This window comes from Cryptomeria japonica, chromosome 9 (genome assembly GCF_030272615.1).
Source record: "Cryptomeria japonica chromosome 9, Sugi_1.0, whole genome shotgun sequence".
In the NCBI taxonomy this organism is placed as follows: Eukaryota; Viridiplantae; Streptophyta; class Pinopsida; order Cupressales; family Cupressaceae; genus Cryptomeria; species Cryptomeria japonica.
In genome coordinates this window covers 296,295,497-296,439,675 of record NC_081413.1, presented here as the reverse complement: position 1 = coordinate 296,439,675, position 144,179 = coordinate 296,295,497, and the positions used below count along the sequence as shown (strand labels likewise).

General features: G+C 36.8%; 2 protein-coding genes across 2 annotated transcripts; both read left to right on the top strand.

The window, feature by feature from the left end:
* The first annotated feature begins 32,426 nt into the window (after positions 1–32,426).
* Positions 32,427–88,457, top strand: LOC131079574 (putative disease resistance protein At5g47280). Its single transcript, XM_058017559.2, has 5 exons — positions 32,427–33,353; positions 85,804–86,216; positions 86,528–86,883; positions 87,198–87,406; positions 87,518–88,457. Exons 1-5 carry the CDS (start codon positions 32,603–32,605, stop codon positions 88,351–88,353), a joined length of 2,565 nt encoding a protein of 854 aa, XP_057873542.2. The 5' UTR covers positions 32,427–32,602; the 3' UTR covers positions 88,354–88,457.
* Positions 88,458–115,657: 27,200 nt separating this feature from the next.
* LOC131079573 (fasciclin-like arabinogalactan protein 4) lies at positions 115,658–117,742 on the top strand. Its single transcript, XM_058017557.2, has one exon. It carries the CDS (start codon positions 115,994–115,996, stop codon positions 117,542–117,544), a length of 1,551 nt encoding a protein of 516 aa, XP_057873540.1. The 5' UTR covers positions 115,658–115,993; the 3' UTR covers positions 117,545–117,742.
* The last annotated feature ends 26,437 nt before the right edge of the window (positions 117,743–144,179 follow it).

The following is a 144,179-nucleotide window of genomic DNA, read 5'->3' as shown; positions in this document are numbered from 1 at the left end:
TCAACCTCATGCACGTGTGTGCAAGTGAGGTTTGAAGTGCCTCATAGGGTTCATGCCCTAATATGCTACAACCTGTATAGAATGTATGGTACAAGTGTCAAGAAAGGTGTGATATCTCGCTCTAAGAGACCATGATCTGGTTCTGAGAATAATCACCCCGCATAAGAGAAAAGTGGCATCATCTCGCTCTAAGAGACAGTGCTCTGGTTCCGAGAATGACCCACTATACAAGAGAAAACTGATGACATCTTGCTCTAAGAGGTTTCCCTCTGGTTCCAAGAATATCTCACTGTACAAGACAAGAAGAAGTGAAGACATCTCGCTCTAAGAGACCGTGCTCTGGTTCCGAGAATGACTCACTGTACAAAAAGTGATGACATCTTGCTCTAAGAGGTTTCCCTCTGGTTCCAAGAATGTCCCACTATTCAATTCATGAGAGAAGTATAGTACAAAGGAGCAGTGTGGGTGCTCCCCCCTTAAGATGTCAACATAGTTTAATGTTGATATCTTAAGGAAAGAAGAACAAGGATACCTACCTTCATCACAAAGAAGATATCTACCATGCAACATTGCCATAAATCCAAGCAAGAGAGGGAATACTCTTCAAGCAAGGATAAGATAATTGAAAAGAGAAATATTGATGTAAGTGTAAAGGTGATCCTTGGAGGAGAAGAGATCTTTGTTCAAAAAGACATCTACCCCCAAGAGGTGTTGTCATAGACAAATATAACATCTTATAGAACAAGAAAAGGAAAAAACAAGAATGCAATCCTTCCTTCTATTTCTAGGTGGAAATGGATTCTTGGTGAGGGATGACTCACTTTTAGCCCCTAGAGGGATGGGTGAATTTATCATAGACGTACATTACCAAGTGTGAGAGAGGTTGTAATCAAGGATTTACACTTCGTGTATAAGAGAGAATCCTTGAGCCAACAACCAACAACTTCGCACAAGGAATGACATCAAGTGATAGAATTCACACCATCCACTTAATAGGAAAAAGTGGACCCCTAGAGAAAAAGAGAGAGATCATTGCCCCCCAAGCTAAGGGACAATGAGAAGAGCTTACACAATCTACTAGAGAGAGATTAAACATAAGAAAATGTACAATGAACTTACATGAACTTACATGAACACATGCAAGAAAAGACATCAGTAAATGTAAAATACACCTCCAAAGAAGTGGTAATCTTCAAAAAGAAGAGAGAAAAAGCATCATACATTCCCCAAGGGGGATTAATCATAAAAGAATACCATTGTAAGAAATGATAATCCCATATGAAAAATGCAGCCCCTAAAGGAAATAATGATACAAGGGAAAGGAGCGAAAAATACTTGCCCCCCAAGTGAGGAGAATCAAGAGAAATATTACACATTTTCTGATGGTGATTAGTTTCAAGTGATATGTCATCCTAGTGGAACAAACCCTCTCAAGGAAAGGATACATACCTCCCAAGAGATCATTCCTTGCTAAGGGGCATATCATACTTGCAAATAATCGAAACCATAGAAGAGGTAATATTTCCAAGAGAATGAAGGAAAGAGAAGAAGTGCAATACTCATTAAAGATGCCCCTCTCCAAGCAAAGAGGAAAACCAAAGAACAATTATATGCTCACATAGGAATAACCCTATGCAAGAAAAGAGATCTAATAATGAATAATGCACCAAGATAGAGATAAATGTATAGAAAGAAGAAGAGAAATAGACTTCATGTTGCTGCCCCAAAGTATGATAAAGTAAAATACTACCACCACTAATGATAAAGATCCCCCGTGAAATGGGCTAATTATGCCATAGGATGAAGAGCAACATGAAGGGAAAAGAAGTGCTAAGGCACAATGTTTTTACCAAGAAATACATCTAGATCTTCTGTGAGACAAATGTGTGCAAGATAATATTGTAGTTAAACAAATTTCTTAAATGCATAACATTTTCCAATAGAATGTGAATATAAATCATGAAAAATGCAATATTCAATACCTTTCACTTGCTTAAGATTTTTTATTTTTACTTTGAGGAGGACAGGAAATATTCTTGTCATATTTCAATCTCCAATAGATTCTTGCAGCTAATCTGTCAGGATGGTAAATATCGTCTTCCCATGAAGAAGAGGGTTTGTTAGAAGGAGTTTCATTATCCACAATTCTAATTTTGCCACTATCTATGCCATCCTGAATAGATTTTTGAAAATCAGGGCAATCATCAGCATTATGGTCAGGAATTTGATGAAATGAACAAAAAGGATGCTTTGAAGAAGAACCATTCTTGCAGGCTCTCTTGATTTGTTGTTTTTGAAGGTAGTCTTTAAAGTTTTGAAGTCTAAGGAATTCGTCCAAAGAAAGAGGGGTACCACTTCCTAGGCCTCTTGTAGTAGTTTGTGTAGGAGGATTTATAGGGACACGAATTCCATGCTCAAATTTCCCAATTCCTTGTCCTTTAAAACCTTGTTTTGTAATTATATGAAAGCCACGACTATAAGAATGTTGCAATTGACTAGATGGAGGAACAAGATCATGAATTTCTTTAAAATCTAATGTATAAGAAGGCGAAAAAGGATTTGTAGCTGAAGGAGGAGTATCATGTGTAATGAAAATCACTTTGCCTTTATCAAGCTTATCCTTTTTGGAAGATTTGGGAGGAATATCTTCATCATCTAAAAGCTCATTTTTAGTGATTTCTATGCGAGGAGAAAGGTCATGAATAAAATGCATGACATCATCCTCTCTACATAGACTTTGATGTTGAAGATAAGTCTTAGGAGAATAAGGAGGATCTAAAGATGTAAGAATGTTGATGTTTACATATTACCCCCCTTGCTCAAGGGTATGTTTAGAAGAAGAAGAGGGATCCATATTACTTTCTAATGCTTTCTCTCTTGTAGAAAGATCATTGGGTTAAGCATTAGATCTCATTTCTTTCACACAAGATACCCTAGGAGAGGTACAAGGGTTGGGATCTTTAGGTTTAGGATCTACAAAAGCTTTAAGGTGATTAACGTAGGAAATGTATTTTGTTAACAACATCCCCATAATGCAACATAAATGATACATGAAAGCTTTGAGATCTAATTGAAAAGAAAATAATTTGGAAATCCTAACAACACAATATGACCAAGTGCTATGAAGAAAGAGAAGCAATAGGAAATGGAAGAAACTCTTATCCGACACATGATAAATATATGCAAAAATTAATGTAACCACATGTGAAAGAGAAAGTAAATCCAATTTATTAATTGTCATTAAAAGTTTCTTAAGTGAAATCTGAATTCGCTGGAAAAGCAAATCTAAAATTAGGACCTTTTTATGAAAATTAATTTTAAGATGTGAATTTGATGAATTTTGAATTTGTGTTCGACCTTAGAGAGTATTAAAATTGATAAAGTACGTTGATTTTCTAGATCTAAGCAGAAAAATACAGTCAATTTCGTCTCCCGAAATTTTGGGAAAAAAGTTGAGGACCATGGCAGGAACGCACACGGTCCAACCAAATTTTTTTCAAATTTTTCAGGGATGATAGAAATTATGATTTTAATGTGGAATCCAAAAAAAACAGCCGATTTGGAGATGTCTAGATTGGTCAAAATTGCAGTCAAAGGTCGAAAAAAAAAGAATCTTAAAAATTAGGATTTTATGATTTAACCACTGAATTTTTAGAATAAAGAAATAGATTTGAATTGCAATTTTGAAATAGAAATCATATCTGAAATAAACAATTAAAATTTTACACCTCACAAGCTTAATTTTCTCAAAATGAAAAATTAGGGTTTTTATGCAATTAACCTCTAAAATTTGCAAATAGATCAAACTTGAAAATGAAAATTTGAAATTCAAATTGCAATTAATCAGATCTAATAATGAGAAATCATAATTAATATGTAAGATGTCGGGTTCACCAAAATGTAAAGTGGAAAACTGGATCCTAGTGACTCCCCACCTAGGAGAGAGAAAGGAAGCCACTAGGATGATTTTCACTTGGGAGGAACTTTACATTCAAAAGAGGGGTTGAATCCGCTAGATCCAAATCCGAGGGAAACAACGATGTGAATTCTGAGTGGATTGCAAGGGGTTGAAGTGTGATTATCCTCTTTTGTAAATGAGAAAGTTAACTTGTTGACTATGTGGAAAAGAGAGAGGAAATGAGTGAAATGAGGAGCTACCAGTTCGGGATCGCGATGTAACTTCGGATCTGAGATAATTAAACTGACATGGATATGCCCTGCAAATTTGGAGAAAAGTTGTTGGGAGCATGGCGAGAATGTACATGGTCTGCCACAAAATTCATGAAATGAAAATGGTTCTTCCATCTCTGCAAATGAAGCTCAAACCTGCAATCACAGCTGGGCACCTACAACCTACACATAGAAAAGAGAAGAAAGGGGGATTGTGGATAGGGGTTTGCCTTAGTCAAACCCTGGTTGGGGAATCAACCTAGAAATAAAGTAATTGCAAATACTTGAATGTAAACAATGGAGATGTATACCTTGTAGATCTGCAACTTGTTGATGATGATTGCTTTGCTTCTTGAATGTAACCACAAATATTGTATGAAATGACATGTAACATGAAAAAACCCTAACACACACACACATGCTTGCAAATGAATGTTGTAGTGTTTCTCCAATGGATGAATGAAGAAGACTTGAATGCTTGACGATGACCTTAAAAATCTTGTATCTTCTCCGTATGCTCTCTATCTCTTATCCTCTGTTATCCGTCTATGCGCTATCCATTTGTCTATCATCTATCCTTGAATGAGGGTATTTAATTCCCTTTTATACATGCCTTAAGGATTAACTTTCAACCACTGAAGGCTGACAAAGAGGAATAACAAACCCCAAAGACAAGAAGTGCATAGGAGATCATGTAGCCCACAAATAGGACCACCCTAGGAGGTGGGGACAGGGGCACCAGACCCTTGTCCTAGGGGGGAAAGGGGTGCCACGCCCTTGTCCTACCCTATTTTGGGGCCCGAACAAGATCTAGAGCGAGTACAATACATGAAGGAGGAAGGGAGAAGGGTTAGAAATGCAGAAATAGGTCTCGGTTAAGGAAGGAGATATCGTCGCCAAGGTGAGGACCCCAAATGTGGTTAAAATTGCAAGGGTCACAATTTTATGGCACTACACCTTCATCTTATAAGCCAGAGGTAGAACTCTTAGAACCTTTGACACTATCTCATCCTCACTAACCGATCCGCTGAAACATTTGATTCCCATAACAATCTCATTTACTCTATCCATGAAAGAACTTATCTTCTCATCTTCTTCCATTTTCAAAGTTTCATACCTTACTTGAAAACCTTCAAGTTTTTCAATTTTCATATCCTGGTCACCTTCATAAAGAGTTTCAAGCTTTGTCCAGATTAGCTTTGCATTCTCCAACTCTATGACATTCAATATCTTTTCATCAGATAGGGCGCTTAACAATTCTTCTTTAGCTCTGACATTATTTTTAGCCTTCTTCTGTTCATCAACAAGTGTCGATGTTCCAGAATTAGGATCATGAGGTATATACCCTTTCTCCACTATCTCCCAAACTTCAGCTCCAAGACATCTGAGATGAATCTTCATTCGCTCCTTCCATATTTTATAATTTGTACCATCAAATATGAAACTCTCCTTCCGATAGGGATTGAATGTAGAACTAGATGCAGTTACCATCAAATCTCCTCAAGCAGTTAAGCTTATGCAAAGAGGACCTTCCTCAAATACCAATTGTTAGACAGATCTGATACCGGGAGTAAATTGAGGGGGGGTGAATCAGTTTACCATCAGAAATCAGAGCTAATGTATATCAAAACCATTAAACCAAAGCATAAAGAAACCAACACAATGAAGAATAGAATATGAAAGAATAGTACACACAACACCAATATTTTCATGTGGAAAACCTGGTAAAAGGAAAAACCGCAGTGGGAAACCCTACCCATAATCAAATAATACTTCTTCAACAGTATGTGAAATTGCAATGGGAATTGTGCTTGCAATTGGGCCAACCGCCTAGAGCTCACTGCTAATCACAAAAAGAAGTCTCACTGACTTACAAAAACATCAGACTATAATCCAGAAAGAATGAACTGTGAAAGTAGCATCTCCTAATGCTTGACATAGTTTCGGTTAAGTACAGATATCTACCCTACAATACAAAAACCTTCACCGAATGATATATCACTTGTTTGCACATAAACCTTCCTCTGATAATGTAGACATAACCATCAATCCCATCCATGTATCTATTGATATTCAAATTACATGAATAAGTCACCTATAAATACAAATCATCAACCTTATTGACAAGGTCGACTTAAACCCTAAACCCATAATAACAAAAATTACATTACATGGTATCACCGGACCAATATTATAATTTACATTACATAGAATGGGCCTAAATTAAGTAACTAAACAATTCCATTTGTCATAAATTCCGCTAAGACCAAAATCCAACATGCTTCACCAACCGGTAGAAACCCTTAGTGAAGTAACACAGAAAGTCTAACCGGATCCAAATAGGACCACCATAACAACATGCCAGCCAATGCAAAGTCACTAAACACTCAGAATATGATCAAGAAGCACCTTCAGCATGATAGAAACCGATTCCATAAGCCGGACCAAAATCACCTGACCAAAACACCAAATATCACTTACCGATAAAGCTAACCGGTACCGAGAAATACCAACTGGGAACATAAGCGATAATTACTGGAGCACCAAAACATGAACCAATAGAATATGGCAAAAAAATAAACATCTCGAGTAAGCATCCAAAACCGATTCCAGAGCTTTAATCATACTGGATCAAAATCATAGCCAAAACCAAGATGATCACCAAGACTAACCAAGATAGGTCCAACTGGATACAGTGTTGACATCAATGACAACACTTAACCAAATCCAACATATTGTCAACAGTAGTATGGAGTGGAAAAGCGATGATGGATATGGAAACGATCGCAAATCTCACAAACATCCTAGTTCTTGAAAGGACACTCATTATCTATGACAATGGAAAGGGGAACACCATAGTGGAAAATGATATAATTAAGGATGCAAGTTTCAATTTGCTTTTAGGTGACTTCGGTGAGAGGAAACACTTTAATCCATTTTGTGAAATATTTTGTAGCTATGATAACGAATTTATGACCATTGGAAGAAGGGGGGTGAATCTTACCTATGAGGTTGAGTCCCCATTAGCAAAAGGGCCATGGAGTGGCAATTGGCTGAAATTCCTGCGTTGGCGGGTGAATAAGGTCTCCATGAATCTGACATTGCTTACACTTTCTGACAAAATAATATGAGTCTTTTTCCATAGTAGGCCAGTAGTATCCAGTCCTCAACAATTTTTTGACTAAGGTTGGACCACTAGAGTGGGCACCACATATACATTCGTGAACCTCACGTAACGTAATTTGAGCTTCGTCACTCTCTAAGCATCTAAGAAGAGTACCATCTAGACCTCGATGATAAAGGGTATCAGCTAAGATGACATATTGAGAGGATTGATGGATGAAGGTACGACGTTGATTGTTAGAAAGATATGGTGGAAGGATATTATCGTGGAGGTAAGTGAAAATGGGATCGTACCAAGGGGAATCGGGACCAACAATAAATATCATCCAAGCGGGAGTAATTTCATATGAGGGAACCAAAATATTATCCACCAAGAACTCGTAGCGGGTCTCATTTTGAGACATATTGATCAATGAAGGAATGGTAGCCATGGCATTTGTAGCTCGATTGTTATCCCTCAGAATTTTCTCAAAGACTATCTGCGTGAAATATTTCTTGAAATCATCCACCATTTTCTTATAAGGCATTAACTTTTCATCTTTAGTCTGATAATCATCATTTTCTTGATGAATTGTAAGTTGAGAGTCCCCAAAAACATGAAGTTCTTAGATATTCCACTGAACTGCAATTCGTAGTCCTATTGTTAATGCTTTGTATTCTGCTATGTTATTGGTGCAAGGGAATGACAACCAGTATGAATTAGGAATGGAGTCCCCTTGAGGTGTGATAAAGAGGATACCAACTCCTGAGCCATGTTGTGTGTATGAATCATCAAAGTATAATTGCCAAGGCTTTATCTTTGTTATTGTGAGGATGGATTTATCTGGGAATTCAAAGACAATAGGAGTGTCATCAATCATAGGTGCATTTGCCAATTGATCTGCAATAGCTTGTCATTTAATTGCTTTGCTATCCACATATTCAATGTCAAACTCGCTCAGAATCATAACCCATTTAGCTAATCTGTCCGTTGGTGTTACCTTATTAAGAAGATATTTAAGTGGATCTATCCTAGCAATGAGCTTTGTCTTATGAGTTAGCATGTAATATCATTATTTCTGCAAGGCAAAAACCACAGCAACACATGCACACTCAATCAGTGTGTAATTAAGCTCATAGCCAACCAATGTGCAACTGATATAGTATACTGCTCTTTCCTTGCTTTCATTGTCTTGTTGCGCCAAGAGCGTCCCCCGTATCATTTGTGTACCTGATATGTAAAGTAGTAGGGGTTTTCTTGGAATAGGTGGCATCAAAACTGGTGGATTTAAAATCTAGTCTTTGAGAATTTGAAAAGCCTATTGACATTTATCATCCCATTTGAATTTTATATTCTTATGAAGGAGATGTTGAAAAGGATGACATTTATCTGCTAGTTGTGTGATGAATCTACGTATCGATTGAAGTCTTCCCTGTAGAGACCAAAGTTGACTGATATTCTTTGGTGGTGGCATCTCTAATATAGCTCTAACTTTGGTTGGATCTTCTTCAATTCCTCTTTGTGAGACAATGTATCCAAGGAGTTTCCCGAAGGTCACCTCGAAGACACATTTCTTAGGATTTAGCCTGACTTTGTATTTTTCCAAACGTTCAAAAACCACTGATAGGATATCTAGATGTGTTTCTCTTGTTATTTTCTTTCCTAGGAGATCATCAACATAATCTTCCATAGTGACATGCATAAGATCATGAAAGATTGTCATCATTGCTCTTTGATATGTAGCACCTGCATTCTTTAATCCGAAGGGCATAACATTCCAACAAAAAGTACCCCAAGGATAAGTAAATGTTGTTTTGTGTTGGTCTTCAAGTGTTATTTTGATTTGGTTATACCCGGAGAATCCATCCATCAATGATAACATAGCATGACTAGCTGTAAGATCCACTATCAAATCAATATTTGGAAGGGGAAAATCATCTTTAGGACAAGATTTATTGATATCTCCGAAATCTATGCATATTTTGATATTGCGATTTGGATCACTGATAGGTACTAGGTTAGAGATCCATTCGGGGTAGTCAATCAGTCTAATGAATCCCACATCCAATAATTTCTCCAACTCTACCTTGAATAATAGTGCCACCTAAGGATGTATCTTTCTGAATTTCAGTTTTACAGGCTTAGCTCCTAGAGTAACTATCAAATGATGCATTACTAAATCAGGGTCCAATCTAGGCATATCCGCATATGAGCATTCAAAATTGATTTATTGTTATGTGAAGAAACTTATGAAGTTCAATCTTTCTTTTTCTATCAGAGTTTGTGCTAAAAATATGTTGTGTGGAATCTCTTCTATGACAATGTTTGTCTTAATAGTCTCTTCCACTAGCATTGATGATTTCTCTTCATATGATGTCATAGGGAGAGTGTCAAACCTTCCATCCTTGGGTGCCTCAGAGAGGTTTGCACCCTCAGATACGTCTTTTCTTTTTATTTTTTTAGGGTTAGACCCACAATGTGGTTTTCACCATAAGGCTCGTGATTTATTTTTATTTTTATACTTTTGCGAGTAGAAGGTTTGGTGTTCTCTGCAAGATATTCTGCACTATCAAGTTCTATGATGAATCCTTCTTTATGGTCCTCAATAGGTAGATCAACTCTTATGCCAAGATAGTCAATAAAGGCTTCATCATTTTGAAAAGTGTCTAATTGTGGAGGCTTTTGTTGGTACCAATCAATGAGGTGTGAGTGAATGAGAGGAGGGCCATCAATGTTCTCAAAGTCAACGGGGGTAAGGGTAAAGACACAAAGAGTATTTGGGTATCTCAATACAATCATTGGGGTCATCGCTAGAACTCTCCTCATCAGCCTCGATCATGTACGAATCCAAATCAACCTCACTAGAGGGGCACTTAGTAACGAGAGTCTTCACTCTTCATGGTTTTGACCTAGAACCTTGAGATGTTGAGGGTTCGAGATCCCAAAATATTTTTATCCATGGTTTGCCACTGTCACTCTTCTCTTGTGATGCAGACTTTGATAAAGTTAATTGACCAACTTTGATTTTTTTATTAAACTCTTCTTCTTATGTGGGTTCACCTGGTTCTCTGAATGTTTTGGAGATCTCATAATTACTAGATGACTTATCTGAACCCCATTCCCATTTGTTGGAGTTTGTGGAGTAGCGTTTCTTTTCTTGTTGTTCAGTAGAGTCTATGATTTGCAATGCTTCTGTAGGATTATGAATGCCTAATCTAAGGGGTATGAAGCCAATTCCTTTGGAGCGTTGATTTTTGAATGTCAACTCTGGTTGCAATGGTTCAATAATTCCTTTCTTTTATAACCCAAGAGGGCTCTTTCCATCATAGCCAAATTTATGCAAGAATTTGAATCCTTTGTCATATTTTTCACAAGTTCTCTTGACATGGTCCCACGTAGATTCCTCTTCAGGTTCTTTATAAAGCATTTTGTAGATATCTTCTTCTTCCATCTCACCCCATCTATAGAATATAGTGAGATCCCATTTTATGGTAATTATGGATACTTTCTTAGAGGGATGTGGTCGTCCATAATATTTAGGAGAATCCACTATTTGTCTTAAATACATGATTTGATTCAAAGTATATTCTCCCATACCTTTGTCCTTGTATTTTCCTTTAAGCTCACCTTGTTTTGATGTGGAAGGTTTTAATGATTCTAAATCCACATATGTTGATGATGGAGTTTCTTCTCTGTTGATTGGAATTATTATTTCTAATCCTGGTTGCAGGTTATTACAATACATGAATGGATTTGGATCACCTCTTATCATTACTTCAACTTCATTATAAGGGAATTTGATACATTGATGGTACGTTGATGGTACTGCTCTAATCTCATGAATCCACAAACATCCCAAAAGTATGTTGTATGTGAGATTTAGATCAAGGACTTGACAAACCACATCCCTCATGACTGGCCCAATTCTCAAAGGTAAGGTGATAGTTCCCTTGGATGAGCGTTCTTTGTCATCATATAGTTTAATGGTGATCTTGTTCTTTGGATTCATAGTTTGTTCATAATATCTCGATTCTTTAATAGTATTCAATGTACAAATGTTTAGACCTACTCCTCCATCTATCTATTTGATATGGTTTTTATGGAGAAAGTCCTCAATGTAGAGGGGTGCATTGTGTGGCTGGCATATGGAGACATCATCAAATTTTGTGAATGTAAGGCAATGTGAAGTGGAAAGGTATCCCACCATGGCTTGAAACTAGTCCATGTTTAAATAAGTGGGTATGAAGGTCTCTCTCAATGCTTTGTCAAGAATGGCCTTATGTGAAGGGGATATGTGTAAGAGCTCAAGAATGAAAATGAGGGCGGGTATCCTCCCTAACTATTCTACAAGGACATACTCATTCTTGGTAGATGATGATGTTGTGGTCTTGGATGGAACACCTTTCAAGGTGACTTTACCTCAACAAGTTGTGACATTACATTCGGAGGTTCGTCTTTGGAGGATGAGGAAGATGGTCCAATGTCTTTTAAAACAACTTTACTCCTTCGGGTAGAACCTTCAAGAGTTTTGTCCTTTATGATAATGGTAGAAACATAAATTTTGTCCACTGAAATGTGATTAACAGTTGAGTCATAATCATAGGATATCTTAGCATAGTTAGCTTGATTATCTGTTTTGGCTTTTCCTTTATCATGTTTAGGGAATGGCTCCTTAAACATCGCATGTTCTTCATTGGAGGTATGACCATAAACTTCTATGTCACCCCTGTCAATAAGATCTTGTATAACATCCTTCAATATGTGACAATTGCCAGTTGTGTGTCCTTTGCTCTTGTGATACTCACAATACTCATCATCACTCCACCATGCAGGTTTTACTTTTAGTTCATAAGGTGGATTATCTGGTAGTGTTATGAGCTTGTTTGCAGCCAATTTATTGAATATTGTCTCAAGTGGTTCTCCCAATGGAGTGTATTTTGTTTGAGGCTTTGATGGTCTTTGATTTTTTACTTGATTGTTTGCATTGGATGAATTTGCACCGGGGAAATTTACTTTTGGTTTTATAACATTTACATCTACTACCCCATCATTAACTATGTTCTTATTCTTGTTCCAAAAGCAGGGCTTGTCTTTCCCATTTGATTCCTCTTTGTTTTCTTTGAATATCTTAATGACACCTTGTTCAATAAGGACTTTCTCAGTTGCCAATCCCTTCTCAATGACCTCTTTGAAGGTAGACAAACAAGATTTTTTTTAGCTCATATCCAATATCCTTGTTGACGTTTTGAGTGAACACTTCTACCATTTGTTTTTGTGGGATATCACAAGAGCATCGACTAGCAAGACCTCTCCATCATTGTAAGAATAAAGCAAAAGATTCCCCATTTTTATGTTTAGTGTTGCACAAGGTGGTTACTGATAGATCTATTTCAATGTTATATGAGAAATGTTGTATGAAAGCCTTTTCTAGATCACTCCATGATTTGATTCCAAGTGGAATTTGGGAGAACCATTCCATAGCTTGTCCACCTAAGCTTTGTGGGAACAATCTAATCAAGTATGTTTCTTCTCTCGCTGCCTCAATGAAAGATGTGAAAAATTCTCTTATGTGTGCCTTAGGATCCCCTTTGCCTCTATATTTGTCAAATTTTGGTGTCACGAAATATGGAGGAAATGAAGGCATTATAATGCTTCTATCAAGTGGGTAAGGACATATGTCTTTCTTTGTATATCCTTGCTTTGGTGTATTCATGTCTACCATTTGCTTTTGCAAATCCTTGATTTGTTGTTGTAAGTCATTTTTGGGCGGTGTCTTCTCTCTTTGAGCTAATCCCATGCCTGAGCCATCGGGTGGAGGAAGAGGGATATAATGCATGTATGGATGGTATTGATCATAAATGTGTTCATATGGAGGAGGAACATAGTTATAGTTTGCATATGGACCACTTGGTATGGTATTGTAATGAGGAGCACTAGGTCTAGGTCAATACATGTCATGACCATGAGGATAGGAGGTATCATAAGAGTGATCTTGGATATTGCCCCCAAATTTGACATGGGTCTCCTCGTGTCATGATTTTGAATGTTTGCTTGGGTGTAATTGTATGCATTGGTATGATCTTGGGTATCATCATGAGCATGTGTAGTAGTAATTCTTCTACTTGTGAAAGGATGACTGCGGGGTTGCTCATGAGAGTTCCTAAAATTGGCATGAGCATGGGTATTGGGAACTTCTAGTTTTTAAAATAAGGATGAAGGTGAATCGGGCACGAAACGCTCTCTCCTATTACCACCATTATGTCCTCTAGGATTTGCATTTGTTTGATTTCCTTGATTGGGATCCTCTTCTATAATTTGAGACACATCAAAATCGTGAGGTAGCTTCATCCCACTTTGCACCATGACTTGAAAGAAGTATTGTCTATCTATTCTCATTATTTCCTCAACAAATCTATTGAATCTTGGATATATGATATTCTCTTCAATGTTTGCGGAAGTGATATATGCATTTTCATTATCATTGTTGTTCTCACTGTCATTGTCTGGTATATTACTATGATTGTCAAATGGGTTGTAAAATTCATCTCCATCAAACTCATAGGTACTCATGTTGAGAGATCTTAAAGCTTATTCAACTTCTCTTCTAGACCTTTGGGAACGAGTTTCAACCATGAACTTGACCTTGGCTAAAATGAAATATGGAAGGACATGTGAAGACCATGGAAGACCAAGAAATGATATGAGATGGAAAGAATCAAGGGTTGTCTTGCAATGTCCAAAAATGTAAGTCCAAAATATGTGTGATCTAAAGTAAGGTGTGGCTTCCAAAGAGATGATAGGTCTCTTTATGAGGTAAGTTGACCTTGACTAAAGAAGACCAAATGGGACCCTAAGATGATAGACCTGATGCGAGAACCACTCAGTGATATGTTCTAGCAAGCTTGCAAGATATGATGAGGATAACAAAGCAAACTTTTGACTCTAGTTTGGAAAATCTGTATGAGGGATTGCAAATGAAGGCAAATGATAGACAAATATGAGACCAAGACTGGTTGACTGAAAATGATGAAGCCCTATAAGAAATGCCTTAGAAGCTCTTTGAATATCAAAACTTAAGCCCATTTTTCTCTTTCCAAATTTTGCAAAATGTTGTTCTAAAACATAGACATGGAATTGTCTAGCCCAAACATGGTTTCTGATCAAAGACACTGTTTGAAATGAGACAAAAGCAGTTTTAACTGTTAAACTGACAATGTTTTTGATATCTGACAAAAACATGATTCTGCCCCACGCAAACATGATTTTCCCACCCAGGTGTGATTTTAATGAGCAAGGATGCGTTTTCTAATCTATTGAGATGAATGTTTTGTTTTCTGACAAAGACGCGATTCTGCCATGCACAGACGCGATTTCCCAACCCAAATATAGTTTAATTTGTCACAAACATTGTTTCTAATAAAATGTATGATTCTGTTCGAATGCGAAGTTATTGAATGTGATCAAATCTCAATGTTGAATGTTTTTGTGGAAAGAAAACACAACAAACAATGAAGACACAATGTTTGAAGGTGTGTTTGTCCAAAATGTTTTTGTGTATGTTCAAAAGATTTTCACTAGTATATCACAAATTCAAGACACTTGAAAACATGCACGACCTAGGCTAGAAAGAGAAACCATTCAATGGGGCCCCCGTGACATAGAAATACCTCAAATGAGTGGACAACTAGAGATTCTGGTAGCACTGGCTCTCCCACCACGACACTCACTTATTAGGCATACCAGATTCTCTTACCTCAAAAGATCAAAGATCAAATGAGGGATTCCTGTCTCAACATGAAAGGGTACATGAGGGGTATCTATGGGGTACGATCCGCACTCCCTGAAACATCAAATGTAAGGATTTTTGGCCTCTACAATAAAGGTGTTTAGTGGGGGAACTTCTATGGTCCTTGGTGTCTACCCATGCGGTGGCAAATCATTTAAGAACCCACTCTTCGTTCTCCACACAAGTGCGTACACATATTGCAGATACTAGGGAGTATCGTCGGTGTAGATACACATCACTAGGTCATCACGACTTTCGCCTAACATATTAATTTATACAACGGATAGAAGAAGTATCGCTCGGGTTGTGCTCTCTCACTTCACCTTATGGGCTACTCGAGAGACATGCCTTCCTAACTAAATAGAAGATGATAACAATTTCTCTTACACCCAAGGTCCAATGAAAGGTGATGAGAGAGGATACTTTTGTTATCAACTCTAGGGTTATAAACATAAAATGTGCAAAGCGCACCAAACACTTCAAACAAGTTCTTTAACCCCAAGTGAAAAAGAGATGTGACCCTCATTAGACTAAAAATCCAAAGATACACACCTAGATTACCCCTGCAACAAATGATTAGTAGTTTTTATAAATTAGCCCCACCTACAAACACACTAGTTAGGTAAATTTTAGAAATCCAATCTAAATGTGAAAGGGGGGCCTTCAACAATATGACATATGCTCTTTTAACAACTGCACCACTTCATTAGTCCAATGCAAGGGGTTAGGATCAAACCAAATCTAAATGCAAAATTAAATCTAAATGGAAAAACAAAAAATAAATGTAGAAATCAAGACGCAATTATACCTAGCATGGACGCGGAAAGACTTGGATCTAAAATATGCAACCTGCAAAATTATAATAAACCACATACACAATATAAAATGACACAAACATTGAAAGAAATAGCGTAGATGTGGAAATAAAATGCAAACACGGAAATATGATGCAAAAGTGAAAAGAGTTGACGCATAAGTGGAAATATGACGCAGAAGTGAAAAGATTCGATGTAGACACGATTTTAGGATGCACATGCGCGACAAAAAAACACAAACGTGATACTGTCTCTCATAGACACAAAAATAATTGATGCAGACACGAAATAAATCAGAATCTTTGCAAATCTGACCTACAACTAAGCTAGATCTGCAAATAAATTGTTAGAAACAAAAGGGACAAGGGTCCCATTGGGCGTGCCAAAATGTATATGGTGAAAATATGATGATGAAAACCTATTGTAAAACCATAAAGATCCAACCACAAACAATCAAAGCCCTACAATGAAATATTCACCATACACCAATAAAGATAGCTAAGATCATGCAAATTCATAAAATAAACAATATTACCGTTCACATGTCAAGTAGGGTTTCAATCTCCATTGTCTCCTATCTGCATTGATCTTGTTTGATATATTTGCTCTCAGATTTATGTGTGCACAACAACTCAACAAATAACAGATTGTGGTTGATAGCTTGATCGCAAGAAGGTTTGATTGCATAAGATTGATTGACTGATTAGGTGATTAGGGTTGATAACGAAGGAAGTATCCTCTTATATAAAGAACACTTTAGGAAAATGGAGGGATAAGATTAAGAGGTGTAAAGATAAATGGTCGGCAAGGATTAAAAGGGTAGGTAGAAAAAATAATAAAATATTGAGAGGGTAGGTGGTGTAGGAATTAAGAGATGAATGACATGTGTCATGGGTAGAAAAGGCTAATGAATTAATTAAATAAATAAAGATCTATTTAATTAATAGAAGAAAGGGGATAATTAAATAAATAAATTTATTTATTTAATTTAGGAGAAAGATTAAATAAATAAATAAAAGTATTTATTTAAATTAGAAAGGGGCTAGAAGAGGCTAAATGAATTAATTAAATAAATAAAGATTTATTTAGTTAATAGAAGGCTTAGGATAAAATAATTAAATAAATAACATATTTATTTAATTAGACAGGACAATTTTAGGTGCCTACAAATACAAAAATTTATTTAAAATTTTAAAAAAATATATGATGCAGTAGAGAAAAGAATCTATGTCGAGATGATATAATTATTTTTTAATTTGGTTAAATAATTAAGAAAAAAGGTGGCAGAAATTGGAAAAGAGTTATATTTCAACACACACAACTTTTAAAATTTATTGAAAAATATATATTTATAAAAAATAGTAAATAATATATCCATGCACTAAAGTTTCAAGTTATCAATATACACAAAAAAAAATTGAAGAAAAAAAGGTAAAATTTACTAAATAAAGTGTGGCGGCTTGTGCAACTTCAATTTTAGCATTTTATCAGCAACTGAATTATAGTGTTTACTTTATAAAAAACTACATTAAAATAATTTTTTATTAAAATTACAAAAAATATAGACAAAAGAATATAAATTTTATTAGTTTACATCATTTCAAAATTCAAAACATATATTTCACTTTCTATTGATTTCATTTAAAAAGTTGAATCAACATTGACCATTTTCTTTATAAAAGTGTGACACAACTTTGTATTTTTACCCCTAAGTATATGAAAAGAGCGTCGAGTGAAGCAATTTGCACAAGACTTATGAGTTGTGAGTTCCTAATTTTATATCCCTTCAAAGGAAAGTGGAATCATTGAAAGAAGAACTAAAAAGAGGAAAATGATCAAAGAGGAAGAAAGAAATAAATTAAAGATGATACTTTTGAAACATCCAGTCAATCTAGAGGACAAACTATAACAATAACAATAGCAAATAATGATCCATTGCTGATTGAAATTTTTATAATTGGGAAGAGACCAAAAATTGATGTTTCAACATTTTTTGGAGGTTTGAATCTAGGAAAATTGATAGATTGGTTGAATAACATGGAAGAGTATTTTGAATTTGAGGGGATTGAGGATCCAAACTGGGTAAGATTTGTAAAAACAAGGTTGAAAGGTAATCCAAGCATATGGTGGAAAGAAGTTCAACTAGATAGAGGAAGAAGAGGAAAATAAAAGATCACAAGATATGATAGAATGGTTGAGAAGTTGAAGAGGCAATTTATTCTAGTGGATTGTAAGCTATTTTTGTTGAAGAAAATGCATGGATTAAGACAAGGTGGTTAAAGAATACACAAAATAATTTCATAGTATTATGATCAAAATAAGACATTTTATTGAAGCCAACGAGGAAAAGGTATCCAGATACATCAATGAATTGAAGCCAAGAATTCAAGAAGAACAAAATATGGTAAAAAATTATATTATTGAAGATTCTTATTGATTTTCTTTTGAAGTTGAGGAAAAAAATAGAAAATTTGAAAACAAACAAAAAGGAAGAGGTAGAACATATGTGGAACATAAAGAAGACTAGAAGGAGGAAGACACTAAGAGAAGCCAAAATGAGAGAGGTGACAATTCAAACCATTCTTGACATCAAAATTTTAGAGGGAGGGGAGGATTATAACAAGGATTTGGAAGAGGAAATTTCAAAGTAACTTATTTTTTATGTGAAGAAGGACATAGATCTTATAATTGTCCAAAAACAAAAAAAAAGAACAAATAGAATTCCTAAAGGTAATTCGTGAGTGACACATGTAGATGAAGATGCTAAGTCTTCACATTCTAAAGAAGCTAAAGGAGGAGAAGTCCTAGTTATCAAAAGAGCCTTGGTGAACAAGAGAAAAGAACCAGATTAAATAAAAAGATTGTTCTGAACAATATGTAAGTGTGAAGGCGTGTAATGTAATTATTGATGGTGGTAAATGGTGAAAAAGTTGCAATTGGAAAGAAAGAGGCACCCACACCCTTATAGGATTGCATGGTTGCAAGATGACCATAAGGCCTAGGTTAATGAACAATGTTTGGTAAGATTTAAGATTAGAAATTATTATGATGAAGTTTTATGTGATTTTATGAATATGAATGCTTGTCACATGTTGTTGGGAAGACCATGCCAATTTGATATAAGTGCAATACACGATGGATATGCTAACACATTGTTTGACAAAGGATGGAGTTTGCCATAAATTGAAGCCATTAATTGAGTAAGAAGAAAACATATGCAATAATTTCAGAATTTGTTTGGTTAATAAATTGAAACAGTTAGAGAAACAAGATGAAGGTGAGGAAGATGAATTACCAATGCAAGTTGAAGCAATTTGGGATGAAATAATTGCAGGAGGAGATAAAGTTGCAACAAAAGGTGAAGATGTAAAATTTGATTTTAATGATTTCTTTGATGAGGTTGAAAATGAAGTAATTGAGAAAGATATTGTAGCAATTAATCTTTTAGAAAAATTTATAGATGAGAATAAGTTTGCAACAAAAACATGTATTTTGCGAAGTCATGAAAGAAGTGGCACATTATGCTAAAGATAAGAATGAAGAAGAAGAAGTTGTAGTAAAAGAGGTAATTCATAATATTTATTTTACTAAAGAAGAAGGCACGGGTACATTTTATTTATCTAATTTTGATCAAACACATTGGTGGGAGATATTATTTATTTGCCTAAATTTCATGAGGCGAAGAAAAAGAGGAAGGGTGAAAGAGGGACAAGATGTGAAAATGCAAAATATGATGTATAAGAAAAATCTAGTAGATAAGGCAAATTGATGGATCCAGGAAAAACACATAATCCATAAATTCTTATGAGTCTAACTCTCAAAAATTTCAAATTTCCTTGGGGGTTTGACGCAGAAGCATCCATGGTCTAAGAGCAATCTTACATCAACTAAAAAATATTTTATTTCAATTTTTTGTATAGTTTAGTTGCTAACATCAAGAATAAATGTTTTGTGAATAATTGGTGTAATTTGGTCTAAAAAAGTTTATAAATATTTGGCCATATCCTTATGTTTCAACTCTAATGTAATATGGATTTTTCCACACAAGGTGTGATATGTCAGTTTAGGGGTTTTTGGCCTAGCCTCCCTCAGCTGCATACCTGGATCTCAGAACATTGGGAGCCTCTCATTACTAGTAAAGTTCATATTTTCCCCATGGCTAAGGGGTTTTTAATTGCAAAGTTTGATAATTCTCAGGATAGAAATAAAATCTTATGTGATCATTATTTTAGCTGGGAGGACATATTTTTGTTAATGATTAAGCCTTGGCACTCTTATTTCAACCCTTCTTCTGAAATGTTTAACAAGATCCCGATTTGGGTTCGGTTTCGTAATCTCCCCCTTCATTTATGGGTTAATCCTCTTTTAGAGGAAGTGGGTGATGCCCTTGGAGATTTTTTGATGGTGGATGATGAATCATCTGATATTTTTCACTCCACCTTTGCCTGCATTTTGGTTATAATGGATGTTCCAAAAGCGTTGTCTGCTGAGATATTATTCAAATCTTCTAAGGGTTGTGGGTTCAATCTTTGGACTATGAAGGGATTCCCTTCTGGTGTAGAAGATGTTTTAAAATAGGTCATGCAACTGCACAATATGAATTTGAGAAAAAGGAAATGATTTCTACGTGGTGGAAAGGTTCTTCTCAACAATATTATACAGTTGAGAATAAATCTGAGCAACATCAAAGTTTTTCTTAGGTGGTTGCGATGGACTCACAAGGTCTTGGGGCATCCTTTATGAATGTCACAAATGGTGGGGTTGCTAAAGTTGTGCAAGATTATCATGTTGTAACCCCTAAAGAGAGAGATAACGAGACTCAGGATGCAATTTCTGGTGATAGCATTTCGACTATCAAATCTAGCAGATTTTTTGACAATATCATGCCTGTAGGGAGGAAAACGGATGATATCTCTGAGAGAGTGGAGACTCTTTCTGCAGGCATTCATTCTCAAGATAATGGTGGTCTTTTGTTGGCTTGGCATGGTAAGGCAATGCAAGTGGAAGAGGGTTGGATTTCTATTAAGGGTAAGAAAGCTAAGTTCTCTAAGCCCTCTTTTGACATGACTCTCCCCTCCCACAAGAGTAGCTCTAAATGTAAATCTTAATGGTTCTTGGTTGGGGGTTGGTTGTTGGATATACTTTTTGCAAATTTTGTTTGAGGTTGTGGGATCCTATTTTTAAAACCTATGTATATGGCTATGGGAGCCAAAATAAACCATGGTTGTCTGGTGCTTTCATGCTACTTTTGTTAGGACAATTGTCTGGTTGAGGGTTCCAGATCCATTCAAAATCTGATTGTAAAGGGTTTCAGATCCCTTCAAAACCTATTTTTTCCTTACTCGTAAACTCTAATGTAATATGGATATATTTTAGTGGCATTTACAAGGTGAAATATTCAAATTGCGCCATCTAGGTATGGTATTTGATGATGATAACTTGTCACAATTCCTAGAATCTTTCCTTAATGCTTGATAGTTAAAATGGACACCCAAGAGTTAGTGGATTTGCATTTTATGAAGGAAAGTTATTTATGGAGAATTACATTCCATTTCCTTAGCTTTTTGGCATCCTCCTAGTCTTGGTGTGGGTGGTGGTGAGTCCATGTGCAGTCAAAATTGGCATTAATTGCAATTTCCTAAGGTAACAACTATAACTTCCCATTTGGGCATAGGATTTTTGGGTGGTATTATACCCTTTGTTTTGGTAAAAAAAAGTGGTTTTTCTGCTAACATTTCAATTCAAATTGGTGCCTTGATTTTGTAGTTGAAGTCTTTTGTAGGTTGGAGGAATGAAGAGCTAGTTGAAGAGAAAAAGACATAGTTGAAGGAGATAGTTTTCCTATGTAGTGAATGCTTGCATATGCACTAATTTATACTAGATTTAGATCATATTTTAGATTGTTATACCTTCCTATAAGGTTGTAATACACTTTGATTTAATATTTTCTAGATAATTACACAATTTTTGGAGTATTTGAATAGTAAATAAGAGATTTATCTTGCTAATTTTTTGGTATTTTCTTGCATTTTTGAAACCCCTGTATGTTGTTAAGATTTAAGGGAGAACCCCACACCAACAAGATAGAAGAAGTAATTTAAAATGGTTCTATTTTACTAAATACATCTACATAGTAAGAGAACGAGCTAATATTTGGTGTGTAAGGGAATTTTCTCTCTCCCACCAAAGCATAAGTACTATGTTGCAAAAAAAAATATATGTATATATTTATTTTTGTAGCTGCTAATTAACATTTTTCAAGTTATTTATATTTTTTTTGTTCAAACTTCTTTTGTAGTACTAATATTTATGTTTTGTTTAGAAATTCATACATTTTTTATAGTTCATGGTATCTCTAGAATGCATCCTCTCAATGATGCTCTAAAAATTTGTTTGATGTTTCTCTAGAATGCATCCTTTGTGTAATGTACAAGAAATTTATTCATTGTTTGTTGGAAACTTTAGTTGGTGAGTTGTGTTGTTATTAATGTCATCTTGTCTAGTGTTGTCATTGATGTCACTTTGTTTTCTAGATGGTTCGAAAGTGAGTGTTTTGATATAGTTAAGTGGTCTGATGGTGTTGTTGAGATATTTTTGAATGGTTGGTGTAGTGGAAGATTCGATATGCAGGAAATAGTATTTATATGCATGAAATATTATTTAATGTCTTAGTGGAAGAATGTTTCACATTCCTCTAGATTGTGAATTATAAATTGTGGTTCTGGATATAATGATTATGATCTATGTATGTTACACTATCATATTTTAGGTCTTCTATCGTTTAGATGGTAGAGTTGGTTATTGTTGTTTTTTATAGTGAGAGGTGTCTGTTAGAACTGGTCTAGAGAACGCTTGGCAATTCTTTGATATATGGAGTTAAGTGTTGTATCTTGGAGGACATGTTCATTTGGTTTGTCCAATGTTCTAGTTTAATTTTCTAGTGCTAGTTTTATTGGCAACTGGATTTATATTGTTCTATGTTTAGTGTTGTTAGTTGGTTTGACTTTCAGTTGATTAAGGTGGTGAATCTTATTTGGATCATACCTGTTTGGTCCAAATATGCATTGGAGGTTGAGTTTGGATGTTGATATGGGTCTCATCATGGTGTGTACATAATTGCATTATGTATTTTATATTGGAGGATATTCTTTGGGTCGACCAGTTAACATGCTTTATTGTTTATCTACACATTTTGTTTGGTGTTGACCTTGGAGGATGTTTTAGCATGTGTGGTTCATTGGAATCAACTTAGAAGGATGTGTTGTGATGTGTCTAGGTTCCCTCTATCTCCTAAAGTGGACCACAATGGATGTTATAGGTCCAGGTGGCCGAATTTATGTAATTTTTATATACTTTATTTGTGGTCGACCTAGTTGAGGATTTTGATGAATGATCTTGTATATATCGATGTGCAGTTATATATGTTGAGTATGAGACATGAGTGAATGGATGTGAAGTGGGTGTGAATGATGCACAAGAAGATTTGGTGTAGTAGAAGTAGGAAAGTTAGTTTGTAAAGAGCTTTGAGATAGTTATTTATGTTAGATGTATTTTCCATGATATTGATTGCTTGACACAATGGTTCAAGGATAATTTAATGATTAGGAGATCTTTTTCATTTCAATTTATTGATCTTGTACACCTGTCAAAAGAAGGTGTGTTCCTTTTTGTAGTTTGTGCATTCCTTTGTATCTTGCCCCAAGGTTGTGTTCCTTAGTCTTGCAAGTCCTATTAGGGGCAATTAGATCCTCGACCTTGAGCCTAAACATTGCAATCAATTATTCATATTGTGAGTGTGATTCTCACTATGGGTTTTCCTTGTTTAGGGTTTTCCATGTAAATTTGGTTTTCATGTGTTTATTGTGTTTTGTGCTTTCATGTTTCATAATTGCAATAATAAGTTAATCATGTTTGAAGTTCAAAAGATCAAAAATAAAATATGATGAGGTCTAGATTGATTCACCCCTCTCCTCTTAGTCTTGTGGTGTGTTCAACATTGTTCTCCAAAAGAATCCTTTCAATAATGCTCTAGAAATTTGTTTGTTGTTTCTCTAGAAGCAATATTTCAATGATATTTCAAAAAATTGTTCATTATCTCTAGAATCATCATTTCAACGATGCTTTAGAAATTTATTTGTTGTTTCTCTAGAAGCATTCTTTAATTAATGCTCCAAAAAATTGTTCTTTGTTTCTTTAGAAGCTTCCTTTCAATGATGTTTTAGAGGCTTGCTTGTTGTTCATTTGGAAAGTATCCTTCCATCATTTCTCTAAAAGTTCACCCACTTTTTCTTCGGAAAGAATCCTTCAATTATGCTCCAAAAATTGTTCATGTCTCCAAGACGATGCACATTCTGCTAAAAAAATTCTACTCAATATGCTACACAAACTCTTTTTGATTATTTGATAATACTCCATACTTACATCATTTCAAGAAATAAATATGAAGGGTTTTGAATCAAGGCACACATATTTTCCCCATCAAGTACATAAAAATCATTAAATACCCTAGTAGAAGTTCAAACTTCTAAATAATAAATTACCCCCTTCATACTAATAATGATGATTAAGAGGAGCCAATTGTACACTAAATTTTTAGTAGGTGTATCTTATTTTCATAAAAGTTGATACTCGTGTACATTGATAACAATTAAAGCTATAAAGGTTATTAAATGATATTTTAATCAATTATAATTTCTTATCCCAAATAATCATTTCAGATGAATTATGTCTCTATTTTTTATCTCGTGCAACAAAAGGTGGCATCATAAAATCTCATGTTTATTTTCATTACTCCTTAATTAAACCAAGTACTTTTTGTTTTACTCAATATCAAGCTCACTCTCAATTCAAAGATTTTTTTAAAGAAATCCCTTTGTAATCCTCAAAACCATGCAAAAAGTATGTTACATTCAAATTCTACTAGATTTTTCCATCACAAGATAGTTATGGGTATCAAAAGAAAAGCTAAACTAGATTCTCTAGCAAAATTACTAAATAAATAGCAATTGGTATATTGTGGAATGGACAATTTGATTAAAAAAATTGTAGAAGTTGGAAGGTTATCACTTGGAGCTTGTCGAGAAATTTATCCATAACTTCACCAAAGGGTCTGCAACTATTGCAAGACAAAAATTTAAGGTAAGAACTAAACTCATATATAAGATTTCTAACATCAATATAGAAGGATTTGACCCTCAAGAAGATAAGCTATTATCATATTAAGAAATATTGTCTCATTTTTTTAAAAAGAATAAAAATGTGTCTCAATAAGCGACTAACAAAAAAATGAATAATAAGGGAATTAATAGAGAAATCATTCAAGAACCTTGTGAATTGGTCATCAAATGGGTGTTGAAGTATATTACTTGTAGGACTATTTGGTGGTCACATGTCCAACATTTACAATGTTGACAAACCTCCACCATGGGATGGAAAACCCTACACTTAGATCAATTCACCTCTTTATTTGTATGAATATTTAAGAAATATGACAAACACATATAAAATGTGTAGGTTTCCTGAAAAACCATGGGTTCATAACAATGCCCTGTAAGAACCAAAGTTAGAAAAAAAATATATAAAATAGAGAAGAAATGGCTAAAATTTGTGCAAACCCTAAAAAATGGGGCAAAAAATTAGAGAATGGGGAATCTTTAGAGGCAATTCCCCAAGGAAACCCTCAAAATGTTGATCAACAATATGTTGAAATACAACCTCAACCACTATATTCTAGAAAAGATGCTCAAAATCAATCAACCTAGGAAAACCCTAACTTTCAATAACAAGCTAATAGGGTATCTTTGGTAGAAGAAACAAATAAGAAAAGGCCCAAAATAAAAGAGGTAAAAAGAGAAAATATAGCAATTCTTCTACTCCCCTTAGGAGGAGTAAACACCAAAAATAAGGACCTAGCCAACAAATAGAGCTAGAAACACTAGAAGTTGAGACCCCTATAGAAAGTCAGCCGCATGATTTTTGGAGGATCCAACCCCTCCTAATGGTGAAGTTCCAATGAATGTTATTTCTCCTACTTTTGAGAAAACAATAATGGAAGAAGAAGAGATATCTCCTCGCAAAGAAGCCCAACAAAAGGGAAAGCCCCAATTAAAACTTCAATAGAAGAAGAGGAGAAGATTATAAAAGAAGCTTAATTTGTAGAGTAGTTATCCATGCTAGAGAAAACAAATGCCTGCTAGAGACAACAAGTAGATGAATTGAAAATATTGGTAGAGAAAAAGAATATGAAACATACAAAGGAAAATTCAAATTTCAAAGTTTGGATAAGGGAAAACGGCCAAGAAATTGTTTATTTGAAAAAGAGAATGGACCCACCCCAAGAAATATCCAATGCCAATCCTAAAAAGGAAGGGGTTAAGGTAATAAATTTAAGGAATATAATTAATTACGAGAAGAAAATTCAAGTCTAAAAGAAAATTGTGAATAGTTGAGAAATGTCGAAGAAGAGGCTTACAAAATAAGAGATGCATTACTCACTTTTAGACAACTTTCCAAATTATATAGCATGTTCGTGGTAACTGACAAAATGTAAGCAGAGCTATGAACTAAATTGGCTGATGCTATGAAAAGACAGTGCATTGAGAGTTGGAAATACTTTGAGTCCAACAGTCAGTAAAATATCAAACTATCAAACCATGCTAGAGAAAGGGTACTCCCAATATCTCTCGATTGACCAACTACAAAGATTCATACTACAAATAACCAATAACAAAGGCATGCACTTTAAGGAAGATCGGGTAGAGGGGATCTTTTTAAACTTTTGAACCAAAAGAGAAAGTTTTGAAAACTTGCTAACTGGGTACATGTTCAACACTTAGTAGGACTAAGAGGGGGGGGGGTCAGTCAATCCAAAAGTTCAAAATAGATTATTAATAAATAACATTAACTTACTTAGCAATAACACATTAATCATCAAAACATGAGCATCAACCATCAACACATGAACACCAGATTTACATGGAAAACCCAAATAGGGTAAAACCATAGTTGGAATCTAACTCACAATATGAATACCAATGTTTACATATTATATTAATGAATCTAATATTTGCATTAGATTATATGTACAAACTACATCTTTATTCACAATTATATATTAAATATACGATTGCTTGTATAACTTTTGATAAAATCATGCTTATGTTATTCCATTGATTATCAAGAGCATTCAAGCACTCAAGCATTCCTTTCCAGCATTGAGCATTCTCAAGTCTCCCTTCAAGGCTATGTGTTGCATTCAAGTCAAGGAATCAACCATTGAAGAGGAGATCCCTTTCAACATTCAATTCAATACAAGAAAATTTATCTACTAAATTGGATATTTTACTTAATGAACTAAATTGGCTGATGCTATGAATAGATAGTGCATTGAGAGTTGGAAATACTTTGAGTCCAACAATCAATAAAATATCGAACTATCGAACCATGCTAGAGAAAGGTTACTCCCAATATATCTCGACTGGCCAACTACAAAGATTCATACTAAAAATAACCAATAACAAAGGCATGCACTTTAAGGAAGATCATAAAGTATTTCATAAAAAATATACTAGAAATAATACTCAGAAGTGACTGTCAGCTAATTTTGATATAAAATCAAAAGGACGAATTCCATATAAATGGAAAAGTCTCCCTTCAAGGCTAGGAGTTGCATTCAAGTCAAGGATTATCAAGAGCATTCAAGCAAAATCAATAATAAATGGAAGGGAGCATTGAATGCATTTGTATGGAATTCGTCCTTTGATTTATAATAAGAATTAACTGACAACCACTTCTAAGTATTATTTCTTTAAATTGTTTAAGGTTTGCTTGTATTGAATTGAATGTTGAAAGGGATCTCCTCTTCAATGGTTGAATACTTGACTTGAATGCAACAACTAGCCTTGAAGGGAGACTTGAGAATGCTCAATGCTGGAAATGAATGCTTGAGTGCTTGAAGGGAGACTTGTATTGCGTTTATTAATCATGCTTTTTTTATTCCATTGATTATCAAGAGCATTCATAATATTATTGTAAATAGTTTCTTGAAGCTTTCAAAACTATTGTGCCTAAACAATAAACCTCTTGTGTAAATTTCTCACACAAAACCTATATGACTTCTCCGTTAGTCCTTTTATAGGAGAGGCATAACTTAGAGCATTCATTTTCATTTTGTAGAACCAAGTTGAATGGAAACAAAAAAAAGAGAGAGTAGAATAAGGCAAAGACAACTACTAAATTCAATGTGAGACACTATTTTAAGAAACCACAAGATTTGAAAGAAAAATTTCAATGGATGTTGAAGTACCTAACCATGGAAGAAGAATAATACCCAAAGTTTAAAATAATGCTATGAATCTTTATCAACTCCCATTCACCAAGTTCCAAGGCAAGTCTTTTTAGGCCATAAATGTGCAAATTCAAAAGAGAGATCCAATATCTCCTAGTATTAATATCATGTGGTCTTTGAGGAGGATGAAATAAATTGCAAAAAAAATGAATAAACAAAAGGTAAATAGGATTGACATTAAATAGACATCTCTTCTAGTTCTTTATCCAGTAGCTCCATTGAATGCTATTGGTGGTCAGGCTGATGATAAATTCAACTGATGGAAAGAAATGATAGAATCTTCAATTGTTTATATTATCAATTTTTAGGAAGTAGATATAGAAGCACACATTTTTCATATGACATCAATTGGTTATTTGAAGAATAGTGTAATGGAGAAAAATCAAGTCTAACACAACAAGCTAAAGTGAAGTAGGAGGACTTGCTTAAACATGAGTCTAAGGGAGTGATAGGTACAAATAAATACCCCTTAATCAAAGACAAATTACCATTCCCTTTACCCATTTCATGGCTCCCATATACCCCTATCTTACTTAATTTTTTGAGACCATGTAATAAATGTATTATAATTTTAATTAAATATTAGTGTATTTGCACTTGTTTATTTTCCAATGATTATGATGTTTCAAATGCTAATAATTGGGTGTCAAATGATACCGTGCAAGAGAAAAACATATGATATAAATAAGAGAATTCTAGAGATGTCACTTCTATGGAGCTCCATTTTTTTGGAGCATCTCTAGAACTATAATAAATTGGATCACCATAAAAGGATTTTTGAAGACTTATGCCTCTTTCTTTGTTTGATGTTTTGAATGCCACCAATCCCTTGAAACCCTATAAATAGAAGTCCTCATTTTTTGACTATCATTTCAAGCAATTAAATTATTTCTTCAATTAATGCAACTCAAAAATTTTATTATAGAATTATGTAACAAACCTTTAATGCATTTGGAATATCACCAAAGTGCCTATAATCTACTAAATAGGTTATATTTTTTATATATTTGTTATTAAAAAAAGACATCAATCAATCTTCGTTTTCATATATTAAGGCTTCAAGTGATATATCATATCATTTTTGCTACTAATTTTTTTGAATGTTTTTCAAGTACCATTGTCATGTGTTGTTGATTATCACATAGATCTAGCATCTATGAGTTGGCCACACAGAAGAGGATTTGGAGCATAATAGTAGAGACAAGTAGTATTTTTTTCTATTAAATTCATGTACTGATTCCTATCTTATGTTAAGATCATCTTGTAGGATCATTATGTTTTGTATTGTATGCATTATCACAATCTCTTTATGTTGTTCTTTATATCTTATTAAGATTGTAGTTGTGTTCATATGAAAGATTATGTGCATGTTGTGAAGTTTGCCCTTATAGAAGTTTAATGACTATTTTATTTAGTTATTTATTGTAGTTTGAGTTTGATTATAGTTGGAAGAATCAAAACATTTGCATTTCATTGCTAATATCTAGTTATTTCAATTTCTTATTTAGAGTAGTTGTCTTTAGTTTACATCTTGTGCGTTTTAGCAATTTATATCTTCCATATTTCATAGAAGTAGAATCTCATGCTTTTTAGCTAGAATAATTTTCATTTCAATTTAGAGTGGTTTATGATATCCAGAGATCTCTTGCAAATAGCCTTGGACACTTCCTTGGTCAACATAATAATAAATTGATTAAAGTGTGATACCTAAGGATCACTCATCACCCACAACTAGAGAAATGACTAGAAAACAGTCCACACAATTTTATTAGATCTTTACAATTGATAAAACATGAATCCTACTATCTGCAAAGTTCCTAGTGTGTAATGAATGTCAAACTATGTGGTGCCCTAGATATTCTTTACAATTTCACTTGGTTACCTTCCAATGAATGTCATGAGGATCATGTGCAAAGCGAGAGACAATCCCAATGATGAAGGTGATATTAGGATGTGTGTATGTCAAATACACAAGAATACCAACCAATTGTCTATACAAAGTAGAATCAACACTAGGTGTTGTGCAAGTGGTACTCAAAGTAACACCAAACTAAAAAATGATGTATTTGTTCTTTGGAAACCGAGTCATTTTTTCTCCAAAAGGGTCATTATGAATTTGCTAGACATTTTTAAAGTATGATTATTGAATATACTCATTACTTGCCTCATATCCATCCCTAGGTTCTAATTCCTCCAAGATTTTGCGGTCCAATAAAAACTCCTACACTACTGCTATAACTACATTAATGAAACTTATAAAACTACACTCAAGGGAAACATAACTTAGTTTGTGAAAGAAGCGAACATCATCATATGAATATTCTTCCTCATTAAACCTGACTAATCATAACACAATATTGGCCCTAACACCATCAATTACCACAACTTTAAAGGTTTTTTCCATAAAATATGCAAGCATCATTGCTTGCTCATGAAAGAACTTCATATCTTCCAATCCTTCCTTACCTAAAACAAATTTTACTAGCCACAAGTTGACCACCTCTTCACAATGAAAGATAATTGTAAGGCTATGATCCAAGATAGGGCCTTGCTAGAGTGAGTTTCTAGGAGAATTACATTACACCATATACACACAAAAAACAATGTAACCTTGTAATAAAACACTAACATCTAGCAATAGTACAAACATAGAGATGCTAGCTACATAAACCATGAAAATGCCACACATTTCAAATAATAACTAGTGTGATGCCACACAATATTATTAATAGTCATATCCTAGATCACCTTCCACACATCACCTCATGCAAGAAGCTTTTAATCACAAAAACCAATCCTTATACCATTTTTATTTTAAATATTCATTATAAAAGAACACACTACCTTAATACCTTAGAGTAGCCTACCCTCCTCTACAAGAGTGGCAAGATTAATCCAATCACCAATATCCCCACTTTTTATCATTGCAAAATCAAATAATAAAGCATTTTAACTAGCAATACAACCCATCACTTAATTTTGAATATGATAATAATATGAAATTTGAAAAAAACTAAACTTCAAATACCATAATTGAACTTCTTTTAAAATCACATTTAATATCTATTTTAACATTAACATTTTTTCATTGCACCAATAACTATCTAAGAGTCTCCTTCAACATCCACTTAAGCCAACTTAAAAATAACCATGAGACAAACAATAAATGTTACCCATTTTGCATACTTATTGGTTTTCTCACCAAAAAAAATCCAAACACAAAACTACCATTGTGATCCCTAAACACAGGGTGCTCCAACACTACATGATTCTATAGTTGTGAGGTTTGGGGGAGTAACATGTCAAATCATGGGTGGAGGTAGTTAGAAAGAATCCAAAAGTACCTAATCACTACTAGTCTCAAAGTCAATTCAAGAGTCCCCTATGAGATTCTTTTTGCTAAAGCAAGAATGTTTCCAATGGAATCTTCAACAATAATTTGTTTGTTAAGTTATTTAAAAAAAGTTGAAAACATGGATAAGCATCATTGGCCCAAAATGGTTGAGGAGGAGTGAGACCTTAGGAAGAAGAGCTAGATGGAATATAATAAGAAGTGGATGAGTAAATGAGACTTTAATTTGCAAGAATGCCCTAACACTAATGAGGACATAAGAAAGTTTGTATTATTAAAAATAGGAATGCCATTGGACAAAACATATTGATCAAAAAAAGCACATTATGTTAAATAGTCCAACTTCATGTGGGAGCATGATGAAAAAGACTATCTAAGGGTTGTAGTTAAGGGTAACAATAGACTTTTAGTAGTGCAACTCTCATCATCTTAGATTTGAGATAGGTAGATGGATGATCCCAAAGAAAGATTGTAAAGAAAAAACTTGTATTTCTACAACATAAAGATGATTTAAATTGAATGACATTTTACCATTGAGTGTGTAACATATGAAAATATTCATAATCTATATAAAAACAACTTGAAAATGGATAACCTAAACAAATTTTTTGAAAAAACAAGACTTCACAGCATAACTGATTTCATAATAAAAAACCTATGAAAATTATTTGTTAAAAATAGATTCTCCATCTATTAGACTGTCTTAGAGAATGTCATTAAAATTCCTTCCTAATTCAAAAAAAACTCCAAAGTTTAACGTCACCTATCATGTCTTCTTTTTTTTCTCTCTATTTGCTATTGGACGGGACACAAATACATATCATTAGGACCACTTACGTCCCACTTCTGACAATTTAGTCGACCTTTCCTTTCGTCACGCACCCTTTCTTTCTCAGTTGGGGGTAAACTGTAAGTTTCAATCGTACTTGATGACTAAAATGTTTAGTGGAGAAGGTGGGCAGCAGAGTGCAAACGCGAGGAAGAGGAGTATGAATCCGGCGGGCAGGGTGCAAGCGTGAGGAAAAAGAGTATGGATCCGGTGAGCAGCGCAATCATCGGAGCAGCATTCAGCGAGCTCTTCGTTGTGACCAGAACCATCCTCAGCATTATCATCTTCAGCAAATCCAACTGCAAAGAGCTCAAAGAAAAGCTCCAGCGCCTGCAACCCACCATCGATGAAATCGCCAGGGTAAGCTCCGACACTTTTCTCCACAGAGACCGGCAGTTACGAGACTTTCAAAATCAATTGCAAGATGGCCTTCACCTAGTCAAGAAATTGGAGAAGCTGGGCAGTTTTAATCTCTACAGAAAGTATCGGTACGGAAAGAAAATCCTCAAGCTGGAAAAAAATGTCAATGACTTCATGCTTACTCAAGGCCTAGCCAACCTCATGCTTGACGTCCAGAAACTGGATGTGAATTTCAAGGGCTACAGCCAACGGTTTGATTGCCTCGAGGAAATGGGTCAACATATAATTCATATTTTCAACACTAAAATGACTAATGATGCTGTTTGTAATACAGTTATTCTTCAAAATATGAGCGTAGATCAACTTCTGTTTGATAAGGATGATGCTACAAGTGGCCGTGGCCAAGAGTTTACTGGTTCCAGTGCCCAGGTCCCGGATTTGCCAAATTTTGTAGTAGGATTGCAAAATCTCATCAACGATTTCAAACAAATTCTGTTCCAGAAGGATGTTGGTATAGTTGGGATCAAAGGCATGGGTGGAAGCGGCAAAAGTACTCTTGCATTAGCCCTCTGCAATGATACCGAAGTTAAAGGTGAGTTTTTTGTTTTCGTTTTCAATTGAACATTTAAGCGTATGCAACGACCATCAGATCACATTTGGAATAACCTAGAGTCGGCGTATACCAGCCATGGTCCCAAAAAGATTACCTCCAGGATTCCTTGGAGTCCTACACGCCTTAATTCATACCAAGTATGCCATGGAGGTTTACCACATACCAAATATGGATTCATAAAAAAGAGTCGGGATATCGAGTTAGTTCCATCTCTTGGAGTCATACCTGATTAGCAACAGAGAGGTATTACTATTGAGCGTTGACCATTGCAGCTTCCAGTGTGACTTTTTGAATTTTACCAGTCATAGGCTGGGAATGATTCTTCTTGCAATTCTGGCATAATCCTCAGGTCGATAGGATCACATAACTTCCAGAAACACTTGCTGGAGAAGTTCCGTCTTCTGGATTCAGGCATCTTTATAAGTGTGGGACAGCGTTTGAGCCATGGTATGGTTAGGTGAATTGTTAACTCACTAAACATCAAATCCCCCCACAAGTTCAAAACTCAAAGGAAGAGAAAACTCCAAAAAGTATTTTAAGATTTTACACTTCGACACAATCTCTGCCGACACCAACAAATGATCATAAAACACAATTCTGGTTACTTGAAGTAAAACAAGTATAAATGCTATTCAATATGCTTCTCACCATTCATATGTCACCCTTCCTAAACGGACATAACACAAATCCATTTTAACCTCTTTGTATTAGAAGACATACACCAAATGCCTGAAGGCTGGGATGGAGAGAAGGGATATGTCTTCATCAACTAATTTCCTTCAGAGATTGCACATTCCACATTCAACAGTATGAACACAGTTTGGATATATTGATATTCAGAAAAGCGAAGGAAGTAACTACAAGCAACGTTTCAGCTGCAGTATTGTTTGCTTTATAATATTTGCATAAAGTTTCCTCTTAGACAAATGAGTTTCAAGATTATTCATTAACAGCACAAACAACGTAAATGACAAAATTCAGAAGGACAAAACATCAATTATATGCTCAAAACACATTATACATGCCTTTGACGTGTTTGGAATGTCAGGCCTTGATATCTTCATGTGGAGTGCTCCAAATGGCAATTTCTTGCATGCTCAACAAGGAGAAACAAAAACCCACAAAATTTATGGCCTTAATTTTTGCACTGGAGCTCTAAAAGTTTCAACATGGCTACACCCTACTGCTCTTTGATGCTTTTCCTAAGTCCAGGCATTCCATTTTCTTCTGCTATGGTTGCTGGCAATAAAGCCAAGTTAATTTTTTTTTTTTATTATCTCACATCCAAGTATAGTAATCCATTATGATTTTTTTCCCTCACTCATCAGATGACCTCAACTGCTCACGACAGAAATAACTAATTTGGTGCCATTTTCCCTTGTTTTGCTCAAAAATGGCCTTAGGATGGTAGGACTGGGTCACTATCTTCTTGCTATATCCCTTTCCTCTCCTCGTATTTAGGAGATCACTATGATGATGATATTTTTTTTTAGTAAGTAAATAGCTGGATAGGCCAGCACCTATATTAATAATAGAGGTTTTACATCCGCCAGAGGTGTCTATATACCGTTACCTCCTTCAAAAGGTGAAATATATCCAGTTTCAAAGTGCAAACAATGAAAAACACTAGCTGTCTAGACTCTATATACCTGCTCTGGCCAGGGATACAAAATTTGGACTCAGAGACCTATGACCTATCAACACTGCACAACTATCTGCCTGCTACACAACAAACAGTAATAAAACACCATAGTAGTAAACGAGAAAACAAAAAACCTTGAGGGAAGAGGCACCATCTTTCTCTGTCCGAGGGGCTTGAAATGCTCTCATAAAACCTTTGAGCAGCAAGGGCCTGTGCTACAATTGGGCAGTCTCCACCGCAATCCACATGAGCCTCCCCAGTCGCAATTTCCTCCACCAGCCTCATGTCATTTAGAATCCACAGCTCCCCACGTCCCAAACCCCAGTCATTGCCTTCTGCAACAACCCCATTATCATCCACCCCAATATCACGCCTACCTTGCAGACCTTCCTCCCTCACATACTTTCCCAAATCATACCCTTCCGGTCTTGCTAGACTGCTAGTAGCAAACAGAATGAAAGTCAAATTTCTGTTTCTCTCCACACGGCCTTGGTTGTATTTCTCCAACTCCATAGTTTGCAGGATGCAGAATTTCCTTGTCTCCCCCCCCTACATCTCGGGTCATGTAATATTGGTGGGCCAACGGAATACGATTCTGGTTATCAATGTTGTCTAGGACCGCATCGATTTCCCTCAAGAAGGAATGCCTGAAAATCATTTGGCAAACCTTCTTCGTTCTGGGTTTGCAGACACCCATCTGAATGCAAATAGCCAGAAACATGGCCGGGATGCTCGAATTCACTCTGTACTTGTGTGCTGCTCGTAGAAACTCCAAGCCCAGAATCTTCCTACCCGCATGCAAAATCAGAGGGTGCTTTGATTCCAGAACCATCAGGAGTCACTTCTTTGTAATCTCCCCAAGAAATGCCGTTTGCTGCTTGGTTGATTCCAAAAGAACAGGGGTGTCCATACCTACGGCTTCCAAATTACTCAGAGGAAGGGAATTATGCAGTGCAGTTACTACCATATTTGCCAAATATATAACTCCTTTCACTGAAAACCATCAGGATGATATTTATTTTCCTAGCTACATTTTTTTTGTTTGATGTGGATAACAATCATGACTTGGGGTGTTCCTACAGTAGACATCCTGGGTAGGAAAAGGCATGAGCTCCAGCTCATGAATTTTGTGAGTTCTTCCAACAATTGGCCATGATGGCTAATATTGGATGGGCTCATCCATGTAGATTCTTTAGCTGCTTTGTTCTTCCATTTTACCAGATATTCTTTTTACTCTTTTCCTCTTGTTCGTTTGAAGGTTGCTTCAATCTCTCGTCTTTCCCTTTCAGGTTACTGTTGCTGTCAATTCTAAATTTGCAACTTCAAATCAGCATCATCTTCACTGGGCTGTACATCATGGCAGAGATACAAGGATGCAATGTTAAAGATAGGAGAAATCTTTATTCCATCTGGCAAGTCTATCTCATACGCATTTTCTGAAAATCATTTCAGTTCTCTACATGGTCCTATTTTTACCATTTGAACTTATTGTAGGTCCCTTTTGGAAACCTTTCCTTCCTCAAATGTGCAAGTACCAAGTCACTCACCTGAAAGCCCACTTCCCTTCTCTTCAAATCAGCATGGTGCTTGTATTTGGTAGTAATTTGTTTGAGCTGTTCATGCACTTGATTATACACTTATTTCATGTATTCTGCAAAATTTGATGCCCCAGCACCATGCATATACACATCAGCCATGTCCTGCAACTTGGTTACTCCTCTTGGAGAATACTGATATACAATTTGAAAGGGTGTCTTACTGATGTTCCTGTTGGAATTATTGTATGCAAATCAAGTTCGTGCTAGGACTAAATCCTAGCCTCCTAGTTTGTCTCCTACAAGACATCTCAATCGGTGTCTGAGACACTTTTTCACAACTTCCAGTTAATTGTTGGTTTGTGGATGTTACACTGAGCTGAACTGCAACTTGGTGTTTCATTTCTATATAAAGTCCTCCAAAAAATGCCCAACAATTCTTTTGTTTCTATTTGATACTATGCTTCTTGGTAACTCAAGCAAGTGAACCGCTTCTCTGAAAAAAAAATTTTGCTATATATTTGTAGCAATTTTTGTCCTCTTGCATGCAACAAAATGAGCCATTTGGGTAAATCTATCAACTATGACAAAAATGGAATCGTTCCCCATCTTTGTCCTAGGAAGGCCTAAGACAAAGTTCATCTTGATATGCTTCCAAGGCCTAAAGGACTATTTGGAATAGGCAATGGTTTATACAAATGACTCTCTTTGCTTTTGCAAGCTGGTATATTCTACAACATTTGACATACCTCTTTATATCTGTTGTCATCTTGGGCCAATTATATTTTTGATTTACTTACACAAGGGTTGTAGCAATTCCACAATGTCTTGCCAGTCCACTACTATGCATCTCACTGATCAAGTTCTCTAGCATAGAACCTTGGGGTACACACAACTGTTGTCCTCTAAACAACAAACATTCTTGTAGAAAATAGTCCAGCAATGAAGTCATATCCATGCTAACTGGATTTTCAGACAGTGCCCATGGTTCTTTAAAATCACATCATCTCAATGGCTCTTTCATGCAATCAAATCCAACTCACTCTACTTGCATCTCATCCAACAAAAGAAGTTTTCTACTTAGTGCATTAGCTACTCTATTGGACTTCTTCTGATATGCTTGAGTACAAAGGTATATCTTTGAAAAAGTTTGACCCACTTCATATGATGTTGATTCAACTTACCTCGACTGTTGATATATTGCAGGGTTCAATGATCAATGTACAAAACAAACTCCTTACGCAACAAATAATAGTACTGCTTTTTGAGAGCTTGCACTGTGGTGTAGAATTCTTGGTCATAAACCAAGTATTTCCTCTTAGCATCATGAGTTTCTTGCTGAATTATGCTAAAAGTTTCTCCTCTTGACTTAAAACTACACCTATCACTGTCCCACTTGCATCAAATAAACCTGAAACATCTTTGTGAAGTCTAGCAATGTTAGTATCAGCTTTTTTTATAATCATCTTTTTGAATAATTCAAAACATCTTTGAATTGCTGCACTCCCCTCATAGTTTTTGTAATTGGTGCACATATCCCATTGAAATTGCAAATGAACTTCCTACAAAAGCTTGCCAAACCATGGATACTTCTTGCATCAAAGGTAGATTTTGGATTAGGCTCTTTTTTATGGCTTTTACCTTTTCTGGATTCATCTTCAACTCATTAAGTGACACAACAAATTCCAAATAAACTAATTCCTTTTACATAATAAACTGCACTTGTTCAGATTGACCTGCAATTTCTCTTCCTTTAGTGTAATACCCCAGTTATTTTTTTTTAATTTTTAAGGCCAACAATAACATCAACAAGAAATTAACCCGTTAAGGTCAGAAACATAAAATGAAACCATACTGGAAAGTAACCCTTCCACTTTCTGATCACCAAGTGTCCAATGTGGGAAGGTGAGAGCATACGGTGTTGAGGGGATCATTAGCTTAAGAAAACTGAAACATAATGCAATGCTTGGGCGGCAAGCCAGCCCCTTCCGCTTATTCAGCGGGAGAACAAGGAAACTTGGCGGTAAACCAACCAAGTGAGATACACAAAATAAGAATTACTCAACTGCAATGTTTCAGCGGGAGGACTGCAATTGCATAATAACTTCAACTCGACCGCTTATGCAGCGGGAGGACCATAACACAAGCTATCACTCGACCACTTATGCAGTGGGAGGACTGAAAATTACAAAGTTGCTGGATATTAGGCGGCAAGCCAGCCTCTTCCACTTTTTTAGTGGGATGAGAGTTACAAAATAGAATTGGTTAGTAGTACAAAGTACTACTACCTAACCTTACAATAATAGAGATGAGAGAAGGAGAGTAATGCAGTTTATCACAATAAGAACATGAATTTTCTGCTACAACCAAACTGCAGGCTGGAATTACAAATCAGCAGCCTATGGAAATGCCAAAATGCTCATAACTCCCTCATTACACATCCAAATCCATTCAAACCAGTCCCAAACCCACAATATATCACTCACAACAGCAACCAATCAAAACTACAACCCAAACAACCCCTTATAAAATTGGCACGCATCCCAATGCAAGAGCAGAAACCCACGCATATACCTAGGGAATTTCGATTTAGCATAATAAATTCAAAACTCAATCAAACATGCTGTAAACTCACAAAGTTTATTGCCAATGCTGGGAAGAAAGGAGATGATACCCATAATAGTCCGTCGCTCCAGCAGAGAGGTATGATTGAAAAGGTACTTCAGCCACAGGCAAACCAGCAAGTCTCCAGAATCACTCCAACACCAAAAATGTCTATGGCAAGATCTGAGAATGTAGAAGAATACAACGCATAGCTAGGTACTGTATTTCAAGTACGAAACCGGGAAGCACTAGGGAGATGCACTCCGAAGCTTTAGGTTCTGTCGCCAAACCGGCAGCATAACATTACAATTTTTTCAAGATGTTGAAATGGGAGCCCAAGGTTCATATTTATAACTTCTCACCATCCAAATTCAAATGCAAATTCCACTTCCTTCATTTGCATTACATTTCATCTTCATGTGGACCCAAGTGTAGCGCCATATACAAGAGTCAAACCCCACGCCAAAGACATGGACCCACGTTAACCACTTTTTGGCGAAATTAGAGATGCAATATGAAAATGATACTCCTCCAAATAATTTCGATATCCCTTAATACACATGAATTTCGCCAAACTTAGGAAATAATGGACATTAATCCCAAGTTCCATAAATCAGTAGCAATTAATCAAAATAATTTAAATATTAAACCTTAGGATAAGGAATTAATATTTAAATGCGTCACATGACTCCCGTACTGATTTTCTGACAAAACTAGGATGAGACTGAGCCAGGAAGACCACTGAACTGCTGCAGGATCAGGACTCTGTCCACCGCCAGAAATAGAATTATGCCACATTGCCACTTACTAAAAATAGTAAGTCAAAACTAATGCTCTGAAAAGCATGATCATCGCGCCCAGTGACAAAGCATGGAGAGCTCAGTAGGACAGTATCGCCAAACTAGCCATCTCTTGACTTACTAAAAATAGTAAGTCCTTGCCTCATCAATGCTGGATCCTCATTCTTCATTCCACCTAGCCTACGGGTCTCAGGAATAGGCTAATGGACCACTGGAAGGTCATCAATGAGAAGGGGACATTACATTTAGCCTTTCTAGTACTTACTTCAAATCCAACATATACTCATTGTTTGTCTTAGTGAATATGAGAATATCATCAAGGTATACAATTACAAACTTAACTATGAATGGTTTCAGCACTTAGTTTAGAAGCCACATGAAGTTACTTGGTGCATTACTTAGCCTAAAAGGCATTACCAACCCCTCCTGCTACCCCTCCTTTGTTTTGACCACGTTCTTCCATTCATTACCTTACAAATTTGCATTTGAGGTAATCCAGTTTTTAGATCTGTCTCAAAGAAGTACTTTTCTCTGCTTAGATAGTCCATGAGGTCGTCCATGTGAGGCAGTGGGATCTCATATTTAATTGTTATTTTGTTTATAACTCAAGAAGTGGTACACATTATCCACTCACTGCTTTTCTTTGGTGGCAACATCGTTGGTACATCACAAGGACTAAGGCTCTCCCTTATCAATCCAGTGTCAAGTGATATGCTGCCTTGCTTAGAAGATTTGATCTTGGTATCAAATCCATGTGATGACCAAGACTTCATATTTACGGCAAACCTTCGGAAGATCATTGGAAATGATCTACTTGTCCTCTTGGAGCAGCTCACTTACTTCCTTTGGTATTTCATTTGTCTTTTCCATTGTCCCAACCTTCATTGGTTTGAGAATGATAGAAGAACATCCACTGCCTTCTTCAAAAGCTCATTACTTTTTACCAAGAGAACTTTCCTACAGCTTTATCTTCCTTTTCCTTCATGGATTGAAAGTGGATTTCTTACCTCTTTTGTCCATAGTGATGGTGATTTCTCTACCATAATGTATGACTTTGCAGTTGTATTGCCATGGTCTACTCAATAAGAGACATCACATATGTCCATGGGCATTACATCTTATACATATTTAATCAGGATATGAACTAGTTTGAAAATTAATTAGGCAGTATTATTAATTACCAATGGATGACTCTTATGAAGCCATGACACTTTGTAAGGATTTGGATGCACAACTCTTTCCAATCCAAGTTTTCCTTCCATTTAACTTGAGACCAAATTATCAGTATTATCACTATCGATAATCGTTTTGTAGCACTTACCTCCCGACTTGCTAATGTTTTTAAAACTTTTTTTTGTGTTGTTTTTTCTCCTTCGTAGGTGTCAGTAAGATCTTTCTCAAAGTGAGGTTCTCTCCTTGTTTGGACTCCTCAACTTGATTTGGGATTCCACTTGACTCCTCTCCAGCTTGTACAACTTGTGTGCTTGCCTCATTTCTTCTTCTGGTACTGTCATTTTACGCTTAAGGGCACTCAAAGGCCCGATGACCTTCTCATTCACATTGAAAACAAAGTCCCCTAAGTGATCATCCCCTTCCTCTGTGATGTAGAGGGAGTTGACTCTCACCTACTTTTTGCTACCTTGTCTTAGTATCTCCTCCAAGCTACACTAGAACCATCCAATGGTTCTACACCTTCACACCCTCCAAGGGTCTGCAAGACTTACCCTCTCTGACCTTCCCAAGGTCCTTAGACTAGGATAAGCACTTGTTGTTTTGTGAGTTCCATTCTCTTGCTTAGGAGACCTTGTTTACTAACTCACAGGATCTTCATTCCCCACATTACTCACACTAGGATGGATGATTTTGTATGGGTTCCCAACTCTACTCCTTCCTCAAGAGCTTTGGTATTTACCGGTTCCAAGTTTCACAAGCAAACTGCACTTTTAGGCCTAATAGGAGACCTAATTCTAGTAGCCCTGTCAGCGAGGTATTCTGCAATTATTTGACAATCTTCCTTAACAACCCTATAAACTCTTTGGCATTCCAAACACCCTTTTTGGAGTTACATACAATATCCCAAAACCGGAGGTGGGTTCCGTCGTTAACATGTCTAACCCTTATAGGGCTAACTAGGCCTAATTGCCCCTTCCTAGGCCTAAAAAGTAGGGATTTGCTTAAACACCTTCACCAGTCCTATTGTCTGAGTGAACTGTTGTTAATTTCAGGTCTGTACTACCATAAGGTTTTCCAATCCAACCATCCTTCACCTCCATCCACCGGATTCACCCAATTAGGGCCTGTTACCCATGTTACCTAATGCTTGCCAACTCAACGTGCCAAGCCTAGGGTATGGTGGCAAATCTATGGTTTAGCTTCCCCCGTCTCAAAACCAAAAAGAAAACATAGAATACATTGCAACCGAACATTCCACAAGGTTTCAGAGTGGGTATCCACCATGGAATGTTAGGTTGGAGCCATTGAGCTCTCAAAACCCTGGTTTTTAGGACTTTTGAACCCGCCTGCAACAAAATGAAGATAATTTACAAACTACAACACTTCAAGACTTCAAACCAAAATCAAAATGAAGTTAAGACACTAGTCTAGCATTCCATGTCCCTGTCGGGGATTATCAATCCGTACAGGCCGTACAAGCTTGCCAAGAACAGGTAATAACTCGGAAAACACACCAAATGGAGAGACTAAACTTGTCTATTTGCTTCAAATCTTTAACAACTGATTATCATCGGTATTTCCAAGCCTTATACTGGCCTTGGAGTAGTTACACATGCTCACAACCGATTGTGATAACCAACTAGCCGTTGGTGTACAAGTTTTGATGAAAATGTTACAAAGTTGCTATGAGCAATTTTTGCAACTTTTGCAATTTTTTTGCCTTGGTGAGCAACTTTGCTCTCCCCCAAACTTGGTCACCTCCAAGTGACTCATATGACCTCAACTACCCTAAAATAACACCAACCAACCTACATTAACCCAAAAACAACTTATCCTAGTAAGTGCCCTACTTGGCACCCTTAAGAGCTCACATGCCGATATTGGCCAAACTAAGACTCTTAGGGCCCTTACAATCATTTGAGCACACACTCAATGGCCTCTTGGCCTTATGACAAAGCTAAGAACAGGATTCCAACATCCTGGAAACAAACTCAAACAAAATTGTTAAGTGCCCCTGCACCACTCTGCCATAGTTCCTTCTTCCTCTTGTAGGATATGCTCCTCTTCTAGATGGTTGAATTTGGTCTTTTGAGGTTCTAGATTCACCTTGCCAATTTTGATTTCTCCTAGTGCTTTGCTTATTTCTACTTTTGCCAAGTCTTCCTCTACCTCTTGCTTTACTTTTCTGTCTTGTCAACTTTTTCTTAGCCTTTAAGGCATAATGATATGCCTCATTCACAATACCCTCCTTGATCAAAGTAAATTCATCCTAGAGCTGAAATCTTAGTCCATTGAGGTATCTAGTAGTTTATTTCTCCTTTTCTTGCTGCATATATGTTCTGATCGGTAAGCATACAATTCTTTCAGTATACTATTGAACATATCACTCCTTTTCTCTCTCAAATTTTGAAATTACTTGAATGATTTCTGTTCATAGTCTGTGGGCAAGAACTTTCCCTTATGATAGATGATAACCTTACTTTGTCTTCAAACTATCCTACCGCAGGCCAGCATGTGACTACCTTTTGGTGACAAAAAAATTGTGAGGGTGATACAATCTTGGGTAGTGGCCCAAATGAATAGGCAACCACCCCAGGCAGCCTAGTACAAACTCACATGCAGAGAAACACGCACAAAAACGTTGAAGCGAGACTATGCCTTTGTTGCAGGTAGACTTGCAGTTATGCACCAATCCGCATGCAGCAACACACACTTAGCAACTACAAATTTTAGCTGCTGCAGGTGACCCCTGCATTTCCCACACAAACCAACAACCCATAAGCTCATACTATCAAGCAAGCAAACAACAGTAAATGGAACCCAACAAACATCAAACCATTCTTGAGAGACTCATGAACTTCATGCACACAGACAAATCTTAAACATGATATTTGAAGCAACATTAAAAATCAATTTTTCTTCATTTCGCTAACTGTAGATACATTTCTTAGACATTTTTTTATTACAAAACACAACCATGGATGCAATATTTCCCGTTTTGTACCTTCCTCAAGTACTCTATTCTCACATATTCTCTCTTTCTTTTTCATCCCTTTCTTCATCTCTTTTTTCTCATGTATGGCTTGGTTTCTTCCACCATCTCTCTATTTTCTCATGCACAAGCTGCATGTGCCTCTTTCTTCTATCCTTCATGTGGTTTGATTCTTCTCCTTCTACAGATTCTATTTTCTTTCACACATGGCCTGCACATATACCTCTGTGCTTTCCATCAGCCTGCTTGTGTCTCCATCCTCTTAGTTTGCTGCCTTATATCTGTCATGAATCCTGTATTCTCTATCTTGAGCCGCACAGTCTACACACATCTTACCATGCTTCCTTTTTCTTCCCTGCCTTTTCTGCTTTTTCCAAAATCCTCCTCATCCAGCCTTTCCAGAATTTTCTCTTTTTTGGTACCTTCTTTTTCTCTTCTGAAAATCCCTCCAAATCTGGGAATTCGAATCCAAATCATTTATGCTGCCTTGGCCTTTGGCTAATGGTGTAGGAGAATTCTCGGCCACCATTACTTCCTTCGCCATGCTGCTTTCTCCTACCACTTCTGCCACACCCTCAACCACTGGTTTTTTCTCCAACCCTTTTCAACTTCGGTTGTTGCTCGTACCTCGGCTGGAACCACTTGGAAGGTATCTTCTCCACTTTCTTCATCCGACAAGGATGCCTCCATGGCTTCTTCTTCACTATCCCTGCTTTCTGCACTGGCGGACTGCTCCACATCCTGTCGTCGTCTTTTCCTCTGCGGCTCCCCGCCAGCGGCCATGGTGTCCAAGTGGGTCCAATAAAAAATTGGTGGGTTACATGGTTCTACTCTAAAAAATGGCTGCAAGTCATCCCTCTTTTCTGCTGGCACTCCTGTGCGGATGGCTTCTAGGAACATCGCGATAGCATGGTGTGACATGTAGAATACCTTGTGTTGCAACCCTAGACATTCTCTGATGCGCTCAGAGAGAAAAGATGCCCAATTGAACACTGTGTCATTCCTCAACTCGTTCATTAGTGTTGAGGTGTCTTTTATACACGATCAAACACAAAATAAAATACCCAAAGGTACCTTATCCTCTCTTGAACAAAGCTTCCCCGAATGCTGAAGATTTCGCCTAAGGATCAATCGAGGCAACTCCAAGGTTCTAATATGTAGGTTATCTACGTGTGGATAAGCACTCGTGTTCGTTGTGTTTGCTGTTTCATCAAGGGGCCTTACGTACTTTCTATGAAAGTTGGTTCTTGCAACCACTTAACCAATGAGGAACTGGGTTTTCCTAATACTAACCAAGTTTTCAAAAAAGGACAAAAGATAAGGGATTTAGAGAGGGCTATGCTAAACTAAACCTATGAATGACTAAATGGGGGGCAATCTCAGTGAAACTTTACCAATCTCAGTATCACCATAAAAAACAACTCTACTGGAATCTGTGCGATCTTCTAAGGGAATTCAAAGATTTTCAAATCATTAATGAGCATAGATACTATCAATAGGATACATATCAATATTCAAATAATGATTAAACCCTAAACAATTTCAATATCTCCAGTTGACCACACAGGGCACACTTATAATTAGTAAGAGGCTAGTGGTTTGGATTATGAACTTCACTAAAAGATTAGGCACAACATTTATCATTCAATCTAACTCTAACATCTAAATACTATCTTCAATAAGAGTGATTCAAGAAGATAAACAACCATGCAAGAAGCCACAAAGAATGCAATAAAACACCACAACTTCAATATTTCATTGATCTCATAGCAAAATATAACAACAATTGTTCAACTTTCTCTCTTCACCAAATTTGTATAACTACTCTTCTTCTCTGCTGCTAATAAACAACCATGTAAGAAGCCACAAAGATTGCAATAAAACACCACAACTTCAATATTTCATTGATCTCATAGCAAAATATAACAACAATTGTTCAACTTTCTCTCTTCACCAAATTTGTATAATTACTCTTCTTCTCTGCTGCTAATAAACTTATTCCTCTTAACCTTAACCTTACAAATGAATTGAGTGAGAGCTTATATAACATTTTCAAATACAATGAGTGGCCCAGATTTAAAGGAGATCAAGGGCTGAGATTTTGACACCTAAACCCTAATTAGGGTTTGTTACAAGAATAACCCTATTTAGATAAACATTATCATAACTTAGCCAATAGAAATTGGCACAAATAACGAGAAAGCATCGTCCAGTGGGGATTGAATCGCCACATCATTTCATAACAACTTTTCATCTAGAATTTTGTTCCCCTTTTCTTGCTCCTTTCTGGCAAATTCAATGAATCTGGACGTAATCCCCTCAATCTCTGCAATGGGAATCTCAGGGATGTTCTTCATTCGTTCTTCCAAGTGAAGGACCTCATCAAAGGCCACAAGAAGAGTCATCTCCCATCCATGCTCCAACTCTTTTGTTTTTTCAATCAGGAACATAGTAGTATACATCTGATCTCACTGCTCTTCTGTGATTATGCTATCTTCTCTACAAAAGATGACCTTGATCCTGTCCTCCAATTCTCGGACGTCCACCTCTGTTTCAATCTCTATCCTTCTATCAAGGATTGTACACAGTACATCAAACACCTTATCCTGGATAGGATGGATAGTGTCCTCAACTCGACTGCACCTACTATTGATGTCCTTGAATAGAACTTCCTTCATTTGGAGCAAAGTTGACCATTGTAGGAGATTATGGGTTCCTCCATCAATTATCCTTTCTTATGCTAAAACCTGTCTTGATGTCCTTCTTACCACTTGCAATACTGGGATGATAATGTCTCTAGTGTGAGTGAATGCATCGACAGTTACCACTAGATTATGAATGATCTCAAAGACCTGGATGGCCCTGTGGACTGTTTTCATCATTCTTTTGGCAAATTTCTTGGCTACCATGTAGGATCTATCAATCCATGTATCCACGAGTCAGGCTGAGTTCTTCATCTTTTTTGCTTGATTTATTGATTCAAGAGGGAGTGCCTGCAAGGGTGAGAGTTGAGACTACTGGATCCTATCACCTTAATGGCTCATTAAGGTGGCTAAAATAATTCCTCCAAGCATTAATCTCCTTTTCCAACCTTTTATTCTTTTCTATTTCTTCTTTTAGTTTATCATTAATTGCCCTCACTAAATCAGTCGCATCTTCCATGGCTTGCTCGGAGGTAAGTGGGCCAAGATCAAATGTCTCTAAATCATATTCTTCTGCGATGATCTCATCATCATACTTGTCCACTGCTGGTGTAGCTATCTGTATCTTTCTGGATCCTGTATCATCTTTGATTACCTTAGACATCTTCGTAGCTTTCTTCTTTTCAATCTCCTCTTGAGAATTGCCTAGAAGGCTTTCCAAATCAAATACTTGCTCCTCATCTTCAACCACAACTACCCTCGTAAGTCTTTCTCTAAGCCAATTTGGAATGGAAGACTTTCCTTCTCTTACTTGCACTTCCTCAAGCAATGGCCTCTCGCCTCTAAAAGGAGATGTCGCTTCATCATCATTTCTTTCTCTTTGTTGTTCATTAACATCAACTTGGACAGGAAGAGACTGACTTGATGAGTGCTGAGGTGTCCTTCCTTTGTCTTGTTTATCATTCTGTACCATGGACTCCATGGACTCATCTATCTCATGCACCTTCTCTCTTTGATCCTCTCCTTGACTTATCTCCTTTTCATGTCTGGAAGAAGCGCTTGAGGGATGATCAGGATTCACCTTTTGTCTCTTCTTGGACGATTCTCTCTTTTCAGGTCCCTCCTTTCTCTTCGACCCCTTAGAATGAGAAGTGTTCTCACTTGCACTCGCCTCTCTTTCTTCCATTCTTGTTTCTAAGCTGAATGTCATAGCTATGTTTTGTTCCTTCAACTTTTGATGTTGGACATCTACCCATCTACGAGTACAACTCAAGACTGGATCCATCAATGCTCTCAAGTCTGCGACTTCTTGCTCATCCCAATCTATCTTTACTTCTTTGTCTTCTTTCTCATAGGAAGATTGAAGATATCTGCCACTGTCTTGTGCTTGATCTGCCACTCTATAAACTTTGCATTTCCTGATAAGATCTAAGGGCAATCGAGAGTGCATCTTTCTTTTTACCTCTACATCATCCTGAACATTTATCCAGAAGTCTTCTACTTGAAATACATGCTTGTACTTCTTCCCAACTGTTTCTTCCATATGACCATTAGGATCAAAATTTTCTCTCGAGGCAAAAGATGTGAATGAGTAGAGAGATAGCTCCTTTTCTGCATCTTCAGCTGCTTGAGAATTAGGACATACTTCAATTGAATTTCCAAGTGAAATAGGTATAGGGATACCATTCCCATGTTTATGTCTTGATGCCTTAGCACAAGCTGCCAGCTGTCTAGTCACTTCAAGTAGTAGTACTCTATCCGTAGGATACCTCGGCAACATATAAGGAGGTGAAGGACATCCATGGATCTTGATGTAGGTGAATTTAGGGAATTGAATGAACCACGCACCATGTTTCTTCACGAGCTCTTGTGCTTCTGCAGACAATCTTTGGTGAATTCCTCCATGTGGTGTCCTGGTGATATGCATTGTGAAAGTATCGTTGACTAGCTTGTAGTAATTCTTAGGCGGATGATGCAATTAATTATAAGAATCACATACTCTTATCTCTCCCGGCCCTCTCCCAACAACTCCTCTGTGTGGTAGTCCTGCATACTCAAAGCATCTAGCTAAAGAATATATAACATATGAACTCATGTGGAATGACTTAGTAGGGACTAGCCTCCTCAACTGCACATCTAGGTTGTTACTGATAATCCTGGCCCAATTGAACATTCCTTTTCCTTGAACGATCACTTGTATAAAGAAGAACATCCACCTGTCGAAAAAGAATGCTCGAGAGGCACCCACAATTCGATTAAGCATGGTTATCAAGTCTCCGAATTCTTCTTGGAAATCAATTCTGTGAGGTGTATTGGGTATCTTATTTAGGCGAGGCCTACTCTTGAGTAACCAATTCTTATTGATGAAATTTAGACAGGTATCAGGATCATCTTCGTAGATAGACTTGGCTCCTTCTAGGCTCTTGTAGATCATATCCCTCTGTTCTGGAAGATGAAAAGCTTCACTTATAGCTCCTTCTGAGAGATATGTGTAATGGACACCCCAGAATGCCCAAAAACTAAACCAACTGCTGATAGGAATTTAGTCAAACAGTTTGCATCCAACTCCTTATTTCTCCGTTTAATGTTTAAACCTCTTATGGCTTCGGAAATGAAATGTTTGTTTGTTTTTAAGTCTTTGCATAGATTTGAAATCACATAACATGAACTAGAAGGAAATTACAATAATATGCAACATGAAGATTGAACTACTGCTGATATGATATTATTTCTAGAATTAATAAAATCAAATACATAGCAGATTTTTCAACTCACTAAATACTCCAGCATTTTTGACATAATGTTCCAACAATGACTTCCCATCTTGCTGCTACAGTAACATGAATAATGCCGTGCTACAGTAACGTGAATAGTGCCGCGCTACAGTAGCGTGAATAGTGCCATGCTACAGTACGTGAATAGTGCTGCTGCTGCTACAGTATTAATTAGTCTTCAATCAGTCCAATATCTTCATAAAATCATCCCTTCCGAATGGCATAAGCATTGGTCAAGAAGTGAAGAAGGTATGAGCAAAACACCAAATCTGCCTGTAGCTGGAGATGCACCCAATCTGCCTGTTAATGAAACTAATAGCAATGGATTCCAAAGGCCAAACCCCAAGGGAATGACGTCTAGAATGTCACAAGAGAGGATAGACGTCCTCTAATGCCAATAACGGATCTGCAACTCACACATCAATTTCTTCTCATATTCAACATGTTGAATGAAGCCACAAAAGCTTCCTTTTATTCTTTCTCCAAGGGTCGACCCAACTCACTTGAGCAATGTGGGATAAAAGATGTGCAATATAAAACATATTAAAATATTCACTTATGTCTCCCTTGGGTGCCCCTTTGATTTGCACACATCCCCATAAAATAAATATTAAAGTAACACTTTAATATTTTACAATTAAATTAAATGTTATTTTAATAACACTTCAGGCATTAAAATATATTAGCAATCGGACTCTGAATAGCGCGAGTGATAGCTCGTCGGAAAGCTCTCGCCGAGGAGTATCGAATCCAATCACCAAAACTAGCCTCCGTTGTGTCTTGCTGACTTACTAAAAATAGTAAGTATGCCTGAAACTAAGTAAATCAACTCCGTTTTGGCTCAAATTGGAAATGACTAGGCCAAAACACTCCAGGATCCCCTTAAACCCTTTGTTAACCCTTGGAACCATGTAGAGATAGGCTAACGCACATACACTTGGTCAACTGCTAAAGTGGGGACATTACAGTCTGCCCCCCTTGAAATTGCTTGTCCTCAAGCAATCTCAGTCCAGCCTGCTGTATCACCTACTCATCCTCCCATGTAGCATCTTCCTTCGGCAGGTCTCTCCATCTGACCAAATACTCCTTCACTATCCCGTTTTTGAGTTTTCTCTCTCTGGTGTCCAGAATAGCCTTTGGTACTAACACAAGCTTCCCCTCCCCATCCAAAGGGGGTAAATCTACAGAAGGTACTACACTCTGACCAATGGATTTCTTAAGCCTAGACACATGAAATACATTGTGTACCCGACTGCCCTCTGGAAGCTCAAGCTCATAGGCGACTTTGCCCACTCTGTGAATCACCCTGTAGGGACCATAAAATCTAGGCTTCAACTTCTCTGCTTCGCTCCTCTTGAGCGATGACTACCTATATGGCTGTAGCCTCAAATACACCATGTCCCCCACCTTTGAAACTGCGCTCTACCTTATGTTGGTCAGCATACAACTTCTGCTGATTTTGAGCCTGCTGTATATTCTCCTTGAGCGCTCTCAAGATATCCTGACTATCCTGCAACAGATCCTTGGCTTTGGGCACTCTGCTGTCCCCCAAAGCCAAATCCATGAAGCTTGGTGCTTCATACCCATACAATGCCATAAATGGAGTCATCTTGATGGTCATGTGATATTTGGTATTGTAACAATACTCCCCCATGTGTAACCACCTAACCCAAGCTCTCTGCTGTGCAGTCACATAGTTCCGTAAATAACCTTCCACCCATTTATTTACTATCTCCGTCTGCCCATCTGTCTGAGGATGGTAGCTCGTACTAGGTGTAAGATTTATACCACATAGCCTGAACAACTCCTGCCAAAAGGCGCTCATGAACTTGCTATCCTTGTCACTAACAATAAATCTCGGTAGCTTATGCAACCTAAAAATCTCTCTGAAGAACAAATCTGCCGCCTGAGCTGCTGTGTAAGAAGAAGGAATAGCAAAGAAGTGAGCAAACTTTGTCAATCTGTCTACCACCACATAAATGCAATCTCTTCCCTGCACTCGTGGTAAACCAGTGATGAAGTCCATAGAAATGCTTTCCCATTTCCTGTCCGGAATGGGCAAGGGCTGTAGTAAACCTGCAGGAAACGTGTGCTCTCCCTTATTTTGCTGACAAACTGCACACTCCCTGACATACCTCTGAACATCATCCTTGAGCCCTCTCCATGAGAACCGCTCTCGGATCTGCCTGTAGGTCTTGAAGACCCCTGGATGCCCAGCTGTAGGCGCATCATGAAATACCCTCAGTATCGCCTCTCTCAACTGTGATGACGGAATCAAATAAACCCTGTCCTGAAATCTGATCAATCCATCTATCACCTCATAGCGATCATCCTGTATAGTACCTGAAATCAAACCAAAAGCCCAAGTATCTCAGACATACTCTGCTATAATCTTCTCCCTCCAATCTCCTGTAATCTCTGCAAGAGCACAAATGTGAGGTCTTCTGGATAAGGCATCAGCTACTACATTCTTCTTCCCTTTGACAAACTCAATGTCAAAGTCATAAGCCTGCAATTTAGTGACCCACTTCTGCTGCCTGTCATTCAAGTCTCGCTGGCTCATGAAATACTTTATGTTGTTGTGATCCGTCTTGATCACAAACTTCCCTCCAACCAAGTAGGATCTGAATTTGGCCAAGACATGCATGATGGCCAACATCTCACGATCATAAATAGAATAGCTCCTCTCCACACCTCGGAGCTTCCTACTCTCAAAAGCGATGGGGTGCTTCTCCTGCATTAATACTGCTCCAATCCCATCACCTGATGCATCACAATGAAGCTCAAAAGGCTTCGTGAAGTCTGGTGGAGCTAGGACTGGACACGAAGACATCACCTGCTTGAAATACTCAAAACACCTCTGTGTTGCCCTTGTCCACATGAAGGCCCGCTTCTTAGTAAGATTTGTCAAGGGAGAAGCTGTCTGAGAAAACCCCTTAAAAACCTCCTATAAAAACCACATAAGCTAAAGAACCCCTTAAGCTGAGTAAGGTTCGTAGGCGTGGGCCAATCAACAATAGCTCTAATCTTTTCAGGATCCATCCGAACTCCCTTTGCACTGATAATATGACCAAGGTACAAAAGCTTTGTCATCCCGAACTCACACTTAGACTCCTTGGCATACAGTGAGTCTCTCTCCAAGATAGATAGCACCTCCTCAAGATGCTGCAAATGCTCCTCCCATGTCCTGCTAAAGACCAAAATATCGTCAAAAAAAATCAAAACGAATCTCCTCAAATGCCCCCTGAACACCTGGTTCATGCAACTCTGAAAAGTAGCAGGAGCATTGGTTAGCCCAAATGGCATAACCAAAAACTCGAAATGACCATAGTGACACCGAAAAGCTGTCTTCTCAATGTCCTCTACCCTCATACTGATCTGATGATACCCTGATCTCAAATCTATCTTTGTGAAGAAGCATGCCCCATGTAGCTCATCTATCAGCTCATCTATCCTCGGAATGGGGTACCTGTTCTTAATGGTTTTCTTGTTCAAGGCCCTGTAGTCAATGCACATCGCATTGTTCCATCCTTCTTCTTAACCAAAACAACTGTTGAAGCAAAAGGGCTTTTGCTTGGCCTAATGTGCCCCATCTCCAACAACTCCTTGATGGCTTTGTCTATCTCATCCTTGTGTTTTTTTGGATGACGATAGGGCGTGATCATAATGGGCTTAGCCCCCTCTTCTAACTCAATGATGTGCTCTATCCCCCTATCTGAAGGAACGCCATGTGGAATATTGCCAAATACCTTGGCATGCCTATCAAGGATGTCCTGCATATCAGGCGGATGACTCTTAACCTGTGGCTCTGGTGATGCTGGCATAATCAAGCACTCCACTGCCCACTCAACATCATCATGTCTGAACAACCTCTCCATCTTCCTCAAAGAAACTACCCTACAACTGCCATCTGATAATCCTCTGACTACCACGGTCTTGCCCTCATGCTGGAACCTCATCTCTACTCTCTCCATGTTGAGAGTAAACTCTCTCAACGATGCCATCCAAGTCATCCCTAAGATAACGTCATAATCACCCATGTCCACAACATAGAACTCATCTTGAAGCTCATAACCATCTCCCAATCTGATGCGAAGATTTGCAATCTTCTGTGTGCATAGTAACTTGTGACCACTAGCTACCATGACTCGGAATCCTGAATGTTCTTTAGTTTGCCACCCTCTCGTAGCCACTAACTGTGAATCTATGAAATTATGTGTGGCCCCAGTGTCCAGCAAAGCAACCACCTTCTGTCCCTGTATGGTGCCACGCACCTTAAAAGTAATTGCCTTTTGAGCCCCTGTCAATCTAGCTAGGGACTTCTCATTCCTTGAACCCTCCTCAGTTGCACTGCTCTCACCATCAGACTCCGACTGCTGCTCCTCATCTTCTGACTGTGACTCCTCAGCAGAGAAGTACTCCATTTGGTTGGCCTTAGCCTTCAGAGGACACTTGTGAGATAAATCCCACGGTTCCCTACACTGAAAACATAGTTTTTTCCGCCTCAACTCGTTCAGTGTCTCATTGTCTAACCTCTTTGATTCTTTTTTCTGAGGCTGAGAATCCCTATGTAGAGGTTTATTATTCTTATCCTTCTTGAAGTGTGGATCCTTAGGAGTGAACTTACTCTTAGAAGCAGAAAGTGCAAGATCTCTCGCCTTCCGAATGGCATCCTGCAATGTGAGGGGATCATGCCCCTTCACCCAACCACGAAGAGGCTCTGACAATCCATCCACAAACAGTACAATCAACCTCCTCTCTGAAATGTCTGTAACCAACACTGATAGTCTCTGGAAATCTGAGATGTAACTGTTGATAGGACCCCACTATCTCAACTAAGCTAACTCCTTGAAATGGAGTTCTGGATCCTTCGTATCAAACCTGTCAATCAACCTCTCAGTGAACTCTGTGTATGTGTCTATCTGATTATGGCCCAATGTGACCATACCATGGTGCCACCACTCGTGTGCACTCCCATCCAAGTGCAATGCAGCATACTTAATCACATCCTCCTCAAGCATGGGATTAAGCTGGAAATAAGTATCTAATTTCTGGACCCATGTCCGTGCTGAAGCCTTCCCTGTACCATCATAGTATGGAATAGACAACTTTCCCAACTTCTTCCTCATCTCATAATTCTGTTGTCGGTTTCCTCTCATGGGCATATTCTTGAGTCTAACATCCATATATTCCCTGAATGTCATCTCAGCCTGTAACTCAGGGCTAGAGTCCCTCCAATCAACCATAATCATATCTTGAATCTCTTGCTGTGTAGGACCGACATTATTCTGGTCATTCTGTCTCGGAGGAAACTGTGGCATGAGTGGTCTCGTAGTAGAAGAACCTGCTCTAGCATATGTCCTGGTTCCCCTGTTAACCGATGCATCTCCATTACCCTGTCCACCTCCCTGATTAGCATTATTACCCTGATTGGTATTATTACCTTGGTTGCCATTATTACCTCGGTTGGCATTATTGCCTTGATCTGCTCTCGTCAAATGTTGTGTAAATGCTATAGCCATTTGCTGCAATGTAGCCTGGAGCTCCCTCTGACCCCTAGCAAGATCACTGAGCATCTCCCTAGTGCTAGGTTCTCCCCTTTCCCCATCTCTGTCAACCATGGCTGGTGCTGAAAAAGGGTCACCCTCCTCTTCAATCTCTGGTGAATTCTGTAGGCTTGTGTTTGACTTGTTTCTCCTCAAGTAATACTGATGTGTTGGACGCATGAAACCCTCACAGGATGGCAGGAAAAACTTGGCTCTGATACCACTGTAATGGACACCCCAGAATGCCCAAAAACTAAACCAACTGCTGATAGGAATTTAGTCAAACAGTTTGCATCCAACTCCTTATTTCTCTGTTTAATGTTTAAACCTCTTATGGCTTCGGAAATGAAATGTTTGTTTGTTTTTAAGTCTTTGCATAGATTTGAAATCACATAACATGAACTAGAAGGAAATTACAATAATATGCAACATGAAGATTGAACTATTGTTGATATGATATTATTTCCAGAATTAATAAAATCAAATACATAGAAGATTTTTCAACTCACTAAATACTCCAGCATTTTTGACATAATGTTCCAACAATGACTTCCCATCTTGCTGCTACAGTAACATGAATAGTGCCGTGCTACAGTAACATGAATAGTGCTGCGCTACAGTAGCGTGAATAGTGCCATGCTACAGTACGTGAATAGTGCTGCTGCTGCTACAGTATTAATTAGTCTTCAATCAGTCCAATATCTTCATAAAATCATCCCTTTCGAATGGCATAAGCATTGGTCAAGAAGTGAAGAAGGTATGAGCAAAACACCAAATCTGCCTGTAGTTGGAGAGGCACCCAATCTGCCTGTTAATGAAACTGATAGCAATGGATTCCAAAGGCCAAACCCTAAGGGAATGATGTCTAGAATGTCACAAGACAGGATAGACGTCCTCTAATGCCAAGAACGGATCTGCAACTCACACATCAATTTCTTCTCATATTCAACATGCTGAATGAAGCCACAAAAGCTTCCTTAAATTCTTTCTCCAAGGGTCGACCCAACTCACTTGAGCAATGTGGGATAAAAGATGTGCAATAGAAAACATATTAAAATATTCACTTATGTCTCCCTTGGGTGCCCCTTTGATTTGCACACATCCCCATAAAATAAAATATTAAAGTAACACTTTAATATTTTACAATTAAATTAAATGTTACTTTAATAACACTCCAGACATTAAAATATATTAGCAATCGGACTCCAAATAGCGTGAGTGATAGCTCGTCGGAAAGCTCTCACCGAGGAGTATCGAATCCAATCACCAAAACTAGCCTCCGTTGTGTCTTGCTGACTTACTAAAAATAGTAAGTATGCCTGAAACTAAGTAAATCAACTCAGTTTTGACCCAAACTGGAAATGACTAGGCCAAAACACTCTAGGATCCCCTTAAACCCTTCGTTAGCCCTCGGGACCATGTAGAGATAGGCTAACGCACATACACTTGGTCAATTGCTAAAGTGGGGACATTACAATATGCGAGGATAGTCCCATCCTTGGCCACAATTGTCCTTGAATGTGAATCATAGTGCCCGACACATTCAATAATTAGCTCATGACATTTGACTGCGGGAGGGAAGCTTGTGGCCTTGATGATCCCACTCTCAATTATCTTCTTGGCTATGGGTGATGGCTTGCCGATGTAGGGTGCTTCTCAAAACTTCTTCACATTGAAGTTTCCTAAGTTGGTGTCTCCAATATTGCTCCATTTGGATACGATCCTCGTCTCGAAGTCGTCATTCTTTTGATCTTCTTTAATGAGGGCTTGCCGGGTAGAGGATCCACTTGCCTTGGGGGCCGCCATTTGTTACCTATAAAAAAGGGTTTAAGTTAGGTTTTAGGTATAGCCACAAAGATAGGCGATTCAAGACCTTAAAAAGAACAATTGAATTTCAATTTGAAAATGAAAATGATAAACCCTTTAAAATTATGAATTTTCAAATTGATATCACATATGAATCAAGCTAAGTCATGAAGACCTAACTATACAAAATAATCTTTATTGAACTGAATCAGATCCTCATTCAAATTTAGACATTGAACATACCTCGATCTTGATTTTTGAGCTTTGAAAGGAATGAACCTGAAAAGAGGGATAAATAATGCCTTGATATTGAATTTACCTCCTTAAATGCTGTTCAAAGAAGTTTGTTCTGCTAAAAGCTTCAGGTCTGCACCTTAAATTCACCTTCGAAGGATTCTTCATCTTCTAATTTGTCCTTGAGAGGATCAGGTCTGAGATTAAGAATGTTGAATCTGCCTTTATATGATATGCTTTTTTTTCGCCTTCTTAAACCTGAAATTTGCCTTCTATCTGCTGGAATTCGCTTCTCCAAGTCTGCTCTTTAAATTTGCTAAGGAAGAATGTTTGATTGAATGACTAATGGTTTTAAGATCCACTCTCCTTTATAGGCGCTTTCACCCTTCCTCTAAAAAGGCCGACCTTGTTATATATATATAAAAATTATTATTTCACCTTCTTGAGCTGGCCGACTTTGTTCTAAAATTTGAAAATTACTTTGGCGCCAAAGGGTAAATTTTTTGAAGTTTTGAATTTAATGAGTGCTTATATTAGGCAAATTTGCTTCCTTAGTATTCTCTCCAGCCGACCTTGCTGTGCAAAGCACTTGCTCTTTACCTGATTTCGCTCTGGTACCTTAGAGAGGGACATGAGCGAAATTCCCTTCTACAATGCATTTCGCTTTGGACGCTTTGGACCCTTTGGAAGGGTCAGGAGCGATTTTTGTCTTTTAGACCCAAATCCATCATTTTTTTTTTCTTAAGTGCTTCCAAGGCATGATAACATTCTAGCTAAGGCTCCAAGGCATAAAACTAGTCCAAATTCGAAGCAAAGGGGAGGATTTTATGAAAATTCACTTTGGATCCTCTCCAAGGGTCAGGAGCGAATTAGCTACTTTGCTCAATTTATCTCACATTTTCATCATTTCTCTGCCTTGAACTTAGCCTTTCAAACCTTCTTCCATCATGATTATGCAACTAGCCTCCATCCTAGCTCGAAACAAGGTTAAAATAGGGAGTCCTAAGGATTTCGCTCTGGGTCCTCTCCAAGGGTCAGGAGCGAAATTTGTGATTTAGCTTCAATTAGACCTCATTTTCAACCCTACCTTATCAAGATCAAGTCACTTGCCTCCAAAATTGCTTAGAGATAGGTTTTGCTCAAGGGTCTAGGCAAAACATTAGTCAACTTAGGAATTTCGCTCTGGATCCTCTCCAAGGTTCAGGAGCGAAATTTGCATTTTAGGACAAATTCTTCATATTTTATGACCACAACTTACTCAAACGTATGCCTAAGGATACCTCTAAGTTCAATCCACCTTAATCAACACTAGGCTTGATACAAAATTGGGAGCAAAAAGGAGTTTTTAGGAATTTCGCTCTGGACCCTCTCCAAGGGTCAGGAGCTTGAAAAAATTTCGGTCTGGACCCTTTGGAAGGGTTAGGAGCGAAATTTGCAATTTAGTCTTAATTCCATCATTTCCTTTGCTCCAATCTACCTCAAACTTGTCTTATCAAACCTCCTCTTACCAAGATCAAGTCAATTTGCCATCAAAACAAGGTTGTCTTAGTGCACTAGGTGAAATTGAGAGTCTAGCTGAGGATTTCGTTCTGGACCCCTTGAGAGGGTCAGGAGCTTGGATGAATTTCGCTCTAGACCCTTGGGAAGGGTCAGGAGCGAAGTTTTTCTTTCTTGACTCAATTTACACTCAACTTGCCTTGGACTCGTCTCTTTGACTTTTACCTCATCATACTCAAGCCAACTTGCTCTAAGGTGATGTTCTTTTCAACATTTTTGGTGAGGAAATAAGCTATCTTAAGGATTTCGCTCTGGACCCTTTGGGAGGGTCAGGAGCGAAATTCATGTTTTAGGCTCAATCCACATCCAATTTGCCTTAGCTTTGCTTTTGTTGAAACAATGTAGCTTCGGTAAGATAAATGATTGAATGAGAGATAAATGAAGTCTCTCATTCAATCATCTATCGTATCGATAAATCTACATACTAATGGTAGACATCATAATCATCTTTATAAGCATTTCTATCATTGATCAAGATATGATCGTATTTGCTATGCAGGGATTTCATTTATATGCTGTGATTGTAATCAGTTCTGCATATATATTCTAGTTGTCATATGTCAATACTAATTAGTGTTGTCATATGATAACTACAATAGTTATCGCCTTAACATATTTTTGCTCTTGTACCGATCCATAATTGGGTTACATTTACCACCGATTACCACGAAATAGCATTAAGTATAAACTGATTAGTGATCGGTTAATGATAAATTGCATTAGAATCTAACCGATTTATTATCGGTTACAATGATAAACAAATTGCATTAAATCACAAACTGATTGGTATTTGTTATGTATTGGCATTGACGTTAACTGATAGTTATCGGTTTGCTTTACGAAGAGGCACCACCCTTGATCAAGACATGTCTTGATCGGACATGTCATGAGACATGTCGGGTCAAGGCATGCCTTGATCTCCCAAGGCAATGCCTATATATGTGCCGTGAAGCATGCTGAAGATGATATCGAAATCAATAAATATTAACTACAGCCACCTGCAACCAAAGAAGTTTCAGTTCATAATCAGAAGTAACTAAGAGAGCACACATTAATAGCATTGAATATTGTCTAAGAAATTAAAGAAAGACAAAATCCTTAACATTCCAATTTTTGAACATAAATTTGAATACTTTTACAGCTTTAAACTTGATTTTTGGACCCTTTTCGTTTGATAATCATGCAAATTTGCCCAACCATTCAATGACTTTGGTGAAGAATGAGGTCCTTTAGGGAAATTTCGCTCTGGACCCTTTGGAAGGGTCAGGAGTGAAATTTGCAATTATGCTCAATTTCTTGACCTTTTCATCACTTTACTTTGTTGCTCACATCAATTCTCTCTTAATCATGCCATAAGGACAAGTTTTATGATGCAAATTCGGACCAGGAAGGGAGATACAAGGAAATTCGCTCTGGACCCTTTGGAAGGGTCCAGAGCGAAATTGAGGTTTTAGGCTCAATTTTCTCATTTTCCCCTCAACTTTGCTCTCAGACTTGGTTTTTTTAGGTCCTTCCTTCATCTTAATGAAGTCCATTTGCCTACAAGGTGATGTCAATTCAATGCTTTTGATGACAAATTAGGTCTTTCCAAGGATTTCTCTCTAGACCCTTTGAGAGGGTCAGGAGCAAAATTGATGTTTAGACTCAATTTCTTCATCTCGTCTCGTTACAAGTGTATTTTTCCCCTTCAAAGATGCCATGGGAGCAAGGTTTGTGATGCAAATTAGGACTAAGAAAGTAGGTATGAGGAAATTCGCTCTGGACCCTTTGGAAGGGTCAGGAGCGAATTTGCTCCTTTTGGCTCAAATTCCTTCTCCGATATGGTTGCAACTCATTCCAATGGCAAGGATCAATCATTCTTCATTCAATTGAAGCCTGGGAGCAAAAGCTATAGCCCAAATTAAGACCAAGGGAGGTTCTTAGTAAAATTCGCTCTGGACCCTTTGAGAGGGTCAGGAGCGAAATTCTTCTTTGAGCTCACATCCTTAACTTTTTCTCAAATTTTCAAGCCAATTTCTTATAATTACATCCTTCCAAGCTTGCTCATGCTATCATTCGTCTTTCGTGCCTACACCTCGATCACTTGCTTTACCACATCAACTCAGACTCCACAGAAGACAAGACTCTGGCCTAACAACTCACAACCTTGACTCATCTAGACTCAGACTCCTCAAGACTTCCTTGCAAAATATACATTCTCCAACTTTCTAAGGCAAGATCTTGTTAGAATTACATCAGGGTTCTAGGCAGAGAAAAATGACTTCCCCAAGCTTAGGTCAAACTTGGCCCTAAAAGGAACCCTAGGCAAGCTCTATGAAGGAAACCCTAGCTTACCAAACCTAGGCCACCACTAACTCACTCAAATCACCTAACAAGCAGAGAAAAGCTAAGCAAAGAGAAAGCAAGACCCAAAACAGAGAGGGGGTCCCCATTTTGATGGGGCGATGTGTGAAATGGTCACAACAATTAGCTACAACATCCACACAGCGATGTCCGACCCTCTACTTGCTCTTGTCAATTTGCTCTTGATAATATCCATTATGCATCGCCATTTTGCATTCACCAAAAATGTTCTCTTCACGCTGTGACTACTTCCAGATTTCCAAACGTTGTCCTGCTCTCCCTGTGTTAAGTCCCCGCGGCAAACCAATTGGACCAGATGTTGTTTCTGTTCCAATGTCATCTTCCTCTTGACCACGGGGCCTCTTTGGTTTGGAATCCCACATATCCTGGCGAACTCGGCGACAGAGTAAGAGATGGTTATATGGCATCCGCCATACTTAACCATTGATCTGTGTGTATGCCTGTCGTAACCCGCCAATATTCCCTTCAACACTGGTTCAAAGTCTTTGATGTTGAAGACGGGCATGGCCAAAATTTTGTCGACCCCTGCTGTCTTCAAATTTTTCTTGATGACATAGGCATCATCCATCTCGTCCCACCATGCTCTGCAATCGTTGCCATTCAAGCCTTCCCATGTTAGGGATTGTACAATCATGGGCTCATCTCTCTGCATTCGTGCCCGAACGTTTTTCCCTTGTTGCTTCCCGGTGTGGCCATGGTTCCTGCGTGTATCATGTTGCTTCCGTCGCTGGGGTTTCCAAAACTCATTCTTGTCATACTTCGATCAATTTTTATAAGCCTTGGTTTTGTATAGTTGTACCACTTATTTGCTAGATGTACACTTCTCTTGTCAGAACTGTTACTGCAACCGTTTTTCGGGTAAACTAGACTCTGCCACGTGTTTTCAAACCCCGAAATTTCTCTTGCTTGTCCGTACGATTTTCCTCCTATTTGTCTGTACGAGATTTTTCTTGTTCCACCTTACAGAATCCCTTCATCCGGGTTGTACGGAAATTCTTCTGTGTGCTGGCTCAGACGGTACAAATTTCCTACTTTGTACGAAGATTCTAGTTGATTGTACAGTCTCCCTTTCGTACGGATTTCTACTTGCATGATCTCACTTGGCAATATGCTTCCTTCCACTCGCACGGATCCGTACGGATTTTGGTGATTGTTGCGGCCAATGGTTTTTTGTATGGGTGTGTACGGAATTTTGACTTTGGCACTGCCTGTCTCCTCCATTGCCTGTTTTCCTTGTAGATGCTCTTCTCTGAGTTCCCTTGACAATTCCGTGTGGCTCTTGTACGGGCAGCTGTCTATGTTTGCATGGCCAATTCCTTCCATCGTATGGATTTCTTCGTACGGATTTTCCTTGCCAATTAACTCCGTAGGGATTTTCCTTAACTCTATATGGATTTCTACAAATTTCTTCTGCACCCCCTCACACCTTGTGCAAATTGTTGTATGGATTCTCCCCGTACAAATTTCCCCATCTTCAGTTTCTGTACGGAATTGCAATTTCTGCTTCTCGTGATGTGTGTATGGGCTAAGTGGTACGGGCCCGCACGGACTCACTTCCCTCCTTTCGTCGCCTTTAGTGTTTCGAACTTCTCCTGCTACCTGGCTGTTTGATTTGCTTGGAATGGCCACCTCGAGACATTTATAAAATTCTTTGACTTTTAGGGTTAGGTTATAGTGCATCAATTTTTTATAAAATAATCTTTTTCTTACCCCACATGATTTTTCTTTTCCCAACTTTATAATATCCTTTTTTTGTTTTAATTTTTCCTTAATTCCTAACCCCTCCTTTTAATTTTTAATTTTTTCTCTATTGTTTTCCAAACTTAATATTTTCTTTTGCAAATATTCCTCTGATTTCTTACTTTTACATGCAAGTTTAAATTTTATCTTCCGTACCTTCAAAATATGCTGGATTTTTCCCACCTTTGACTTTGCGTGCTTTCTTTTTGGGGCCCATACGGCCATTTTTGTGTGTGTCCCTTCACTACAGGCACATGATTTCCTTTTGGCCAATTTGATCCTTTGTGCTTGACATTTCACCATCTTCCTTTTCACTTGGGAATCTACTTCCATCTTCTTTTGTTTCTTCCTCGGTCTCTCTGCATCGTTATCACCACTGTCTTCCATTCCCCTTTTTACCCCTGAGGGGTCCTCTTCAGCTCTCATTCTAATCTCAGAATCATGTAGCCATGCTCACACGTACGGTGGTCTCCTGTAGCATTCCTCTGAGCAACATGTACCCACATATTCAAGATCAAAAATTTTGTCCAATAAAGGTGCTGGTCCCACACCCTTGTATCTTCCATTGATGTAGCTTTTGCGGTACTGTTGGTACCAGGTTATATTTTCTCCATCAACCTGGGGTGTGCTCGTGGGATTGGGAATTACCCTGTAGAGTGAATTGGGGCCCGCTTCCTATTTGCTAGGACATGATGCTATCACAAATATATCCTCGGCCTTTAGTACCATCTTCAAACATGGTCCTAGAGTCACACCGTACTCCTCCAAGTCTATTTCTTCTTCTAAGTTAACTAGCTCTTCCTCCTTCCTAGCGAGTTCCTCCTTCCTTCTCACTTCTACTTCCTCATCAATGTCATATGCAATGTAACCCTCACGAGGTCCTTCATACGACGCCCTTTTTCTCTAGTGCCCGGTGAGCCATATCCACACAGTTGGGTCACCAAAATAGGAATTCGTAAGGTGCTTATGAATTCGAGGCACTGCAATGCCTTCGACTTGCTTCGGCACCAACCTTTCTTCTATGAAAGTTAGTGGTTTGGCCCAATCTTCGTCGGGTCTATAAGGCTCTGCGACGACCACCGGATCTTCTTCGATTTCCTTACTCCTTCCAATGGTCCAGTCCCCCTTCGTTGCATAGTCCAACATGTTGATGGCTACCATTGGTTTATCACGTTCCCGATAAAGCTTCTATTTGGAGCCGTTTACAGGGTCACGTATAGGATTGTCGTCCAGGGTGGAAAGTTTTACTGCTCCATTCTTCCGACTTCCCTAATTTTATAGGGCCCTAGCCAACTAACTTTTAATTTACCAGGTCAAAGTTCGTAGCTGCCGTTATATTTCAGAACCAACTGTCCGGGACGGAAGTTCGTCCCCCAGAGATGTTTGTCGTGCCAATACTTTCGTCGGTGTTGGGCCACCTCCGTCGCCCACTATGCCATCATCCGACATTCATCCAACTTGGTGAGGTTCATAAGACGAGCATTCAGGCTTTCCTCATCCCTGAGTCGATTGTCTATTGCAATTCTTAAACTTGGTATGGTAAACTTTGCCGGCACCACGACTTCTTGGCCATACATGAGTTGGAACGGGGTGTGATCTGTCGTCACCTTGTATGTTGTATTGTACGCCCAAAGTACCGCGGGAAGACGCTCCTCCCAGTCTTCCTGTTCCACTCCACATGACTTATAAATGATGGATACGAGTATCTTGTTTGTAGCTTCCACCTGACCATTTGCCCGAGGATAGTACGGACTGGATAGATTGTGGAAGATTTTAAACTCTGTCGTCATCATCTGAATGACTTGGTTAACAAAGTGAACTCCTCGATCACTTGTAATTTGAATTGAAATCCCAAACCTAGTCACAATTTGCTTGTACAGGAACCTTGCCGTACTCACTGTAGTGTTGTTCGAGACAGCTCTCGCTTTGGGCCACTTGGTGAGATATTCCATGGCCACGACAATGTACCGACATCGATGCATGTTGCTTACCTTCAGGGGTCCCACAAAATCCAAACCCCACCTTTCGAACAATTCTTGTGGTTGAGAAGGGAACAAAGGCTTAAAATACCGCTTAAGTGGTTTCCCCATACGCTGACATGTATCACATCCCACAACCCATTCTCGTGCATCATTATGCAAGGTTGGCCACCACAACCCTGCCAATAGTACCTTCTGTGCGGTAGCATTAGGTCCCATGTGGCCTCCCGCAAGTCCGTCATGAGCTTCTTTTAGTACACTTGGAATTTCCTCCTCCATCACACATCTGTGTAGGATCTGGTTGGGTCCCATCTTGTACAGTAGGCCATTGATCAGCTGGAAGGTTTTGCTCTTTAGTGCCAACTTACATCGCTCCCCTGGCGACATGTCTCGTGGAAATGTTGAAGTGGACAGATACTCCCCGATATTCTCGTACCATGGAGGTAAAGCCGCTATTTGAAACAAATGGGCATTTGGGAAATCTTCATTCACACCTTTCACGGGTTCACCGGACTTGATTCTTGACAACTGGTCGACGATGACATGGCTCTTCCCCGACCGTACTATGATAGTGAAGGTGAACTCCTGAAGTAGTAACAACCATTGGTTTACCCTTCCTTGGATTATTGGCTTATTCACCAAATACATCAAGGCCTGATGGTCCACATAGAAGGTGAATGGTGTCATGAGGAGATAATGGCGAAACTTCTGTATGGAGTACACCATTCCAAGTGCCTCCCTCTCTGTCGTGCTATAGTTATGTTCAACCTTGGAAAGCAGTTGGCTGGCGAAGAAAATGGCGTAACCCAATCCCTGTACGCCCACCTATGCCAAAGTGGCATCGATGGCATAGTTATAGGCATCGATGTGAACGTGGAACTCTTTGTCCCAGTCAGGGTACGCTAGGATTGGTGCACTCACCAGTCGGGATTTTAATTCCTTAAATGCTTCTTGTTCTGTTCCCCACTTGAACAGTTCACCTTTACTTGTCAGTTTGTCCAAACAATAGGAGACTTGTGTAAAACTCTTGATAAATCTTTTATAGTAGCCAACATGTCCGGGAAATGATTTTATTCCCGTGACATCCACCAGACTCTCCATGTTCACAATAAATCCTACCTTAACGGGGTTCGTCTTCAACCCTTCCTTGCACACAATGTGCCCCAGTAGCTTACCTTGTGGTACCATGAATTTGCACTTCTTGGGGTTCAGGGCCAATCAGGCCTGCCGACATCTCTCCATGTACTCCCCGAGTGCATTCAAACGGGTTTCCTGCTTACTGTAGATAGACCAGTCATCGAGGAATGCCTTGAAACTTCCAATAGACATCCCTTAAAAAATGTGCAATATGATCCGCTGGAAGGTGGCCGGAGCATTACACAAGCCAAAGGGCATCCGATTGTATGCATATACTCCATCCTCCATTATAAATGTTGTTTTCAGCTTGTCTTCCTCTGCAATGCTAATCTAGTTATATCCAGAAAATACGTCAAAAAATGAGTATATCTTGTGGCCTGCCACCTCCAAGATGTTGTCCGTGAACGGGATTGGGAAGGGATCTTTAATGGTTATGGCATTTAGGCAACGGAAATTCACACATATCCTTGATTTGATTTGCTTCTTTCTTTAGGGAGATAACGATTGGTGAGACCCAATCGCTGGTTTCAACCTTAAAGATGATGCCAGCCTCTAGCATCTTCTCAATTTCTTCATTCACCTTTGCCGCTAAATTCTTATTCATCGTGTATGGCCTCCTCCGTACAGGTTGGGCACTAGGTATGATGGGTATTCTATGTACACACAGTTCTAGAGGTATTCCCTTCAAGTCTCTGTACGTCCATGCGAACACATCCTTGTATTCCAGAACAATTTTAAATGCTGCTGCTTTCAGTACGAGATTCCAATCGTCCCTGACCAGGATCACCTTTAGATTGTCATCGCTCCCCAAATTGACTTTCTTCACGTTGGATTCTTCGTACTTGATGGCTTTATCCCATTCAAACCGGTGCACAAGTGTATCATCCACCCGTGCGACACCCTCACTGTACTCCCCGTACCTTGGAGGGAAAGTTGTATTCTCCGTTCCATCACCTGACTCCTCAATCTCACATATCTGTAGCATGTGGCAATCAGGGTGAAATACTTCGTAGTCTTCCATCTGCCAATGGAAGAGCCCGACCAAAGAACTAGTTTCATTCTCCTAGCATCCCTCCAACTCTAATACCCCTTCGTCGTTGGGTTCCATCTTTTTCTTGCCATCTTGTGAACCCCATTCCCAATTATGTGTCATCCGAGTCAGAATCAGATGATGCCAATTCCTCGCTTACCACCTGGTTCGGTAGGTCAATCACATACTTGCGGCCTTCGTTCTCAACGGAGAGTGTATTTCTCTTCTAGTTGTGATTTGCCTTGGCCATAATCAGCCAACCCCTTCCGAGGAGGGCGTCGTACGCTTATCTCTCCAATGGGATGACCACGAAGTCAAGAAAGAAATGTTGTGTGCCAACCACAACCTTTTGTGCCATGAGCGTTCCCAGGGGCTTGATGTCGTGCTGTTCCGCACCCACAAGGTGGAATGTTGGTGGCCGAAGGGTCGGTTTGCCCAGACCCCTCCATGTCTCCTCTGGCAATACGTTCACCCCGGAGCCGCCGTCCATGATTGTATTCGTCAACCTCTCTCCCATTATCTCCATTTCCACCACGGCTGGCTTCCAACCGATATTCACAGTGAGCAACATGGGGTCCGTGGCAGACGTGCCAGGTTGTTCTATCATGGGGTCCGTGCCAGATGGTTTTGTTGCCATCTGATGCTGTTCCTGGTCGATGGTCTTGTCACCAACCAAATTTGTAAGAGCCATCCTCAATTGTGGCATTGTTTGCAGAAGATCTGATACCCGTACAGGTACGGTGGCTTGCAACATCTGTTTGATTATGGTTTTTTTGGACCTTGATCGAAGTGGAGTATTGGTAGCGTTATGTGAGGCCCGTCGTTCCTCTGCCATCACCCGTTTAACATCAACCTTTGCCTCCCTCAGCCTTTCTTTCTTCGTACGGGGATCCGGGTACATAGCCTTTTTGCTCTGCAATCTTGTAATTGCCAGTACCTCCTTGTCTGGCTCCTTGACGTCCAACATATTCACCCCTTTCTGTTTTGGGCAGTCAGTGTTCTCATGGTTCCCAGGGCCGCACCACTTGCACAACAAACTTCCATTATTGTTCTTGTTCTGACACTCTCGAGCAAAGTGGCCCCATTCATTACATTTGCGACATTGAATCATAGGTCGCTCTTTTGCATCGTATTGGATTTTACTCCTTGGCATGTTGGTATTGGATCGATTATTCCCTCGCTGATTGTTGCGATATCCCCCTGGTGAAGCATCAGAGTTTGCTGGTTTGGGTGGTGTGGCTAGCGGAGTGGTTTGCTCCGATTGGGTGAAGAGCACTTGTGTGCTCCATGTTTTTAGATTGTACGGGCATTCCTTGATGGAATGTCCCAGCACTTGAGAGATGTCGCAAAAAGATTTTCTTGGGCATGTTCCCTTAGTATAATCTTCTACCTTGCAGTCGATACACCAGAGTTCTTCACCCTCTTTGCCATTCTCCTTGTCGTCCTTCAACTCCCTCATCATCTGCATCATATCCCTACGGAGGGCCTGTACGGTCTTGGACTCGCCATCACTATCTTTATCCGTACCTTCATCGTTGCTCGCCCTCCTCTTCCCTTTTGATGTTTTGCTTTCACTTTCAATATCCATTGCTCTGTTGTAGGCCTCCTCATATGATGGCGGAGGGACCACCTTCATCTTTCTTCTGAGGGACGGTACGAGTCCCTTTACAAACCATCTTTTCTTCAACCCATTGGCCGACTGATTCTCCATCTTGTTTAGCAACTCCTTCAGCCTACAGTTGTAGGCCCGGACACTTTCACTTTTCCCTTGCTTAGTACTATAGATTTTGGCCACAATCTCATTATCATCCCTCAGGAGTTTGAATTCCTCCTGGAAGGCCCTCTTCAAAGTATTCCAACTTGTTTTGTGTTGGGCATCAAGGTCCCTATACTAGTCAATTGCGATCCCCTAGAGAGTGGCTGGGAACTCTTTCAACCAGTAATCTTGGTCGTTCGCTCCCATATGGTTACACATGTTTTGTAGTGTCGTACGAGGTCCTCCGAGCCGTCACCCATGAATCTCGGGAGCTTTCGTTTTTCCGCGTTCTGCAGCATTGTCTTTGCCTTGGAGGTGTTATGTGGTGGTGGTGCTTGGAAGGTACTGTGTGCTGCCTGAAGGGTACTATGTATGGCTTGTAAAGTACTGTTTGCATTCGACCAGAACAGATGGTTCTGTTCTTCACGTTCCGGTGCCTCACTTGCACTCCCGGCCACACGCGAGCTTCCTACACGTCTTCCTTCTGTGTCTTCCGCACCTTGGTCACCTTCGCTTTTGTGCTCTCTCCTTCCTGGGGTCTTTGGCTTTGACCCTCCTATTTTTGACTGCTCCGCCAGAGACAAGTTCCCAATTCTGTACAGAGTGGTTTCAAAAATATCGGCGACCTCCCCCTCAAGGTCCTGTACTGCGTCTTCATCACGTTCGGAGTGTTCAGACGATGTGCTTTTGGACTCGGATCCGAATTGCCTGCTTGACGTCGAGTGTATGGCCTGGTCGGCGAGATCCTCCTCCGCCACGTTTGGAAGTGGTAGGTTCCTCACAACCTCTACCAATTGATTCCATGTACACGGATTTTGCCTCTCTTGACTACGGCTCCGACTCACACTTCGACTCTTGCTTTGCCTTTTCAGACTCCCCCGAGCCGTCAACAATTGCCCTTAGCCGTCGTCTCCGTTCCCTTTGCTCTTTTATACGGAGGGATCTCCATACTGATCCTTCCCCTGCCTCTCGGGTGGTATTCGTACGTCGTCGGTCTTTGTTTGGTCGTAGGGGCATTAATTGCCAGGGGTACGACGTTTGCTCACATCCCTTTCTTCCTCTTCCCTATGGTTCCGTTTTGCGTACCTCTGCAATATTTGCTGCCCACGATGTTCACGATCGGTCTCTTCCCTTCGGTCTTGAAGTTCAATTAGGTTTCGTGCCAATAATCTCGGAAGGCTCCCGAGAAGATCATATACGGTTGTGTTGATCGTGAGTTTGCCACGTACTGTGCCTTCAGGGACGACTCTCTCCCGAGCCTCCCTCTGCACGTAGTGGGTGACCAAAACCTCCCATAGGTCTACCAAGTCTTTTGTCAATTGATCCTCTCATGCTTCCGTCTGGGTCACCTCTTTGTGTGTATCACTGTCAGTAACGATCTACTGTTGATCGAATGGTCGGCCCATTAATGCCTACCACCTACTACCATATTGATCTCCGGAATTCAAATCAGCAACGACACCAAAATGTTTGGTCCCTTAGGTATTGGTTTAATTCACACAGTACAGGAAGTAATACACAGACAATTATTCATAAAGTGCTTAACAAAAGATCATAGAATCACATAGGCAGAAACATACGTCTTTTATTGCATACCAGAAAATTCAGTACATGATCATAATTACCGCTAGGGTTCCCGTACATGGCAATATATACTACTTGGCAGTTGGCTGAGGTACCAACTGTCATAACTGACATTGACACGGGAACCCACACGGCTGACTCATTACAAAAGTATTATTAAAGCATAACTAAGAGTATTATTCCTATTTGCCACCTAACACTGAGTTCCTAAGCATCTACATTAAGTGTTGGATGCACCTACCTTCCAATTGAAAATCACCAAACATCCGGTCAGGTCAATCCAACTCAGCTGGACATTTAATGAATGTGGCCAAGGGTGGTTGAACGACCAAGTCCCCCAACTTCAGTGACCAACATGAAGTTTGAATCATTCCTAGCAAAAATTACAAGCCACTTTTCAAAATCTTGGTTTGGGTAGATCATGTCACCTTTGACATTATATGCTTACCACCCATTGCCAAAATTAAATCTTTTCAAACACTTCTACTGCTATTTGATACCTGGGTGGCCCCCATTTGTACTCTTGCAGCCAAACATTGCCTCCATTAGCAACTGAACTAACGTCCACCACCGACCTAGAAATTCACCATCCACCTGTTCACACAACACATTGTAGCAACAATGCCCTTTTGCTGCAAATAATCCTCCAGCAACTCTCCAAGCAACATGTAGCAAAGCACTAGAAAACCTTACGACAGCTAGTCACATACAACATTGCTCTCTGTTACTGCTTGGTTCACAGGGCAACTACCATAATTGCCATAAGTACTCTTACCCTACAACAGCTACCCTTTTCTAGTTGTTGCAAGTGCAAAACCAAAAGACATGGGCTAACCCCATGGTTGCTGCAATTCCCTTCATGCTACTGGCTACAAGTGGACATATTTGCTATAAGTAGAAACAAAATGCCCACACAAACTAAAATTCATGTTATCCTCTCGTGTCAACTTCACTCTCCTTCAATCATCTTCCCCAAAGGTTTCCATGTCAAATATATCTCTCAAGCTCCTTCACCCAATCTACAAAAGAGGTTGTGGTTTAGTTTCCCCCTTAATGCTTAACACATTGAACTTGACCTTTGCCCCTTCTTTACTATAGCTTGTATTAAACTTTCCGTGGGATCTTGAGCCTCACTAGGAGCTCCTTGTGCCATTGCTTCATCCCGAGGTTCTTCATGCAGTAGTCTAGCCTCCAAGGCATCTATTCTCCTCGGGGACTCTTTATTTAGGTTTTTCCTTGGCCCTCTTCTAGCTTTCCTGATCCCATCCCCTTTGAGCCATCTTTCTTTGCATAGTGCTCAACAGCCTCTGATACCAAACTGATGTAGGGAGGTTAAGTGTTAAACTCACTAAATACCAAATCCTCCTACAAGTTCAAAACTCAAAAGAAGAGAAACTCCATGAGTTTGAGTTTTTACTCTAAGACACAATCTCCATTCACACAAAAAAATGATCTTTAAACATAATTGTGGTTACTTGAATTAAAATAAGTATAAATGTGATTCAATAAGTCTCTCACCATCCATATGTCTCCCCTTCCTAGAAGGACATAACACAAATCCATTTTAACCTCGTCTTCAAAAATATACACTAAACTGCCTGAAGACTGACATAGAGATCAGGGATATGCCATCATTAACTAATTTTTAACAGAGATTATACGTTCTACATTCAGATGTGAAAACACAGTTTGGATATATTGATATTTGGAAAACCAAAGGAAGCAACTATTGGCAATGTTTCAGCTGCAGGGTTGTTTGCTTCATAATATTCGAACAAAGCTTCCTCTTAGACAAATGAGGTTTAAGAGCATTCATTAACAGCACAAACAATGCAAATAACAAACTTTAGAAAGGAAAAACATCAATTATATGCTCAAAATCTATTATAGATGCCCCAGACATTTTTGGAAGTTCAGGCCTTTACTACCTTCATATGGAGTGCTCCAGATGGCAATTTCTCACAGAACATGATGAGAAGCAAAAACCCACAAAATTGAAGGCATTAGTTTTCCCATGGGATGTCCAAAAATGTCAATATGGCTACACCCTGCTGCTCTTAGACGTTTTATCCTTGCCCAGGCATTCAATTTCTTCTGCTATGGTTGCAGGGAATAAAGCCAAGGCAAAAACCTTTTTATTATCTCAGGTCCACAAATAGTATGCCACTATGACTTATTTTCATCACTTATTAAATGCTGTCATATATATATTTCCCTCTTTTCTGAAAATACTTATACTTACATATACTTAAAAGACAATACAATACAATATTTTAAACTACTTATAGTCACCCATCTCTTTGCATATTACTTGCCACTGCCTGGTACTGCTGAATGCCCAGAATAGCCTTATTGAAGCCTTGTAATACTAAGTGTCTCAGAGGGTTCCTGTCCTCATGAGATGTCAATCTGAAGGAGCCTAAGGGTCTTGTGTCAAGCAAGCCTGTTGCCATATTAGTGTCCAAGTTCTGAAATAGAATCGAGTTTGTTTGTGTTGGAATGATCAATGGTGCCTTTCCTCTTCCCAACACTACCTATATAATCGTCTAACTCCAGTGATCCAAATTAATAGAAGTTAATTCCTTTAGTGGATTATCTAACTAAAATTGACTGAACATATTTCTCCACAATTTCTGGCAGTTGACTGACTGGTTACTATCTCATTCACTGATGGGGACTGCACAACTATATCCAGTCATGGGAATGACACAAAAGCTGCAACCCCCTTATTTAAACAGCAACTAATAAACTGGCCACCCTTTTAATAGGTTACCCAACTCTAATTGACCGACCTACTAATTCTTGCAGCTGACAAGGATCAAGTCAAACTCCAATCCTGTCAACTACTGTTTAGTATAGTGTTTGTGGGTTAAAAAGGGGGTGATTATAAGTCATCCCCTCCCAATATTACTAGTCCTCAAGCAAGACAAGGCTGGACGATTGAGGATATTGCCCACTCCCAAGGAACCCCTTTGGTGATAGAAACTGATATATTACTGTGCCTTCTGGTTATACGTCATGCCTATCCACAGTTTGTACCACTGTGCATCGCATGTGCTCTCCTTCATCATCAGAGTGTACCTCAATCAAATACACTTGCCCTTTTCCCAGGAACTTGTGTGTCCTCTGCATTTCATTTCAGGTCATGTCACTTGGCTCAATACTCTTAAAGGTGTGTCCTGCTTCCTGATGACTTGTGGGTTGAGAGGTTGCAATGCCCAACTCCTACAGAAAAAAATCGTGTTGGGTCCCCTACTGCTACTCTAGTGCTTTTGTACCCATGTCAACAATCTAGAGGAAGGAGAGATAAGCAGTTATATGATTCCAACGTCAAGGCCCTTTTAATGGTTGTCTGCAATGAACCTTTCAACCCTTCCTTGAAAATAAGCACTAGCCACCTTCCTGATACAGTAGGTACCATCACTACTTTCCTCTAAAATTGAAGCACGTAATCGCCCATTGAGCCTTGGTGACATGGTTGTGTGAGCTCCTTGAAGTGTTCTTTAGGATCTTGCCGCTCAAATCTAATTATCAATCTCTCACAAAGTTTCTCATTGCTGGTGACATGGTTGTGCCCTTGTCATTACGTCGTGATACTATCATTCATGTCCAACCCCTTTAAGGCGAAGGATTACAAATACTATCATTCATGTCCAACCCCTTTAAGGCGAAGGATTACAAATTTGATTGTTTTTTCTTCATACATTGGTCTCAATGAAAAATATGTTTTCAACTTCTGGATCCATGCTCTAGTTGAAGTTTGGTTGGGTCCATTGAACAAGGGGACAGTAAGCTTGTACAACCTGCTTTTTAAGTCCTTATGAGGCTTGTTTGGAAGGGTTTTACTTGCATTTTTAGGTCTGATTTTTTGTCTTCAGTGTACAAAAATTCATGAAGGGAAATTTCTGCACTTTTTGCTGTTGGTATTTTGGTATGGTTTTGTCATTGATGTCAACACCTACTAAAACTCTAGCACTTTGGAGAATCAGCAACATTCACCGGCAAGCAAGTGACTCATGCATAGTCACCGGTATCTGGTACACCGGCAAGATATAATGATCACCGGCACTTGGAATGATATGGAAAACACTTGGTAATGTCGAAGACATCGTTTGGACATCTTGTCCTGGAGTCTTGTTTATTGATATATTCATATTTGCATATTTGCTGTTACCGACAAATAGGTCCAGGGTTACACCGGCAGGTTTATCTTTTCCAGATCAGCATGGCACGCTATGGAGATGATTAATTATTGTTGTAAATGCATTAAGCCGACATGTTCAATCGGTTATTGCATCGGATATTGTACTGTTTGTAAAATGTTTTTATTGTAATATCTTGTAGAGCCGACCTACTAAAATTGGTCTTAGGTTATGGTATAAATGTAAGATCTTATTTGTAAGATCAGATGTGGAATGCGAAAAAGGATTGTGTGAAGGTATATGCGAGAATAAGCAGAGCTATACACGCATACATCATTTGAAGATTGAAGGAAGGGTTTTTGTGAAGACAATCAGAACTACAACGGTACTGAATCCAGCATATGAAGATGCTATTTTGTGTAGTACATTCTTATTGGATTTAACCATCCAACTGTAGTCAGTGTGACTCCCATTTTGTGATTGAGCATTGAGCTCTAGGCGCTTGGCCTTTTTGCATGTGCAGACCCCATTTATGTACACTTACTATCTGCAGTAGTATCATTTGATTGTGGGTAAGGTTTCCCACCGTTGTTTTTCCTCTTACAGGGTTTCCACGTACAAATATTGGTGTTATGTGTTGTGGATGACTTTGTGTTTATGTTTCATACACTAATCCTTACCGGTATAGCAATTAACTGTTAAAACTGTCTACCGACATATTAAACTGGTTTACCGGTATTAAGCATTAAGCTGGTTAAGTTGTTTTTGGTTTGAATTTATTTGACAACTGATACACCCCCTCCTCTCAGTTGTCTTCGGGACCTAACAATTGGTATTAGAGCTTAGTCCTCTTTTGCAGAAATTTAACAGCTTGAGGAGATCCAATGTCTACTAATTATTTTAGGAAGGACAGTCCTAAACTTGATGGAACCAACTATGGCATATGGAAGATCAGAATGGAGACACATCTAAATTGCATTGGAAAAGACATCTGGGATGTTACAAAGAATGGTTATACTGCTCCTACTTAGAGTCAGCCCACTCCACCCAACTTGACTAAAGATGAGGAAAATGATTGCAAAGCAAGAGAAACACTTTTGAGCGCATTATCAGATCAACAAATCATGGGACTATCAGATAGGTCTACTGTTAAAGCTATTTGGGATCATTTGGAAACACCGAATGAAGGAGATTCCACAGTCAAAATTGCAAAACTTGAAAGCTTTCGGGTCAGGTATGAACATCTGAAAATGGAAGAAGATGAAAGGATTTCTACTTTCATGGAAAGAGTAAATGAAATTGTTTTGGGTATTAAATGTTGTGGAGGAACCTTAAGTGAAGATGAAATTGTTTCAAAAGTTTTAAGAGGATTGCCACCGGCATATAAAATGAAAGTCACTGCTATAAATGAGTTAAGATCAATGCCTAATACATCAGTTACTAGGGATACATTAATTGGGAAACTTTTAGCATTTGAAATTGAAGAATTTGGTCCCGTTGCTACAATAAAGACAGATTTGGCCTTTAAAGCATCAACATCATCTGCTCCATCATTTGACAAATCTGATTGGAAAACTTTTTATGCAAGAGAACTTGAAGAAAGCAGGAAAGAAAATGAAGAACTTGAAGCACTATTTGCAAGGAAAATGCCTAAAGGTCCAGTTGGAAGTAAGTATGAAGGTAAAGCACCCTTTAAATGTTTTAATTGCAATAAGATTGGTCATATGGCTTCAAGATGCCCTGATAGACATGCTAGACTAAGAGAAGAAGCTAGAAGAACATACAAGTCTAACCCTGCATATCAGAGATATAGATTTAAGAAGAATAAAGACAAATCTTGTTACATTGCTGATGAAGGTGTGACTGATGATTCTGATGAGGATCCAACAGACAATGGAATGGTTTTTGTTGCTATAACAGAAGATCAACCGGCACCTACTGCTCAACCGGTAGTACAAGCCTTGGCAGCTAAAATTGAAGTAAAGGATGAATGGATCATTGATTCAGGATGCTCATATCATATGACAGGAGACAAAGGTAAATTCTTGAACTTTCAAGAATACAATGGAGGCTTAGTGAGATTTGGAGATGACAAAGCTTGTTCAATCAAAGGTAAGGGTACAATATCTCTCGATGGTAAGCATAACACTGACAATGTTTACTATGTTGAAGGATTAAAGCATAATCTTTTGAGTGTTGGTCAATTAGTTGACAAAGGATTTCAGTTACAATTCAAAAATGGAAAATGCAAAATCATGAATAGAACTGGTTTGGAAATTGCAACAGGTAATCAGACTAGAGGTAATATCTTTCATTTGAATAACAGTGAAAAGACATGCTTAATTGCACATATAGATGAAAGTTGGTTATGGCATAAGAGACTCTGTCATGTAAACTTTGATTGCATGGTGAAGATCAGTACTATTAAGGCAGTTAGAGTTTTACCTAAAATTGTCAAATCTCAGAATACAGTATGTAAGGAATGTCAATTTGGAAAACAAGTTAGAGCTAGTTTCAAAAGTATTCCAAAAAAATCCAATAATGCTCTTGATTTGATTCACACTGATTTATGTGGTCCAGCTAGAACTAAAAGCTTACAAGGTGATAGATATTTTATGCTAATCATTGATGGCTATTCTAGAATGTGTTGGGTTACTTTTCTCAGAGAAAAATCAGAAGCACTTGGAAAGTTCAAACTGTTCAAAGCAATGGTAGAAAATGAAACTGGCAAGAAAATCAAATGTCTAAGATCAGATCAAGGAGGTGAATTTACATCTAAGGAATTTAATACATTCTGTGAAGTGAATGGAATCAGAAGACAGCTATCAGCACCTCAGACACCATAGCAGAATGGAGTTGTTGAAAGGAAAAACAGAACTATCTTGGATGCAGCAAGAAGTATGTTATCAGAAGCAAACCTACCACATGTATATTGGAGAGAGGCAGTCAGTACAACGGTCTATACATTCAACAAAGTTCACATCAAAGGTGAAACTGGTAAGACCCCTCATGAACTATGGTTTGGTAATACTCCTACTCTTAAGTATTTCAGAATTTTTGGAAGTAAATGTTATATCAGAAGAGATGAGTATATTGACAAATTTGATCCTAGAAGCGATGAAGGAATATTTCTTGGTTATTCATCTAAGAGCAAGGCATATAGATGTTTTAACAAAAGATTGCAGAAAATTGTTGAAAGTACAAATGTAAATATTGATGAACAATTCAGAGGAACTTCAAGGTATATAGACTCTGAACCGGCAACAAAATTTTTGACAAATGAACCTACACTGAATCCACCGGTACAGAATGAAGATCCAGTTACCCCAGTATCATCTGAGGATTCCACAGTAACTGAGGAACAACAACAAACAAAGACACCCCGGTATGTAAAACTGAATCATTCTGAAGATCAGATAATTGGAAACAAGTTTAAAGGAGTTATGACAAGAGGAAGATTGGCAAATGAAGAGGTATGTCTTATTTCTCAAATTGAACCATCATCTGTTAATGAGGCAGTCATAATCCCACGTTTTTGTAATAAAACATTTCCACCCTCCATTATTATTGTAACCTAATCAGTGATGACTCCTTGTTTTATTTTAATATAATGATCATATTTTAATTATTAATGTTAACTGTTAAATGAGCTTTATCATAATATAATATAATATAATATTATATTTATCATATAATGCATTATTCAATAAACATAAAATATAATATTGATATACAATATAAATTATTATATTGATACATAATATAATATTATATTTATCATATAATGTATTATTCAATAAACAAAAAATATAATATTGATATACAATATAAATCATCAAAAAATACTTTATAATTATTATTATGGAATAATACCCTATCACCATACGATATTATTAGAACTAATATGAAATCTATCGCATACAATATAAAGTATTTATACTAACAAATATTATGATTAATGCATACCTTAAAGGGCGTATTACTTTAAGTAGACGCATTATATGAAATGGCGGTGACTATTAACTAAGGCGCCAAGAGGTAGTGCGGCTGGAACAAGGAGCGGTGACTCCAACAGTCACAACCGCTCACCGCAGCGGCCACGTCCCCTGGATGTATCCGCTCCAACACTCCCCCCCGCCGGTATTAAAGTGCAAACCATGAGGAGGGAAGGGACACGGTGGGTACGAAGGGATAGCACCAAGGGAAAAGCAGCAAAGGACGCAGGTAAGAACACTTACCCACTGTTGTTTATTCTGCAGTAGGGTTTACGTAAATCAAGGGAAACTTATGTGTAGAGATACATATAGTTAGATATTAAATCAATGCATGGGTACATAAACATATAGATGTTAATTCAATACGTTTGCATATATAGATGTGGTTAAAATACAATTGTATATAAATTGAGATCAATACAATGGAAATTAATATGATTACATTAATACCAATATATATATATATAAACATAAGGGTATACAAAGCGTATGACTGAACCTCCATATACGCAATTAGCTAATCAATGAATTACAACTACTAGAAATTCAGAATAAATGGCATTGTTCAGATTAAGGACTAGTAGAGATATTACCAAGATGATGAATAAGGCAATTGCATATCCAAACCCAGTGAGATAGATGAGGAATAAAGCAACAGGGATAGTAGGAACTAGGCCTCTGTCAGGTAGGCCACCCACTGTGGTTGACTAAAGGGCTGCTGACAGTTGGGCCAAGGGGGAGTGTACCGCCCTTGGGCCTGATAAGCGCTACGGGCATCCTATTGCAGCTAGTCCTCTTGACCTCATTAGGAACTAAATATGGGATTGACTTATTGATAACAAGTGACCTTAAGAGAATTTACTAATTACACTTAGATAAATCATTCATATCAAAAATCAATTGTTGAAATGCATTGTTTATATGTTTTTTTTTAGATTGCGGATTTGGGGACATTTACAATTGGTATCAGAGCCTGATTCTGCCATCCTGTTAAGGGGGGTTAATGCAAACTTATCAAAGGAGAACCAGAGGAAATAGTAACCACATGGGTGAACCATTGGAAAATGAACTTAGAACATTTATGGAAAATAATGATAGAAAAACTCAAGCTTTGATAGAGCAAAATGAAAAAACAAGCCAGGGTTTGCTTCAAGCCTTACAAGATATGAATACCACCATGAATACTTTTAGGAATCATTCCAATGGCAGAGAAGAAAACTCTAATCATTCTGAAAACACTCATAATACATCCTCTGGCTCCAGGATCCAAAAACCCAATTTCCTACCTAGAGAGGAAAACAATAGGGAAGAAACAAACACTAACTCCTCCATGAATAACACAGAAGAAATGGCTGTGGCCTACGCTAGATTAGAGCCGGAAGTAAGAGAGGTTGTATCTTTTAGGGAATTTTGTGAAGCAAAGAAAAATGAGACCCCTAAGAGAAAACCAATCAGCAGGGATCTAAAACATAAAGTTAATAAACTATCAATACCTAACTTTGATGGCTCAGGGAAAATATCAGCCCAAGCATGGATCCAAAAACTTAATACATATTTAAATCTCAGCCCCATGACAGAAGACGATGTAGTCCAATTTGCCATTTTACACCTAGAAGGTTTAGCCCATGAATGGTGGTATCATGGCACCCTCACACAAGGTCATGATGGTATAACAACATATGACGAGTTCACTCAGAAGCTCATTAAGAGATTTGAGAGAAAACACCCACAAAAAGATTTCAAAGAATTAACTCTCTTAAGACAAAAGGGAACAGTGGAAGAATACATCACTGAATTTCAAAAAATTTCCGTAAGGGTCTCAGGAGTGGATGAGGACAGGCTCACCTATCTTTTTGTGGAGGGACTCAAAGACTCCATTAAAGGATTGATGAGAGCATTGAAACCCCCTACCCTAGACGATGCCATAGATAAAGCTTTGGGCCTAGAAGACACTTCAACTTGGGAGAGACCATCCAAAACATTCACTAAAAATACTAAAGAATGGCCTAGAAAGGGAAACACCTCTAAAGAAAAAGAAGAACTTAAGAGAAAGAACGTATGTTACCATTGTCGTGAGAAATGGGAACGTGGCCACATTTGCAAAGAGGGAAATGAAAGAGATATGCTTAGAAGAAAAAATTTGTGTTTTAAGTGCAAAGAAAAGTGGCAACCGGGCCACATATGTGGGAGGAAGAGCCAAGCACACAACTTGGAAGCCTTATCTAGCGATGAAGAAGAAGAACTCAATGAACCCCCAAGCAAAAGGAAAAAACTTACCGAAGACGTGCAAGTATCATTAGCAGCAATTTCCGTAGCCTCAAAACACCATCCCTTTAGAATCAAAAGTGTGATCAAAGGGCAGAGAGTAATTGCACTACTGGATAGCGGGGCTACCCACAACTTTATTGATAAAAGCTTGGTTAAGAGGTTGAAACTGACAACACAAGAGTTTAAGGGGTTCCAAGTAGCCCTTGCCGATGGATCCACTTCCTCATGTAACAAAAAAATGCTTCAATTAAGCATAACATTAGGGAAATACCCTACCAAAGAAGATTTCTATGTGGTCGAGTTAGGGGATTCAGATGTAATCCTAGGAATTCCTTGGATACATTCCTTGGGAAGATTCTACCTCGATCACCCCAAATTGGAATTATGTTTCACTCAAAATGGGCAGGAAGTACTAATCAAAGGGTTGCATGATGGCACAACCAGAATGGTAACCTCCAAAAGAATGGAAAGGATTTTTAGACGTAGTCAAGGAGAGTGGGCTGCCCAATGCATGGTACTAGACCAAAATTCAACCCAAAGGGAAGCCATTCATATTGATATTAAACCCATTATTAGAAGGCATAAACAGGTGTTTGAAGACATCCCAAAAGGACTGCCACCCAAAAGAGGTTTTGAACACACTATTGAACTTGAAGAAGGTGCAAAACCAGTAATCTCCACCCCTTACCGCCATCCAAGGGGCTATAAGGAAGAAATTGAGAAAGCTATCAAAGAGCTTCTAGAAATGGGGCACATTCAACCTAGCTCCAGCCCTTTCGCCTCCTCCGTTGTATTGGTAAAAAAGAAGGATGGAACCGTGCGGATGTGCATTGATTATAGAGCACTCAATAAGAAGACTAAAAAAAACCGATACCCCATCCCTAGGGTGGATGAACTTATAGATGAATTACATGGAGCAGTATACTTCTCAAAAATAGATTTGAGATCAGGATACCATCAAATAAGATTGAGGAAGGAAGATGTTCCCAAAACAGCCTTCCGATGCCATTATGGCCACTTTGAGTTTTTGGTCCTTCCATTTGGCCTTACAAATGCCCCTGCCACCTTCCAGTCATGCATGAACCACATTTTCAGGACACAGTTAAGGAAGTTCCTGTTAGTATTTTTTGATGATATATTGATTTACAGCAAAACTTGGGAAGCACACTTGAGACATATAGATGAAATATTGGGCCTACTTGAACAACATTCTCTTTTTGCCAAAAGTGAAAATGTGAGTTTGGGATGGAAGAAATTTTGTATCTTGGTCATAAGATCAGTACCCATGGAGTTAAGGTAGATGAAGAAAAAATTGAAGCCATCAAAAACTGGCCAAAGCCCCGAACCCTCACTCATCTCAGAGGTTTCCTAGGTTTATGCAGTTACTATAGAAGATTTGTTAAAGGATTTTCGAAGTTAACTTCTCCCTTAACCAATTTAACTAAGAAGGGAGCATTTTTTATGGTCAGATGAAGCCCAATCCTAAAGAGCAGATTGCAGATATTTTCACTAAACCTTTGCCTAAGGAGACTTTTGAATATCTCAAAGATCAGCTTGGAGTCATACCACCACCGGTAGAGACTTAGACAGTTGATGATTGACATCAACCGGCATAATTAACAGAGAAATCTTTTTTCCGGCTTTGATGGGTAGCTACTTCTCAAGGGGAGTAGTTAGTATATTGAATTGATTGGTATTTTGTATATGAACTTGGTTTTTATTGTAACTTTGGCATTTGATGTCAAAGGGGGAGAGATTGGTATGGAAAAACTTTGAAAAACACAAGGAAAACACATGTTGCTCCTAGGGGAGAGATTGTTGTTAAGGAGAGATTATTACTCTCTGTATCTGTATTTTAATTTCTGGTTATGATCTCTTTTTGGAGATTGTTGGTTTTTGGTATTTGGCATTTCTGTTTTGGCACTTTGATGGTTTTTCCATCTTGTGTTGCCATCAATGCCAAAGGGGGAGATTGTTGGTATTTTGGTATGGTTTTGTCATTGATGTCAACACCTACTAAAACTCTAGCACTTTGGAGAATCAACAACATTCACCGGCAAGCGACTCATGCACAGTCACCGATATCTGGTACACCGGCAAGATATAATGATCACATACACTTGGAATGATATGGAAAACACTTGGTAATGTCGAAGACATCGTTTGGACATCTTGTCCTGGAGTCTTGTTTATTGATATATTCATATTTGCATATTTGCTATTACTGGCAAATAGGTCTAGGGTTACACTGGCAGGTTTATCTTTTCCAGATCAGCATGGTACGCTATGGAGATGATTAATTATTGTTGTAAATGCATTAAGCCGACATGTTCAATCGGTTATTGCATCGGATATTGTATTGTTTGTAAAATGTTTTTATTGTAATATCTTGTAGAGCCGGCCTACTAAAATTGGTTTTAGGTTATGGTATAAATGTAAGATCTTATTTGTAAGATCAGATGTGGAATGCGAAAAAGGATTGTGTGAAGGTATATGCGAGAATAAGCAGAGCTATACACGCAGACATCATTTGAAGATTGAAGGAAGGGTTTTTGTGAAGACAATAAGAACTACACCGGTACTGAATCCAGCATATGAAATGCTATTTTGTGCAGTACATTCTTATTGGATTTAACCATCCAACTGTAGTCAGTGTGACTCCCATTTTGTGATTGAGCAGCTCTAGGCGCTTGGCCTTTCTACATGTGCAGACCCCATTTATGTACACTTACTATTTGCAGTAGTATCATCTGATTGTGGGTAAGGTTTCCCACCTTGGTTTTTCCCCTTATAGGGTTTCCACGTACAAATATTGGTGTTATGTGTTGTGGATGACTTTGTGTTTATGTTTCATACACTAATCCTTACCGGTATAGCAATTAACTGTTAAAACTGTCTATCGGCATATTAAACTGGTTTACCGGTATTAAGCATTAAGTTGGTTAAGTTGTTTTTGGTTTGAATTTATTTGACAACTGATTCACCCCCCCTTCCTCCCACCCCCCCTCTCAGTTGTCTCCGGGACCTAACATTTGCTCCATATTTTTCATGAAGAGCATCGAAATCCTCCTTTTGCCATCTTTTCATATCTTTGCCCTACATTGCTGTTTCTTCCTGCAAAAATGTGAACGAGTAGTCATATACCTATAGCTGATTTTGATGGGGTGTTCTAGTTCATAGCTGCAGATGAAGACGCCCTTGTGCATCATTGCTTGAAAGTGTAGTGACCTGATAGGTTTCCTTAGCCTTCTTTCTTTTGAGTGAACAATCAATTAGCTGTTGCAGCCCATCCTTCAATACCACTGCAATATCCTTCGATGACTTAATTACTTCAAAATATTCTTGCTATTTATCGTCACTTAACATCTTCTGCTTTCTCCATTTCCTTAGTTGATACCTTGTTTCCTTGTCACTTGCTGGTGCTGTAGCAAACTTGGAACTTGCTGACATGTGGTAGAAGTCTAAAAGTTCTGGATTTTTCTTGTTTGAAAGCTTGTTTTTGTTTTTTGTTTTTCCACAGGTTAGCAAGATCACAACCCTGATACCACTAAGATATTCTAAATCTAAACAAATCACACAGAGTAAACCCAGAAAAGATCTTTTTTATTTATCAGTGATTTTGAGATTCTCAGCCTGGTCTAGACTAGGTGAGGCCACAATCAGGGGATCTCATCCCTAACATGAACGTGTGCAACAGTCCAAACCCGTAAGCACGATAGCTTGGCAGAGGCATAGAGCTCGCGAGCACAACAACCCAGTGAGGGTATGGAACATATGCACGAACCCCTACTAAGTCACCTGGCATGAATGCCAACAGCATCAATGCAAAGGTTCAAATCCAACAGCACATTGCATCAGTGAGGGCACAAGCCCACGGTCATAATGGCCCAGCAGGGGTTTGAACCTTGGTGGTAACATCAACAATCCACTACTTAACTATCTCACTATGGGATGCTCTCTACCTAGAAAAGATCTTATTTTTATCTATTTATCTTTTCTTACAGTACATATACTAAAAATATAATACAATAAATTCAACTACCTAGTCATCCATTTCTCTGCATATTCCCTGCTGTTGCTTGGTACTGTTGAGTGCTTGGAAAAACCTTGTTGAAGCCCTGTAATACCGAGTGCCTCAGAGGGTTTCTATCCTCATGAGATGCTAATCTGAAGGAGCCTGAGGGTTTCGTCTCAAGCAAGCCTGCAGCGTGCAAGTTCTGAAGTAGAATCAAGTTTGTTTATGTTGTAATGGTCAATGTTGCCTTTCATCTTACCGGTGCTACCTGTTGAATCTTCTTAACCTAGCAATCCAAAGTTAATGTAAGCTAAATCCAGTGGGTGAGAGGCCCCTTCTATCTTCCCCCCACTCATCCCTGGTTGGTGGCGTATCTAACTAAAACTGACTGAAGATATCTCTCCACAGCTTCTGGCAGTTAGCTGACCTGTTACTATCTCATTCACTGATGGGGTTTAAGTTATTTCCTTTATTGGGGTATCTAACTAAAACTGGTTTAACATCTCTCCACAATTTCTGGCAGTTAGCTGACCTGTTATCATCTCATTCACTCATGGGGACTGCAAGTATGCCAGTCACACAGAAACAATGACCCCGTTAATTAAACAGCCACTAACAAACTGGCTGGGTCAACCCCTTTAATAGGAAGATTCGGTCTCCCAACTCTAATCGACAGACCTACTAATTTTAATTGATGAAAAGGGTCAAATCAAATTCCAATCTTGTCAACTACTATCCAGTACAGTGTTTGCTGGTTAAAAAGGGGATATGACACCATTTTCCCTTCTTTTGTTTAAAAATATCCTTAGGACTGGGTCACTGTTTTCTCACTGTCTCTCCCTTGTCTCCTTGTCTCCAAGAGATTTCACCATGATGATGATATTTAAATTCCTAGCTACATATTATTGCTTGGCATCAAGCCATGAGCCTCACCAGCTCAAAAATTGGAAAGGAAAAATATCCCTTGCTTTCCAGCAAAAAGTAAAACCAAATACAGCACATTCAGCCATCTGCTTAATCACATGCCATTAAACCATTTTTTCTAGCTTTGTCTTTCATATTTGTTCTGTTTATAAGATTACTTCATAACATTAACTTTTCTGGAAATTTTCAGAGATATTTTGCAACAACATAATCTTCATTACCGTTTCACGTTTCCCAAATGTGAAGGGCCTTTTGGAGACTATGTGGGATAGGATAATTGGTGGGCAGAGGCCTGATTTTCAGAGTGTAGAGGATGCACATAAGCAATTGGAGAAGAATATTAGACTAAGAATATATAAGCCAACTTTGGTGGTTTTGGATGATGTTTGGTCAAGGTCAAACCTGGAACAGTTGTTGTTTGAAGCGGAAGGATACAAGACAATTATCACTACCAGACAGGACTTCACTGTTCCAAATGAGCATTCTACCCGTCTTTATGAGTTACCCATGCTGCAAAGGGCTGATGCACTGTCACTTTTCTGCTTCTGGGCCTTTGGTCAGCCTTCAATTCCAAAAAATGAAAATGAGGATCTTGTTAAACAGGTACGGATATACCAAAATTAAACACAATCTCTCATTGCACTTTTCTGAATTCAATTCCTGATGTTCTGTATCCAATGGATTCCTTTAACTTCAGAGATAAATAAAAATATTTTCTTCTGGGTACTACAAAAATGTTTTGTTTAAGTCTGTTTAGTCACATTAGGTGATGTTTATACAATAATCTTTTTATTGCAAATAGAAAGTTGCAATGTGAACAGAATTATGTGGAATAAAATTCAAGAAAAAGTTTTGATAGTTAATATATTTACAATAATGAGATAAAAAGTTAACTAATATTACAATTTCTTCAGGTTGAGGGATATTGCAAAGGCTTGCCTCTTGCCCTCAAAGTCATTGGGAGCTCTTTGCGCGGTGAGTCCACTCTAGTTTGGGAAAGTGCCAAACAGAAGCTTTCCAGAGCAGAACATATATCTGAATATCACAAAGAAGGCCTTCTTAATTGTCTAGAAACCAGTATAGATGTCCTAGATGATGATTTGAGGCAGTGCTTCTTGGATCTGGGAGCTTTTCCCAAAGGAAGAAAGTGCAGTGTTGATGCATTGTTGGACATGTGGGTGTATGTTCGTCAGATGGAATGGCAGGATGCTTTTGTGGTCTTACTAGAACTTGCAAGCCGCAATCTCATAAACATTACAAGTGATCCAGGGTATGAGCATATTGAGTTCCTTAACTTTTCATTTTTAAGTAAATTTAAGTGTTGTTTCTGCAATCTTCCACGTTGTTTTTCACTTAAGTTCTAGTTCTAGAAACTTCAATTTAGAAGATTGATTTGTAGAGAATTTTGTGACTAGCCATTTTCTTGAGAGACTCAATAATCAATTGAAGACTTGAAGTTCATCTTGATAAAGTTAAACTTAAGAGAATTAGACAGACAGTAAAGTAAGAAATCTGAAAAATCAACATGTTAATGATGTTTGATGACATCTATGATCACTTCATTTTCTTATTTTGATGAGTCAGAGGCCGAGCCATTGCATATGGATGTGCCTATGAGCTCTCTTTTTCACAGCATGATGTGATGCGGGATTTAGCATTGCGTTTGGCAAGCCAGGATGGTATCGGTAATTGTAAGAGGCTTTTCATGCCTAGAAAGGAGGATAGAATTCCTACGAAATGGCTGACAATAAAGGACCAGCCATTTAAGGCTCAGATTGTTTCTATTCACACAGGTTACTCTTGGATTATCAATTCAATTTACTTCCATTTAAAATTAATTTAGTTTATGGTCAATTTTCATTTGTATTTAAAGAGGCTGCTGACTTAATATCTGGGGCTCGTAGGTGCAATGGATAAGAAACAATGGCATGACATTGATTTTACTAAGGTGGAGGCTTTGATTTTATACTTTGCTGCAAGTGAGTACTTTCTTCCACCATTTTTGCAGAGGATGCTAAACCTGAAGGTTCTTGTAATATGTAATTACAATTCAAAGCGTACCACACTGACTGGGCTGGAGTGTATTGATTCACTCTCTCAAATTAAGTCTCTGCACTTGGAAAGGCTGATTGTACCTCCTCTTCATGAGTACTGCAAACCTTTGGAGACCTTGGAAAAGTTGTCAATATGTCTATGTGAGGGCCTTGGAAACATGGCTCAATTGAGTAATGAGCGAGGCCTAGAATTTCCTAACCTTGTAGAAATGAATCTTGATCACTGTAGTGATTTAGAGGAATTGCCACTAAAGATGTGTAATTTAACTTCCATACAGAGGCTAAATGTCACAAATTGCCATCTGCTTCATATGTTACCTGATGACTTGGGGAAGCTAAGGCTGCTTAGAGTCCTAAGATTGTCTGCATGTCCAAGCCTGGCAATGCTGCCAGCTTCCATCTGCAATCTTGTTCAACTAGAATATCTTGATATTTCACTGTGCAGGTTTCTGAAGGACCTTCCTATGGATTTCCATCAACTATCAAACTTAAAGATATTGGACATGAGAGAGTGCTCAGGATTGAGGCAGATTCCCAAATCATTAGGTAAGTTGAGATCTTTGAGACATGTAATCTGTGATGAGAAAACTGAAAACCAGTGGCGATCCATCAAGACATCTTCCATGCCTAAGCTTTCTTTAGAAGTTGTTGAAGAAAGCTTTAATTTGGATTGGCTTGATGACTGAAGTCATTGTTAATTAAACCTTTTAAGAACTCTAAAACACAAGTGTTGTATGCACTTCAACCCCAGAGGTATTATATTAAAAAAGTCAAGTGTTTGAACTTAAAAGTGCTGCCATTGATGGTCAAATTTCATGTCTTTTTCATTAATAATAATGTCAGATTAGATCATGGGTTCATCCTCTACTAAGACATCAGTTTTTTCATTTATTCATACATTAGAATATTCTAACATTATTTTTTAAAGGTTTCCACAGTCCATAGTATTGGTATAAATGTTCCAACAGTTGTTTTTAAAATTCGTGTACAAAAATACTTCTTATATCAATCAGAAACAGAATCTGCAACGTAATAAAACTTGTGACCTTCCTGTAGAATTGGACAATTCTTATGACTAATAAATATAATGAATCTTTTTAGATGCTCAAGGTCAACGAGAGGAAAGTTGTATTAAGCTATGTGCAGCATGATTGAAGAAATCCCAATCCTAGGGACAATTTTATGAACCTGATTTTATAAATCATTAAAATAAAATATATTGACAGATCTTTCTACATTTTCTTCTGTTTCATTGTAACTTGTAAAGGTATGTTATCCAATTTACAAAAAACTGGCAAATTTTTAAGGAAAATAAACTCTGTAGAAATAGGGGCTAATATTAATTGCAAAACAGGACAAGACGGGAGTAGCTAGTTGCCAATACTAAAGAAAGAGTCTTCAAGACCAAAGATGTATAGTGCGCCACTGTGAAAAAGCATCAATTTTATCTAGGAAGCTTTCAATATTTACTGGGCCTTTCCATAATTTTGATGCCTCAAGCTTTGATGAAGGCATCACCAGATAATGAAGGGATGAACAATTTTTTTGCTATACGATTGCAGCATTGATGTGTTGCAATCACGCACACACAAGAGATGATGTGACCCAACATAGCACTACTCCTAAGAGCACAACATCAATGCACAAAGTGATTGTATATGCATAAAACTTAACCTTAGTGCATCAAACAAGTGAAAGGGAAGAGTCTTCTCTATCTCGGCGGTAGGGTACTTGACAACTAGCATGCGAATGGGAAATAGACTATTTCCTAAACAAGGAAACGTTAGGTGTCATTTTCACCTTTGGTTCAACCGAAGGCAAAGGGAAACCAAAAGAATCAAGTGAGAATTGACACCCAATCCTTGAAACATGTACCTAGGAGATAGAATGATAGGGAGTTCCAATCTCTAACCTTGCCTTATTAGAGAATAGTCATTCCCCACTCACTAGTACACACACGACACAAAACATACAACAGTTGCCCTGAATTTTAAACACTCAATTTTTTGAACTTTGCATTAAACCCAATGTCTGGCATATTCGAATGTGCATTTGAAAAGATTTTTCAATCGTGTGGTTTTAAGTCCAGGCCGTCATCTTTGTGTTTGTCATACCATGTATTGGTCAAATAGGTCAAAGCATCAAAACATTAAAATCTTGAAAACCATGAGGCATCAAGGAAAACCACCTTACAGATGTGTTTTAAGTACCATTTTGAGATGTGTAGCCATTTTTCACAACTACCCACCTCACTATTCGTGAGATTTTAATATTTACATTTTTATAAACCTATTTTTGAAAAATATTAAAATCTCATTATTTAATGCCCCATCATGAACAAATTATCTCAGCTTATGATCGTCTCAGCCCCTTTGATACTTGGTGAAAATTTCAAGCCCAAACTCCTCTTTAGTCAAAAGTTATAATGAAATATTTGAAAAAGGGCAAGAAGTGAATAAATTTAAATAAAATTAAATAAGTGCATATTTCTCAAAAATCAATTTCACAATTTAGGAGAAATATGGTCATGTGTTATGAGTTGTGAAAATTCAATGCAAAAGGGGTTTGAGTTGTGAAATCAAAATTCACAACTCACAACTAGTAGTGAAATCCAAAATCACAACTTTGTGATTTTTAAAAGTCAAATACAAACGATTATGATTTTGAAAAGTCAATTGCACAAAGAGGAGGTGGATGGTAAAAACTCAATGCAAGCAAGGTTGTGAAAGGTGAAAACTCAATGTAAGGTGGTTGCATGTGAATGTAGAAGTGGTTATGCATTGTGAAATCAAAATCCACAACTCACAATTGGTTGTGAATTCTGAATTCTGAATGCAAAACAATTGTGAGTCATGAAAAGTGAATGCAGCATGGTAAAAAGTAAAGAATGAGTTGTCAATTGTGAAATGTGAAAACTGAAAGTAAATGGATAAATGAGTTGTGAAATGCATTTTCATAACTCACAACTTGTGAGTTGTGAATTTTGAAAACACAACTAAAAGTAGTTATATTAACTACTCAAAAAATCAAATTCTTGAAAAGGTTTTGGTTATTGCAAAGTTTCATTTCTCCAACCTCTACTTGCATACTCTCTGCTCTTGCATCAAGAAAGGTTGTGCCAGAGGGATCTGATACCATGGAATTGAATGATTGTTGTATATACACAAGAATGATATGTTCAGAAGGATGCAAAAACTTTTGATCAAATGGAAGTTGGAAAGTTGGAGATGCAAAATCGAGCATCACTTCTTTACCACGAAGGGCTTATAGCAGAATGAACCTAAATTGTTTGACAGTGTCTGAAGGTGATGTCACCTCATGTTGCAATGATTGCAAGATATACAAAAAATAGATTTGTTGAAAATACTTTTAAAAATTTCAAACAAATGCAATAGCGCAGGTAGACAAGGATATAAAATTTGGAAGCATAGACATGGCACTATGAACTATTTCATAAAATCCCTTGAAGAGACGTCTTCTCAAGGAATAAAGTGAACTAACTGCATAATGTTGAAGCATGGATAAAGCCTCGAACAGTTCAAAGAACATCTCAATAAAATGTTCTTTCATTAAATCAATGTTGTAAAGGATATACACGATATGGAGAATTGCAAAGCATATGCAAAATGAATCTGTTGAAAAGATTTTTAAAACTTTGTATCAAATGCAATCAGCAGGGGTAAAGCCGAATTCTATAAAGTTTCACCGAGTGCCTCAAAAGAAATGTCACCACATGGAATTCAAGGATTTCCAAGATATACACAAATTGATGTGTTGTAAAGACATTAGAAACTTTCGATCAAATGCAATCCAATGATTTTGTTATGCTATTTAGACCAGTGGTGGTGGTATGGGTGTGTTTTTATAGGTACAAACAATACGAGAAATAGAATTTGTAGTATTATAACAATGCACAAGTTATATCACATATCTAGAAATAGCGAATGAATGGCCATCAAGACATATCGCAAAGTACAAAGATGAATTCGCGCTCTTTTTCACATTTTCCATGAAGTGATTGTTTTCGAACAAGTTATTGACATCCATCGAGGCATAATGGAGAGGGTATTTTTGTCCGAGATTAAAGTTGGAAGTGTTATGGTAATGTATGCAAAATGTGAAACACAAACAAGCAAATTTTGAAATCTCAGCTTTCGTCTGGTTCTCCTGCCTACTCCCCTGTTGATGATCTCCCCACTGGCACGTTAGGGCCACTGTCAATGGTCCTTCATGGGCGTTGGTGGCCGCTGGGGGCCCTCGCCCTGACTCTGCTCGAAAATCTGTTAGGGTTCCCTCTTCTTCTTCACACAGAAGGGTTGGGAGAGGGTTTATCCTTGTCTCTTGTGTCGTCTCTATTAATGCGAAAAGAGTCTGAACAGGAAATAGAGAACAATGTGAAGGTCTTCACGGAACATAGTGCTATGTGTAGATTCAAGGGTATCTGGCCCAGCCTCCCAGAGTTGCATAAATGGATTTCTCAGCATTGGGATCCCCTCTTTTCTGGTACAGTTCTTATATTCCCTATAGCTAAAGGTTTCTTTGTTGCTAAATTTGAGGATGCTAATGACAGAAGAAAAATCATGTGTGAAAGTTTTTTCTATGAGAAAGATAATATGCCGTTTTTGGCCAAACCTTGGCACTTTGATTTTAACCCCCTTTCAAAGATGTTCAACAAAATTTCGGTTTGGGTTAGGCTTCCTTACCTTCCTCTACACTTGTGGGTTGATTCTCTCTTTGAGGAAATTGGTGATGCTATTGGGAGCTTCATTATGGTGGATAATGACTCCTATGGGCTTTATCATACTACTTTTGGCATTCTGGTTGAGCTAGATGTTTCTAAGGGTCTACTAGCAGAAATTGCCATTAACTCCTCTTTTGGTAGCTGGGTCCAATCCTTGGATTATGAGGGTATTCCTTTCAGGTGTCATAGATGCTTCAAAACTGGCCATGCAGTAGGGAATTGTGGGCTTGAGAAGAAAAAATCTTCGGCCTCATGGTGGTCGGGGGCCTCTCATCGGTATTATACAGTTAGGAAATCTCTGGACACTCCTAAAAAATCGTTGGATGCTGGGGTTTCTACTTTGGTTGGATCAGATTCTTTATTGATAATGAAAGATTCTTCGGATGCCAATATGGATGCTTCTAAGATTAAAGATGATGTGATTCAGGATGTTGTTGTCCCCTCTACTGAAAATGGATTGTTGTCTCTTACCCCGCCAGTTTCACCGTGTGTTGACACAACTTTTACCCCACCTGCTGGTTGCAGTCTTGTGTCTACGATGATGTCTCTTACCCCGCCGTCTACTTCACAATGTGTTGGTACAACTTCTGCCCCATCTGCTGGTTGTGATCTTGTGCCCGCGACGGTTGTTGCTCCCTCTTCTGACACTCTTTTTTCCAGTCTGGAAAGATCGGTGTTGGGCCCTTTGGATTGGTCAGTTGCGGCAGCTAAATTTGAAGATGGATGGATTACTGTAAAGGAGAAGCATTCAAAGATGTCCAAGCCTTTTTTTGATATGACTCTTCGTTCTCACAAGGCCAATTGCACATCTTGAGGGCCCTTGTAGTTGGTTGTTTGGGTTGGTTTTATTGGCCCTTTTTTTGTATGGGTTGCCTGCTGTCTTTAGGGGCAATCCTTGTTTTTTTTGGTTGTTCTATCTTGCTGGGCTTTTAATGCTTTAGCTATTTTATAATATGATGTAAAGGGTTTCGGGCCCCCTTCAAAACCTTCTTTTCACTTAATAATAAATAGTCTGACAAGATGGATTAAAGAGATGCAATCTCATAGAATGCGATGATTGCAAGAGCTACACAAAACATAGGAGATGTTTGTCAGAATGCTCAAGAGATGTCACCTCATGGAATTACATAGTTGCAGAAAGTTCACACAATAGATTTGTTGAAAAGGTTTTAGAAACTTTCAAGTAAATGCTCTGCCAAATGTGTATGCAACATGGAAGAACAATCAAGACCTACAAACGGTTTGACTAAGTGCCTCAAGGAGATGTCTTTCATTGCTAGATAAAATGTCTTGGCAAGTGATGGTGGCGAGATGCTAAAGGTGAAAGTGCATTGGTTGACACACGAGCAAAACGCGAAATCATTGACAATGTATATGAATTGTTTGACAAAATACATCGAAGAGATGTTTAGGAATGAAGTGATATAGTTGCAGGTTATGGACATTCATCGAAGCATAGAGAATAAAGGACTTTTGTCAAATGTTGTATCTACAAATATCTTGCTCGACACGTATACAAAGGAGTTGTGATAAACTCAATACAATGCCTCACATGCATATTATCTCCCAAAATGCCCAGAGAATGTAAGTATAGACAAGGTGTAGGAAAGGTTTAAAGCTGGCATATTAGTCATCATCAACAAGTTGGGAACCCTCCCTAGATTGCCAAAGTTAAGTTTCCAACACATCCCATGACACCAATGAGGAGGGAAAACAAAAAGTTAAACATTGTCGATAGAAGTTCTTAACACTTCTCAAATCACCAATGAATGATGGTAGTTCTAAGTATTTCCTAACAATTAATATTCTCACACGAGCATACAAAGTAAAGGAGAGGCATTTGTCGACATATGTGTAGAATGACAAACTTGAATATGACATCAGGAATTGCTCAAAAGGTTGCTTCAAAGAGACATTATTTCATGCTCATGGAATAAAATCATGCTAACAGTGAACTATGGGTAATTTGCAATGCTTGATCGTTTTTCATCTTTATGAAGAGCTTCAAAGTTTTCTTTTCCTTTCAAAAGGAAGGATATAAGTTTTATGTTCTCAATTGGCTTTTTGGTGAAATGATTATAAGTTAATGAACATGATAATACAAATAGAATGCATGATTCATGGATTGGGAATAGATATAGAGCTCACCTTGACAAAACCAATATCTTGGTTTTCCTTTAAATTTATGGACTTTAAATTCCTTTATGTATAAAAGTGACTAATGTCACTTAATGTGTGTAAAGGTTAGAAAATGAACCTTATTCCCATAAAAGTGATGTAAAACATAATCTAATAAGGTTCATCATTTTTTGTATTCACTAAGATAGTTATTCTAAGCAGGTACCTAAAGTTGGTTAGGGTAAGTGGTTACAAAGTAGTTATCTTCTAAAAGCCTATAAATACAAGGAATTTTCATTGTAATGGGGGGAGACTCTTATAGAGGGGAAATTTTGGAGAACTTTCGGTTTTCACATTTTGTACTCAAAGCTTTTGGACTTTGTATATTTTCAAAAGAATAACAAACAATGTATTTGATTCATACGTCTTGAATGTGTTGATGAATTACTATTATTATCAATTTATCGTATGTTAGATTGATAATCCTTTTGTGTATTGGTGGAACCCATTGTTTTTCAATTCCAAAATATATGTAATTGATGAAACACATCATTCTTGATATCTTGAATTGTATGTGTTAGTATAACTTATTTCTTCGTATGTTGATGTTTGTTGTCCTTTCACCATCATTGCATATCTAAAACATATGTTTATGCTAAAATCTCCTTTGTAATCTATTATCAGTTGTGCAATTCTAGTGTGTATTCATATGTCTGTCATTGGGGTTTATGTTATTCACCTCTCTTTAGTTTAGTTTTCTTTCCTTTTTGTACTTTCAAGTGAAAAATACACAAAAATATCGAATACCCCCATCATATGAGTGAGCTACCCCTCTCAAATGTAGAGGAAGATTGCAATTTGATTTCAATCTCTTTAACTGTTGGCACGGTTGTCACAACACTTTGGGCAAACAGGGTCAGTTTCAAAGAAACAATCACAATGACAAATCTGTTTACCAACAAATGCCAAGATGATAAGCATTCAAGTTAGAACCTTGGGAACAATGTTCCCTTAGGAAACTTTTCCAAAAGGAGGTTGGGAATTGCTTGCTATCTTATTTCAGCCAGACTGTAATGTCCCTACTTTGAAATATAATTTAATAATAAATAATGATAATAAAATTAAAATACAAAAGAATAAGTATACAAATTAAATAAAATATAAAAGAATATGATTAAATATAATTAAAATTTTATTTAAGTTAATGAATGGTCAAAAGGCATGAAATGACAAGTTGTGACTCCCTCAAACGTGATCTATAAAAGAGAGAAGAGAATCTCATTTGAGGGTGGGCAGGAATTTGGAAATGAGAAGTGCAGATTTGATTTAAATAAGAAGTGCATATCTGATTGTGGGAGGTTGTGTCCCTTACAAAGGGCAAAAATAATGAAGAGTTGTTCTTTCAAAGGGTGCTAATGGTGAAAATGTGTGTCTCTTGCCAAAGGGTATAGATGATGAAGAGGTATGACCTCTCCCTCACATTGAGAGATATAAAGGAAAGGAATCAAAAGCCTCCAATGACATCAATCCAATGACATCACCATTGATCATATCAGATTAGAACTGTTATTAAGTTATAGGCAGTAGCATCCTTGTTGTTGGTGGTTTGCATGAGGATGTGCTTAATATGTGAAGCCTGATAATGTTCTTATGCAAAATTTTAATAGTAATATTAATATGACTGCAATATGTATACAATCATACTTAATTTCATATATATTCATAATACATGAGAAGTTAGCATACTTATAGTCTAATTCTTGTTATTTCTGTCGGTATCTAAGAAAAATGGATTAAATTGTTTCCAAAGAGGGGTAGTCTAAATCCAATCAATAGGATGATTCCTGAGATAGGGCAAGGGTCAACGTCTCGTAAACTTTGAGGGCATGGTCCCAAGATAGGGTAAGGGGTTGAATCCATAAACTTTGAGGGAGCCTATTGAATTTTGGTATCTAAGGGCTCTGGTAAGATAGTCATCCTCTTCTTCCTTAGATCTGGACTAGTAACAAGGGTTGAACTTTGCATTAAGAAATTATGGATGATAAAATTAATTATCGAGTATGATAGAATTAATTACCTAGTATGGTAAATTGACAATTTATTCATTAATAGTTGATAAATTATTTGAAATTGTGGAATATCACAAATTTGATTCATGTTAAGGTAGATTTGTCTCCTAATTAATTAAATTAATTTAGTTTGTCATAAGTATATTGAAATAGATTAATTATGGTTAAAACAAGCCTAAACCTAGTAGGGGGCATCACAAATGTTATCAGAGCTATGATCATGCCATCCTGTAGGGTAAAGAGGAATCAATGAATCGTTCTAGTCAATAAGAAGAAATCTAACAATATGTGTATTCAGGTGTATGCATTGTATTTGCGTATATCCATGTGTATGCTTCATGTTTTTCATGTTTATGCTCCGTGTTTTGATTCATATTGGTAGATGACTTAGTCTGAGAAAATTAAAATCAACATTGCTTGAGGACAAACAAATTTGGGAAGGGCGAATTTTAATGTCCCTACTTTTAATAATAATAATAATAATAATAATAATAATAATAATAATAATAATAATAATAATAATAATAATAATAATAATAATAATAATAATAATAATAATAATAATAGTGTGCTCAGAAAGTGTGGAACCTATAAAGAGGATCAAACAACATTAAACGTCAAACACACACATGAAACATTATGTTAGAGTTAGAAATCAACATAGAAATTGATTTAAGTTAGCTTCAAAATCAAGAACCCCAAGCACGTCTCATGTTCCTCTATCTCCAAGGATCTTCAAGATTTAAGGTGACTCTCACTTGGAAGAGCACTTGATCTTTAAGATGTCAACCTAAAGAACGAGATTGAAGGATATGCCAAGATCAAAATGAATGCAACTAAGATCCTAGCTAGATGATCAAACGATATGAAAAGATGAAATGCAAGATGGAATGCAAGATATGAGACTAAGATTGATTCCAAATTGAAAGCTTAGGTGTGCTAATTAAACTAACATGGATATTACTATGAAATTGATATACAATGGCTATGAATTAAGCTAACATGAAAATGGGTTTAGCATGATACTATCGACATGATGAAAGCTAAACTGGCATGCAACTACGATGATCTAAGTGCTTGAAGATGACAATTTGAGCTCCTTAATAAACTGCAAAATGACTATAAGTTTGATGCACAAGATGATGGATATAAAATAGTGAATAAATGGGCTCTATTTATAGAGAAAATAGAGAAATGGATGGCCAAGATTAAGCAATCTGAACAAGGGCTAGGATTGGAAGTTATCAATCCATGAAGGGAATTCAATCCAATCCCAAGTTGACAAATGTCACCTTGAGATGACTTGAGAGGATGCTAAGCAAGCATTAGATGCTAACTAAGCATTAGGGATAACCTCAAGAGATGACATCATTGGATAGCGCCATTATCCAAGGGAGCATGCTATTGTCGAAGAGGTAAACTCTTGTGCAAAGTTGAGGGATGGCCAAAGGGACAACCATCATGGGCTAGGGTGATGTCTTGTAAGAGGCATTAAATGGCTTTGAAGACTTTGGAGGTTAACTTGTTGAAAGTTAGATAACCTTACAAGTTTGGAAGACTCAACAAGTTAACTTGTTGAAGAAGGTAGAGTCTTCAACACATTTAGAAGACTTTCTTCAAAATTTGGAGAAGTGACTCCCCCAAATTTAGGGATGTGACATGATTAGAGGAATTAGGCTAATTAATGAGGGGTTGGAGAGGTTCTAGAAGAATATTAACATGCTAATGGAAAATGTAGGAGAATGCAAGTGGAGGGAAATAGGTTTTTTTAGATAAAATAAAAGATTTATTTTAGCCAAAAGAGGCGCAACTTGCATTTGTAGGATTTTGCAAGTGGAGGGACTATTCACAAATAAATAACAATTTATTTAAATGCAAAGGGATTTTAATCAAATGTAAATTCAATTAAAAGGAAAAAGGGGTTTTAATTAAATAAATAAGATTTATTCAATTAAATGGCTAAAGGGTACTTAATCAAACCTTAGTTTAATTACTAGGTTAGGTTAGAAGAAAATGATTTTAATCAAATCTTTAATTTGATTAATAGGCTGATTGGAAGAATATGGATATTAATTAAACTTAGGCGAATAAATGATGATTAGTTGTGCAAGTTTTAGGTGTCTACAATAATAATAAAAAAATTAAAATACAAAAGAATAAATATAAAAATTAAATCAAAATATAAAAGAATATAATTAAAATTTGATTAAAGTTATATGAATGGTCAAAAGGCATGAAATGATAAGTTGTGATTCCCTCAAACATGAGATATGAAAGGGACAAGAGAACCTCATTTGAGTGGGGGAGAATTTGGAAATGAGAAGTGTAGATCTGATTTAAATAAAAAGTGCATATATGATTGTGGAAGGTTGTGTCCCTTTCAAGGGTAGAAATAATGAAGAGTTGCACTCTTTCAAAGGGTGCGTCTCTTGCCAAAGGGCATAGATGATGAAGAGGAATGACCTCTCCCTCACATTGAGAGATATAAATGAAAGGAATCAAAAACCTCCACTAACATCACCATCGATTAGATCAGATCAAAATTGTTATTAAGTTACAGGTAGTAACTGCGTGCAGGAGTTATGTGTCAATTGATTAAATCCTAAAACACATCAATGAGACTAATATAGTAAACAAATTAAGAAAATGAAATTCAAATTCAGCCTTCCTATGAGCATCCCATTGTCCTCTATCTCCAAGGATTCTTTAAGTCATGCTTGCTCTCAGATTTCATGCACTTGGCTTTCAAAATGACAACTTAGAGAATGAGTGATTGTATTCTAATGCAATAATTACATCCTACACTATATGATGATAAGCTAGATGATATGCAAAATTAAGATCTACATGATATTAAAATGCTTCTATATTGATCTACACTAATGATAATGCTCTTACTATGAAATGAAAATGCTAAACGGTTGCTAAAATGTTATAATGCTAGTTAAAATGCTTCTAATTTTTGTGAGAGCTTGAATTGTGCAAATGAGAGCCTATTTATAGATTTTCCAAGGCTCATGTCCTAGGTGACAGAGATGAACGATTTAGATTCAATTTGAGGAATTGAATGGTTGGAGATGGAGAGAAAAGTGGATCTTTCTCCCTCAAGAGGAAACAACTGTTATGTGGAGGATGGAGAGGAGAAATGGAATGCCAAGTGTCCTTAGTTGGCTGAAGACGCCACACGTCTCTTTCAAGTTTGTTGAAGATATTTGATTAATTAAATTTTTAGGAATATTTAATCTCTCAATTTGTTGCAAATGCCATGTGTCCATTTAGTTTGTTGAATTGGTTGAGGATAATTGATCAATTAAGTATTTATGAATATTTAATTATGAGACACATGTTGATGTGGCATAATAGGACAAATTGGTTAGATGATGTGGAAATGATCTTAGGATAGGAAAAAGTAAAAGCTATGAATCATATCAACAAATTAAAGAATTTATTTATATAATAGAGGAATTAAACATTAGACATTAATTAAATAACATGTATTTAATTAATTTTTTCAAGCCAATTTTAGGTGTATACAGTAATATCCTTACTCTTAGTGGTATGCAAGGGGTTGTGCTTAATATGTATGCCTAATACATGAAGCTTGATAATGTTCTTATGTAGAATTTAATAGTAATATTAATATGACTAAAAAGTATGACAGTCATACTTAATTTCATATATATTCATAATACATGAGAAGTTAGTATACTTATAGTCTAATTCTTGTTATTTTTGTCGGTATCCAAGAAGAAGGGATTGAATTGTTTCCAAAGAGGGGCAATCTAAATCCAATCAATAGGATGATTCCCAAGATAGGGTAAGAATTAATGTCTCGTAAACTTTGAGGGCATGGTCCTAAGATAGGGTAAGGGCTTGGATCCGTAAACTTTGAGGGAGCCTATTGAATTTTGGTATCTAAGTGCTTTGGTAACATAGTCGTCTTCTTCTTCCTTAGAACTGGAGTAGTAACAAGGGTTGAACTTTGCATTAAGAAATTATGGATGATAAAATTAATTATCGAGTATGATAGAATTAATTACCTAGTATGTTAGATTGACAATTTATTCATTAATAATTGATAAATTATTTGAAACTATGGAATATCATAGATTTGATTCATGTTGAGGTAGATTTGTCTCCTAATCAATTTAGTTTTTGATTAAGGAAAAACAAGTTTTTAAGGGACCATAAACCCTTTACAAGACAGCTTTTAGAAGGTCCTGCAACACGAACCGAAAGATAAAATTGAAAGACCACTCAAAGATACAGAACACAAAAGAGATTTGGCCCAGCCAATCAAAAGAAGGGGAACAACATTAACCCCCACCAAAAACCTACAGGTTGCAAAAAACCAGCAGCTCTAACCCAACCATGAAGGATCAAGAATTTGACCCACCCTTATGGGATCGAAGGGTCATATCAAAAGAGGATTGGGACAATTTAGATTTTTTACTTTTAACAGTAATCCATCCCTCCTCAACCCTAGTAGCAGCCTTTTGCCAAGAGGATGGGTCCAGAATAGAGGACCTCCCCTCATCAGGAGGAACAAAGCCAACATCCAGAGAGGCAGAGACAGTAAAAACAATCTGAGATGCGGGAGAGTCATCCATCGAAGAGGAAGATCCATCCTTTTTCAAACGATCACTCGGGATGCCACCACAGACATCCACACATTCCTGAGGCAAGGCAACACTAGAAACAAGAGGCTCAGTTTGAGGAACCTATGCCACCACTTGGGAGAAGCTTTTCTTTTTAACAAAATAGTGTTCAGAGGATGCACCCTTCCACCAAGAAGCAGATCTTTTTTCTTTTTATTTGTTTCACACCCTACAACAACATGTCCAGTCTGGAAGCACTTTCGACATCTAAAGGGGATACCTTCAAAGTTGAGTGGTTGGACCCAAGATCCCAAGGAAGATTCAATCTCTAACTCAGCTGGAAGCCCTTTAGAGACATCAATGTTAACCAAAATACAAGCATAAGTAGAATGATAAATTTGTTAAGATTCCTTATCAATCATTAGGAATTCGCCTAAAGCCTCCCCCACTTCCTCTAGCAGAGAGTCCATCCATAGATGAAGAGGAAGGTTAGGGAGCCTAACCCAAATAGGAATCTCATTAAATGAATCAGTAGATGGGTTAAAGCCTGAGAACCAGGGTTTAACCATCAAAACATATTTGTCCTCCCAGCTGAAAGGATTAATCCCTAAGATTTTCGATTTGTCCTCTGCATATTCAAATTTAGCAATGAAAAACCTTTGGCTGAAGGAAAAATGTTAATTGAACCTTTTATAATCGGTTCCCGGCTTTGGGAAATCCAAGTGTGCAGCTGAGGAAGGCTTGGCCAAAAACCCTGAAACCTGCAGATCAGACCATGAGCTTCAAACACAGAGGAAGTGTGGATGATCTCCATATCAGTATCAGCAGACACCTTGAAAACCAGAGGTTTGCAAATAGAAACAGCCATAGGCCCCAAGCCACGGATACCCCGATCAGCAGTAGAGGGCACTGGATGCACCATATCACAATCCATAGAGGAAACCCCCGTAGAGCTCCCATTCATAGCACCAGGCAAAGTCGCACCAGCCGCACTAGGGGAACCAGGGGACTGGACGAAATCACCAGTAGACCTAAGGGTAGACAGCTTCGTTGCAGCGGACGTCCTTAGGGCAGCGGTGGTGGCAGCTGCAGACGATAATTCTTCCTAATCAATTTAGTTTAACTCATAAGTATATTGAATTAGATTAATTATAGTTAAAACATGCCTAAACCTAGTAGGGGACAACACATAGACCCTTTCCAAAATGGGCTATTCATGATAGTGCACGTGATTGAAATGCACAAGGCTTTGAAATAGATTCCTAAGGTAACCAAAGGGTGCCTCTACAAGCCTTAACAAAAATGATCATAAACCCAAAGATAAAACAGCTAACACACTTACCAAGACAAAAGGGTCAAAACCTACACAAGAAAATGCAAGATAGATGGTAGAGATGCCACATGATGTATAACATACAAACCCAATGTTGTGTGAAGGCAAGACACACTAATAGGATGCAACATCCCTAAACATAAAATAACATCGATTCTAAACACCTAGTGTCATACGAAAACTCAAGTAAGGATTTCTCTTCACATGGGTTAACAAGTCTAGTATATTACCAAAACATGATTAAGAGCATATCTTTACATGCAACATAGCTACTCCAAGACATGATACAAGGATAAATTTCATCATGTTTTAATAACACAAATAATTTCTTAATGCAAATATGTTCACTTCTTACAATTATGGTCAAGTTCAACTATTCAATGCATGAAAACAAGACTATTAGTTCTATTATAATGACATATCAATTTGATCATAACTTCATCGACTAAGAGTTTTGTGAACACCAACCACATCATTGAATTTCAAATATCAACTACAATACATCCATCAAATTAAGTCACTTATAACCATTTTTCAAAACCCATGAATATTACATCTACAATGCTCAAATGAAGTTACTTACACGTTAATTTTCTACCAAGATGCAAAATATGATAATGATTATAATTTAAAATCCACATTTGATGAATAAAACAACGAATATATTTTTGAGATCAAATACAAGTTTAAATACAATGATTACATAATTGCAACCTTAATATAAAAGGCATAAATGTAAACTAAACAAGATACTAAACTAAGAACTCTTCAAGCTTTCAAGAGATTTTGATGAAGGGGACCAATGGAGTATGTACCCACCTCTCTACCTTATTAGCATCATTGAGTGCAATAATCCCTACGCTCCTCTACGAAAACCCCAAGTTATAGAGAAAACATCATAGACACAAAATACACAAGATCATCTCACATGTTCTAGAGTATTAAGCAAGACACCAAATCCACGCAAGGGTCACACATGGTTCTAACAAGATCATTCAATGCATGACACACTATAGATACAAATTTCAATTTTAATTTAATGCATAACTAAATTGAATACACAACCTATCAAGAATTCAATAAAATTTTTACATCCTGGGTTCATGTGACCCAATCAAGCAAAGAGAATAAAACATGCTAAATTTGTGTAGTAGCAACATTTTTAATTCAATAAGATTGTCCTTATTCACCACACTAGTTGCATTTTAGTAGAGTTTGAGGAAAGAAGGAAGACTTGTCATTTGAACTAAAATGGTCATAACATGAAAAAATAGTATGAAACCATCATATTGATATCCAAACACTAAACAATTACATTTGTCAATTAGAAAACATAAGTCCACAAAATAATATCTTCTCAAACAATGAAAATTCTACAAATTGTCTTTTTAAGAATTCACCAAGAACCAGAAAAACCAAGTTTTACCATACTTTTCTTCAAAAATTAAAACTAAAATGTTGAAAAACTAATTGTGCTCTTTAAAAGCAAAAAAGTTGAGGGAAATCCACTTTCACACTCATAAATTTTTTTAAACATATTTCAAGGGTCTTTGGGCTATTTTATGTTTTCCAATAATAATTTTCCAACGCAATCCAAACCAAGCAAGTTCTCAATTAACAAGTGAATCTCTTTCAGTTCTTCAATTGCACCATTCAAGTGTGTCAAGGAAAACATGCTTTCTTTTCTAAAGGCAAGAGCTCATCCATAATGGGGAGGAAGTGAACGAGTGATTGATAAAATATCTTAAAACCACTAAAAGCTTTTCTCCACTTTCCTATTAAAACTCGATAATAACGAAGGAGATATTTTTGAATACATGAATATATTTTGAAAAGACTCTTGCATTTTATATCTAAATGCTTTTTCTTAAATCTTTTTTATTTTTAATTTACTTTTCAAATACAATTTAAGTTAAATAAAATATTTACATTTATTGTAATCTCACATGATTATCGTCCTTTTTAGCCCCACTTACAACTAAACATTTCAATTGGCTTACATGACAATCTTGAAATTCATATAGATGCAAGGACATGTTAAGTTTGTCAAACTCATGGAAAACAATTATTTTATCATAAGAAAACTCACTAGTAAGAATCCAATGTTCCTTTACTAAACTAAATTGCATATTAACATTCTAATCAACTATTAAATTATTCTAGACACACAAAACAACCAATTTGCATTTAGGGATAAAATAAGGCACACGGAAAGCATATAATTCACGGGTTTCCAACAATAAGAATCCAAAATCATGAATGATTTGGATTAGTGGTGAATTGGATGAACCACATGGAACAATCTTTTCATTTGCAACCTTATAAGATTGCTTACATAAATAAACTAACATACCCACAAGAGTCACATGGTCATCGACTTGACCATAAAGACTAGGTAAGGTGGGATGGTCAAATGATATCTTTAAGCCAGAAAAATGGAGAATACAGACAAAAGTATTGAGCCCCAAGTACTTTTTGAGTGTTTTAGTTTATAACCCAAACTTAGTTATATAAAGAGAGTAAGGATTAGATCCAGACATAATACTAACTAGTTAATTGAACATAAAAGAATATCACATAACACATCACATATAGAATTCCAATATAATTATATTACCATTATCAATTGAATACATTCATATATCCTAATATCTCCTTTTTACATAATCTATATATAGGTTCCTCTATACTCTTTCATACATAGTCTTACATATTTCTCATTTACATATCTCATCTATACTTTCTCATATATATTCCATATTTTCTTACCTATATCTTTGCCTATACATGTATCTAGAGGATGAGACATAACCCATCTATTCTATCCCTATCCTAGATGGTGTTGTTCAAATCTCATGCTCCACGATCTACTTGTTGTAAGATGTAGTAAGATTTCCTTAAGTATGTTTGAACTGCTTCACTTTTTTGCCAACATCATCCCTTCTTTCAGAAATGTTGACTTGTCCTCAAGACAACTCTACTGGGTAGGGAGAATGTTCTTATATATCTCTTTCAAATTGGAAAAATTGTTATCCCAAAGTGTTTTAGCCAATTGTAGTTGTTGAATTTTACCTGGACCTGCAATAGTAATCGCTTTGCCTCTAGAAATATGTTGCGGATTTGAATCTTTTGTGCCAATTGTTGTTCTTCCTAAACAAGTCCGATGATGTGTGTCGACCTTAAACTTACTACCTCTCTGAGTTGATGAGATCTATGTCATCTCTTATCCCTCTTATTCTGAAGTTGTTGGAATTGCATATGTAATGCTTGTATCTCCACTCAAGATTAGCCATCCATATCTTGAAGGGAATCATAGGAAATTTATTTTTGGAGTATCTGTAGTTCAAGATGATTCATCTCCGCCTTGATTGGAGCTATCACCATTGGCCATTGTAAATAAATTGGATAGAGAGCATTGAGGTCCCATTTTGTATTCTTCAATGAAATAATATGTGTCTCTAGTGTAGAATGTGCGGTAGCACATTTCCTTCTTTCCTCATCCATATTTTCTTTTTGTAACTTTGTGTTGATCTATTGTCTCATTATTTTCTTTTGCAATTGTGTATCCTTAATCACTCCATCTATAAAATAAGTATTTACTTATTATTCAAATTTTAAAATTAATTACTTGCATCTATTTATTATTACAATGTAAAGAATATGTGTGTGTATTTGGTTTCTTAATCAAATTAGTTTTATATATATTATTGTACTATTATATTTAATCAAGTTTATTACTCAATTTAATTCATTTATTAATTTTGAGTTTGTTTGATTTATTAGTTAATTTTTAATTTATTATAAATAAATAAATAATCAATTCCAACATTGCCCAAAATTAATCAAATAAAATTTTCAAATATTCTAAGTGAGAGGGTTGTGACAATTTATCATCAACACATGAAGGACTTATCCTAAGAACATTGCATCATCAATTGGAGCTACATGCATCCAACGAAGGTAGGAAGATCATGAGACATTCAACAAACGAAAATAGATCACCACAATAAATTTAGGCAAGACCCCTGGACTAGGGCGCTCTAGGCGACCCTATTTGAAAAGGGACGCCCCGAGCAACCTTGTCCTCAAGAAACAACTCCATAATTGACAAGCATACATTTCTAAGTCTTAGGATGCTACATCTAAGTTGGAGTGCAATAGTCAAAAGACCAAGGTGCACTAGGCGACCCTGTTAAGTGAAATCAACCCCGCATTCTAGTAATAGGTGCACCTCTATATTTTTTGCTCATTTATCTATTGTAATTTTTATTTATTATGCATTAGTTTGTTGTAGTGTTTCAATCTTTCATTGTCTCATACTTAGATCCTAGTTTGATATCATTCGAAACTCATTCACTTTCAAAAGAAACAAATGAATAGAAACCCTAAGGCATTATTTGACTCTCTTTGACAAGAGTTAGTCAAATACGATCGCCCCTTTTGTGACATTGTATTCCAATGTTTTGATGAAAGTGGGTCTTGGTCCTAGTTTTGCCTTGTTCCATTTTCATCCTAAACACAATCATTTAAACCTTCAAGAAGGTTTTTGTTTTTCAAGGTCCTTACACCCTTTTCTCCAATGTGGCCATGCCTTTGGTGTCATAACATATTCTTCTTTGTAGGAAACTTTGTTTAAAAAAAAAGAGCATCCTTAAGTACCCAAAAGCCATGTCCATCTATTGAAGGTGAAACACTTACATCTTTCATTGAAGAAATAACAAATTTGCTTTTCACAAAATTGCTATTACACTCAAAGTGTATGCTTCTAGCTTATACAATGTGCCAAATCTGATACCTCTAGCAATCCCCATAACACCTCTAACCATTTTACATCCCACATAAAAAAGACTACCTACACACCCACATTTATAAGTTTGCTGATAAGTAAAAAAATTCATTTTAGACCAGAGATATGCAACACCCACTAATCCTTTTAACTCTACCATACGAAAACCTAATTCTAACTTTACCACATTTGCAACCTTGAACTTAACATGTAATCTTGAACCTGGTGCCTAGTTTCTTTATAAATGTGTTTGCATTCAATAAGCATGACATTGTGGTGCTAAAAAACATTGGTTGGCAGATCTTGCTATGTTGGAAAGGGAAGTTGGTTAGCTTTCCACCTTGCATCTTAATATATTGTTTTGTTATTCATCTAAATGATCAACAATAATGTCTACATTAGTCACACTTTGATAGATTGTAAAAGTAACTATTCTCTACCAATGTTCAATATGCACTTATAGCGTTCATTTTCACATTTGCAGGCTTGAACCTAACATGCAATCTTAAACCTGGTGCCTAGTTTCTTGATAAATATGTTCGCATGCAATAAGCACATCATGGTGGTGCTAAAAACCATTGGTAGATCTTTCTATGCTAGAAGGGGAAGTCAGTTCACTTTCTACCTTGCATCTTAGTATAGTGTTTTGTCATTCATCTAAATGGTCAACGATAATATCTATATTAGTCACACATTGATAGATTGTAAAAGTAACCATTCTATTGTAATGTCCCCTACCTGATCTATTTCAATATATTAAAATTGATTCATATTCTTCAATTAGTTATTATCAAGTGTTTATCTATTTTCCTCATTAGATGATTAATTTCATTAGTCATGGTTCTTAATATAGATATCAAACCTTGCTACTACTTCAGTTTGAAGGGAGAAGGGTTTACGTATGTTAATAAAGCACTTAGATACCAACAACAATAGGTTCCCTCAAAGTTTACAGATCCAAACCCTTACTAATCTTGGGTCTATACCCTCAAGGATTATGGGTCGCTGATCCCCACCCTATCTTGGGACTTAACCTATTGCTTGGATTTAGACTGCCCCTCTTTGGAACATCTCATTCCCATCTTCTTAAACACTGACAGTAATAACATTATTTAGACTATAAGTATAAATATTTTTTATGTATTATGAATATATATATGAAATTATGTATGACTGTCATATATATTGCAGTCCATATTAATATTACTATCAATTCTGCATAAGAACATTATTGGGCTTCATATATTATGCATACTTATTAAACACATCCCATGCATACCACCGAGAACAAGGATGTTACTGCCTGTAACTTAATAACAGTTCTGATCTGATCTGATCCATGGTGATGTTACTAGATGCTTTTATTCCTTTTTCTTTATATCTCTCAATGTGAGGGCGAGGTCATACCTCTTCATCATGTATGCCCTTCACCATTAACACCCTTTCACCATTAACACCCTTTGAAAGTGTGCAACTCTTCATTATTTCTGCCCTTTGAAAGGGACACAACCTTTCATAATCAGACCTACACTTCTTATTTAAATCAGATCTGCACTTCTGATTTTCAAGTTATCCCCCTCCCAAATGAGGTTCTCTTCTCCTTTTTATATCTTATTGTTGAGGGAGTCACAACTGTTCCTTCCACATGTCTTTTAACCATTCATGAACTTAATTAAATTTTAATTAATTATATTCAATTATATTCTTTATATTATAATTTAATTTTTAATATTTTAATTTTATTATTATTATTTATTATTAAATTCCATTTCAAAGTGGGACATTACAGTCCGCCCCACCCAAGATTGCTTGTCCTCAAGCAATGATCATGGAGTGTTCAAAATGACTTCCAATATGAAATGGCTTTGGAAACACACATGGAATAAACATGCTGGAAACATATTAAGAATGCACCAAACATGGAGAATACACATAAAAACACGAAGCATACACATTGATATATGCATACACGCAAATACCTGTATTGTTAGATTCCTTCTTATTGACTAGAATGATTCATCGATTCCTCTTTACCCTGCAGGATGGTAGGATCAACTACTAGGGTTTAGTCAATTTTAACCATAATTAATCTATTTTCAAAGTACTTATAACTTAAACTAACTTGATTAACAGTCAAGACTATCTTAACATGAATCAGATCTGAGATGTTCTATTCTTTCTTCAGTCTATCAAGTACTTGCTATCTTACCATACTAAATAATTAATCTTATTCCGATTCATTTATAAATCATTCACATATTTATTAATTTCTAGTTATATGAATTATAAATATTATATTAATATCTATTATTATATCGATATCTAGATTTACAATCAATATATTATTCTTTTTTCCCCTTCTGATCTACAATGGCTTCCTTTTATATTCCTCTTCTTATGTCGTATTACTAGTATTGAATTAACAATATTATTTTACATTATCAACATCATATTGTATTGACAATATGATATTATATTAACAACTTGTTGTATTAACAGTACTATATTATATTAATAGCCACCTATTATATTTAATAATATTATATTAATAAAATTAAATTGCATTAATATATTAAATTGTATTAATAATATTAAATGGCATTAGTAATATTACCACCCTCATATTATTACCCGTAGGGATTTTCCCAGTCACATCGACTGTGGATGCATTCCTTATTTCTTCTTTTTCTATCTGCTTATTATTTTTTTATCTTCCTTATTCTGAATTATAACCTCAGAGATGTACCCATAATCCACCCCCTCTACCATTCATTTAGACTCTATATTTATCTATATTTTTAAGAGTCATCTCCTTTCATGTAATAGTCATCACTATTCACACAACAACCGTTCACCACACTTTGGTGAATTGTATTACTTTATAGAAAACAATTATTAAACATGACAAATACAAACCTTTGTAATAAAACAAAGACCATTGCACCCCTTCCGTTTCATTAGTCATTGTTTTTATTAAGTGTACATAATAGATCGTACCTTTTCAAGTGTAAATCGTATTTCTTTGTGATATTGGTTGTTTAAGAATTAATTAATGTCTTAGACACTCATTTCTAGCATTCATTGATCTTTCATAGATATATGTTTGCAGTATATGTATAAATGGTTTGTTGTATATGTATTAATATAAAGTTATAAACGTATATTTTCTGTATAGTTTGTTGTATATGTATTCTGAGTCTTCAACATGTATATGTTGCATTTTGGGTTTTCAATATGCTATATATAATTTAATAATTTGTTTATAATTTATGTAATATAATATTAATTTAAATACTTCAAGAATATTATTATTGATAAATAAATATAATTAAAAAAGTAAATATTTAATAATTTCAAATAATCATTTGTTGATAAATATTATATTATATTATATTAATTAATAAATAATAACTGTTTCATATATATCAATCAAGGAGGGGACATGACAGTCCTTCCTTCCCGAAATTTCTTGTCCTCAAGTAATTGACAAGTTTCTCAAACCGAATCATTTTTCCAAAAAATAAAAACAAAAACGAAGTATACATATGTATATGTGAAGACACAAAGCATACAAGAAATGTATACACAATACACGTAAGGTAGTGAGGCACGAAGTCTGAATACAAGTAATACACATGAATACATGCAAGGAATGATGTATGAGGCATAAGAGTATGTAATACATGAAACATCTACGCAGGGTATGAAGTAATACACACGAAGTCATCTAAATACATGCAAGGCTTGAAATATACATGCAAGTCTTGAAGCATAAACATAAGTAATGCTTGTAGAAATATTCACAAATACACGTAAGATCTGAAGCATAAAGCACGTATATGAAACATATACAAAGTAAACACTCTATGCACAAACCTCATACATCAAACATACACTTGAATACATAAGACATGAGTCATACATACAAATACACATAAGGTGTAAATCCAAAGCATATAAGGCAGAAGTATCTACATAAAAGAGGGAGTATACACATGAATATACACAAGGTGTGAAGCAGAGTGAATACAATTAGGGTGTGTAACATAGAAGTGAAATACATATAACACATGAATCACATAATTTTTTTTAAGTCACGAAGTATATATATGGAGTGTATGTGGTTATGAGAGAAGTACTTATGTAGAACAACATATGCTAGATAGGATGCAATCACATGTAAAGCATACATGATAGATACACTTAGAGAATGCACATGGGGTAAGCATTCTGAAAACAAATCAGTCATGAAGTAGTTATGTTTAAGATACTAGACATTTGAAGAAGGCACATAAATGCACATAACAGATTGAAAACATATCAATCATGATGTGAAGCATATTCAAGACATAAAGCATATGCTAGGAAGGTGTGTATGACACGATCACATAATTATACAATACAAGTATACATGTACACTTACAATGGAGCAAACATATTGAAGACACAGTATACACATAATTATCCACAAATTATGAAGAGTATATATATTTAAGATAAACATACATAAGGCACACAAATACACTTAAAGCATGAAGCAATTCACTTAAATACATATCAGACATGTAGCGCAAATCCCTAAGAATATACATAAAGTATGAAATAGGACGCATGTAAACATAAGGTAATATACATAAGGCATAGAGCATAGATGTAAGGCATGGAGCATTCACGTAAGCACAAAGTAATATGCAGATACATTGAGGCATGAAGTATGTACATGAGACATGAAAGGCTTGAAGCAATGCACATGAGACATGAAAGGCTTGAAGCAATGCACACAAGTACCAAGTATGTATAAGAAAGGAACTCATGGAGTGAACACTCTAAACACACATCAGTCATAAGGCATACATAAAGACGTGAGGCATACATGCTGAAAGCGTATCAGACATGAAGCAAACACACAAATATACATAGTATAAAAGAAAAGAGTACTTGAAGCATATATGTTGAAAACATATCGGTCATGAAGCAAGACACAAGGTGTACATGTTGAAAAACACATTAGACATGAAGCAATCTATGAATACATGTGGTATATATATACCAAGAATACAAGAAACATACATTAGAAAGGTGCATGATGTAATCATGCTAAAAACATGATAGCATTTAACAATCTCATAAACATTCATTAAAAACATACATATACAATGGAGCAATCGGGTTGAAGAAATATATAGTATAATCATAAATCAACGTTTTCATATGCAAATATCATAATATATCTTGTGATGTCATTAAGACCATGCCTAAACTTAAACCAATCCGTCCCTTTTCCCAGAAGATCGTTTGGCTGTCTAGGGCGCTTGAAACCAACTCTCAAGTTAGCCCAGATTACTGAACTCAGTCCATTCACCCTTGGGGCATACAACCCAGATTTCAAGAGGAGTCTTTCACCCTTGGGGCATCCTATCGGATGGAATTACTTCGCCCCTCCCTAACAACCCCCATCTCCCTTGGGGAGGTGGAGAAATACGGAACTGATTATAGTTTTAGGACAGTTTAAAGATATTTTGTTTATCAATTATTTATTTATCTCGTTATTTATTTATTGCAGATGGACTTGATGTTGAAGCATCCCTCAGATAGCCTTGCATAACAATTCATTGCCCAACTGTTTACTCATTTTGTAATGTCCCTGACCTGATCTATTTCAATATATTAAAATTGATTAATATTCTTCAATTAGTTATTATCAAGTGTTTATCTATTTTCCTCATTAGATGATTAATTTCATTATTCATAGTTCTTAATATAGATATCAAACCTTGCTACTACTTCAGTTTTAAGGGAGAAGGGTTTACGTATGTTAATAAAGCACTTAGAGACCAACTACAATAGGTTCCCTCAAAGTTTACAGATCCAAGCCCTTACTTATCTTGGGTCTATACCCTCAAGGATTATGGGTCGATGATCCCCACCCTATCTTGGGACTTAACCTATTGCTTGGATTTAGAATTACCCTCTTTGGAACATCTCATTCCCATCTTCTTAAACACTGACAATAATAACATTATTTAGACTATAAGTATAAATATTTCTTATGTATTATGAATATATATATGAAATTACGCATGACTGTCATATATATTGTAGTCCATATTAATATTACTATCAATTCTGCATAAGAACATTATTGGGCTTCATATATTATGCATACTTATTAAACACATCCCATGCATACCACCGAGAACAAGGATGTTACTGCCTATAACTTAATAACAATTCTGATATGATCTGATCCATGGTGATGTTACTAGATGCTTTTATTCCTTTTTCTTTATATCTCTCAATGTGAGGGCGAGGTCATACCTCTTCATCATGTATGCCCTTTGGCAAGAGACACACCCTTTCACCATTAACACCCTTTGAAAGTGTGCAACTCTTCATTATTTCTGCCCTTTGAAAGGGACACAACCTTTCACAATCAGACCTGCACTCCTTATTTAAATCAGATCTGCACTTTTGATTTTCAAGTTATCCCCCTCCCAAGTGAGGTTCTCTTCTCCTTTTTATATCTTATTGTTGAGGGAGACAACTTTTCCTTCCATGTCTTTTAACCATTCATGAACTTAATTAAATTTTAATTAATTATATTCTTTATATTATAATTTAATTTTTAATATTTTAATTTTATTATTATTATTTATTATTAAATTCCATTTCAAAGTGGGGACATTACAGTACTAATGTTCACTATGCACTTATCATTTTAATTCTCACATTTGCAACCTTGAACTTAACATGTAATCTTGAACCTAGTGCCTAGTTCCTTTATGAAAGTGTTCACATGCAATAAGCATGACATGGTGATGCTAAAAAACGTCAGTTGGTAGATTTTGATATGCTAGAAAGGGAAGTTTGTTAGCTTTCCACCTTGCATCTTAATAAAGTGTTTTGTGATTCATCTAAATGATCAACAATAATATCTACGTTAGTCACACTTTGATAGATTATAAATGTAACTATTCTCTACCAAGGTTCAATATGCACTTATAGCCTTAATTCTCATATTGGTAGCCTTGAACCTAGCATTTAATGTTGAACGTAGTGCCTAGATTCTTTATAAATGTGTAGACATGGTGGTGCTAAAAAACATTGGAATAGCCTACTATGCTAGGAAGGGAAGTAAATTAGCTTTCCACCTTGCATCTTAATATAATGTTTTGTGATTCATCTAAATAATAAACAATAATATCTACAATAGTCACACTTTGATAGATCATAAAATTAACTATTCTCTACCAAGATTCAATCTTACATTGATAACCTTAAATCCTAACATTGATAACCTTGAACCTAGCATGCAATCTTGAACCTAGTGTCTAGTTTTTTCATAAATACTTTATTTCTTTATAAAGATGTCCTTATGTGGTAGAAAAAAACATTAATATATTAAAAAAAAAAGTCAATTAACTACCTAGTTTCTTCATAAATACCTAATTTCTTTATTAAAATGTCCTCATATAGTAGTAAAAAAACATTAATAAAAAAAAGGAAAGTCAATCAGCTACCTTCCTTATACGATAGCTAAAACCTAGGAGACAAACATTTTAAGATTTTTTTTAATAGAAAAGGAAAAGGTTAAACATAAAAGTTCCGTAAGAAATTAGAGAAAAAAAAACTACGCGTAAAAATTAACGTTTAAAGTTAGTTACGTACGACGATCCACCAAGAGGAAAAGTGGATGATATTATATTAAAACATTTATAAAGGAGGTGTGAACACGGTTAGAAACAAGTGGAGTAAAGTAAAGTATGATGAACTGGCATGGAGGTACTGGTACTGCCACTATCTAGATAGCGGTGCGTGCTTTTAAGTAAAATTCAACAACTCTACAATTCACAGTCCATAGCTCTCGATATTGGGTTTAGATTCGGTCAAAAGTTTTATGTCCGTGCACGCTGCAATACTCGATGATGAATACCAAAACAAGGTAAGAAACGTTAAATCCCCACAATAATTTCCTACGGTCATTAATAAATACGACTATAATATCTCTCTTGTAGACTGTAAACTCTAGGTGGGAATAAAGAGAGTTACCAAAAAGAAAACGAAACGTGGTGGAATCGGTGAGCCTCGAAACGGCACGCAAACAATAAAAACGCAGAGCATTAATGGGTACTGTTCAGGTTTACCGGCATGCAAATGAATAATTAATGTATAATATCAACGGTGGTGTCGGTAAAATCGATGTGGATGTGACCCAGAATCCAACGCAGCGAGACCAACGGACTGGGGCCCGGACGAGTGAAGGAACGAACGGTACTAAAATGTTTTCTATGTTTGGGAAAGAAAAAACAGTCCCTTGTCTTTTCTCAGCAAACGATAACTTGGAGTGACCGTTGTCATTATTGACTATTTATGCCATCCCGATCATTCCCTGTTTTGCTTCCACTCCACTACTACTGAATTCCCAAGCTCTCTCTATCTCAATTCTCTATATACACACTAACCCACCATATGCCGATGCCCTTTACTGGGAAAACCAGCAGCGACTTTGCTCTCGACTGTTCAAGATTCGGCCTTTCGGAGCGGCAACAAGGGGAGGTACACTGTGTATATCCATCCAGCAGGAGAGCACCAGGAGGAGACAGAGTCTGTGTCCATCCAGCAGTGCGGCGGGGGAGGAGATACACAGTGTGTATCCATCCATCCAGGAGTGCAGAGGAGAGATGGATAGGAGGGGATGGGCGACGCTGGTGTGGTTGGTGTGCATGGTTTGTGTAGGGAGTGGTTTCAATATCACGACATACCTGTCGAAGCATCCGGATTTGGCGACATTTAACAATCTGTTGACGGCGACGAATGTTGCAGGGGAGATCAACAACCGTAGCTCGCTAACGATCCTGGCGCTGTCAAATACGCAGCTGGAGCCCTTCATTTCGAGCTTCGGGGGAAATCTGCCAACCCAGGAGGTTTCCGATGTGCTACGGTACCATGTTCTGTTGGAATACCTGGACTGGGATCGGCTGCAGCAGATGACCATGGCAGGAACTCTGGTGACCACATTGTACCAGACCACCGGCCGGGCGCCCGGCAACACGGGAGCCGTGAACATCACGACCGTCAGCGGGCAGGTGAGGATCGGAATGCCTATTCCAGGTGCTGGATATAATTCCACCATTGTTGGTCTGGTGGACAAATTCCCCTACGTTGTGAGCATTGCGAGGATCAGCTCCATGATTTTGCCCTTCGGCTTTGATCTCTCGGGCTCCCCTGCACCCACCTCCGTCGGCTTCAATGTCACCGACGCGCTCGTCAAGGCCAACAATTTCAACTTCTTCGTCTCCCTCATGGAGGCCTCTGGCGTGGTGTATGAATTCCAGTCCGAGGAAGCGGGCGCCGGAATCACCATTTTCGCCCCCACAGACGACGCCTTCTCAGCTCTGAATCCGGAGACCTTACAGGGCCTAACGGCGGACAAGAAGGCGCTGATTCTCAAATACCATGTTTTGCTTTCCTATTACCCGCTCGGATCTTTACAGACCATTGTTAATCCTGTGCAGCCGACTTTAGCGACTCAAGCAATGGGGGCTTCCAGTTACACTCTCAACATTACTCAAATTCACGGTGATGTCGCCGTCAATACAGGCATAGTTCAGGCGCCTGTTACAGAAACGGTCTTTGATCAGAAACCCCTCGCCATTTTTGCTGTCCCCAAAGTTTTACTACCCAGAGAAATCTTCGGATCAAAAACTGCCCCAACTCCATCTCCCGCGCCTGCCCCGGCAAATTTTCCTTTCCAATCCCCGGGCCCGTCTCCTTTTACCGGGATTTCCCAACCCCCAATTTCCGTTCCTGCATTTCCCAAGCCCCCAATTTCTATTCCTGCATTTCCCCAACCCCCAATTTCCGTTCCTGCATTTCCTCGACAACCAATTTCTGTTCCTCCTGCATTTTCCCCATTTATTCCCCCTGTTACGCCATTTTTATCCCCCTCATTTCCCCCAATTCGGGGCAGCACAGCTCCAAGCCCGTCGATTTTTGCTGCACGGCCTGCAACGCCACCATCCACTGTGACGCCGACGCCAATGGCTTCGTTTTCTCCTCCGCCGTTTCCGAGCATGTCTACTGGTACCGCCATTACAGCGCCCTCCCCGTCGCCATTTCTTGCAGGGGTGGGGAAGATCAGTAGTGCAGCTCCGGTGAATTGCATCGTCGGTACAGCGGTTTTGGGTTTCATGGCTCTTTTCACGGTTAACTTGCTGCTGGAAAACGTTTGATAAGCGACTGAGTTTTGTACAGGAGGTTTCTAGTTTTGTGTGCTTAGGAGTTTTCTTTTTCTTACAATTACCTACTAATCTTAAAGATTTAATTGTATCGTAATAAGAGGCAATTGTGTAGCTCATGTATTGCATACTTGATTTGAAGAGGAAGGGGGACGCTTTAATATTTATTTGAAGAATTGAGTTTCCACTGAATTTTTTTGGTTTCCTATGGCCTTTGCCTTAGTTAGGTACCCAATGTTATTATTTATTGGAAATTATTTTATTCTAGTTGTTTGAGAAGTTGTTGAAATGGTTATTTGGGTGAAAATCACATTTTGCAAACTGATTAAATTAGTGGCCATTTTAGCTAGCTTTTTTTTGAGAAAAAATAATATTTAATTGTAGAACTTTGTATGAATGTAAAGGGATACATGTGCATGTGGTATTGAGTTAAAATATGAAGTTCATTTTTTTAATTTTATTCATAATGAAGCAATGAGTATTCCTAACTTTTTAGACTTGAAAATTGATATATAAATTGAAAGTATACTTGACAAGGAATGTAGACATAATATATTTTCACAATGTTCACTTGACAAGGAATGTAGACATAATGTATTATGTAATCAAGTTGTAATGAGAAATATATCATATTTTTACAATGTTGAGTTATTGATTGATTATTGTTTCAACATATTTTTTGATTGATTATTGTTCTCAAAGATTTTTTATTGGGTATATTAGATTCTATAATTTATTTTAACTTTTTAGACTTGAAAATTTTGAAAAATGATACATGAATTGAAAGTTATACACACACACACACATATATACATATGTATATATACATATACATATACATATACACATACATATATGTGGTATATTAGATTCTATAATTTATTTTAACTTTTTAGACTTGAAAATTTTGAAAAATGATACATGAATTGAAAGTTATACACACACACATATATACATATGTATATATACATATACATATACATATACATATACATATACACATACATATATGTGTGTACATGTACACATATATATGTACACATATATGTGTACATGTACACATATATATGTACACATATATGTGTACATGTACACACATATATATGTATATGCACACACACACACATATAAAACAAGGATGTAGACAAAATATGTTAAAACTATTTAGTAATTATGTAATCAAGTTGTAATGAGAATTATATCATATATATGTAATGTTGAGTGTATTAAAAAAGTTTGGTAATTAAGTAATCAAGTTGTAATGAGAAATATATCATATTTTCTTAATGTTGGGTTATTGCCTCATTATTGTCAAATATGTTAAAACTATTTAGTAATTATGTAATCAAGTTGTAATGAGAACTATATCATATATATGTAATGTTGAGTGTATTAAAAAAGTTTGGTAATTAAGTAATCAAGTTGTAATGAGAAATACATCATATTTTCTTAATGTTGGGTTATTGCCTCATTATTGTCACAAAAGATTTTTTTGTTGGATACTATTAGTTTCATAGATTATCTTCTATGCTACACATTTATATTATTGCTAATAAAATTGATTAATTATTGTTTCTTATATTGTTATAAAGTAATATGTTTTAAACTCTTTTTTTGTGTGAGGTTACATCTTAAAGGGATGTAAGTCTATCATGTAGATGAGCTCTTTTTTAGATTTTTTTTTTAAAATTATGAATAAATAGTTATTAATTTATAGTGTAATATTTTGAAAATATTAATGAGTAATTTTTGGGTTAGCTTAATTGTGTTAAAAAAAAAAAAATTCATTTTTTTAATTGTTTGCATAATGAAGCATAGAGTATTATTAACTACTAGACTTGAAAATTGATATATCACTTGAAAATTGATACATGAATTGAAAGTTATATTCTATTTTAGTAATATATACCCAACAAGGATGTAGATGCAATGCATTAAATTTTTTTAGTAATTAAGTAATCAAGTTGAAATGAGAAATATATTATATTTCCGTAATGTTGAGTTATTGACTGATTATGGTCTCAATCATTTTTTTTATTGGAATTATTGCATTCCATAAATTACCTTTTACACTACAAATTTATATTATTGCTAATAAAATTGATTTTTAAATTTCTTATATCATTATAAACTAATATATTTTTTACTCTTGTTTTGTGAGGTCACATCTTAAAGTGATATAAGTCTATCACGAGAAAGGATAGTGTCATTATTGTGCATTGACACAAAACCATAGCATGAACAAGTGTAATATAAGCATATCTCTTTAGCTGAGTCATAATGAAGTCGATATTTTTGTGATTGGTATCTATTTCTTAACTTTGACTCCTTAGCACTGCTTTCAATTTCTTTATGGCTTGGTTATCGAGCTAAGGCATAATCATTTGTCCCACTAGGCCACATGCTGATTTATAAATTTATGCAATATAATATATCCCAATCTTAAGACACAAGAAAAAACTAAGTTCCTTGTAGGTGAAAGTGTCAATACACAAACACACACTATGTGTGTGTGTGTGAAACTATCCATGTTAGTTGAAATTTCCCACTCTGCATCGCATTCTTTTGGGATTCAATGAAGTGAGATAAACATATAATTTTATAGGTTTAAGTAGCTTTCATTGTTAGGTTCCTAACTAAAATATTTTGTATCAGGCTTTGACTAAATAATATTTATTTATTTATTTTAATATTGTCACTATCATAGCTTTTGCCAATGGTGTATGCTCTTTGACCTCTACCTATCCTTCATCCACTTTCGATCTTTCTTCATCTCATCATATAATTACCATTTTCATGGTCTTTATCACTAATGTTATTTTTACTATGACTATAATGCCTGCCTATATTAACACTTGTCCCACTTTAATTATTAAATATCAATACTATATTGATCATAATGCTTGGATAGATTATTTAATTGGAATGTGACTATTATATGTGAGTATTATGACATCAAGTAAATGTATCATCTACTGAAACTAATGTTACATATTGGACAAACACAATATTGTTTGATTGAGTGTACAAGACATGTATAAGCACTTGATCAATCAGAGGCATGTGGAAGAGAACACCATGAATTTCACTTAACCATATCACCTTACTTTTTTCTACGATGTTGAGTTAGTAACATTGTAACTATTGTTGGTGTAAAAAGGGGTATTACCTAACTAGTTTCACTATCATTTAAGTTTACTTGGGGTTCACATGGGATACTTATCACTTTAGATGTGATCTTATCCTATTTTATCATTTTATGTCTCATATCATAAGATTAAGACACTTGGCATAATCTTAGGATACCTTATCTCTCACCTTGTATAATATAACTAAGGGGTTCCCTTTGTAATCTCAATCTATTTGTAACATCCTAAATTGCACCCTATGCAGTTTCACATCACATAGGCCTTCATTTTAGCCAAATTGAAGACAATGACCGAACTTCCATTCCATCAACCTTCCTTGTCATTTGTCTTAGTTTCCCAACCATTTGGTTTGGATTATGCATGGATGTGTACGCACCGCAGAGACATCTATGTGACCCACATCTATCCCGCAAATATCTACGACTAAAGGTGGTCATTGAGATGCTACACTTGCTAATTCCGGTAATGTAATTTCTCTCTCAGATCATACAGATGTCAAGATGACTTCATGTTCCTTTAAACTTCCCTTTTCACCTCATTTGGCTCTCTCTCGCATTCTCTTTGGCTCTTTGGTTGATTGGAATCACTTTCTTAAACATTTGTGAAGCTTTCTTCATCATTTACACAACCTACCAATCCATCACCTTTTGCCATTATTGTGCATTAAAGCTCTGTCACCTTAGAGATTGTTGCTTCCTTCATTCTAGCAACTTTTCATGCTTCTTGTTCTTGAAGGAGGGTAAGTCTCTCAGTTATCCCATTATTCATTTCAACATATCTTCTATTGCGTTCTTATTTTATTTCTACTACTTTTTTATCGTCATCTTGTCTCTAGGCTATTCGTGGAGGTGGAAACATGTTAGCATTTTCACAAAGGGAGATTGTTAGCATCTCAGTAAGTTTGTTGGTATGAGGATACTGAGAAGGTTGTTGGAGATTGTTGATATAATTGAGAAAGGATGATTACTATCTTAATAATATTATTTTGTCATTGATGTCAAGCAATTGATTTTTTGATTCAGTATGATGTTGCCATATCTTAATGAGTATGTTTTGATAAGTATAAAGATGTCGGTAAAAGACACAGAATGAATGTGAAAATAAAAGGGGAATAATAAGTTATTCAATGGGCAACTATTACCGAGTTAGACGGTGATGAGATTATGTTGTTTTGATTATTTTGATATCCTATATATGCGTATTCAATTACTGAACAAGAAGGAGAAAAGATTTCAAGCTATAGAATTAGTTAAGGCTTGATACTGTTCTATGTTACCGAGCAAGATGCTAGTCGGTAAACCCTAAGGTTATCACTATCGGTTAAAGAAGGCAGAATATCTACCGAGTGAAGTTCAGTATTTACCGAGTAACAACTGAGTAATAACAGAATGCATTGGATGGATAAATACATTATTAAATGTAGAATACCAATGAGCTGGAGTTGATTAGATGATTTGTATGTCGTGCAAGAAGTTTGTTGAGGATCTACAACATCGAAAATACAAGAGATAAATCTACATCGCAGATGGAATGGTCATAACCTAGCACAAGTTCCAAGGCGAGGTAAAACATTTTCAGATTGAAGGATACAATGAACCTAGTCACGTTTGAAGATCTGATGGCTAATATTGATCATGGGAAATGTGATCAAGGAGATTAAGCGGTTAGGTATTGTTCATAAATAAGAAACTGTTGATGAACAATATAGGCGAGCAAAATAGAAGAACGATGACACTACAATAGTGATCGCCGAGCACATAAGATTGAAGATCTGATTGAAGAACAGATTGAGAAGCCTAGCAAGAAGCAAGATAAGTCTTATGACAAGATTGTTTTGAGCACATAGAATCTGCTTTAGCATTTCAGATGTGAAGTTGCAGATATATTTTATTACTGTTATTTATTTTGTAAGTGACAGGAAATCTCTTAACCGAGTGGACTTAACAGTCTTATTTGTAAACCCTCTAGCAAGGTAACATTCTAAATGAGTGTTTGAAATCCTTTGACAAGGTCACTTCTAACAAAGTGCAAGATTCTAACAAGTCTGAGGGAAATCCCTTAACCGGGTCACATCTAGCAATGTGTTTTTGTAATCTGTAACTGGATTGGCTTTTAACCGAGCATACTCTAGAAGGGTATATTTCTTAGTGGGTCCAAAATCCCACAGTGGTTTTTCCCTATTTGGGTTTCCACGTTAAATCTGGTGTTAAATGTGTTATGATGTTTTAAATGTATCTGTTTATGAGTATTGAATGATTTACAGTCATAGTTGCATATTAGTAAAGGCTACCGAGGTTGAATCTGGTGAATATATTGTATTGTGAGTTTTTATGATTCACCCCCCTTCTCATCTTAACTAACAATTGGTATCAGAGCTTTGGACTCCGGAAGAAAAGTTTAAAGGTACTTGAGGCAAGATTCGAAGATGTATAAAAGGGATGCACCAAAGTTGAACAAGTCAAGTTTCTCCACATGGCAAAAAGGATGAAGCTGCACTTATCAGGAATTGGAGAATATGCAACATATTATCTAGAGAATGATTACATAGCACCTAGCACCAACCCGATGACAATGGAAGAGATAAAGGCAAAGCAAGAACATATTCAAGCTATGATTGAAATAACATCAACATTAACCGACTCAAAGTTTAATGATTTAGAAGGCTGCAATGATGCCAAAGCGATGTGGACCAAGCTTATATCTGTATATGGTGGTGATGAACATGTTCAGAGAGAAAAAGTAGACAGTCTAAGAGGTACTTGAATCCATGAGAATGAATGAAGGTGAGAACATAACCCAATACAGTACAAGGTTAAAGGAAACTATCAATCAAATCAAAGGAGCATGAGGAACTATTGAAGAAAAGGATGTAACAAGTAAGTTGCTTAGAACACTTCTACCTGCTTATGCCATTCGAGTCTCTGCAATCAATGAATTAAGGTCTGTGCCAAACATGCCAGTCTCTTTGGATGCTACTATCAGTAAGCTACATGCATTTGAGTTAAGTAATTTTGATAACAGTGGGTCCTCGGTAAATAAAGTTGAATCTGCATTAAGTTCTTTTCATGTTGGCGAATTTGATGATTACAATGATAGAATGTATAAGTATACTGAAGGAAATAACAGTGGAGCAAGTGAAAGATTTCGCAAAAACATGGAAGAGGTACACAAAATATATGAAGAAATCAGAAATCAAGAAGAGTTCGAAGCATTATTAGCCAGGAGGTTACCGAGAGGCAAAGGTAAGTATAAAGGAAAGTTACCTTTAAAATGTTTTAACTGTGATAGAATAGGACATATGGCTTCTAACTGTCCTGGCAAAGAATCTAGTGAAAAGAGAGAATACCGAGATGACAGACAAAAAGACAACCAATACAGAGGACACCGAGACTTTAGAAGGAAAGATAGAAAGACATGCCTAGTAGTTGATGAGGAATCCAATGATGATAAATCTGATGGGACTGATACAGAGGAAGTTATTTATGTGGCTATCAAAGATGGATCAGATGAAGAAAGGTATGAAGAAAAAGCCCTAATATCTCACACAAATAAAAATGATTCTTGGATCATAGATAGTGGATGCTCACATCACATGACAGGTGATAAACACAAGTTTGTTAAATTAGAAGACTATGATGGAGGATATGTAAGATTTGGTAATGATGCACCATGTCCGGTGAAAGGTAAAGGATCTATAACACTTCTTGACAATGCTAAATGTGATGATATATACTGGGTTGAAGGTTTGAAATACAATTTGTTGAGTGTAGCACAACTAAACAATACAGGATACCGAATAGAATTCCAGAAGGGAAGTGTCAAAGTTCATGACAAACATGGAAAGCTGGCTGCTACCGGGACACAAACAAAAGGTAAGAAGCATCGAGTAAGAGGTCTACCAAACCTGGAAAAACTTGAGAATGCAATATGTCGAGGATGCCAGATGGGTAAGATGACAAAGTCAAGCTTTACAAGTAAGTCCTACACTTCTAAAGGAATTTTAGATCTAGTGCACGCTGATCTTTGTGGTCCTATGAAAGTTCAAAGTTATTATGGAGATAAATACTTCATATTATTTGTGGATGATTACTCAAGAATGATGTCAGTTATGTTTTTAAAAGAAAAATAAGAAGCCTTTCAAATGTTCAAATGGTATAAGGCTAGAGTTGAAAAAGAAACAAGAAGATAGTTGAAATGTCTAAGATCTGATAGAGGAGGAGAATTCATTTCTGATGAATTTAACCTATTTTGCAATGATCATGGTATAAAGAGACAAGTGTCTGCACTGAGAACACCTCAGCAAAATGGGATAGCTGAAAGACGAAACAGATCAATTGTAGATTGTGTCAGAACCCCGATGATAGAAAAGAGGGTACCTCAAACATTTTGGAGAGAAGCAATCAACACTGCAGTTTACACCTTGAACCGAGTACAACTGAAAAAAGGAACTTTGAAGACACAATATGAAATCTGGTATGATAAGAAACCTAATGTAAGTTATTTTAAAATATTTGGAAGTAGATGTTATATTCACAAAGATGACAAAAATGGAAAGTTTGTTCAGAAAAGCGAGGAAGGAACATTTCTTGGCTATTCTTCTAGAAGTAAAGCATTTAAATGTTTGATCAAATCATCTAACAAAATAGTGGAAAGTGCAAATGTGAAAATTGATGAATTTGTAGAAAGAAATGATGAAGGAAATTCCAAAGAACCAGAAAATTATGAAGAATTTGTTTATGTTCAACCGAGAAATCCTATCGAGAAAGTTGATGAAGAAAATACTCAGTTACCGAGTGATGAAGAAGATCAAACAGAGCATACCGAGCCCATATTAGCCAAGTATGTCAGAAGAAATCATGCATCAAGTCAGATTATAGGAGATAAGGATGATCTAGTGATGACAAGGAACAAACTGAGACAAAACACATGTTTGATATTTGAATTTGAACTGAGGATAGTAAAAGAGGCATTTAGTAATGAAGATTGGATAAATGCTATGACAGAAGAAATTGAACAAATCAAGAAGAATGAAACATGGACATTGGTCCCAACACCAAAAGAGAAAAATGTAATCGGTACAAAGTGGATTTTCAGAAACAAGCTAAATGAAAAAGGAGAGGTCATTCGAAATAAAGCAAGACTAGTTTGCAAAGGATATGCTCAAGAAGAAGGAATTTATTATGGTGAGACTTTTGCACCTATGGCAAGACTTGAAGGAGTGAGAACATTGTTGGCATATGCTGCTTACAAAAATTTCAAGGTATATCAAATGGATGTTAAATCTGCATTTTTGAATGGTATACTAGAAGAAGAAGTGTATATTGAACAACCTGAAGGATTTATTGAAGACACGAATAAAGATCAGGTATGTAAGATGAACAAAGAATTATATGGTTTAAAGCAAGCACCTAGAGCATGGTATGAAAGACTGCACTCTTATTTGATCAAGATTGGATTTATAAGGACAAGTGAAAACAACATGTATATGAAAAATGATGAAAACAATGGAATACTGCTTTCAGCCATATTTGTTGATGATATTATTTTTTGTGGAAATGACTCCTTATGCAAGAACTTTGGAAATGAAATGTGCAAAGAATTTGAGATGTCATTAATCGGTGAAATAAAGTATTTTATAGGTTTACAGATACTACAAATGAAAAATGAGATTTTCATTACTCAATCCAAGTATATAAAGGAAATCTTGAAGAAATTTGGAATGGAGGATTCTAAACCTGTAAGTACTCCTATGACTACCAATTGTAAACTATCAAAGAGTGATGAATCTGCATATGTTGATGAGACACTTTACTGATCTATGATTGGAAAGTTGCAATGTGTGGTTCACAACAGGGCAGATATAGCACATGCAGTAGGTATAGTTGCAAGATTTTCTGCAGATCCCAAAGAAACTCATTTGACAACAATCAAGAGAATTTTCAGATACCTGAGAGGCACTGAAGATTATGACTTAGTATATCAAAAGAGAAATGTTTTTGACTTTAAAGTCTATACTGATGCTGATTGGGCAGGAAACATTGATGACAGGAAAAGCACAAGTGGTGGAGCTTTCTTTATGGGAGATAGACTAGTAAGTTGGCTTAGCAAGAAACAAGGATGCATTTCACAGTCAACAGCTAAAGCTAAATATGTCGCTGCAGCATTGAATTGCACCAATATAGCATGGATCAAACAACTGTTGGAAGGTATGAATGAGAAAGTTACCAAGCCAGTAACTATATTCTGTGATAATACTAGTGCCATTAACATTTCAAAGAATCCGATAATGCACTCTAAGACAAAGCATATCTCTATAAAGTATCATTATCTCAGAGAAGAAGTTCAAGAGAAGAAAGTTGTGCTGGAATATATCAGTTCAAAGGAACAAATAGAAGATATTTTCACAAAGCCATTGCCAAGGGACACTTTTGAGTATCTCAGAAGTCAGTTAGGGGTCCTACCCCTATCTAGTACTCACTGACAGAGTTTGGTGAAAGCATCAATTCTATGAATCCAAAGGATAACCATTTATGAGTTGATGCTGCTTTACACACTTTAGGAGGTTGCCTAAAGTTGTACAAGAAAAAGTGATTGAAGACAAAGATGCTCTAATCATGAATGAGACTGCAAGGAAATTACTTCACAAAGGAAGAAATCATGAATTAGTTTTTCTTTTTGGTATTGTTGTCAAAGGGGGAGAAGACTAATTTGTAAGGAACTAACAAAAGAAGCTGGGAGAAGACTAATGACTGGGGGAGAATTCCAGAAAATTTCAGAGAAGTTTAAACAACAATCCAAATCCGAATCAATTGAAATAAATCATGTTGGTATTGCCATTGAAGTTGGTTTTGCCATCAATGCCAAAGGGGGAGATTGTTAGCATTTTCACAAAGGGAGATTGTTAGCATCTCAGTAAGTTTGTTGGTATGAGGATATTGAGAAGGTTGTTGGAGATTGTTGATATAATTGAGAAAGAATGATTACTATCTTAATAATATTATTTTGTCATTGATGTCAAGCAATTGATCTTCCGATTCAGTATGATGTTGCCATATCTTAATGAGTATGTTTTGATAAGTATAAAGATGTCAGTAAGAGACACAAAATGAATGTGAAAATAAAAGGGGAATAATAAGCTATTCAATGGGCAACTATTACCGAGTTAGACAGTGATGAGATTATGTTGTTTTGATTGTTTTGATATCCTATATATGAGTATTCAAATACTGAACAAGAAGGAGAAAATATTTCAAGCTATAGAATTAGTTAAGGCTTGATACTATTCTATGTTACCGAGCAAGATGCTAGTTGGTAAACCTAAGGTTATCACTATTGGTTAAAGAAGGCAGAATATCTATCGAGTGAAGTTCAGTATTTACCGAGTAACAACCGAGTAATAACAAAATGAATTGGAAGGATAAATACATTATTAAATGTAGAATACCAATGAGCTGGAGTTGATCAGATGATTGGTATGTCGTGCAAGAAGTTTGTTGAGGATCTACGACATCGAAAATACAAGAGAGAGATCTGCAACACAGATTGAACGGTCATAACCTAGCACAAGTTCCAAGGCGAGGTAAAATATTTTCAGATTGAAGGATACAATGAACCTAGTCACGTTTGAAGATCTGATGGCTAAGAATGATCATTGGAAATGTGATCAAGGAGATTAAGCGGTTAGGTATTGTTCATAAATAAGAAACTGTTGATGAACAATATAGGCAGGCAAAATAGAATAACAGTGACACTATAGTAGTGATCACCGAGCATAGAAGATTGAAGATCTGATTGAAGAACAGATTGAGAAGCCCAGCAAGAAGCAAGATAAGTCTTATGACAAGATTGTTTTGAGCACATAGAATCTGCTTTAGCATTTCAGATGTGAAGTTGCAGACATACTTTATTACTGTTATTTATTTTGTAAGTGACAGGAAATCTCTTAATGGAGTGGACTTAACAGTCTTATTTGTAAACCCTCTAGCAAGGTAACATTCTAAATGAGTGTTTGAAATCCTTTGACAAGGTCACTTCTAACAAAGTGCAAGACTCTAACAAGTCTGAGGGAAAACCCTTAACCGGGTCACATCTAGCAATGTGTTTTTGTAATCTGTAACTGGATTGGCTTTTAACCGAGCATACTCTAGAAGGGTATATTTCTTAGTGGGTCCAAAATCCCACAGTGGTTTTTCCCTATTTAGGTTTCCATGTTAAATCTGGTGTTAAATGTGTTATGATGTTTTAAGTGTATCTGTTTATGAGTATTAAATTATTTACAGTCATAGTTGCATATCAGTAAAGGCTATCGAGGTTGAATTTGGTGAACATATTGTATTGTGAGTTTTTATGATTCACCCCCCATCTCATCTTAACTAACAAAACACCACAACAAGGATTTGATTGTGGAAAACCTCTAAATACAACCAACCCAAACATTTCATCCTCAATCTTGTGGGTGCAGGTTTCATTGGAGGATGCCATTGTTTGAATTGGAGGCTTCATATCAGGGATCCTTTGTGAGTATTTATTTGTCCTCCTTGTCTTTTGATCAATCTATTTAATTTTGTTAGTTTATTGTTTTGTACTTTCATTATATTTAGAACACAATAAGATATACTAGTTATCTTGCACCTTCTGGTACAAACTTTTGTACCTCGTCCATACAAGATGTTTATGTGTCGCACTGTCCTCCTCAACCCGTGCCTGTGTCCTATGAAAAGAGTGTACAACGTTGTCCATGTGGTCTCCATAACCTATATGTTTGGCCTCTGTGGTCTAAATATTTTATTTGTGAGCATCTCACAGTTACACACACTTTTATCTTCAATCTCTTTATGGCTTTCAATCTATTTCTTAACTTTGACTCCTTAGCATTGCTTTCAATCTCTTTATGGCTTGGTTATTGAGCTAAAACATAATCATTTGTCCCTCTAGTAGGCCACATGTTGATTTATCAATTTATGCAATATAATGTATCCCAATATTAAGACAAAAGAAAAAAATAAGTTCATTGTAAGTGAAAGTATCAATACACAAATACACTATGTGTGTGTGTGTGAGAAACATTCTATGTTAGTTGAAATTTACCACTTTGCATCAAATTTTTTGGGGATTAAATGAAGTGAGATAAACATATAATTTTATAGGTTTAAGTAGCTCTCATTGTTAGGTTCCTAACTAAAATAATTTGCATCATGCTTTAATTAAATAATATATATTTATTTTAATATTGTCACTATCATAGCTTTTGCCAATGGTGTATGCTCTTTGACCTCTACCAATCCTTCATATACTTTCGATCTTTCTTCATCTCATCATATAATTACCATTTCCTGGTCTTTATCACTAATGTTATTTTTACTATGACTATAATGCCTTCCTATATTAACTCTTGTCCCACTTTAATTATTAAATATCAATACTATGTTGATCATAATGCTTGGATAGATTATTTAATTAGAATGTGACTATTAAATGTGAGTCTTATGACATTGGGTAAATGTATCATCTACTTAAAATAATGTTACATATTGGACATACACAATATTGTTTGATTGAGTGTGCAAGACATGTATAGGAACTTGATCAATCAGAGGCATGTGGAAGAGAACACCATGAATTTCACTTAACCATATCACCTTACTTTTTTCTATGATGTTGAGTTAGTAACATTGTAACTATTGTTGGTGTAAAAAGGGGTATTACCTAACTAGTTTCACTATCATTTAAGTTTATTTAGGGTTCACATTGGATACTTATCACTTTAGATGTGATCTTATCCTATTTTATCATTTAATGTCTCACATCATAAGATTAAGACACTTGGCATAATCTTAGGATATCTTATCTCTCACCTTGTCCAATATAACTAAGGGGTTCCCTTTGTAATCTCAATCTATTTGTAACATCATAAATTGCACCCCATGCAATTTCACATCACATAGGCCTTCATTTTAGCCAAATTGAAGACAATGATCGAACTCCCATCCCATCAACCTTCCTTGTCATTTGTCTTAGTTTACCAACCATTTGGTTTGGATTATGCATGAACGTGTATGCACCATAGAGACATCTATGTGACACAAATTTGTTCCACAAATTTCCATGACTAAAGGTGGTCACTGGAATGTTACACTTGCTAATTCCGGTAATGTAATTTCTCTCTCGGCTCGTACTGATGTCAAGATGACTTCATGTCCCTTTAAACTTTCCTTTTCACCTCATTTGGCTCTCTCTCGCATTGTCTTTGGCTCTTTGGTTGATTGGAATCACTTTATTAAACATTTGTGCAACTTTCTTCATCGTTTACACAACCTACCAATCCATCACCTTTCACCATTATCGTGCATTAAACTTAGAGATTGTTGCTTCCTTCATTCTAGCAACTTTTCATGCTTCTTGTTCTTGAAGGAGGGTAAGTCTCTCAGTTATCCCATTATTCATTTCAACATATCTTCTATTGCGTTCTTATTTTATTTCTACTACTTTTTTATCATCATCTCAAATCTCTACGCTATTCGTGAAGGTGGAAACACCACAACAAGGGTTTGATTGTGGAAAACCTCTAAATACAACCAACCCAAAAATTTCATCCTCAATCTTGTGTGTGCAGGTTTCATTGAAGGATGCCATTGTTTGTATTGGAGGCTTCATATCAAGGATCTTTTGTGAGTATTTCTTTGTCCTCCTTGTCTTCTGATCAATCTATTTCATTTTGTTAGTTTCTTATTTTGTACTTTCATTATATTTAGAACACATTAAGATATACTAGTTATCTTGCACCTTATGGTATAAACTTTTGTACATCGTCCATACATGACGTTTATGTGTCGCACTATCCTCCTCAACTCGTGCCTATGTCTTGGGAAAAGAGAGTACAAAGTTGTCCATGTGGTCTCCATAACCTATATGTTTGGCCTCAGTGGTCTAAATATTTTATCTGTTAGCATCTCACAGTTACACACAGTTTTATCTTCAATCTCTTTATGGCTTGGTTATCGAGCTAAGACGTAATCATTTGTCCCTCTAGTAGGCCATATGTTGATTTATCAATTTATGCAATATAATCTATCCTAGTATTAAGACACAAGAAAAAACTAAGTTCATCATAAGTGAAAGTATCAATACACAAACACACTGTGTGTGTGAGAGAGAGAAACATTCTATGTTAGTTGAAATTTACCACTTTGCATCACATTTTTTTGGGATTAAATGAAGCGAGATAAACATATAATTTAATAGGTTTAAGTATCTCTCATTGTTAGATTCCTAACTAAAATATTTTGTATCATACTTTACTTAAATAATATATATTTATTTTAATATTGTCACTGTCATAGCTTTTGCCAATGGTGTATGCTCTTTGACCTTTACCCATCCTTCATCCACCTTTGATCTTTCTTCATCTCATCATATAATTACCATTTCCATGGTCTTTATCACTAATGTTATTTTTACTATGACTATAATGCCTTCCTATATTAACTCTTGTCCCACATTAATTATTAAATATCAATACTATGTTGACCATAATGCTTGCATAGATTATTTAATTGGAACATGACTTTGAAATGTGAGTCCTATGACATCGGGTAAATGTATCATCTACTTAAACTAATATTACATATTGGATAGACACAATATTGTTTGATTGAGTGTGCAAGACATGTATAGGCACTTGATCAATCAAAGGCATGTGGAAGAGAACACCATGAATCTCACTTAACCATATCACTTTACTTTTTTCTATGATGTTGAGTTAGTAAAATTGTAACTATTATTGGTGTAAAAATGGGTATTACCTAACTAGTTTCACTATCATTTAAGTTTATTTAGGGTTCACATGGGATACTTATCACTTTAGATGTGATATTATCCTATTTTATCATTTTATGTCTCATATCATAAGATTAAGACACTTGGCATAATCTTAGGATATCTTATGTCTCACCTTGTCCAATATAACTAAGGGGTTTGCTTTGTAATCTCAATCTATTTGTAACATCATAAATTGCACCCCATGCAATTTCACACCACATATGCCTTCATTTTAGTCAAATTGAAGACAATGATCGGGCTCCCATCCCATCAATATTCCCTGTCATTTTTCTTAGTTTCCCAACCATTTGTTTTGGATTATGCATGGACGTGTACGCACCGCAGAGACATCTGTGTGACACATATTTGTTCCACAAATATCCATGACTAAAGGTGGTCAATGGGATGTTACACTTGGTAATTCCGGTAATGTAATTCCTCTCTCAACTTGTACTGATGTCAAGATGACTTTGTGTCCCTTTAAACTTCCCTTTTCACCTCATTTGATTCTCTCTCGCATTCTCTTTGGCTCTTTGGTTGATTGGAATCACTTTCTTAAACATTCGAGAAGATTTATTCATCATTTACACAACCTACCAATCCATCACCTTTTGCCATTATCATGCATTAAAGCTATGTTACCTTAGAGATTGTTGCTTCCTTCATTCTAGCAAGTTTTCATGCTTTTTGTTCTTGAAGGAAGGTTACTCTCTTAGTTATCCCATTATTCATTTCATTGTCTTCATTTCAACATATCTTCTATTGTGTTCTTATTTTATTTCTACTATATTTTTTAATCATCATCTTGCTTCTAGGTTGTCGGTGGAGGTTAAAACACCATAATGGGGATTTGATTGTGGCATGTTGGCATATGCACACTCCAATGAGACATTGTATGTGATTGAAGGTTTTGTCATTGATGGCAACCTTGCAATCCCATGGCACTGGCAAAGACATTATACCGGCATCAGCAGATCACACTCAACACCGGCACTCAGGACATCGGCACCGACACAGAAGAAAAGAAGTATATCGGCACAAAGGCTGACTGATAGTTCTGATACTTAATATAAGTACAGATCCAATAGCCAACAAGATGAGAGGGGGGGGGGTGAATCATACAAACTTATTCATCCATAAAAAACATCAGATCCAACCTCGGTAACATATATCAGTCATATAATAAAAACTGTCAAACATGCAAACTCAAAAGCATATGAACAATATAAACCTCATAACACTAGATTTAACGTGGAAACCCAAATAGGGAAAAACCACAGTGGGATTTCGGACCAACTAAGAAATACACTCTTCTAGAGTATGCTCAGTTAAAAGCCAATCCTGTTAAAGATTACAAAACACATTGCTAGATGTGACCCGGTTAAGGGATTTCCCTCAGATCTGTTAGGATCTTCACTTTTTTAGAAGTGACCTTGTCAAAGGATTTCAAACACTCATTTAGAATGTCACCTTGTTAGAGGATTTACATATAAGACTGTTAAGTCCACTCGGTTAAGAGATTTCCTGTCACTTTCACAAAATAACATTAATACAATCTATCTGCAACTTCACATCTAAAATGCTAAAGCAGATTCTTATTTGTTCAATACAATCTAGACATAGAACTAATCTTGTCTATCTGCTGGGCATCAATACTCTGTTATTCTAATAGGTCTTCAAGCTTCTGTGCTCGGTAATCACTATGTAGCATCCCTATGCATACACTTGCCCGCATATATTGTTTATCAACAGTTCCTTATTTATAAACAATCTTCTAACCGCTTAATCTCCTTGATCACATTTCCCATGATCAATCATAGCCATCAGATCTTCAATCTTGTCCAGATTCATTGTATCTTTCGATCTGAAAATGTTTTACCTTGCCTTGGAACTTGCACAATCATCTTGGAACTTGTGTTAGGGTAATGTGGTTCAATCTGAGCTGTAGATCTTCTTGCTGACTTTCCATTGCCTTAGATTCATTAACAAACTTTTTCTATGGCTTGCCAATCATTGATCCGCTCCAACTCATCAACATCTTTCATTAAATATCACATGTAAACATTTAATGCATTCTGTTATAGCTCGGTTACAACTCGGTGAATACTAAACTTTACTCAGTAGACATTCTGTCTTTATTAACCGACAGCAATAACCTTAGGGTTTACCGACTAGGTTCTTTGCTTGATAACATAGTATAGTATTAACCTTTACATTTTACAACATATGTATGATGTTAGAACAATCTAAAACATCAAGATCTCATCATTGTCTTACTCGGTAGAGTTGCCCATTGAATAACTTATCCCTTTATTCATCATATTCTTTCCTGTGTCTTTACCGACTTCTTTATAATCTTCATATCATATTTCTTAAGATATGGCAACATCATACTAAATTAGAAAATCAATTTCTTGACATCAATGACAAAATAATAATATCAAGATAGTAAAACATATTTAATTAGTTATGTCCATAATCATCAACAACCTTCTCAATATCCTTGTAATATTGCCAACAATCTCCCCCTTTGGCATTGATGGAAAAACCAATTGATTTGACCTTTAAGAATTCAGATTGCTATGATTCTGAAATGCTGAAATGCTCTCCCCCATACATCAGACTTCTCTTCTAGTTTCAATCTGTAGTCTTTTCTCAGTTTTCTCCCCCTAGGTAGGTCTTCTCCTTCTTGGTCTTCTCCTTGGTCTTCTCCCCCTTTGACAACAATGCCAAAAAGAATAGAAGTAAAACATAATTTCTTGCTATAAGAAGTTATTTCATGCTGTTGTGTATCAACTGAGTCTCGGTCAGAGCATTTGTTTACATTTCTGTATCATTTTCTATATTATCCCAGTATTATTTCCAGTACACTTTCAGAAAAACATTCTAAAGTGTATCACTCCAGCATCAGCTTCCTAAAAGATATTCAATAGAGTCATCGAAGTGATGCTTTCACCGATCTCGGTCAGTGAGTAAAAGATAGGGTTTAGGACCCCTAACTTACTTCTGAGATATTCAAAAGTGTCCTTTGGTAGTGGCTTGGTGAAGATATCAACTATTTATTCCTTTGTGTTAACATATTCCAACACCACTTTTTTCTCTTGAGCTTCTTCTCTAAGATAATGATATTTGATAGATATGTACTTTGTTTTAGAGTGCATAACAGGGTTCTTTGAAATATTAATGGCACTAGTATTGTCACAGAATATAGTTACTAGCTCGGTAACTTTCTCATTTATACCTTCCAACAATTGTTTGATCCATGCAATGTTGGTACAATTCAGTGTTGCAGCAACATATTCAGTTTCGGCTGTTGACTGAGAAACACATCCTTGTTTCTTGCTAAGCCAACTCACTAGTCTTTCTCCTAAGAAGAAAGCTCCTCCACTTGTGCTTTTTCTGTCATCAATGTTGCCTTCCCAATCAATATCAGTATAAACTTTTAAATCAAAATTATTTCCTTTCTGATATACTAAGCCATAATCTTTAGTGCCTTTCAAGTATCTGAAAATTCTTTTGATTACTATCATGTGTATTTCTTTAGGATCTGCAGAGAATCTTGCAACAATACCTACTGCATGTGCTATATCTGGCCTGCTGTGAACAACATATTGTAGTTTTCCAATCATGGATCGGGAGAGTGTCTCATCAACAGATGCAGATTCATCATTCTTTGATAGTTTGTAGTTTGTAGTCATAGGAGTACTTACTCGCTTTGAATCCTCCATTCCAAATTTCTTCAAGATTTCCTTTATGTATTTGGATTGAGTAATGAAAATTTCATTTTTCGTTTGCAGTATCTGTAAGCCTATAAAATACTTTATCTCACCGATTAATGACATCTCAAATTCTTTGCTCATTTCATTTCCAAAGTTCTTGTGTAAAGAGTCATTTCCACAAAATATAATATCATCAACAAATATGGCTGAGATTAGTATTCCATTTTCATCATTCTTCATGTACATGTTGCTATTCTCACTTGTCCTTATAAAACCAATCTTAATCAAATAAGAGTGCAATCTTTCATACCATGCTCTAGGTGCTTGTTTCAGACCATATAAAGCTTTGTTCAATTTACATACTTGATCTTTATTATTGTCTTCAACAAATCCTTCAGGTTGTTCAATGAAAACTTCTTCTTCTAATATTCCATTTAGAAATGCAGATTTGACATCCATTTGATATACCTTGAAGTTCTTGAAAGCAGCATATGCCAACAATGTTCTAACTCCTTCAAGTCTAGAAACAGGTGCAAAAGTCTCACCATAATCAATTCCTTCTTCTTGGGCATAACCTTTGCAAACCAATCTTGCTTTGTTCTGAATGACCTCACCTTTCTCATTTAGCTTGTTTCTGAAGATCCACTTTGTACTGATTACATTTTTGTCCTTTGGTCTTGGGACCAGTGTCCATGTGTCATTCTTCTTGATTTGATCAATCTCTTTAGTCATAGCATTTATCCAATCTTCACTATTGAATGCCTCTTTCACTATTCTTGGTTCAAATTCAGATATCAAACATGTGTTCTGTCTCAGTTTCTTCCTTGTCATCACTGGATCATCCTTATCTCCTATAATCTAACTTGATGCATGGTGTCTTTTGACATATTTGGCTAATACAGGCTCGGTAGGCTCTGTATGATACTCTTCATCACTTGGTAACTGGATATCTTTCTCATTTCCTTCAACAGTTATCTCGGTAGGACTTCTCGGTTGCACATAGACAAATTCATCATAGTCTTCTGGTTCTTTGGAATTCCTGTCATCAGTTCTTTCTGCAAATTCATCAATTTTCACATTTGCACTTTCTACTATTTTGTTAGATGATTTGATTGGACATTTAAGTGCTTTGCTTCTAGAAGAATATCCTAGAAATGTTCCTTCTTCACTTTTCTGATCAAACTTGCCATTTCTATCATCTTTATGAACATAGCATTTGCTTCCAAAGATCTTAAAATAACTTACATTAGGTTTCTTGCCATACTAGATTTCATAAGGTGTCTTCAAAGTACCTTTCTTCAATTGAACTCAGTTCAAGGTGTAAACAACTGTGCTTATTGCTTCTCTCCAAAATGTTTGTGGAACCTTCTTCTCAATCACAAGTGTTCTAGCACAATCCACAATAGATCTGTTTCTTCTTTCAGCTATTCCATTCTGCTGTGGAGTTCTTGGTGTAGAGACTTGTCTTTTAATACCATGATCATTACAAAATAGGTTGAAATCATCGGATGTGAACTCTCCTCCTCTATCTGATGTAAGACATTTCAGTTGTCTTCCTGTTTCATTTTCAACTCTAGCCTTGTACCACTTAAACATTTGAAAAGCTTTTGATTTTTCTTTTAAAAACATTACTGACATCATCCTTGAATAATCATCCACAAATAATATGAAATACATATCACCATAATAACTTTGAACTTTCATAGGACCACAAAGATCAGTGTGCACAAGATCTAAAATTCCCTTAGAAGTGTAGGACTTACTTGTAAAGCTGGATCTTGTCATCTTACCCATCTGTCATCCTCGACACATAGCATTCTCAGGTTTTTCAAGACTCGGTAGACCTCTTACTTTGTGCTTCTTACTTATCTTGATCATATTATCAAAATTAACATGACAAAACCTTTTATGCCATAACCAGGTATTATCAATCTTTGCATGCAAACACTTGTTGTGAGTAGAGTCAAGGTGAAATTTATTACCTTTTGTTTGTGTCTCGGTAGCAGCTAACTTTCCATTTTTGTCATGAACTTTGACAATTCCTTTCTGAAATTCTATTCGGTAACCTGTGTTGTTCAGCTGTGCTACACTTAACAAATTATATTTCAAACCTTCAACCCAATAAACATCATTTCATCTTTCTTTATCAAGAAGTGTTATGGATCCTTTACCTCTTACCGGACATGGTGCATCATTACCAAATCTAACATAGCCTCCATCATAATCTTCTAACATAACAAACTTGTGTTTATCTCCTGTCATATGATGTGAGCATCCACTATCTATAATCCAAGAATCATTAGTGTTTATGTGAGATATTAGGGATTTTTCTTCATACCTTTCTTCATCTGATCCATCCTTGATAGCCACATAAACAACTTCCTCTGTATCAGTCTCATCTGATTTATCATCTTCAGATTCCTCATCAGCAATTAAGCATGTCTTTCTATCTCTTCTTCTGAAGTCTCAGTGACCTCTGTAATGATTATCTTTCTGTCTGTCTTCTCAGTAATTTCTCTTTTTAGTGAAATCTTTGTCAGGACAGTTAGAATCCATATGTCCAATCTTATCACAATTGAAACATTTCAAAGGTAGTTTTCCTTTATACTTACCTTTGCCTCTTGGTAACCTTTTGGCCAATAGTGCTTCAAATTCTTCTTGTTTTTTGATTTCTTCATACCGTTTATGTACCTCCTCCATGTTCTTCCGAAATCTTTCACTTGCTCCACTGTGATCTCCTTCAGAGTACTTATACATTCTCTCATTGTAATCATTAGATTCATTCAGATGAAAAGAACTAAATGCAGATTCAACTTTATTTACCGATGACCCACTGTTATCAAAATTACTTAACTCAAATGCATGAAGCTTACCAATAGTGGCATCCAAGGAAACTGACATATTAGGTACAGACCTCAATTCATTGATTGCAGAGACTCAGATTGCATAGGCAGGTAGAAAGGTTCTTAACAACTTACTTGTCACATCCTTTTCTTCAATAGTTCCTCCTGCTCCTTTGATTTGATTTACAATCTCCTTTAGTCTTGTACTGTACTGGGTTATGTTCTCACCTTCATTCATCCTCATAGATTCAATCTGTCCTCTTAGACTATCAACTTTTGCTCTTTGAACATGTTCATCTCCTCCATATACATATATGAGCTTAGTCCACATTGCCTTTGCATCATTGCAACCTTCTAGATCATTAAACTCAGAATCGGTCAATGCAGATGTTATTTCAATCATTACTTGAATGCGTTCTTGCTTTGCCTTTATCTCTTCCATAGTCAATGGATAGGTGCTCGGTGCAACAAAATCATTCTCCAGATAGTATAAAGCATATTCTCCAACTCCTGATAGATGTAGCTTCATCCTTTTCTGCCATGTAGAGAAACTTGACATATTCAGCTTAGGTGCATCCCTCTTATACATCTTTGGATCTTTAACTCAATTGCCTTTAAACTTTCCTTTCGGAGTCCAATGCTCTGATACCAATTGATAGTTCTGATACTTAATATAAGTACAGATCCAATAGCCAATAAGATGAGAGGGGGGGGTGAATCATACAAACTTATTCATCCATAAAAACATCAGATTCAACCTTGGTAACATATATCAGTCATATAATAAAAACTATCAAACATGCAAACTCAGAAGCATATGAACAATATAAACCTCATAACACCAGATTTAACGTGGAAACCCAAATAGGGAAAAACCACTGTCGGATTTCGGACCCACTAAGAAATATACTCTTCTAGAGTATGCTCGGTTAAAAGCCAATCCTGTTAAAAATTACAAAACACATTGCTAGATGTGACCCAGTTAAGGGATTTCCCTCAGATTTGTTAGGATCTTCACTTTGTTAGAAGTGACCTTGTCAAAGGATTTCAAACACTCATTTAGAATGTCACCTTGTTAGAGGATTTACATATAAGACTGTTAAGTCCACTCGGTTAAGAGATTTCCTGTCACTTTCACAAAATAACAGTAATACAATCTATCTGCAACTTCACATCTAAAATGCTAAAATAGATTCTTATTTGTTCAATACAATCTAGACATAGAACTAATCTTGTCTATCTGTTGGGCATCAATACTCTGTTATTCTAATAGGTCTTCAAGCTTCTGTGCTCGGTAATCACTATGTAGCATCCCTGTGCATACACTTTCCCACATATATTGTTTATCAACAGTTCCTTATTTATAAACAATCTTCTAACCGCTTAATCTCCTTGATCACATTTCCCATGATCAATCATAGCCATCAGATCTTCAATCTTATCCAGGTTCATTGTATCTTTCAATCTGAAAATGTTTTAGCCCACCTCGGAACTTGCACAATCATCTTGGAACTTGTGTTAGGGTAATGCGGTTCAATATGAGTTGTAGATCTTCTTGCCGACATTCCATTGCCTTAGATTCGTTAACAAATTTTTTCTACGGCTTGCCAATCATTGATCCGCTCTAGCTCATCAGCATCTTTCATTAAATATCACACGTAAACATTTAATGCATTCTATTATAGCTCGGTTACAACTCAGTGAATACTAAACTTTACTCCGTAGACATTCTGTCTTTATTAACTGACTGCGATAATCTTAGGGTTTACCGACTAGGTTCCTTAGGGTTTACCGACTAGGTTCTTTGCTTGATAACATAGTATAGTATTTACGTTTACATTTTACAACATATGTATGATGTTAGAACAATCTAAAACATCAAGATCTCATCATTGTCTAACTTGGTAGAGTTGCCCATTGAATAACTTATCCCTTTATTCATCATATTCTTTCCTGTGTCTTTACCGACTTCTTTATAATCTTCATATCATATTTATTAAGATATGGCAACATCATACTGAATTAGAAAATCAATTTCTTGACATCAATGACAAAATAATAATATCAAGATAGTAAAACATCTTTAATCAGTTATGTCCATAATCATCAACAACCTTCTCAATATCCTTGTAATATTGCCAACACCGACTGGATTTTGTTATACAATATTTTGTTTATTATTGTAAGCTGACTTGGCAAATTGTAAAATGACTCTTATATATAAAGGAGATCATTGTAGACATTTGTATGAGTGATATAGAAGTATAAAGGAAAATATTAGGCAGACCTAATGTGCGAAATATAGGTCAAAGGGTATATGTAAAGAACAGAGCAGGAACCGGTACTGAATCTGGCATTGAAGATGCTATTGTAAAGCAGTACAAGTTATTGGATTAGTATAATCCTTATTTGTAAGTCAGTGTGACTTTCCATTGAGCAGTGAGCTCTAGGCAGTTGGCCTTCCTACATGTGGAGGCCCCTATTGTAAGTAATATTCTCTTATTGGCCAGTGAGTGAATATTGTGGGTCACAAATACCACCGAGGTTTTTCCCACATTGGGTTTCCTCGTTAAAATCCTGTATTATGGTGTGCTTTTCATGTGGATGTTCTTGATTTTGTTTATTGTATTATTTATTGCATACTGGTACACTATTATATTATGTTCTGTATGCTTTAAGATAAAAAAAACTAATTACCGGTCAGCTACTAATTCACGCCCCCCCTCTCAGTATCTGTGGGACCCCTAACAATTGGTATCAGAGCTTGGTCCTCTATTTTCAAAATCCTAACAGGTTGAGGAAGATCTTGACACCGGTAAAGATGGAAAATCTGATGAAGTAACTTGAAGGAGCTCTTACAGACTATGATGCAGAAAAATTGAAAAATATCAAATTAGAAGATGATTTAAGAGCGGCTTAGGATATCATTCAGGCACTTCAAGAAAATCTTACTATTGCAAGAAATAAGAGAAGAGAACTTTGTGAAAAATTGCAAAATGAGAATGATGAAAAGGAATCATTTAATGATGTGATAAGCAAGTTGAAACAAGTGATCATGACAACAAAAAATGAAATGCAGGATATGACTATGAGATTTTGCAAAGAGATTGAGGATAGGAAGAAGAATGAAGAAGAATTGACCAGAAGACTAAGTGATGCAGCAAATGAGAATACAAGACTTAGCTATGAAAATGACATGTTGAAGACAGATCTAATGCATACTCAGAATGACTCAAATGAACTGATGAGACAAAAAGAAATCTTAGAAAGAGAACTAGAAACTGCAAATCAACACAAAGAAAAATTCAAGAAAAACTCAGAGGAACTTGACACTTTGCTGAAGAATCAAAAACCTAAAGGTGACACTTCTAGAATTGGCTTTGAAGTTGGTGAAAGCTCTAGTACTACAAATACTCAGGATCATAGCAAACCGGTAAGACAACCTAATGCTTACAAATTCAATGGAAAATGCTTTAATTGTAGTAAGTATGGTCATAGAGCAAATGAATGTAGATCTAGAAATTATCAGAATATCAACACACCCACCAGTTAATGTTCTAAATGCAACAAAGTTGGTCACAACTCTGAAAACTGCAGAATGAATGTGAGATGTTATGTTTGTGGAAGATTTGGACATTTATCTAATCAATGCAGAACACAAACCGGCATAGGTTATGGAAAAGCTATTCAAAAAAATAATGTAACTTGTTATGCATGTAACAAGATTGGGCATATTGCTAAATTCTGTAGAAGTAAAGGAACACCGGTAGACAACAAAAGTTCCAGCTTGAAAGGTAAAGAAAAAGTTGAAGAGGTTAAGCAAGAATTTTCAAAACAATGGATTAGAAAAGCTGATCTAAATATTGGGAATACTCCTCCACCGGTAGAACCAATCAATGCTTCACCGATAGGATAGAGTGATGCTTCATCGGAAGGGCAGAGCAGTGCTCCACCGACAAGAAGTTCTTCATCTAATTGAAGAAAATTTCCTTGAGGGTTTGGCAATCTATTGATACATGTGCTATTATTCCCTCGGTTAGAGATAAGAAGTTGAAAATTACTTATTACCGGCAAACAATGTTAATTGAATACTTAACCGGCATGCAATTAATGTGGTAGATGGCGAAAAGACACTATAAAGTTAAGGTTTTGGCTCCATTTCATTTCACCAAGATTTCAAATTTTCAGAGAGCGCGAAGACTCCGAGCTAAGGCATTTCAAGCAAGAAGCAAGCACACTCCAAGCAATCATCCATCCAAGGTAGTAAAAGGTATTTAATCATGGCATCCACCTCTGCAATTGAATACATAGAAAACCTTACTGTTGTTGAAGTGATAAAAAGACCTAGGCCCATATTTCAGTTAGTTCCCGAGATAGCAAAGAAGGATGATACCCTAGGTGCTTTCTCTCAAATTCCTAAGGGAGTTGTCTATGCTGAAGACCCCAGAATGTACATCCACTACAACATTGAAGAGTTAGGAGATGAGGAAATTAAAACCATGTATAAAACTATGATATGTGATAATACCGGCAATGTAAAGGATGAACACAAAATCATTGAGACCCTAGGATTTAGAGAAATCCTTAGCATTCCTGAATTTCCAAAGGATGTGCTTAGGATAGTTTTAAGCAGGGTACATGGAGAGTTTTTCTAGTTAGATGCAATCCATAAGATCACCAAGGAAGTTGTGAAAGCTGTCATAGGGTTACCGACCGCTGGTAAGAGACCAGATAAAACCAAGAAGGTTTCCAATGACCTAGTTATAAACCTAATTGGTGCAACATTTGACAAAAGGTCTCTAAGGGTTAATGATGTAACAGATATCAATGTGAGATTCATCAGTATGATATTAGGTTATAAAGCTACTCATGCTAATAGACTTAATTCAGTTTCAAGTTTATGCATTAAGAGTGCTTATGACATGGTCACAGATAATGCAAAAATTGATATATGTGAATGGTTAAAAAGATGAATTAATTGACAGCCTTGGAAAGATAAAAAAGGACAAGAAAAGAACTTTCAGATTTGGAAATATGTTAGTATGTCTGATGCTACACATAACAAAATAGGTTCCCAGTATAGGTTACAAAGAACTTGGAT

Coding starts and splice junctions, on each gene's coding strand:
- LOC131079574 (XM_058017559.2), top strand. CDS start 32,603: ATGGATCCGGTGAGCAGCGCAATCATCGGAGCAGCATTCAGCGAGCTC. Junction 33,354..85,803: donor CAATGATACCGAAGTTAAAG/GTGAGTTTTTTG, acceptor GGAAATTTTCAG/AGATATTTTGCAACAACATA. Junction 86,884..87,197: donor AACATTACAAGTGATCCAGG/GTATGAGCATAT, acceptor TTGATGAGTCAG/AGGCCGAGCCATTGCATATG.
- LOC131079573 (XM_058017557.2), top strand. CDS start 115,994: ATGGATAGGAGGGGATGGGCGACGCTGGTGTGGTTGGTGTGCATGGTT.